The 144,179-nt window shown below is 38.8% G+C and overlaps 5 protein-coding genes across 7 annotated transcripts; all 5 read right to left on the bottom strand.

Annotated features, from left to right (window-relative positions):
- Nucleotides 1-972: 972 nt before the first annotated feature.
- On the bottom strand, nucleotides 973-25,421 carry LOC145775250 (uncharacterized). Of its 3 annotated transcripts, none has more exons than XM_082586503.1 (31): nucleotides 25,300-25,421; nucleotides 23,739-23,825; nucleotides 23,450-23,560; nucleotides 22,124-22,295; nucleotides 21,624-21,777; nucleotides 20,557-20,719; nucleotides 17,134-17,226; nucleotides 16,698-16,857; nucleotides 15,224-15,369; nucleotides 14,736-14,881; nucleotides 13,343-13,505; nucleotides 12,417-12,509; nucleotides 12,043-12,216; nucleotides 11,667-11,854; nucleotides 10,933-11,032; nucleotides 10,589-10,685; nucleotides 9,607-9,835; nucleotides 8,989-9,074; nucleotides 8,120-8,217; nucleotides 7,584-7,774; nucleotides 7,186-7,397; nucleotides 6,952-7,085; nucleotides 6,530-6,601; nucleotides 6,140-6,231; nucleotides 5,691-5,812; nucleotides 5,369-5,502; nucleotides 4,832-4,916; nucleotides 4,375-4,445; nucleotides 3,987-4,058; nucleotides 3,280-3,450; nucleotides 973-2,953 (listed from the first exon to the last, which is right to left on the bottom strand). In XM_082586503.1, exons 1-31 carry the CDS (start codon nucleotides 25,369-25,371, stop codon nucleotides 2,879-2,881), a joined length of 3,963 nt encoding a protein of 1,320 aa, XP_082442629.1. In that variant the 5' UTR covers nucleotides 25,372-25,421; the 3' UTR covers nucleotides 973-2,878. The 3 variants fall into 3 exon arrangements, with proteins under 3 accessions (XP_082442629.1, XP_082442630.1, XP_082442631.1); XM_082586504.1 differs by having other exon boundaries at nucleotides 10,598-10,685; XM_082586505.1 differs by having other exon boundaries at nucleotides 16,743-16,857.
- A 13,575-nt stretch (nucleotides 25,422-38,996) lies between these two features.
- On the bottom strand, nucleotides 38,997-41,304 carry LOC145776044 (uncharacterized). Its single transcript, XM_082587452.1, has 3 exons — nucleotides 41,000-41,304; nucleotides 40,651-40,867; nucleotides 38,997-39,068 (listed from the first exon to the last, which is right to left on the bottom strand). Exons 1-3 carry the CDS (start codon nucleotides 41,302-41,304, stop codon nucleotides 38,997-38,999), a joined length of 594 nt encoding a protein of 197 aa, XP_082443578.1.
- A 13,804-nt stretch (nucleotides 41,305-55,108) lies between these two features.
- On the bottom strand, nucleotides 55,109-74,112 carry LOC145775395 (ubiquilin-4-like). Its single transcript, XM_082586687.1, has 12 exons — nucleotides 73,888-74,112; nucleotides 68,934-69,210; nucleotides 68,096-68,184; nucleotides 67,304-67,411; nucleotides 66,856-66,965; nucleotides 65,549-65,700; nucleotides 65,104-65,244; nucleotides 61,909-62,048; nucleotides 58,674-58,861; nucleotides 57,968-58,151; nucleotides 57,420-57,553; nucleotides 55,109-57,038 (listed from the first exon to the last, which is right to left on the bottom strand). The coding sequence occupies exons 1-12, from the start codon at nucleotides 73,972-73,974 to the stop codon at nucleotides 57,026-57,028; spliced, it is 1,623 nt and encodes a 540-aa protein (XP_082442813.1). The 5' UTR covers nucleotides 73,975-74,112; the 3' UTR covers nucleotides 55,109-57,025.
- Nucleotides 74,113-94,951: 20,839 nt separating this feature from the next.
- On the bottom strand, nucleotides 94,952-98,256 carry LOC145775287 (WD repeat domain phosphoinositide-interacting protein 2-like). The gene has a single exon (XM_082586545.1). It carries the CDS (start codon nucleotides 98,181-98,183, stop codon nucleotides 97,011-97,013), a length of 1,173 nt encoding a protein of 390 aa, XP_082442671.1. The 5' UTR covers nucleotides 98,184-98,256; the 3' UTR covers nucleotides 94,952-97,010.
- A 24,337-nt stretch (nucleotides 98,257-122,593) lies between these two features.
- LOC145776043 (ectonucleotide pyrophosphatase/phosphodiesterase family member 5-like) lies at nucleotides 122,594-133,483 on the bottom strand. The gene is made up of 6 exons (XM_082587451.1): nucleotides 132,662-133,483; nucleotides 132,028-132,213; nucleotides 130,161-130,340; nucleotides 124,878-125,017; nucleotides 124,324-124,417; nucleotides 122,594-122,784 (listed from the first exon to the last, which is right to left on the bottom strand). Exons 1-6 carry the CDS (start codon nucleotides 133,395-133,397, stop codon nucleotides 122,594-122,596), a joined length of 1,527 nt encoding a protein of 508 aa, XP_082443577.1. The 5' UTR covers nucleotides 133,398-133,483.
- Between the last annotated feature and the right edge of the window lie 10,696 nt (nucleotides 133,484-144,179).

Below are 144,179 nucleotides of genomic sequence, written 5' to 3'. Positions count from 1 at the left end.
TTTAAATGTGATCATTTTCGTTGTTGCAATCATTCAGCCGACCTATTCCCCATCAAATTCGGTGCTACTCATCATCTATTCTTATTCTCATACAATTATTGACTCGTTCTATAGGATTTTGCACTTTTTGATATGTGTGTTTGCTGCAGCTGTTTTACTATTGAAACATCCGTTTTGACAACTTATATCGTTTGTTTTTTTTTGTATATTTGTCATAATTTAGTTTTTTTTTTACTTCCAAATATTCGTACTGCGCGTAACAGCAGTTGATAGGCTACATACATGCAGTAAAAAGCATGGTGTTGCATGGGATATAAATGATAACGTTTTGAAATTACAATAAGCTGAATAACTTTAAGTCGATATCCTGATGAAATTAAATACATTATTTATGTTTCCGAAAACTTGTATCCAGCTTTCAACCTTATCGTCTTGTTCCGCTTGTCTTGTTTTTGGCCACTGCCTCTAGGACAACATCTGACGGATTCGCTTTTAATTGTTAAAATAAAATGTATTATGCTGAGTTTTCCGATTTCTCCGCCGTAATTCAATGTTATAGTGTTTTTTGTGAGTACTGTATGTGCTGATTCTTTGCTATGCCTGGCTTAATACGACTCCAAGCATTCTTCTTCCTGACAGCGCAAGTTATAATTTCCGATGCCGTAAAAATCACCGTCAGCTGTTTGAACCGTTTTGGTGATATGTGCAGTTGGATTTCACTTTACGTGACCAGATATTCGGATTTTTTTTATCTTTTTCAGTTGTAATTCCTATTTTTTAAGGAGATTGCTAAGCGATTTTTTGTTTCTCTGCACCCTAAAGAATTCTTGACCTCGGGTACTACCTGCGTATGCTTTATTAAACAGGCCTTAAGTGTGTTTTAGAGCAAACGCGAGTCGTAAATTTTGAAGGTGCGCAATTTGAAGTTGAGAACCTTTCAGCTCATCTCGTCATAGAGCAAACTGGACACACTATTATCAATGTTGCTTTACTGGTAGAAATCGGAGCCTTGTACAACATAAAGCACATGAAAGTTGACTGAAAGAAATGTACAATTTCGTTATCGGCATGTGTGTTTCATTTCGCTTTATTGGCTGAATTTTATCGAAGAAATAAATAACAAAGAGACAGCTTGTTGTTTGATCCTAGTTTCGAAGCATCTAACAATGTGTTAACTTATAGACGACGTCCTTTTTACATCCATTCAACGTTGCATCAATGTAAAAAGGGCGGATTTTGTTCGCTTTAGTTGTCCGAGCCGCACACTTGTCTCCTTGATGTACTTCTGCTAACCGTGCAGGGTACATGCTTTCAATGTTTCAAAACTAATATCTGACCTAATTGTGATTTTTTTTCGTGCTAGGCAACGATTGTTTATCAAGGGTGTTTCATATTTACGATTTTCAAAAAGCCTGGGGTAAGATATTGTCGGGTTTTAAATAAAAAGTTTAACACCCACAATTTAGCTTATAATTACGTCATGAAGATGTAGGGCGTTCCCTTGTTGAAGTTCCAAATATCGAAGATTTTGACGTACTTCCAAAAACTACTTATCGTAGAGTGACAAAATTAGTGTCTGAGTGCACAGAAGAGATATTTCCTATCAACACTTCGAAGAGATGAAAAACGTGTCTGAAGCAAAAAACGTTTTTGGGTAATTTTTTCAAGATAAATGAGTAAAAAAAATAGATGAATGCAATCCAGTCGTACCAACTTCATAAAGAACACGATTGGTCAAAAATCTTAACTGTTGATGTACAGTCTCAAGTTCGTCTTCCATCTCTGAGATGTGTCACAAGAAATGTCTTTTCTGCGCATGTTGACACCAATTTTGTCACTGTACGATAAGTAGTTTTCGAAATACGTCAAAACTCCGGATGTTTAAAGGCCGTTAAAGGTTGTGCAGTGCACAACCTTAAAAACTTTCACATGGTTAATTGTTATAGATTCTACTATGTACTAAGAAAAACAAAGCGGTGAGGAAAAAAGATTGTGGTTTACGAAAACGAGAGAATAGGGAGACTTACATTTAGAAATTGGTCTTTTTATTCTCTCGTTTTTATAAATCGCACTCGTTTTTTTTCTTCCCGTTATATGCTTTTGTTTGTTAAATCTATGACCATCTTAAAGTTTTTATCGGGGCAATATTTTTCTGACGTCATGATGAGCCGAAACTTCATTCCTCGAGTTTACGCTGAAAAGCCTCCTACATCAGGCAACAGGATATTAGAAAATATGAAACACCTCACTGTTTATATAACGCGCAAAAATTACTTCAAATTTAAAAGTTCTGAAGACGTGAGCACAACCTTCCTCAGAGAGCAAATCAGTTTTGATTGGTTTGCTGTTCATGTATCGTCTAGTTTGAAAAATGCCGTCTCATGAGCGCATCGCTTCGCAAAGATTTCATATCGACGTTGATGCAACGTAAAAAAAAGCAACCGTGTGTCCCGCCAGGCTTTCGACATTATGTGTATTGAAAAGACAGAAATAGATCAATTTACAAGCGTTTTTGCCATATTTGCAAAAATACGGATGCGTACCCCGGTTCAGGTTTTGTTGTTTTCACGTCTATGTGACGTGCAAAGACGTTAGATAGACGTAAAAATACAACAAAATATTCACCCCGGATACAGTGAGTGGGTAACGATCAGCCGTACAAACACGGAAATACAAAAAAGACAAAACACAGTTATTACCACACGCACATGCTAACAGGTTTTTACAAAACAGCTTTGTCTTAGTCGTAACCGCTGTCCATATGTACAACGAAATATCGCAAACTTCAAAAAAGATACATAATGAGTTTTGATTTCTACCAAAGGGGCCCGTCTTGAAAGTTTTTCTTTTTCAATTGAGCTTCACGAGAAAACGTCAGCTAGTTTCCCCAGTACTGGGCTGTGGTGTTGCCGAACGGAGCCTTTGTGGCGGTCTTACCCATTGGGTTGGAGGCCTAAACAAAGTTTGGTTTAGAGCTTGTGCCAAATGCAATATCAAAGCAGACAATCAAAATCTCAAATATTTAATTAAAAACGCAAGATTTCATAAGAAATATGTTGCATTTGTGAATTTTTTTTTACCAAAGCTTGAAAATGGAAAGCGTTTTTGAGGGCATTGTATTCAATTTGCAAGAAAAAAAAAATGACGCAGCCAGAGACTAAGCGATAAGCATTGTAGGGAAATGCCAATTTTGCGGATTACAGCTTCCAGCAGACAGGCAACAAATTAGCAGGCTGCAATGCTTTCACAGTAATTAAAAGATGGAAGAGTTGTCGTTACCTGAGAGCGTTGTGAACCAACCGTCTGTCCAGCATCGCCATGCTGTGGCATATGTAGATGGATTTGAGAATGTTGATGGGTCGGTAGCATGGTCATGAACTGGGTTTGGTTGTACGGATTCACTCCAGGTCCGGCCCCACTGTTTGCAGCGGCCATGGCAGCCGTCAGCGTCTAGTAAAAAGGACAATTTAATCACTTTTAAAATTTCTTGGCTATTTATATCATACGGTCCAGCATAGATTACAACGTGACACGTATGTCAAGGTGCATGGACGTTTGACTCTTTAGGCAAGAATACCTTTGCAGTTTTAAAAAGTTCAATTGCAAAAAAAAACATTTTAAAGGGAAGCATCGGCACAGCGTCGAAAGGTATCTGAGTACGTGCTTTGGATACAACATAATTACAAATCTAACTATGTAAAGTTCTCATGCGTGCACAATTAATAGATCAAACATTGCAAAAACTGTGGACAATAGGCCTACATCCTGAGCGTCCACCAAGTGTGGTGTGTAACTGTAACGAGATCTGACTGAAGTAAAACAGGATAGCACTTAAGTTTTGGGTTTTCCCCAACAAAAATCAACCGAGTGTAAGTACGTGAGCATGGTGACCAATGATAAGAATTGCAATCACGCCACGATTAGGTTTTCGGCCATTGAAACTTATAGCAGCTCAATGTGAAGTCACTAAAGCGATTTAATCGTACCTGAAGATTGAAAGCCGGAGGGGGAGTGTTAGTGTGGTGATGGAAAGCCTGCTGCTGCTTCTCGTACGGTTGCTGCAATGTGAAACGTTGTAAGGTGCTGGAAGCGGTTGCTGACCTTGCTCAAGGAAACACATTTCCAATAGAAACACAAAGAAACCACGTTTTCAACAGGAATGCGTATAATCCGTATATGCGGAAAATTAAACATTAACGAATGGACCACTGAGACCTCAAGAAGAAAGCAGCGAACGTCAAAAGCATTCTGAGAAGACCAGTATTTGTTGATTTTAGTGAAAACAGAACAAATTTATTTGTTTCCTAATATAATAAACTCTTACCTGAATACGTTGTTTTAGCAAAAGACAGTTCAACTATATAAACAACTCACCACATGGCCTTTGTTGTATCCTTGTCCTTGAATGTCGTGTAAGTTGCTTGTAGACGACGCGTTGATTGAAGCTGTTGATAAATGTTTGACGATTTTATTCACTACATAAGAACTACTGCATAGTGGACTACCTCGGTGATGAGAAATTTCAAATCCAGAAAACTGCTGTTTTTACATCGTTTCAATGTCTGATGACTATATGAAACGTTATTTATAATAACTCGGATAATACGCCGCGAAAGATAGTGTCCTACACAACAGGAACTCATCAGCTTAAGCCTTGACACAGTTTAAGTTTATTTCAGCAGTTGCCGTTTCTTTTTGTATCACAAAACCAGCAGCTTTATGCCACTGGTTGGATAATGCGCACAGACTTAAAAACATGATTTGCCCTTACACTTTCATAACTCTCAAACCCACACCAATCGTGATAATGCTTAATGAACGTTCACCGTACCTGTCGAGTAAGCGTTAGCAAAACCAGTGGCTGGCTGCTGGAACGCAGCGGTTGTGTTCACTTGATGCTTCGGGGCGTTTGGTACCTAAGAAAAAATAGACGTTGGGTTAGGATTAACGGAAGGATATCTTAGGACTGGACAGAGACTTTGAAAGGTTAATCCTGACGGTTTCACGATGCTTCTGAAGGCTTTGGAGCCACTGACGAAAGTCGCAGGTTCAGACATGGCAGCTAATGGTGCAAAGTTTCTGCGTGTAGTTTAAATATTATTCCTTAAGACTATATGCTGAACGGCGCTAAACAATGAGCTGTTATAAAAAGTACGTTTCTCAACTGGAGATGCCGGGAATCGAACCAACGTTCCCTGATTGTTTCGCTTCGATCACAAAGTGAATAGTTCATCAGCTGAGTTATTAAACCAGGTATGAAGTCAGTAGTAGATTCAGCGTATTGATTCATATTTGAAATGAAACTCTCGATTGAAACACAGTGATCTTTTCGTGTACTTCTTGCAATCAAACTAGTGCTTTGACTTACCGCTGTAGCAGCTGCGAACACGGGAGGATACTGAAAAGCATTGTAATACAATCCGCTGTATCCTGGGTACGCAGCGGGGGCTGCCGCGGGAAGGTTCATGAAAGGCTGGGCCTGGTGTGTTCCTGTCTGGGACACTGGAACGATAAGAAAAGAAAGTTCTAAAACTACGTTAGCGTTTGGTGAGGAAAACCAGTTTCATTTGCGTTGATTTAGCAAGGACTGACGTTGACTCACGCACAGTTATTTTTGAAAATTGAAAAACATGTTTAGAAACAATGTTGTAAATCGATGGTTTTTGTGCAGTTTGCAATGACGGACTTACCTTTCAACTGAGTGTTGTGCTGTCCAGGCGTTGCATGCTGCTGGGGAGCGATGCCTGAGCTAGCAGAGTTCACCATCCCGATGAGTGAAGTCGGACTCGAAGGCTCGCCACGACCAAACTTCCTAAAAAAATATGACGCTTTTTTATTCAATAACCGTTGCAAAGAAGTAATACTAATAAAATTGCATGCTGTTGGTATAAAAACTTTTTTGAAACCATTTTTGATCACGATTTAAGTTCAACGAGGTTGTATTGAAGTTTGCCAGAGCGATCAACCACTCCCCAGTCTGCAAGTACCATATGTGATTGCATGGTTGGTACGGGCAAAGCCAACAAATACAGACCAAAGTTACCTCGTAAGCGCTTCTAGCAACCTCTTTGGAGTGGAAAACACTATAAAAATGAAACTGTGACTACAAAAGGGTAACGAGCCACTGTCACCCACTCACCCTTGCGTTGTGGAGCTTGTGGTCGGTTCTCTGTTCACAGAGGTCGCGTTGGCAGACGGGTTGTTCGCGTTGTACACGTCATAGTAGTTGGGCTGAAGAACAACATGTCGCTGTGCGTTACATTGGGCAAGTTAAGCAGATATATTTTGGACGAGCGACTTCATTCACAGATAACTAAAACCACGTTACAGAAAATGCTTTGCTGCAACGCCCCAGACAGAAAAATCCGTCATTTTTTTTTTATATTTTTTCAACATCTGTTGACGGATTTTGCTGTCTGTGGGTTCACTACTCTTGCCACAAGCAAACAACGACGACAGATCTAACTCAGTCCGCTTGATTAGGTCATGATCAGCAAAGCACCACAGACACACTTGAGGCAAAGCTTACCATTTGATGCACTCTCGACTGCACAGCCATCAGAGGATCAGCAGTGTAGCCGTACAGGGCAGCTGCGTCCGGCTGAAAGTTAAACACAGGTTATGTCAGGTTAAGACCCTTGTTTTTCCAATAGTTAACATCAGTGCAAGCTTTTTGACTATATGCGCAATAACCAACACTGGAAAAAATTAACGCTATGTTATTAAAGCCAGTAATATTAGATTTTATTACACGTGTAGATTTTGTAAAGCTCCAGAGTGAAAAGCTTAGCGATTTGGAAAGTTCTGGACAAACCATTCTTGGTGCAGTGAATTCGTTTTTCGGCATAATGATTTTAAGTCGGGCAACATTGCATGACGAAAGTGCAAGTGAAACATTTTCTTTCGCAAAAAGTGTGAACCACATCCTTATATTGATATTATTGCACTAACCGTGTATGCTGTCATCAAACCGGGGCCCATGGGAATTCCGTATTGATTAGGCAACATTGGAGGCACGCCTAAGGGAAGATTAGGAGGTCCGGCCTTAGACACAGAACTCGCTGCGGAAGAAGTCTTCATGCCACCTAAAATCAATTACTTTCAAACATACTGAAAAAAAAACCACTTTACTTTAATTAAAGGGAATGTTCCCAAAACGGCATGAACAAAAATATAAAAACCTACTTGAGCTAGCTTGCGGTAAGACGGAACCTCCCAGTGCGTTTCCGATCGAATTTGTGGAAGATGGAGCAGAGGAAGATTGCTGGTGGTTGTGATGCAAGGATGAAGAGAGACCGGTAGACGAGTAGAGGTCACCGCTTGACAAGCGCTTTCCCGGGGATTCAGCTACAGGGGTAGAACTTGACTGTGACGCCATTGAAGGACCAGAAGTGGAACTGGAAGAATAAAAAAGCAGCGTCAGCTACAATCCCTTGCAGGTTAACACAAACGCATGTTCTTTTCATTAGTGCTTTGGCTTTAGCACAAGAAGAAACTAATCTCTTTTCTCAAAAGCCTGTCTCCGAATAAGAAATTTCATCTTGTGCAAATAAACACTTAATATTGAAGAAAAGTCAATTTACTTGTATCCCATGTTCATTGAGCCGTATCCGCCACCTCCACCTAGCGATGTACCAGAAGATGAAGATCCAAGGATGCTGATCGGAGCTGATGCGGATGTTACTTTAGTAGGAGTTCCTCCAGCATGAGGAGTGATGTGGGACTGCGCCAGACCACTGGTTAAAGAAGACATGCAGGTGGACGTTGACCCGGTCTGAAACAAGAAGAGTTTTAGATTAATTGAACATCACGAACTTTTTACATGATGATCACATCCGTGGTGGCTTAAGCAACAAAACTCTTTTCCTTTTTACCAGGAGTCTAACGAATGCAGACTTGTAAAAAGGATGAATTTGCTGGTGGTGTAGAAATCGTGAATGAAAGAAAAGCGTGAAGTTCGTGAAAAAAATGGTGGACAAAATAACCACTTCCGACATTTCGAGCACTGGAAAAGCTAAAACTCACGATGCAAGCAAAGCGTTGTAAAATAATTGAAACTGTGTATGTGAAAGAATGTATTACACATTGAAATCATACGATACTTATGGAGAATACTGACTATGTCTTTTGACGGGGTTCCAGTGATATGCGACATTGGTGACGCCTGGATGCTGCCAGGTAAACTAGACATTGAAACCGGAGACCGCAAACCTCGACCTGAAAAATACGTAATCAACTTAAACCGGTTCTAAGCAGCATAAACCACTTGTTCAGCGAGGTGTGGAGAGGATGATTTCACTCTCGATAGGCAGGCCACACCCTGGACATGAGGATTAATTCATGGCCTGTATAGTGTATATAGTGTGTATATGATGATGAATGCATCACAGTTTACATTAAGATGTTGAAAGTGACGAAGTAACACTTTTCTTTGTCATATCCTAGCACGTGCGCCTGAGTATGACTCTTGATATCAAAGTTTCTACTTCGAACGACGACAATCAAATGATTAACGTTTGAACAGAAACAAACAAAAATTTACCATTCTACGAGCGCAGACAACGTCGCAGACACCTACAAAGCGCAGACTAGTAAGAACAGTCTTCTGGACAAATCATGTATGATCGCAATACTACAAACAGCTGATGCTGAGGACTGTTTGCCCTTCAATGATCTGTTGCAAGCCAAGCATGCAACGGTGATATTGCACGTTAGCAGTGGGGTAGCTTAAGTGGTGCAACTAGCCAATCACAGGTTGAAAGGCAATTAGCATTGCAAGCATATCCACTGCAGAATTGTGCGAACAAGAAAAGTTTGTCGCAAAGATTACGATTTAGCGACATCGTTAGATTGTTTAAATTTTGAATGTTGCACCAACTCAGACAGCAAATCAATCGTTATTTACATTGATTCAACGTCTGCAATCTGTAAAAAAAAACGGTTGATTTGCTGCCTGGGAAGTTACTGGATAAGGAACCGGGTGGGCACCTGCAGGGTTTGAATGATCCATGTGTTGCTGGGGTTGTTGTCCTAACGATGACGAGGTATAGAACGAATGGACTGGAGTGTTCATGCTGAAATAACGTAAAAACGTGGACTTTTGGTTTTGTAAGTTTTAACTTCAAATGCCTTAATATATAAGTTTGTTACCGTTTAATCATCACACTAGCAAAGGAGTCATTATCTTGCTGTGGATTCTATTCATGTTCAGACACCATGTTGTTTTACAGGAAATGCTTCACGTGATCAAAAAGATCAAAGCCTAAAATATGGAAAGGCAGGCCCAGTTCAAAAAACGTTTCGCAAACACAACTGTCTTCTTCAGTGTTATTCAACTACTGCAGCAGAAAACTCGATCTAGTGAAACGCTCGAACGCACAGCAGCGGATAATACAGAATAGATAGTTATTGGTTGTTTTTCTAGTAAATACGGAAAACAAGAAACTGAAATACTTCAGAACAACTTTTAAAGCGACTTTTCGACACGAAAGAAATTGAACCATGAGCTGACTGGACGTCTTGCTAAATACATGTTAAAAAAACGTCACTAAAAACTATTCCTTGAACAATTTCTTTTGACGCGGAGAAAATTCAAAACTAAATTACCTTTGCGACTGATCCCCGGATGATTCAGGGAACAATCCACTCATTGGGATGTTGCCTCCACCAACATTCGATCCGGTGCCGTAAGAACCTCCGGAGGAAGAGAGGTCGGTGGACTGTTTAGTGTTTCCCGCTAATGCTCCTAAACCTGCTCCAGAAGATGTGGCTGTAGATAGACCTTGAGGGTGGGAGATTCCAGGAGGACCTCGCAATGGTTCATTCGACTTCATTGCTTGAAAAATATGAACATAGTCATAAAGCTTATTGAAACAAACCCTTTTTTTGACTGCGTAAATTAAGACCTCGTAAAAAAAGCAGAGAAAAAAAAACAAACAAAATCAGTCAGGTTTGTAAACTTGTGTGAGTTATTGATGAAACTTCCGCTGCCGTGAAGACAACGTCTCACTATCTTATTTAAATAACCAGTAGTTATTATCATAAAGACATAACCCAGCAACAACACTACATTTAACATTATAAAAACAAAAAACAATAAGCTAACGTACTTACTGTTTTTTTTGTTTTTATAATGTTAAATGTAGTGTTGTTGCTGGGTTATGTCTGTTTATGGTTTAAATAAATTATCTCTCTATCCAAATTGTAGTAGTTATTATATGCAAAACTTTCATGACATGCTTGCTTTGAAAAAAATTATAACCCAGACACCAAAATCTGTCAGTTTTACATTGATTCAACGTCTGCAGACTCATTTTTACATCAATTTAACGTCTGCAAATGTTGAATCAAAGTAAAAATGACGGATTTTGACGTGGGAATCCAGCTGGAGGGAAGATGAAAAGTTTGAAAACAGATAGCTCCATTGATGAATTGAACTTTTAACAAAAGTTTGTAACGGTACGAGGATAACCACACGTCGGCGGCCATGCTACCAACGTGTTGAATGCAATAACTTCAGATTTTGTAGGCTGGAAAATAATGTCAGTGCTCCACCAGCTTGGCAGATGAAAGGAAGTAAAACACGCACCATACATACCATCCGGATACCGCTGAGACGTGTGAAGAGGAGCGGAGGTGGATGTAGCATCGTTCGATTGAAGGCTCGGATCGGTGACAGTCCTCGTCTATAAGGAAGATATTTACAACAAAAACATTCGAACTTGATTGATGAGATGGAAAGCAAGATAAAACACTATTTGAAACAGTTGGAGTTTTCCCTGTGTCGCGATGCAAACCGAACCATCAATAGCTTTTCATTACAACGTAAGTACAACGTTACTTAACGTATGCAGATGTTCAATCAAAGTAAAAACAAGAGAGTGGTTTGCTGTCAGGAAAAAGATACCGTACTATCACAAGCACATAGCTGACCTGCTGAGTCTGGTTGGTCATTTGCGATGAGAACATAGACGAGTCGTCCATGGTGCCAGTTGTCATGTGACTCATCAAGGATGAAGGCGCAGACATGGCACTGAATGAAAGATAAAGGTTGGGTTCGATAAGACGATTGAGGAAAGGTCATTTTATCCAGTTTGTGAGGACAACTTGAAACGCTGTTGATCATCTTATAACAATCCGTGTTCAACAGCAGAACGAGATACACTTGCTTGTGCAGACATTAAATGGCGAAGCTACACCAACGAAGCCAAGTTATGACGAGGCACAAACTCCGTCTTCCTGTAACTATCACACATCTTTGATAAGGTATGTTTGACAGACTGTAGACCAACTTATAAAGACAAATGGAGTAAGCTGATATGAGCATGTGCTCAGGAAGGTAGAAAACAGTTTTCTACGAAAGGCAATGACTTTGAAGGTAGATGGGAAAAAGCAATGGGGACGTACAAAAAGAGCAGATGAGACACGCAAGGCAAGGTCTAGAGGAGAAGGAAGATGCGATAGATAGAATGAGATGGAGAAAGGAGGGAAGACAATCGCTGAGAAGCAGGAATCGGCCAATTTCACTAATGGGGAGAAAACCGAATGTGGATGATGATGATGCCCGCCACTTGAACACTGCATCATGTAGGTCCACTGCCTCTTACATCCATCTGCATGATAGAAAAGCCATTCAACTGGGTAAGTACAGTCGTTACGACACATACTTGTTATTAAACAAGCTGTTCTGTGACGTAGCCAACCCCGCTCCAGTAACGGGACCGCTCTGGTTGTTGAACTCGGCGGCTGATGATGTAGGAGCGCTGTCATCCACCCCGAACTGGAGGTCGAACTTGGATGACTCGTGGTAGCCACTGCTGCCCGATCCAGGCATTTCGACGGCAGACGCAGGGATCTGGAAGAAAAATCCTTTTAAAAAATGCTACGACATCGAACACCTTTCAACGTCAAGTTAGAAGGGACTTGATATTCTGAAAAAGTCCCTTTCCTGCGCACGTAAGCTCCTAAGCCGAAAAGGTCTTGTTGTTAGGACATATCAAAGCAGAAACTCTATACAGATGTTGTCTTATTAGTGCTTGCTACCTTGGATGGCGCGGTCGCAGTCTTCTTTCGTTGCTTATTCAGCATCTTCGCCGGCTGCGGAGCACCGAATGACAACGTGTTTGGCCCCATGGGTTCTTGCGGGTGCAATCCCGGGGGCCCAGATCGGGTCACCGCGGCATCGGCTGGGTCACTATTCACCGGGGGCAAGCCAAGCTGAAAAAATTTCAGTTAATCTCTGGTGAAAGTTTCAGATATTTTCCAATCCTTTCTTTTGCAATTTTTTTTGGCTGATTTACATTGTTTTTTAATAAATTACCGGGCGTTAAAAAACGGAAACTTTTACTGGTTGGAGTCTTGTGGAGTTTCTTTACGATTACAATACAATTTACATTCAACAACAACATCATCCTCACCGAGGCCTTCACCGCCTCAGTAGCTTCCCGCTGCTGTGCTTGAGAAAAGTTTCTGTAATTCGAACCTGTGGCTGAGTCAGCTTGGTTCTCGCTCTGAAGAAATAACGTTAAATATTGTTTAATTTATGTCAGCATATCAAACATCAAGAAATAAAACAGAGTAACCTTAGCGGGTTTAACATGCTTTATTCCATACTTTTAAGGTTACTCTGTTTTATTTCTCTATGGTTCAACAAAGCAAACTCTCTACCAAAGCTTTATTATCAAAAATCAATTAAGAAGTATTGCATGGCAGTGGCACAAATGTTATCAACAGGCTGTCGTCCCAGCTTGCACAAGTTGCAACGTTTGCGTCCTATCAACGTCTGGAAACAAAAAGGTGAAGTAAAAAATAGCAAACCCACTAGCTGGAATGTCTAATGAACAACAATCAAGAGAACAGCAGCTTCACACGATTGTAATTTATCGTACAAGTCACGTTTACACTTCACTAGTAGACATCTACATCTTTACATCACTACCAGCAGAACAGCAGAACGAGATACACTTGCTTGTGCAGACATTAAATGGCGAAGCTACACCAACGAAGCCAAGTTATGACGAGGCACAAACTCCGTCTTCCAAGTTCTTTACATCACTATGTATTATGCTGAAGTAAGATACGACTTGACTACTGCGTTCAATTACAAACGTTCGAAATGTAAAAAACAACATTTTTTACCTTCATCAACATAGCACTCTATAAGATTTAAAAATACGACGCCCAGTCAGCAAATCTAGCCTTTTTAGATCGATGCAAAAAAAAGAACTGATTTGCTCGTTGAGCGGTAACAAAAATTGAATTTAAAACGAACAGCTTGAATTTAAAACTTGAAAACTTGAATTTAAAACGAACAGCTCCGTCAGAAAGCCTGGCTGGTTCTTACCGGTTTAATTGAAGTAAACGCCGACTTGGTTAGTTCTGACATGGGACCTAAAATCGTATTTTGCTCTGAAGAATTGAATTGTTCCGCAAACGAACCAAGCAGACTGGAGGAGTTGCCTTCGGAATTATCCGATACCAGTTTCCCGTTGTACTGCGAGAAGGACCTGCAACAATTCCAATAAACAATTAACGGCACCTTTACAACCATCAAAAATGACACAAAGATCAACAAAACTAAAGATGTCCTGAGTCGGACTCAGCGTAGGGCAACCACTATTTTATAGTCTCTTCGCTACACAACTGCTTCAAGCGCAGTGCAGTATACGTCACAGCAGGGGACTTCCCTTCTGGTAATCGATTGGCACAGCCCTTTTTGAAAGCTAAGGAGTAAATCTGCAGATATCAGACTCTTTGGCATTGACTTCATCCTGGTGTCAAATCAAGACAGAATTGCATTCCAGAAAAAAGTGGACAAAAGTTAAAAAAATAGTATACGTCATATTAACCGGAAGATAACGACCACTAAGTGATTGGGTGAGTAGATTCTCTTCCTTCTGGAGGTGTGGTTCACCAAGAACTAACAGCTTAGTTATACAAACCTTATTATATCCAAGAAGTGCCACAGAATAGCCATTGTGAAGCAGAACCGGTCACTTATCACAACGCTTTACGCAAATTAAACAACAAAACTGTACCAACTAAAACTGTACTCGGGAACAATAAACTTATGTCAATTGAAAAAATTTTCCAAGCTTGGACATTATTCAAACGTGTTAGCTTGTGAGTTTAAAAAGTACGTTGCAAATGTCGTCAATGTCCATCGTCCAATGTCAACCTCTATCAAATAACATGATGCGTTCTACTGGTGCAAACTAAGCTGAACTATCACAAGATGTATCAAGTGATAATCTGCTTTCATTCCGACGTTTCGTCAATCAGACACGACTGACTTCTTCAAGGAGCTAGACCAGGTAGTGACTACCTGTCTGGCATGGCAAAACACAAGACTATGTTGCTGAAATCAGCTAAACAGTAAACATGCAAAATGAAAATTCAACTTCTAGACAAAAAAAATTATCGCTTGCAAAACTTTGAAACTAGAAAAAAGGTTTATCAAATTTATTTAGTTTAAATGTTAACGATCAACAAGAAACTTGATTTCAGAAAACATGGTCCCGTGTTTTGCCATGTCAGACAGGTAGTCACTATCTGGTCCAGCTCCTTGAAGAAGTCAGTCGTGTCTGATTGACGAAACGTCGGAATAAAAGCAGATTGTCACTTTATACATTTTGTGATAGTTCAGCTTAGTTTGCACCAGTAGAACGCATCATGTCATTTCACTAAATGCCTTGTGAACATCCTCATGCAATTTCCATCTTTATCTAATCACTTACGATTCTGTCGTTCGAGAGTTGTAGTGACCAATAGCAGAGGAATTGTTGGCTGATGAGGAGCTCACTTGACGCTCGTAAGCGCCGAATAACCTTGACTGCGACTCCATGTCGTTGACAGGCTTGCTATCACTGAAGAGCGAGTTAGACTGTAACAAATCAACAGAGATGGTAAGTTGTACAATGTACAATTGTACATGCAGTGCTAACTGTTTCTAGCAAAAGTTGTTGTCCGTGAATGCTTTTAGAGCTCAGCAACTCAAAACACTTTTCTTCAAAAAATGACATCTTTCCCAAAGGTTTGATATATTCAAAACAAGTTTTCCTTCTTTTGGATGACGTATTTTGTTTCGTTTCTTTTTTTTTATGTCAAAATAGAGACCTGAATGCAATGCCTTTTCCCAACGATTTGAATAATATGACGAATCACGAAGTAATTAAAACTGAGAATAGTTTGAACGAGAAGACCTCCACGACAGTCATTTGCATACCTGTCCCTGTTGTTGTAGTTGCTGTATCACGGACGGCGTCGAGTGTTGGTTGGAACCACTGTTATTGAACACCATGCCCGACTGGCCGATCAAACCGTCGGTACCGATCTGCTGCTGGTACGAGGAGCCCGATTCTGGCAACGCACCTGTCGGGACGGTGAAGAAAATGTTAAGTTCGATCAGGAGAAGTTTGAAACCGAAAATTACCTTATTAATCAGGCATCATTGGAGTTTGGTCGTGACTTCTGATTCCAAATACAACTTTTGTATTGCATTAAAAGTATGAAGATTCATGCACTACGTACTCTTTTAATTTCCTTCAATAACTCTACCAGAATGTGTGGTCATACTTATGACATCATATATTTAATGGTTTTAAACAAAAAAAAATAATGCCGTTAAAATTTTGGGCAAAACAATGAAATCCGAATTTAGATTTCAAGCTATCACATATTATAGAAGATTGAAGTTTGGTGTGCAGTTATGCACGCAGTTGACAGTCATCGAACTAACTTCGGAAGCTGGAGTTTTGTTAAATTAACTAACATAGGCGAAAATATAACTTAAAATATTTCCGGTCAATTTCTCAATATCTCTTTAGTTAATATTGATACAATTTCAAATTTTTCACAATTTCAATATTACATTTCAAAAGAGTTTCGATTCTCATCTTAAAAAGAACAAAAAATGGTGTTGTCTGCTCATCTCGAAATGATCCATAAAATTTAGTTAACCAGTGTGAAGCAAGAGCTAGTTTAAATCTTTTTCTTGACTTCCTGAGACACTTAATGTTCATTCTATAAACAGCAAAATCCGTCATTTCTACATTGATTCAATGTCTGCAGACGTTGAATCAATGTAAAAATGGCGGAATTTTCTGTCTGGGTCCACACTCTGTTGATTCGGCAATGACTATAATCTTGTCAGTTCTATTTCTAGTGTTGAAAATTAACCACTCTGAGTTTGAGAATGAAGGCAATCCTATGAAGGATGTTGAGCTTGAAGATGCAAAAGTTATCTTGCTATGAACAGCATGAGTTGAACGTCGTTAACTTTTGACGCTTGTGAGAAAATAGAAATTCTTGGCCGCTCGTTTTTGATCGCCACGCCTAGTGAGATTGAAGGAACGCAATACGCATTGAAAACAAATATGCAAATCTGGAACAAGAGATCGCAGTTGCAAACTCGGAGATTCAAACAGCTCATTTCAAGCTATTGGAACTGTTAAGAGTTTTCTTCTGGTAAAAAATGTTGAAGACGATGCATGCATACCACACTTCAAAGTGTCTTGACTGAAACAAAGATCTTCACAAACAATACACAATCTTAAATTTCCCAGAATTTTGTATGCGGTTATTACAAAATCTAAAAGCACAGTTTTCGGATTCAACACCACAGCCCAACATGGTTCACGTGGCTCTGCTGCTACGAAAATAATGAACACGAAAGACAACTGCGAAAACAAATGGCGTACCTCCATGATTTTTCTTAAACAGAGCACCCAGGTCAATCCGCTCACCCATTTGGGGAGTTGCTCCTGAAGTCGCAATGCTGTTCGTCTGCAGGGGCAAAGACCCAGAGATGGGGGGTGAAATCAATGTGTTTTGTGATTGAAACACTTTGGTTTCAAGAAGCTAAAAACAGTGCAAAAGAAATGTTTTTGTTTACTAAATTTCTTTGTCGTGCTGCCGCTGATGTTGCATTATTTAACTTTTGAATAACCTTTGAAGATTGAGGTTTTCTGAGAGAAATATTAACCTAGTCAGTAGTCATACAGGGCAACAGTAAACTAGACAATGACACTTTAAAAACGTATAGTATATTACTGAATTATAATCGGGTAGCAGTTGTAGGCAAATGATTGGGTATAAACGTGCCACAATGCATAGTAACTCTATGTAACAATTTACGTCATCATTCCAACTCTCCACTCCCCAATCATTCGTTGGCTCATTCTTTTTGTCGGCTTGCTTCTGTGCGTCATCGTTCGACCACGTTCCAACCTGAACACAAGTTTCCAGCTGGAAAAAGTTGCTCTTTTTGCATTGATACAACGTCTGCAGACGCTGCATCAATGCAAAAAGGGAAAATTTCGCTATCTACATCGTAGGCAACAAAACTACCGTCATACGTCATGCAAATAATACAACAGAACTTTCGTTCTCGAACGCAAACGTCGTCAAAGAACTGCTCAACCTTTTACAAACATCAAATGTCCGTCGAGTGTGTCTTGTCTGCCGCTTATCTTTGAACGCAGGTCAACAATTTGAAAGCAACTTTCTGGTGCATAAACAAAATGATTGTTTTTAGGGTGTATTTGGGTCGCTGAGTTTGAAAATGAAATCCGTTTTCAAGTATCAAATCTGTTTTTTTTTTTTTTTTTGATGTCACACTGATGATTTTTTGTCACACTTTAAAGTGTGATAGCTACTAGTGAAATAAAACAGATTTGATACACAAAAAATGGACTTTATTTTCGGATTCTCCACCCTCAAAAACCCTCCAAATCCTTCTTATCTTTGTTGCACCAAAAATTGTGTTGACCAGTATTTGATCGACTGCTGATGTCGTCCATGAAACTACTGCAAATACACGTCAACATATGGTTTAAACGTTTTATTTGCACAATCAACGACAATGTTCAACTCTTTGGAGTTTTTTTTATTTCAACAATTAGCCCAACAACCAGTACAAGACAATTACTGGATAAATAAAATTGAATAAGTTTTTCATTTAAATTTATAGGCTTCCTCAATCCCCATTCATCTTCAGGCAACGGATTTACATTTAATATGATTAGTTCTTGTTTATATAGATTCGATGTCCGTAGACGTTGAACCAACAAAAAAAAACATCAATTTGCTGGTCGTAGCAAAATTTGCATTTTTTCCAAGTCGGCTCGTGGCCATACAACGACGACTATGCACTGCAGAGAAATAAAGTCCAAACACGTGCCTTGTTACCCTCAGTATTTTACTCACGCATAGGTTACTATACTTCCTGTTCGTACGTATACATTAGGGTGTTTCATTTTTTCACCATTTTTGAAATTCAAAATGCCTGGGGTCCCATCTGGTGGTATTTGGGGAAAAAAGTTTACACTCTTAATTTTTTTCAATTATGACGTCATATTGAGGTGGTCCACGAGGTTTGAAATTTTTTGGCCTCAAAATCTCGAAATTTGGCCGTATCTCCGGAACCGCTCACCATAGATCGACAAAATTAGTATCAAAATGAGCAGAAGGGTCGGTTTCCTATACCTGATGTATAGAATATTAAGGTCTATCTGCTTCAGAAAAAAAGTTATTTCAAAAAATCTGATTTTCAGTCTATTTTCTCCTGATGAACAGAGATCAGGTGATCAAGATAAAAGTTTTTCTGTATTTTTCCACTCTTGGAAGCTGTTATTGCGTAATAATAGTTGGTGTTAAGGTTCCAGTACTAGGCTTGTCTAGTCTTGCTATCTGGTAAAGCAAAGCCCCATCTTGCATTGCTCCGGGACTCTTCTTGGCGCCGTCCACAAAAGAAATGACATGGGAAAGATATATTTCGTTTATGTGGAACATGCATTAAAGGGTATGAATATCATGACCAACTTCATCATTAAAATAATTGACGAGTCTGGACTTTTTTCCTGTGTTGAGAGTAGTCGTATCAGCCATGACTGAATATACTTGGGATAGGTGAACTCTGCAAGCCTCCTGGATGATGGTGCCAAAAATCAGTTCCGCAGTGACCGACACACTGTTGGAAAAAGATTTAGCAGCAAGCACACTTTCGTGCTTCATACCATTATCAAAAAGTTGGCCCAAGAAAACGTATCGATCTATTTTATCGACAACGCGCCCATCATAACATAACTGCATGGCAGAAGCTGAGTTGAGAAGGTTCTTACTTTCCATCAGAGACTTTTCTCTCGTTTTTGTCGTTGGCGGTATACTGTCGAAGGTGATGCAGCATTGCAGCTACTTGATCTTTTCCAAGAACCGAGCTCATAAGATCTGACTGCTGGCGTACCGAAGTCATCCTACGATCAGCAAGTGCACAACTTCTATCATTTATGGAAAAAGAATGTACTTTCTTGTACACTTTTCCCCAAACAGCTGGTTTCAGAGGCTCGTATTCCTTATCATCTTCCCAATTCATATCACCATCAGAGTAGCTTTCGCTACTGTGTAGACATCTAACTACTTCATTTCTTTTTCTCTGTTTCAAACATAGTAGTGCCGATGCTTTGGCAGATTGTATGCCAGAAGTGCTAGGTTTCTCTGTTTGCTCAGCCCTGGAAGACCAGCTTTGTTCTATATGCCAGCTACATCTTTCAGCAGTTCATCTTCCAAATCTTTGAAATGGGGTATTTTCTTCAAAAACTTAGGAAGTTTCGGCTACTTTCTTCAAGTAAAAATAGTGACTGACTATATCTGAATTAAGGGGAAGCACATTTCTCTCCAATTCCTTGAAGTTTTGCATCGACTTACTAATACCTGACCTTAATGCCATAATGACACTTAATCTAAAGCAGGTGAGCAGCATACCTCTTCCTCAACGGTTACATTAATATTGTAATAGTAATACCTTCAAATTACCATTTCATCTCTTGCAAAACGAACAAGGACTATTATTACTCAATAGCAGCTTCCAAGATGGAAAAATACAGAAAAATTTCTTATCTTGATCACCTGAAATCTGTTCATCAGGAGAAAACAGACTGAAAATCAGATTTTTTGAAATAACTTTTTTTCTGAAGCACATAGACCTTAATATTCTCTATATCAGGTATAGGAAACCGACCCTTCTGCGCATTTTGATACTAATTTTGTCGATCTATGATAAGTGGTTCCTGAGATACGGCCAAATTTCGAGATTTTGACTCCCAAAAATTTCAAACCTCGTGGACCACCTCAATATGACGTCATAATTGAAAAAAATTTGGGGTGTAAACTTTTCCCCCCAAATACCACCAGATGGGACCCCAGGCATTTTGAATTTCAAAAATGGTGAAAAAATGAAACACCCTAGTATACATATTACATAAGTCATATCACAACAGTTGCTGTGAAGGTAAGCACCAACAAGGACCAACACGGCAAGTATTTATAGAATGTCTTCTTTTAAATACAGTGCATTCTAAATGCTCATAATCAAAGCTCGTGAAGACAGGTTTTTGAATTGATATTTTTAGATCACAAAAACTTGTATTCCAAAATTGGTCTTTTTACACTGCACTTACTCTACGTCTCTAGCTAAAATTACCTACCCAAATAATAGGGACCCGTCACCCATATCCCATAAACAGTTTTTCGCTGTGTCAAAAACGAAGTGCATCAACATACCTCCAGTGTACCCCAGTCTTCTTCGCCACCAGGCCACAACTGTGAGGACTCGGCCGTGTAGGTTGTGTTTGAATTTGTGAACGTGCCAAAGCCTTCTGTATGGTCGTATTGATTGTCCGATGACTGGTTGTTTCCGTATTCCCCACGATTTTGGTTATACCTCCTAAGAAACCATTCGATTTTTCAACCAAAACAAATATACTTGGATTCAACGTACTTACAACGTTTGAAGATTACCTAGACAGAAATGGAACTGTGTTTTTACACTGATTCCACGTCTGCAGACGTTGAGTCAATGTAAACAACGATTTATTTGCTGTCTGGACAAGTACTGTGCTCAGACTGAAGTTTTTCCTTAACTGGAAAAAGCTGCCACTTTCCTCACACTTTTAGCGTGCACAGTGCAATAAGATGGAAGTGCACTACACGGCCCGTAATGCTTCACGTTTATTTCACACGCCCAGCAACTTTGTGTGAATCGTGTGTCTGGTGTTTACAACAAGAGAATTGATGTTTGTGATGTTATTGTATATGCTTAGCGCGTACAATGAATAGCGCGTGCAAGCACCTGTAGGTGCATAGTCGTTTACATATCCTACTGTAGGATGTCAAATTAAGTGACGTCACACATTATGCACGCTAGCAAAAATGTCAAAATTGGCGCCATCAACTCTTGCCAGCTGGATGGCAACGCTATGCGGCAGTTTTCTTTTACACAACGTACCGTATCGAATTGATAACAGCTTGTTAATTCTTGTTCCTGTTTCTATTGAACTAAGACAATACAAAAGTTCTTTTAGAGCAATGGAGCAGAATAATAAAAAATTATCAAAAACAACTCAAGTCACTGAAAAGAAAATCCCATCGAGGTACCACCCAGTACCCACTGGTACCCAGACAGCAAATCAGTCCTTTTTTACATTGATGTAACGTCGCCTGGTTAAGTAAGTAGGCTATGCCACTAGTATCCGTTTCAATAAGTCTATCAACAAAATATCCAACGATACTCCACAAAATGATTGCCATAGCCTATTGATATGTGTGCAACACTTTATCAAAGTTTTTACCCAAATCGTCTTGGTCCTCGGCCAGGCTGTCGCCCTCCTCTTCCAGAGCCTCCCCGGCCTCTTCCTCTTCTTCCTCCTCTTTGGCGTTCCCGACTTTCAGATCCTCCTCTGTTATCATCATCTGTTCTTCTGTCTTGTTCACTTGATTTACCACCTTCACAAAATCCCGAGAACAGGACAGATTAAATTAGCTTCGCTTGAACGACTTTACTTCGATTCAACGTTTACAGACGTTGAATCGATGTAAAAATGACAGATTACACAAATTGGATGCAAACGCTAACCAAATGTGCAAAATCACAATTAAAGAGCGTGCATGAAATACAACCAAACAGAATATTTCAGTCTCGTGAATACTTTCCAATACAAAATACACTGAGTGTAGGTCACGAACGGGACGCTGTCAAGAAATCAAACTTTCCAGCATTTGTTTAAAGACAAACGCCTGACAGTGATTGTGGCAGCACAACAAAAGCAATGCTTTCAACAATTTATCTTACCTCTGTTCCTTGAGGTTTTCCCTCGCCCTCTGCCTTTCGAGTTACTCTTTTCCCAGTTTCCACTAGATGGCGGCGTATCGTCTTTAAATTCGTCATCAAATGTGTCAGCACCACGAGTAGCAGTTTGAGCGTTTTTGTTTTTCTTCCGTCCGGCCGTTTCCCATTCACTTGACTATTACAACAACAACAACAACAAAAACATTGAGCAAATGTATGAACTTCGTATTTCATGCGGAGTCTTCTCGAATCGTTTAGGTACCTGCCAAATGGGTGCGCACACCGCAACGTCAGGATATATCTAGGTGCTATTTCCAATAAAGTCTATTTCATTAAGTGCTTGATGGAAATACTGCAGTCTGCAGACTATGGCGTACCGTACACAGGGCTTTTTCAAGGGGGAGGAGGAGCTTTTAAATTTTTTTTAAACAAAAACAAATTAAAAAAAAAAAACATAATTGCTAATTATATATATATAACCAGCAAGTTATGTTGTATCAGATTAGCATAACGAAATTGGCTTACTCAACCCAGTGAGCCACGCGTATTGAGAGTACATTCAATAGCGTATGCAGGATTTTGCTACTGGGGGAGGAGGCAATTGATATAATTTGACAAAATGATTATGAGTGTAATTTGACACACCGAATGGCACCTAGTTATCCTGACGCCAGAGCACGCACCTATTTGGCAGGCACCTAACTGCCTGCACCTAAAAGATGTGGATTGTGGACTCATAATATTGATTTTCAAGATGAGGCCAGGGATATCAAGATGAGGCCAGGGATATCTTGACGGGTCCACGTCTTTTAGAAACAGGCAGTTAGGCGCCGGTCAAATAGGCGCGCACACTGTGGCGTCTGGATATTTAGGTGCGGAGCACTGTGGCGCCCGTTCATTTAGGTGCTATTTCTAGTAAAGTCTATGTAAAGTGTTAACAGTAAAGTGTTAACACTAGTGTTGACACTAGTGTTTACACAGTGTCAAGACATCCCTGGATGAGGCATAAACATAACTTTTAAACAGAAAGAATAAGCAAAATTGAATCATCACCTTTTTAAAGATCAGTTACCAAACATTTGTTGAAAAAATTAAAACAATGTCATAACAATTATTAAAATTATAAAAATTAATTCCATTAAAATTGTAAGAAGCCCAAGTCCTTTTGCAGAGTTGCTTTACTTTTGGGTAGAGAAGGTGATGCTTTTTTTTCGTAAACTTCAGAGTAGCGTTTGGATTTGTATGGAATTGATGGAAACGTGCTTTGACAAATTGAAGAAACACGTTGAAGATAAAAGTCTGCTTTAAAAATGCTCGATTACAACATACCTGCTGAACTGAGTTTTCTAATATCAGTTCAATTGCTCTGTTTGTGTCATTATTTGCATCATATAGCGCTGTCCTTGCACTGTCTTCTGTTGCACCAGTAATCTCAATTATCTGAAATATTTATCAAGCTTTTAAACCAAAAGCAAAGTCTGAAATAAAAAATGAACCATCCTGCTTAACTGCTTTGTGGTAACTCACATAGGCTATACCAAGAAAAAATCTTTCTTTAGGAACAGATTTACAAAAACAATAAAGAAAATTTGAAAATTCATTGCGGAGAAATTTATACCTTATCAACACTATTTCGCAATTCAATGTCTTCATCGTGCTCATTACTGCTAATAATCTGTGCTAAGCGAATTTCTTCTGCAGTAGCCTGCAAAACAAAACATAGCTTGTTATAATATATGTATATATATTAAAGATAACAAAAGTTAAATAGTTTTTAGGTGAATGTAGAAATTTTTATAGGCAGGCACACAAACTTTGCATTACCACAAAAAAATCATAATAATATTAACAAATATAATATATATACTCGTAAGTGCATGTGGGTTTAATATTATGCATTTTGTATTATTGGGGTGTTCAATTTCGATTTTCGATTCGATTTTGATTAAGGTGATATTCGAAATTCGTTTTTCGTATCGGACATATTCGAAATTATAGCCGCCCTTTCGACTGAAGAGGTTGAAAGTAACTCGAGTGGCGCAAAATCTGTCTTGTCACATTTTGCAAGCGAAAAAAGACTTCGACGCATGCGCATCGTCGATCACGTGACTATCACACGCTCTCGCGGGTCCAACGGCCAGTCCTGCACCAGGGATGCCAGGTTGGCATTTTTAATGCCAAATTTCACAAATTTCTCTCAAGCATGAAGATAGCTAGGTTGTGCAATAGCAGAAAGTGTAGGCTTAAAGTAAAAAGTAAAGTGTAGTAAAGTGTAGGCCGTAAAGTGTAGGCCGTAAAGTAAAGTGTAAAGTAAAGTGTAGGCCGTAAAGTAAAAAATTTAAATGGGCAAAATCATTATAATTGTAGCTGATTTGTAGCTGATTTGTTGTAGCTGATTTGCTGCCTGGGACATAGCAAAAATCTACCATTTTGTGTCGATTCAATGTCATCAGATGTTAAATACACCCAAAAACAACATAATTTGCTACGTAGACGGAGTGTGCGTTTAGCTTTATGCGCTTGAAAACATACTCAATGTCGCTTTCGAGTCGAAACCTCTGCATTGAAATGTCGCGGCAATGAATCGCTCGCTGTGAAAATGAACTTGAAGTGTTTGGGATCCCAGCGACCTCGGCTTCAGCCGAGCGATCGTTTTTAAAAGCTGGCCTGACCGTCACGAAGCTGAGATCCCGACTGATGGGTGACCATGTCGCTTGTGTTCTTTAACACCAACATGGGCCTGGAGCTGTAGACGTTATTTTGTGTTCTTTTTTCTCAAATTTTTTTCGCGTTTTCTAGCGAATTTTCATGTCGTTTCTTTCAATAAAATCACATTTTGCAGTGTGGTGAATAGTTGTGATATTCGAAATCGAAATTCGGAAATCGAAAATAAACTGAATTTCGAATATTCAAATAATCGAAATCGAACACCCCTAGGCATCACACATAGAGCTGGAAATAAATTTGATGTAAAAGTTTGCGAATAACAAGATGCACTGCATTTAAAAACATAGATACCGGTACAGTAAAACAACTTAGAAAATACTTGTAAAAACTAATCTGATTGTATCTTTCTTGAGACATCGTGATATAATAGACTCTCTAGTCTCTACCACAGCTTCACGATATAATAATTCAAGTATAAAATGTGCCAGATATAAATATCACAAAATACATACATGTGTCTGTTTCTGAGCATTTCCAGAAGATTTATCTTTACGCTGAGTTCGAGAACTTGCAACCACTGACATGGTTCGCTTATGTACAAATATATACACCTCAAATAAACCTGCATTAACAAATACCTGTTTTGAAAATGATTTAATTAATATATACACAGATTGCACAGTGTGCACACGTCACATAAGCAAACATTGAATGCATTTTGCAAATAGAATTTTTGTCATTGCTATAATAATTTTTTAGTTTAATTTTATGATTTGGTGAACATTGAACATCATTAGTATTACTGGTATTACATCTTACGGCCAGTCGGCCAGTGTGAGGAAATTTTGTATTAAATTTTAACAATAGTAATTATATAAATATGTTTGAGGGACAACATTGTCATAACATGTTTAAAGGATGACATTGGCAGCAACCTTCACTGGTTCATGTGCCTTTTGCAAGAGATGACAGTGATGTCACTCATTTGAAATTGGCACATACAGTAATTACTTTACTACAGATAAAATCGGTTAATAGTATCAGCAATTTGATTTGTTTAACCAATTTGCTCAAGAAAAGAGGTTTATTGTGATCAGGCATTATTGCTGGGTATGTGCGATGTGCTAACTTACTTGCATTGGGCATTGGAACTGTGTGGTTTAAGCCTACACCTGTTCACAAGTCTAATTAAACTCGGAGGAGTTTAGTAGTGGTTTGTCATACAACGCAATACATTGTCAGCGATCGGTTCTACAACCAAACCAAAGCATTTTGCCGCAAACTGCACCAATCGGACTCCTTTTATCTTATTGATCTCTGTGACGAGAACGATCTCTGTCATAGGACAAAGTCTGACCACCTGCGTTTGTGTTTCAAGTCCAAGTGTGCTAAGATTAGATCTTTGTGGCATGATGTCTTGGGCATGGGATCACAGGATGCTTTTCTTTTAATGGCATGCATCCGTATGATGATCTTACTTTCTTTAATTTGCTTTTGCACATGGCAGACAGTTATGAAAATGAAAAAAGGAACATTCTCCTTTCGCTTACCAGTAAACATTTGTCATGTGACTCATTCTCTTGGTCCAAATGTTTGTAAGCAAAGATAATGATACGACTAAATCAGTGGTTTCCAAACTTTGTTTAAGCACAACACAAGACACAGAGAACATGTATATAGCCTATAAACAATTTCAGCACTGTATTGTTTTTGCAGTCTTTGTCTGCTATAAACAAGACACAGACAACAAGTTGTAGAGCTGTCTACTATAGTTCGACTTGCAATTGATTGAGTTTCGCTTTTAGCAGCATGATCGTTGCTTACTTTACAGTGTAGATCAGTGATTCCCAAAATGTAGATCAGCCGGAGATTCTCAAGTGTGCCGCGGCGCGAATCTTTTTGGAGAAGAAATGTATGAATATTTAAAATAAGCCATGCAGACAAGCAAATACGACTTAAAAGCGCTCTATAACTGCTTCAATAGATGATAAATAAGCACACGTAACGATGAAACCAATTATGGCATTGCCGATACAGGAGGGTAATTGCCACGTCATAAATTTAGTTTCTAATACTGTAGTCCCCAAACTACAAAGAATGTTTGACTTTTTTAAGGGTTTTATTTATTTAGATCTCAGTTTATATAAATTTATGATCCTAAATACCAAGCTATTTATGGAAAAGTTTTTTGATTAAGCTAGTACATCCAAATAAAAAGAGACAGCACAGCAAAAGCCTAAGCGTAAATATAAAAAAGAAAACGTTCAGCACGGGCTAACGGGGTTACTGCTTCAGGATCAGAAGATAACCAACAACCTTTCTGCATTATCTGCAATAAAGCCTTATCTAATGAGTCGCTTGTTTCCAGTAAACTTAGCAGACATTTGGAGAAAAATCTTCCAACATTGAAGGATAAACTAAAAGGATATTTTGCAAACCTAAAAGTCCCAAACAAGCAGGCAAAGATCATGAATAGCTACCTCAAGAAGCAGGAAAAAGGATTGATTGCAAGTTACAAAGTGGCACACTTGTTGGCGAAACGAAAAAAAGCACACGGATGTAGAATCAGTAATTGGACCAGCATTAGCCATTGTTGTTGAAGAAATGCTTGGTAGTGCTGCCCCGGAAAAAGTTGGAGTTCCGTTGTTAAATAACACAATTTCACAAAGCATAGAAGAGCTATCCTCAGATTTAAAGGATCAAGTTTGCGACCACTTTGATGCTACAGACAAAGAGCTGTCTGTACTAACTACTATGGTGTTTCCAAGTTAACAAATCTACTGACATAACTGGGAAATCTCATCTGCTGGCTTTTATTCGTTTCATTAACTATAAAACATTGGTAAATGAATGTTTGTTTTGCAAAGAAATGAAGGACACAATCAAAGGAGAAGACATATTCAAATTGGTAGGTGAAAATATTTTGCTTTCTGAGTTGAAATGGAGTAACTGCGTGAGCGTTTGTACTGATGGTTGTCCTACAATGCAATGGGGGAAATAAAGGTCTCGAAGAAAGTCTGTGATTCGTTTCCCGCTCTTAATGAATCAACTCATAAACAAGAAATCATTCCGCAAATCGTGAGCACATTGTCTGGACTTCAGCTTGCACTGCAGCATTACTTTCCACCATTTGGAAGCAACGAAGCAAGCAATTTCTGCAGAAGAACAGCTCATTGATTACGAAACTCGTTTTTTCAAACACTGTTTCCACAAAAAAAACTTGGATGAGTTTTGGTTGTCTGCTTCCAAATCCTATTCCATGATCGGTGCAAAAGCAATCAAAATTATAGTGCAATTTGCATCTTCATGTCTGTTTGAACATGGCTTTTCTGTTATGACTGAAATTAAAAGCTGTAATCGAGAAAGACTGCTTGGAATTGACGATGAAATGCGGGTATATTTTTCAACAATGCAGCCTTGTTTCAGTCATATAAACAAGCACATCCATACCATTAACACGTGAAAATAATTTTTTTAATTTTAAATCAACTTTTCTTCTCTTGTAAGTGTGCCGCAAGCATTTTATAATTTTTCTAGTGTGTCACAAGCTGAAAAAGTTTGGGAACCACTGGTGTAGATTCTAACGATCTGTTTAAGCCTGATGCTGCGAGTTCGTTGTGGCAATATCGAACTACACTAGCTTTCGGAACACAGTTCTCTAGTTGTAGTCATTTGTTTGACGAATGGTGTTGAATTCAGTGAGTGGTTTTTCATGTGGCTCTTTGGTTTAGCTTGAGGTTGCCGGCTGTTGAGTTTCTGTGCTGTTAGGCGCTATTGCTGTGAAATTTTGTTGAATCAGTTGTTAGTAGATTAGGTGACATAGTTCTTCCCTTTTGGCACGGTTGTTGATTTTTGGATTTTGTCTGCTTATGAATATGACCTCTTTGAAACGTAATTGTGTGGCGTCATTTTCTCTAGCAATAATTTTAAATTCAAAGTCGGCGTGGCACTGTTGTTGATGATCAAAGACCGAACTTTTATCTGAGCTAAAGTGTTCATTGATGCGGGAGTGGAGTGGGCGGATCGTGCTGCCTATACAGCTTTCCCTGCATTTTTTGCATGTGATTATGTAGACATAGGGATGGGCAAGTCAGAATACCGCATCCAGAAGGAATCGGATCCTAAACTATCCGAATCCAAAACGGCAATAAAACCAGGTAATAAGATTCGGTTTTAAAGATATGCATAAGTCTTGTGCAAGCTGTCAGCTTGAGGCAGTAAACTGAAAAAAAGTGTGGTTTACTCACATTTTTCTTTGCGCTGACACCATCCGCAGTTCCACACTTTCAAAAACATTTTGCACACGTTGTGCGTGCACGGCGCATGCATCCCTACGTCACTCGCTCGCATGAGCAATCAAAGAAACAAAGCGCGCAATTTTCTTCACGCTTTGTACACACGCACAATCGTGCAATGCTTTTTGTCAATCCACATGCGGGGTCTGCTACTATTCGGTGAGAGCCTTTTTTGGTGAGAGCCCTATTCGGTGATGTTTTTGAATTTTTTTTGAAAATTATCGGGTACCGTAGCCTAATTAAAACCCTTAACCCCAAACCCCCTAACCCCTAACCCAAACCCCCCAAAAAAAAACCAAACCCCCAAAAACCCCAACCCCCCAAAAAGCCCCAAACCCCAAAAAAACCCAAAACCCCAAAAAAAACCCAAACCCCCAAAAAAACCCAAAACCGCAAACCCCAACCCTCAAACCCCCAACCCCAAAAACCCTCAACCCCCAACCCCAAAAAACCCCAACCTCAAAAACCCCCAACCCCAAAAACCCCCAACACCCCAAAACCGCAAACCCCAACCCCCAAAAACCCTCAACCCCCAACCCCAAAAAACCCAACCTCAAAAACCCCCATACCCTAAACCCCCTAACCCCCAACCCCAAAAACTCCCAACCCCAAAAACCCCCAACCCCCTATCCCTTAACCCTATAACGGCAATGATAATTAGGCTACGGCGCGCAATAATTTAAAAAAAAAACTCACCGAATAGGGCTCTCACCGAATCGGACTCACCGAATCAGACTCACCGAATCGGACTCACCGAATCGGGCCATTCCGCCACATGTGTATGCGACTCTGCGATAGTTTGACTAGTGGGCGTAACAACATTGAGCAGATGCCTCTGCTAAAGGAGTTGGCTCTGAATTATCTCAGCATACCTGCCACATCAGCATCTTCCGAGCGATGCCTTTCCAGTGCGGGCTTGATGGCAACTAAGGCTACGTTTACATGACGTTTCATTTTGCCCGACAGGAAAATTTTCCGTGTCGGTAAGTCCGCCAGACGCGTAGTCCGTTCACATGCAATGACCGAAATGAGATTCGCGCCGGTCTGGATTTCATTGCGGTCATTTCAACAGAAATGAAACCGATATGAAGTCGTTGCGGGTATGTAAACGCACCTGCAATGAGATCCTAGCAACGAGATTAGATCTGGTGGTTTGAGTGTAGTTAATGAACTGGTAGAGTATTTATTGGTAGTGTTGTGTGTAAAAGCATAATACAGAATGTTTGTTGTGTGTTAGTGAATAGCCTACTTGGCATTTCAATGTTTTAAGATTTGCGAACTAAATATATTTAACTGTTGGTATTTGTGAACATTAGGTTACCTTGCTGACTGACAGACATATGAACTTTATTTATATCTTGTATTTGCTTATTTTGATTTGTGCAGCCTAAATGAAAAAGCACAATCATTTAATAAGACATGTCTCCAAAGTTGTGTGTAATCTTTTGTGCATGTTGGACATCTTTTGGAATTCTGGTACCGTACATCTTTTGGAATTGCATGTTTTATTGTGGAACCTATGTTTTGTTTATGGAAAACTAGTGAAATTGGTAATCACTCATTTTAAAGTAAGTATTACTATTTCAATATACGGCATTGATTTACCATGCAGCACTCCAGTACACTGAGAAATGAAAGAACATGCAATAGGTAAGCAGGCCTCGAAATTCACGGCATACACGGCGGTCATGTCTGCCGTCACAGCATGTGATGTCCGCGAGAAGTACCATCTAGATCGGTCATATTTGTCCGCCGAGAAATAGAGATATAAATCGTCATTGCATAGCACGAACAATTGTTGCGACTTACAAATATATTATTTCCCGCGGATGCTAGCGCGCATCTAGAAAATGTGAATACTGTATCCCTTAGCTTCCGTTCAAGCAAAAAAAGTTTCGATTTTTACGTTGCTTCAACGATTGGTGACATTGAATCAACGTAACAAAGATGAATTCTTCGCTAAGAACCGATGAGAGTTACCGGTACTTTTACACTAATCACGCGCAACTTAATTCAAGTCTTACGTCACAATGTCTGGATTTGATCTCCGAGTAATATTGATAAGGCAAGGTTGGTTACAAAATTAGATTAAAATACGAGTAGGCTATTACAGCAAGATCCAACAAAATTTGTTGAGTTAAGTTTAATAGTAGGTTTAGTGTAGAAGTTTTCCGACTCGTGCCCAGAGCATTGTGACGCAAGGAGCCACACGACCTCGTTCGGTGGAAGTTAATCAGTCATGCGGCGTATTAAGCAGCTACACGGCGCTTTGGCTCTTCAAGCGCACGTCGTTGGTCTAATGAAAGCTTTTCAGAGTCAGTGACTTAGCTGAAATTTTAAAAAGCCTTCTAAACTGTAGCTATAGTTCTCAAATGGCGAAGAATTATCAAGATAAAGTGATTAAGCATGACGATCGACGCTAAAACTGGTGTGTCCGCCGTGAGACTTAATTTGTCCGCCGAGATAGCTGTTCAGACTGGACACGTTTGTCCGCCGTCAACAAAAACGAATTTCGAGGCCTGGGTAAGCACCGTATGTGCTGAACATGTTCATGTTACATCATTTCAGTTTGAATCATTTGTATAGGTGTTGCGACCGTGCCAAATTGCCCATTTTACTATCTTATTTCGGTTCCAAGCATGTCACAAAGTTACCGTATTGTCGCTTCAACGTTTTTCTGGACCTCTGCAAAGTTGGCATATATCGTTTTTTTATTGTGATGGTCAGAAATAAAATCAACTGAACTACTTCCTCGGAAAAATTACTTGTATGCACATTGAAGGTTAATTTTATCAATGATTTTTCTAGAGGTACATAAATGTTAGTTACCGTAATTTCTTCTTTTTCGCTAATTACTGCATGCAAAAGCTTTACTGACTTATCATGTAAACCTTGACTATTATTACTGCAGATATTTCACTGATGCATAGTTGGATGTACAATTGTACAATTTAAGGTTTTTTTTTTCTTGGCTATTGTTATTGTTCACACAAGCATTATTCACTAATTGCCTCTTGACTTTGTCTACAGCAACCATGAAAACGCACCCAAACAACGAAGGGTGGAATATCCAATTGAAGATGATCAACAAATCATAACCATCAGCCTCAGCGAACCTGAAGGAATTCAATTCAAGAAAACACCAGAGAAGCGGTGGAAGTGGGACAGTGAAATGGTTCAGGTTTTATCGGAGAAGTTGCAGACATACAAAAATGATATGGACATAAGTGGCCTTGACTTTCAATCAGATTTGGTGAAGTGCTACTCCAAGGTGAGGGAAATGATGACAGAGTCTTACCCAGTAGAAGATTTTGGACCTTGTTGTACTGCAACAATAGAAGATACAGAAAACATGACACCGCAAGAGTTTCATGCACACAGGAAAACTTCTCAAAAAATGAAAAAATTGAAAAAAGATGGCTACAACCGCATAAAAAGCAAGGTCAAAGAACTCAGATAGGGATACAAGACTGCAATTGACAAAGGATCCCGGTCTGGTTCTGGACGTCTCATAGTTGAGAACTTTGCCAGATGGGGAAATGGAATACCCAATTAAAAAATTCTGGTGAAATTTAGAGGTCTTTATTGCCAAGCTTTTTGACCTTGGAACCAGATAACTTTTTGGTGAAATCTGGTGAAATTTTCCCCACTCAATTTTTTTCAAGAAAGTTTTTTCAATTTTTTTAAACTTTTTAACAAATAATCCCTGCTCATATAGAAAACGTTTTGCAAGAGGTTTGCGTATGCGTGATGGCAGTGTCTTATGTCTTAAAAACTATTTGTATTTCAGGCGAAATTGCTTTATTTAAGGTGTTTTAAATATCTGGTGAAATTTTAGTTACTTTTAGGTGCCAAGCGGCTTCCATCACCTGGCAATGCAACAAACATTTACTTTGATTGTGTAGCTTTTGTGTCTGAAATTTTTTACTTTTTGCGTTGCTGGAGCCTGGAAGTTAATAGGATTCGGTATTCTGGATTCGATTTAGTCATCATCATCATAATCCATCGTCGGTTTGTTCCCCACTAGTGGGGGTGGCCGATTGTTTCCGCGCAGCAATTGTCTTAATCCCTTTTCTCCATTTCACCCTGTCCCTTGCATCTTCCTCCTTCAGTCCGACTTTTTTAAACTCATCCTTCACTTGTTGTTTCCACGTTCTTCTTGGACGACCGCGTTTCCTCTTCCCATCCACCTTTAGATCTAGTGCCTTTCTAAGAAAACTTCCTTCCTCCCTCCTTATCACATGTCCATACCATCTTACTCCATTTGCCCTTGCCAGTTGGTCTATGGTCTCTCTCATCTCTAGCATATCCAACAATTCTTCAGTCCTTTTTTCCCTTCTCGTTTTCACCCCACACATTGCTCTCACCATTGACCTTTCCGTTCTTCTCAGGATTGCCAGTTCACTCTCTCTCAATACCCATGTCTCGCTACCATATAGCATTGTATAGCATTGTTAGTATTCCAGAATAATTCTGGAATAGTGAATTATTCTGAATTTCCCATCCCTATGTAGACACAGTTCTTGGTAGTACACAAGTCGTCGTTCCGTAGTTGGCAGTTTTGAAGCCGGCAAGGTATGGATTTTTGTGGTTTTTTAAGTGCGTTTTGGAGGGTTTGTGAGCGTCAAAAGAGGTGGACTGGCAAGTCCAGGTCTTTAAAGACTTTCTTTATTTTACGATCCGCGTCGTCGCTCATATAAGGAAATTCGAAATGTATTGGGTTGTATGGTGTCTGAGGTGGGGGTTGTCTGCTTTGTCGGTGTTGTCTGGGTGGTTGCTTAAGAAACTCTTTGGGGTATCCATTTTCCCTGATTGTCTTTTCAAATTCAGTCAGGTGTGGTGCTGCTTTATTGGGTAAAGAACATCTATCCCTTTTTCTCTGTATCTGTATACCATCCAGCGCTGCTGTATACCATCCAGCGCTGCTGTGGAACGCATGTTTTTAATTGGAAAGGACATTATGCATCCCAAACGCAGCAGATTGTCAGACAAACGTTTTAAAATGCTTGTGTTTCTACAAGGAAATAATTAATAGGCTAAGCAGCTAATTACAATAGTCTCAAAACATAATACCTGCTCTTTATTTATAGCTATTGTTAGCCGAAACTTGGTTAAAATACTTTTTTTTTAAATTTTGTAAGACACTGCGTAAAATAGCACTTGAAATTAGTGTTGACGCCATCAATTTCTTTAAGAGCTGATGCAGTACTTTACGCCGTGAAGTTTTTAAGCAATCTAAATCTTCAACCACAGGGTGTAAGCCTGGATACGACAAACAAAAGCTGCTTGGTCAATCAATTATGTTAACAATTCAAGCATAGACAGTGTGTATTGTGATTTATCGGATGCTTTGACTGCTTTCTAATCCTTTGTGATGATAAGTGGCAAAGTACTTTATTCACAAGGCCGCATGTGTAAAATTTTCTCAGAACTTCATGGCGGACAAATGCGGCCAACGGAAGGGCAAGACCCAGCGGACAAAATGTCGATTTGTGTAGGTTAATTGTGGCCATGGCCGCAATGGCCGCTTTCAGTTTCAAGGCCTGGTTGATAAACCGAACCTCACTTTCGGGTTAGGGCGTAGGGTTAGTGATCACGAGCTACCACACTGGAATGGCCTATTCATTTCCAACTAACATTTCTAGACAAATATACAAAGAAAAAGTTCCACTTATATTGTGGTGGGCCTGGTGGTCCATAGAAATTCAATGATTAGTTCAAGGGGAAAATTTTGAAATGTTTACGGAAACTGAAATCAGCGACTTCGTCTTTGTTATATTTTTTTTTCGGTCTTTTCAGGGGGCGAAATTGGGGGACAACGTGTTCAGGGGATTAATTAGGTTGCATCCATGTGTTATTATTTTTATCTTGATGTTTTCAGGGGTAAATATGTTAATTGAATTTTTTTTATTATTATTATTATATTGTATTCTGGTCCAGTACACATGGTACTACAGAGAAAAACATTAACATACTCGCAAATAACAATTGATAAGAAAACAGAAATAAAAAAAAGAAATTTTTGAAGAAAAAACAAAAATCACAAGGAACAGAAAAGATAAGACACGATCATAAATAGTTTTCGACACGTCGCTTAAATATTGCAATAGACATACCTACTATGGACTAAGGCTAAGGATGGGAAATTCAGAATAATTCAATATTCCATAATTATTCCGGAATACTAAACCGAATCCAGAATCGAATCCAGAATCCTATTAACTTCCAGGCTCCAGCAAAGCAAAAAGTAAAAAATTTCAGACACAAAAGCTACACAATCAAAGTAAATGTTTGTTGCAATGCAACACATTAAGTAGAGCTCGACCGATATATCGGTCAGCCGATATGTATCGGCCGATATCAGGTGTAGCCGATATATCGTATCGGCTATTTTTCGCCGATAAACATCGGCCAGCAAAAGCACACTCAAAACCATCCATGCATGCCTTTAGAAGAAACACAAGTTTCTCAAACGTGCTTACATAGCACAAACAATTGCTGTGAGAATAAAATTTCCCGCCCATTCTAGTGCGAGCATCTAGAAAATGTTAATACTGTATCCCTTAGCTTCAATTCAAGCAGGAAAAATTTCGAGTTTTACGTTGCTTCAACGATTGATGACATTGAATCAGTGTAACAAAGGTGAATTTTTCGCTAAGAATCGTTGGGAGTGCGGGTGTACTACTGTACTTCTACACTAACCCAGGCCCGTAATTATACATTTTAGCTTGGGGGGGCTCAAAAGCTGTTGCGAAGTAAAAGGCTATGCACATAACATTTGTAGTTGCAATTAGTCTAATTTGCGTTTTTTCGGGCAAAGGCACGGCATATGTTATAAAGTCACAAGGTGCTAGATAGCAGTAATTTCGAATGATTGGGATAATTCCAGCCAAAATGATTGCAGAATAGAATAGATGCAATCAGTAGCGTAGCCAGGAATTTTTAAAGGGGAGGTTTTGACGACCCAGCGGCGGGGGGCCTGGGGGGCCTCCCCCAAAAAATTTTGAAAAATTGCTTTGAATTTGGTGCATTCTGAGAACATTTTCAACAAAAATGTGGGTATGAATATTCCTGCAAAATGGTGCTGTCCGGTGGCATAGCAAAAGAATAAGATCATGTTTTCTTCGGCATTTTTCGGAAATAAAGCTAAGTCTCTATGTTTTCTTGTTGCTAAATCCTGGCTGAGATGTTTGAATGTTTGGTATTGACAAAACTCGCTCTTTTAATGCAGTTTTGCTTAAAATTACGCAATTTCTTTTTATACTGAAAGCATCATTCTCAAGCATAAAGAGACTGAAAGCATCATTCTCAATATAGTGACGTCACACGCGTGCCAAAGGGGGGGGGGTTGTAATCCCCACCCCCCCGCCCCTTGGCTACGCCACTGGATGCAATATTTTTAACACACAACTTTGTCAGGAATGACCCTCGTGACTTTGTCTGGTACAGGTCTCCACCAAACATTTATCTCCTTTGGGGTGTAATATTCGGCAGTAAATGTCAAAAAACACTAACAGCTATCCAAGCTGATACCAATACCAATGTTGATGGATTTGTTTTCAAGAGATATTCATGGACAATATTTCCAAAACCAGCATCTTACTCCATTGTAATTGCTTTTACCTGAGATGCCTTGCCAAAATAACTCACCCAAATTTAAAAATCATTATCGTGCAATCTGTCAGGAATAACCCTATAACTATTACCCTGCCAGTACATAACAACTACAAAATTACAAGCAAGATAATTGTACAAAGTGACATATGAGAATTAAAAAAAATTAAATATAGAAAGTCTTGGGTCTGGGATTACCGTACTCATTTGGAATTGGAAAACCAAATGTAGCTTGCCTGGCAGAGTTTTAACTTTGAGCTTGGGGGGGCATTGCCCCCCCAAGCCCCCCGGCAATTACGGGCCTGCACTAACCACGCACAGCTTATTTCAAGTCTTACGTCACAATGCCTGGCTTTGATCTCCGAGTGATATTGATAAGGCAAGATTCGTTACAAAATGAGATCATACGAGTAGGCTATCGCAGCAAGATGCCGCAAAATTTGTCAAGTTTTGGTATTACAGTAAGAAAGAAAAGGTCCAGGGAAAATTAACTTTTGTTCACACGACACGCAAAAATAAACCCGAAGAAAAAATCCTAGTGAAACTTTGCACAGAAGAAAATAGTAGCGTCATTGTAGAAGTTGCAAAAATAAAGAAAAAATCCTGGTGAAACTTTGCACAGAAGAAAATAGTAGCGTCCTTGTAGAAGTTGCAAAAATAAACCCAAAGAAAAAAGCCTAGTGAAACTTTGCACAGAAGAAAATAGTAGCGTCATTATAGAAGTTTTCCGATTCGTGCCCAGAGCATTGTGACGCAAGAAGCCACACGACCTCTTTCGGTGGAAGTTATGCGGCGTAATTAAGCAAGCAACCATCTGCGCCGAGTCCCGGGCGGGTGGGCCGCGCCCGCCGGACATTTCAGGAATTCAAAAAAAAATTAATTCAATTTTAAGTCCAAAAATTTCTGTAACCATCTGCCACCTTCTAATACTAGCCTACTTACCTTATTCGCAAGGTTTTGTCGCCATATGATAGGCCTTACTAGACCTACTAATTAAGCGATTAGTTTTCGTCAATTATTGCCATGTTACATTCATGCAACGTTAAACAACGTTGATTCGTCGTTAAACGAGCAAAAGTGTCCAGCCGCGCCGTTTGTCTCCACTCTGCCACTCGTAAGCCCAGTGCTATAAATCAAGTAAATTGTGCAAACCTGTGAGGAACTTCCCAGACAGCAAAATCCGTCATTTTTACATTGCTGTGACGTCTGCGGACATTGAACCAATGTAAAAATGACAGATTTTGCTGTCTGGGTTCATTCGCAGCAAAAGTCTGACCGCAATTTCCACTGCTGTTACATCGTTTTAACATCGCCAGATGTTAAATCGGTGTAAAAACTGTAGCATTGTTCTTCAAAGGAGTAATTTTCTCTCAAACGACGTCATCAATTAACTCTGCTGCTAAAATGCTCTATGTTGTCGTCTCAACCATCACAGTTGCGTCTGTTACGTCACTGATATTAAACTGTGCACTACTGAACAGTGCACACGTGTTGGTTTGGCCGGATGAAACCGTTGGTTGTCACTCATTAGTTGCAATTCAGCTCCTTCGTTAACTGTTCTATTGTAGATTCAATGTAAGCTCGGTTCAATAGCGCAGTTTATCGCTAGATATTTGCAATTTATAGTAGTAGGAACTAGGAAGCCTAGATCTTGGACCTTGGTGGCAGGAAAACAACAGTGGAGTTCTACATTATTATTGGTGATCACGACGTGACAGTATGTGTTCGCCCGCCCAGCTATTTTGAAAACTCGGCGCCTATGACAGCAACCAATGCATAAACTTTCTTGGACTGGTTTGTTGCTTAATAACCTTGTTGGTAACAAATTTTTCGTAATTGATATATATTGGCCGATATATATCGGTATCGGCCTAAAAATTTTATAAATATCGGTATCGGCCTGAAAAAGTGATATCGGTCGAGCTCTAACATTAAGGCATTCTAAATGACTGCCAGCCAAATGGGAGCAGTGTTGCCAGATGATGGAAGCCGCTTGGCACCTAAAAGTAACTAAAATTTCACCAGATATTTAAAACACCCTAAAGAAAAGCAATTTTGCCTAAAATACAAATAGTTTTTAAGACATAAAACACTGCCATCACGCATACGCATTACGCAAACCTCTTGCAAAACTTTTCTATATGAGCAGGGATTATTTGCTAAAAAGTTTAAAAAAATTGAAAAAAACTTTCTTGAAAAAAATTGAGTGGGGAAAATTTCACCAGATTTCACCAAAAAGTTATCTGGTTCTAAGGTCAAAAAGCTTGGCAATAAAGACCTCTAAATTTCACCAGCATTTTTTAATTTGATATTCTATTTCCCAATCTGGCAACGCTGAGCGGGAGCGCAGCTTGGTTGACGTCAAGCCCGCACTGGAAAAGCATCGCTGGGAAGATGCTGATGTGGCAGGTATGCTGAGTTATTTCAGAGCCAACTCCTTTAGCAGAGGCATCTGCTCAATGTTGTTATTATGCCTACCAGTCAGACTATCGCAGAGTCACATACGCATGTGGATTGAAAAAAAGCATTGCACGATTGTGCATGTGTACAAAACGTGAAGAAAACTGTGCGCTTTGTTTCTTTGATTGCTCAATGCAAGCGAGTGACGTAGGGTTGCATGCGCCATGCGCGCACAACGCGTGCAAAATGTTTTGAAAGTGCGGAACTGCAGACACACTTTTTTTCAGTTCACTGTCTCAAGCTGACAGCTTGTACAAGACTTATGTATATCTTTAAAACCGAATCTTATTACCCGGTTTTATTACCGTTTTGGATTCGGATAGTTTAGGATCCGAATCCTTCTGGATTCGGTATTCTGAATTGCCCATTCCTAACTAAGGCATGTAGTAGTAGTAGTAGTCCAGTTTTAATCCGGTGATGTCCCCGTTACCGAGGGTGGCCGGATTCACCTCCAAGTGCCGCAATCGTCTTCACACCCTGCCTCCACATCGATCTGTCTAGCGCGTCCTCTCTTGTCAAGCCCACCTTGCTGCTTTCTTCCTCAACTTGCTTTTTCCATGTTTTCTTTGGTCTTCCTTGTTTTCTACGACCCTCCACTCGCAACTCCAGCGCTCTTCTCAAAACATCATCTTCATCCCTTCTCAAAACATGCCCATACCACCTCACTCCATTCGCTTTTGCCAACTTATCAACACTCTCATTCAACCCAAGCAAGCTCATAAGTTCTTCGGTATTCCTTTTGTCCATCAGCTTTACACCACACATTGCTCTCACCATCGCTCTCTCAGTTCTTCTTAAAATCGCCAATTCGTTTTCCCGTAAGCACCATGTCTCACTTCCGTACAGCATTGCAGATCTCACACAACTAATATAAATTCTTCCTCTCATTTTCAACGGAAATCTTCTACCACATAACAACTCTCGACACTCTCTGAATTTCACCCAACCAAACCTTCCTCTTGCAGTCACTGCCGCTTCACAACCACCACTGGCATTCAATCTATCTCCTAGATAGCAAAAGGCATTTACTGATTCAACTTCGTCATTCAGCTTTTCAACAGGACCAATCATTCCTTCCTCAATCTTCTTGCATCTTTCACATTCAAAACCATCTCCAGATCTGCATGTCACTCTCTTCATCTTTGCACATCTTCCATGCACCCATTTCTTGCATTTCGTACATGTAACAGAATTTGCCATCACTCTTCTTCCGCAGACGCCACATGGGTCAATTTTGCTCATTGTGATTTCCCCTTCCGTTCCGCTTATTACGACCTTTGTCTTTTTGATGTTCACACGCATACCTTTACATTCAAACGACTCCTTCCACTTCTCAAATTTCCCTCTCAGATCTTCCATTGTGTCACTCAACAAAACCAAATCATCGGCGTACAGTATCTCCATTAATGAATCTTCTCTTACACATTCGGTAATCACATCAATCACAATGGCAAAGATTAGAGGAGAGAGGACAGAACCCTGGTGTACACCAACCTTCACCGAAAACTCGTCTGAGAGGGCAGATCCAACGCGAACTCTCGTCCTTGCACCGTCGTAAAGACCCATTACGGCTTGCACGAGAGCTTCTGGCATTACTTTTTTTCTCATTGCCCATTCCATCACTCTTCTTGGAACTCTATCAAACGCCTTTTCCATGTCCACGAAACACATGTACAAGTTTTTACCCTTGTCTCGATATTCCTCTTGCAACCTTCTCAAAATAAAAATAGCATCTGTCGTTCCCTTCCCAGGCATAAATCCACACTGCATCTCGTCCAGCTTCACCACAGATCTTATTCTATTCTCCAACACCCTTTCCACTACCTTCATTGCATGCTCCAACAGTTTTATTCCCCTATATGACCCACAATCCATTACATCACCCTTTCCCTTGAAGATGGGTATCACCACACTCATCTTCCATTCATTTGGCATTCCTTTTCCATCTAACACACGTTGACTGATTTCCTGCGCTTTCAGTCCTGTCTCTCCACTTGCACGTATCATTTCCACAGTGACTTCAGATAGTCCAGGAGCCTTCCCCGATTTCATTTTCTTCATTGCTTGCGTTACCTCCTCTCGAGTAACTCTCTTTAATGGACCTGCTACCACGTCGGCTTCCACATTTTGACGTGGTAGCTTCCACATATTTCGGCTTCCACATATGGTAAATTATTCCAAGTGTCGACTACTTTATTGGCAAAGGAAAATTTACGGCAGTTCAGTTGAGCAAACTGTTTATGCAATTTAAAATCATCATCTGAGGGCTTGTTGGTTTTAAACCGGGCAGTGGCTATTTGACCGGCTCCGGTCTTTGAATCTGAAACACTATTTGACCGGTCATGACGTCACTACATAAGCGCTTTTTTTTTTCTCTTTCAAAGCAACAGACGAAAAGCGCCGATATAAGTTCTAACTACAACACGTATTCTCCAACTCAGTCCGTGGCGCGTGCGATACGTCTCCGGCTGCCAATCTAGAGGGGATGAGTTCGATACCATCCGGAAGCATTATTTTTTTTTCATTTTTTTTTATCTAAATTTTGACCCGAAGCGCATTTTTGTGGTCAATTTTTAATTTGAGTAGCCTACAGCCCATTTTTTATGTCTTTTCAAATGTGAGTAACACTGTTAGAGTTTTTTTAATTTGCTGGAATTTGAGAATTTCTCTTGGTAATTTTCCGATCGTCATAAGTGAACGTGTGTTGCCGAACGACCCTACATTTTTCTCTCAAGTTAGTTATATACAATACTTCTTTAAAAAATGGTTTTACCATTATCATTTCTTTTAAAAGAAGTATTGTATATAACTAACTTGAGAACTATACTTGAGAACTATTAACTAACTTGGACTGTAGGCTACTCAAATTAAAAATTGACCACATAAATGCGCTTCGGGTCAATCAAAATTTAGATAAAAAAAAATGAAAAAAAGAATGCTTCCGGATGGTATCGAACTCATCCCCTCTAGATTGGCAGCCGGAGACGTATCGCACGCGCCACGGACTGAGTTGAAGAATACGTGTTGAAGTTAGAACTTATATCGGCGCATCTCGTCTGTTGCTTTGAAAGAGAAAAAGAAAAAAGCGCTTATGCAGTGACGTCATGACCAGTCAAATAGTGTTTCAGATTCAAAGACCGGAGCCGGTCAAATAGCCACTGCCTTTAAACCGCACACAATTTTATAAGAGAAAAATACAGGAGAGATGTTGCCGACTATCGGGCGTAGGCGGCTTAAAACCTAAAACCGCTGTTGTCTACCTTATACAATCTTGTGGGTGCAAACTAATTCATTCTCTGCCAACTTCATCTCCTGAAGCGATCAAGATATTTTGTAAGTGCCTTATTGATATAGCCTACTTCGATAGCTGAGATGTCTTTACAAAACAAGCATCCAACTTTTGCTCAGAAAGCCTTTTTAAGGGCCGGTGTAGAAATCCAGGAGTTACCGTAACTTTCAGACCGCGTATACGCAGTCCAGAAGTTATTGATGACGCAATTTTTCTACTATCCTTACTAGGCAAAGCTGTAAAAAATTTGAAACTGTGCAGCAAACAGCCTAATTTCAGAAACCGGAACAATCCTATAATAGGCTACATATTTTACATTGACTAGCCTAAACATCAACACATCATTTGAAAATTGACACTTTTTGAGTTTCCTTTCAATTCATTCAAATCCAAATTCCAACTCCCACCCACACCACAAACAACAGAATCACAATTCACAAAGCCATGAACTAAAACTTCGGTTGTTTTAATTGAAATCTAGCACCACCAAACGGCAAAATTTGTCACGTGACAAAGTCAACGAGGAGTTTCACAAACACTCGGGAAGAACCTTAGTATGAGCATCTCTGGTATACGAGTTTTACAGTAAATCCTTTATATTTTCAAGAACGATATTTGTTCTACCCAATAAAATAAATAAACACTAAACAATTTAAAAATTGGTTGCACTAATTTTGGTTGCACAGAAAGTCGAAATAAATCAAAACTCTTTCTGGAGAATAAAACAAAGAAACGGAAAATCCGCTAGGAAGAAATGATTTCGACTTTCCACTTGGTTTGGTTATGAATCTTTGTCCTCAGACTGACAAAGCCTTTATTAGGTTATTCATGGTAGTTTCGCATATTTGTAGTTGTAGAGACATTTGGCGCAAGGTCGGTTACTGAGATTGGCAGAGTGAAATTTCCGGTACCGGTAGTTGAAATGTTGTTAGGGAATTATTCCATCCGTTGGGTGCGGCTGAATGGAGAGCCGTCCTAAAATGCGTAGCTCAAGCGCACACTCGGATTGTCGAACTAGCGCTGCTTGATCTTGAGTCGGGCACTTAATCACTGACTTTGAGCTAACGCAGTGAACCTCAGTGACATTTCTCATGCGCTTTTTGTTTTTCATCCATTTCTTATTCATTTACTTTTCAGTCGGCAGCCGTGGTCGAGTGGTTAGCGCGTTGGGCTCGCAGTCGAGAGCCTGCATGTTCGACTCCAGCCACCCGCACTTGCTGTTGTTTCTCTGGGCAAGAAACTTAACGATAATTGCCTCCACCTAGTGATCGATTTCGAGTAATGGGTAGTACCAAATTTAAGTCATAAGTAGAGTAGACAACCGGAAACTGGCATTGCCGTCGGCTGCAGCAAAGTTTGCCTAATTTTAAACGAAACTGCATTAAAAGAGCGAGTTTTGCCAATACCAAACATTCAAATATCGCAGCCAGGAATTAGCAACAAGAAAACATAGAGACTTAGCTTTATTACCGAAAAATGTCCTAGAAAACATGATCTTATCCTTTTGCTATACCACTGGACAGCACCATTTCACTGGAATATTTATACCCACATTTTTGTTGAAAATGCTCTCAGAATGCACCAAATTTAAAGTAATTTTTCAAAATTTTCTGGAGGAGGCCCCCCAGACACCCGCTGCTGGGTGTCGTCTTTGGGGAGACGCCGTCGGGCTTCGCCCGCCGGCCGTCAAACCCCCCCCCCTTTCAAAATTCCTGGCTACGCCACTGACTGTTTCTATGATAAACTGTTCCAATGTAAACGTTGTATTAAGCCTACGATTAATGTCCTTGCGTAAATATACCCACGTTGTGTACAAACGTCGTTTTCATACATCATACAGAAGGTAAAAGTTGGGCCCCCTTTAGAATACTGTTTGCCCCCCCAACTGCTCCAAGCTAGTTACGGCCTGGGGTCAGGTGTATGTCGGAAGGCGTACACCGATGCATAGCGCTCAAGTCCGCTTTCCCGCAATGCAGGATAAAAAAAAATAATCAAACAAACAAACAAACATCAACCTATGCAGACAAAAAGGATAGTAGGCTATTAGTTACACACACAACCGACTACACAAGCGAGAAACGATAGACCAGTGTAGGATTGTAGCGGACGCTATCAATAGCATTCCAATCAGGAATCCCTGATTTCAACAAAAAAAAACTTGAATAATTTAAGATCGCTTGTAAATAATTTTAAGGCAGTAGGCTAATTATGTAGACCCACACGGTGACGTGGCCTAGGCCTACGCACATAGGCATAGCCAGGGGGGGCGAACGGGGCCAAAAAAACGAAAAAGAATACAGTGAGAAAAAAACAAACAATTTATTCAACAAATAGGCTACACTAATAAAAAAAAATTGTGTTAAAGGAAAAAAAGATATTTGAGTTTTTTTACCACAATAGATAAAAGCGAACAGGAACTTTCACAAAATGGGTTTGTTTATAAACTTTTGAAAAGCTATTTTACTTTTAATTTTTTATATGGTACAAAAAAAATCAAAAATAGTAGGCTAGCCTATTATTATTATTATTTATTTGCGTCAGACAAAGTTGTCCATATCCAAAACAAAACAACGAAATAATACACAAACTGCAAATGCACAAATGTCACAGAGAGCCACTTTGGATGCCGTTAGTTTAAAAGCTCACTAAATGGGCTATCTACTGTTAACAATTTAGGCCTACATACAATGAGCGTTGGAAGAATTGAAAGTATTCAGATTTCAGAACGATAAAAACAATCAGATGACATCAGGTCTGACATAAAGCGATTTGAGGAGTGAATACAACGGTTGATAAACGAAAACATGTTTTTTCTCAATAAAGCATCAAACGTTGTTATATTATTCATTACTTGATATTCACGGGCACTGACATAACGAGGCAAGTTGTGCAATATTTTAAACAGAATCATTGTAAGCAACACGTAATCGTTTTATACTAGAAGATCTAAACTTGTTCCACAACTGGAATGCGTAAAAGGACATACAATAAGAGCAAAATACAACGTTTTTTACAGCGGGTGAGCATTTAGCGAAATGAGATTTTGCATTTTGAGACAAAGATTGTAAACCTCGGACAAAGTTAACGAATAAATGTTTAAAGTTTCTTGTTTTCTTCTAAAGCAATGGCGTGCCAGCTGTAAAACATTTCGTTTCGACATAAAATTATTTATCTTGATTTCGTTTCGTTTTGGGGCAAAAATCTTTAAGTTTCGACTTGAAAAAGTTCGTTTCGAACAGCTTTATTAGACTCTGTGAAAAAATTAATGACAAGATCCATTGTAGCCTAGGTCATTTCCAGGAGTAGGAATAATGTTAGCCTATAGTAGGGGAGATGTGGGACCAATAACCCTTTTTGCACACTTTGGCCACAATTTTTCAAAGTTTGACTCGCAGAATCACCAAAATCTGCGAAAAAGTTGTCAGCAAACCCATCTACCTACATGCCAAAAACCAGATGAATATCTCGAAATTTTATCCTTCAAAACTGAAATTATAAAATAATGAAAAAGTGGGTCATTGGTCCCACACATGTGGGACCGATGACCCACCCTCGTGGGAACTTTGACCCACCCTTACAATCGAGTCGAAAACTACACAATACTTTCAGGTTTTAAGTGTTGTTTTTGATTTTGCATAAAAAATACAATCAAAACAATAGGAAAAGTGAAATTTCAAGTCTAGCATCAGAAAAGGGTTCATTTATGCACTGTCAAAACAAAGTCACAATGCATCATTAAGTGTCATGGCGAGATAAATATTCGTTAAACCGCATAATTCCAGTAAGCCTTTTGGTAGCTGCTGCGTAGCCTACCCGTGTAGGTTTGTCAAGAATGCACACAATTTCTGAGCGCTTCAGAGACGCAAGGTCCTCAATATCAGGAAACACAAAAGCAGTTTTAATTTTGACGCTCCTCTTCAAAAAAGAAATCTCAAAATCTTCATCCTCATCAGGACCATTCAGTAACAGGCCAGCAAACCTCTTCCTTCACTGGGATACACTTTCACAAGCCCATAGCAACCAGCTTCATCACTCTGCTTTGGCGAAGTCGTCGTATCATGACGTAACACTTTTCTGACTAACGGCACAAAGTGTTTCTATCAATATTGTTTTCTTTGGCAGTCTTTCTTAAACTGACATTATGTTCTAATACTTCCTTCAAAGAATTGTTCAACTCTTCTTGTGTAAACAAGGAATATTTATTTTTACACAGCTAAAAGTAGGCATATTGAAGCTAAAAAAAATAAAATAACATTGGGGGACCTTTGACCCCCCTGATGGCAAGCATGGGTCAAAGGTCCCACATCTGCTCCATCTTGGCATTCATGCAATTGTTAAAAAACTGGTGTGAATTTTTACCGGAAACCAATGCAGTTCTATCACCCAATCCATGGTGCATAGCCTAAACTAAAAAAAGTATTTAAAAATGTTTTCTTCCTATTTGAAAACAAAAAATGAATGCGCCCGAAAAAACTCATGTTTTTCCTCTAAAAACAAATTCTGCCACTTAAAATCAAACTAGCAAGTCTGAGTTGACCAAAACGCATGTGCTTGACCAAGAAAAAATCTCGACATTAAAACAACAAATAAAAGAACAAAACGCCTACAGGATGGCAAAATCGAGCCTATGGTTGTTGGTCCCACCCTGCTCATTGGTCCCACATCTCCCCTACGGTATGTAAACTAGTGATGGTTGCTACTATTGCTACAGGGATATCTAGAGCAGGGGATACGAAGGTTTTGATTACGTCTGACAATAGAAAGGCTTCTATTTATCTTAAATAATATCTGTTTATGGTAAAATAACAATTGGCACCTATAGTAATTTAATAAACTTTGTTATGACAATCTGCATTGCACTATTACCACCAGGTATGGATATTCAATGAATGCTCATAATTACTTTGTGAATTCAACTACCCGTATACTTGCTTTCCACCTAGCAAACTGCAAAGGTTTTGTCAAAAAACAGCTAACTGGTACTCTTTCAACTGTCTTTTCAAACAAGTATTCTTTAAATACGTTCTACACAACACTTGCTAACTGTCTTGTGTAGCTGAGTGTACCAGCTGCACTACAAAACTTTCTGCAATTTTAAAAGTAACCGCATGTTTAACGCGGTATCAACTACCGCCCTTCTAGTGTCATGAGAATAAGGCAATCGCTCTGAGCCTTCGTATCCCCTTCTTTAGATATCCCTGTATTGCAAGAACAGATATAGTGATGGAAATCGCCTACTTGTCATTCTGAAACAAGTCAAATGTGCATCTTTGGCGTATGGGGTTCTTATGATCGGATAGTGTTCGCTAAGCACTAGCCTACTGATGTATTTTAAAGGGGAACGCCACACATCTATGGATAAGCCTATAGAGTCAAGGTAGTCAATATCCATGGCTAGCTGAGCTATAGGCTATAGAGTCAAGCTGGCCTGGCTTTTACCAGTGTACAGGTTAACCAAAAATCGTGGCGGCAAAGCTCTCCATACTTTGCTTGTGGGTCAAAAAACAATAGGGAAAACACGGTAGGTTTCAAGAAAAAACAGTTCATTTATTGTGTAGCCTTTTCTTGCCTAGGCCTATGGTAGCCACTTTAACAAGTCGAAATTCTGCCACTGAAATTGACTAGAATGAAACCGCCAACCAATCATAAGCTACGGTTTAAGTGAAGTAAAAAATGGCGAAAAGAAGATCATAGAAAGCAAATTAAGTGATGGATTTTTTGTCAGTTGGTTGGCTTAGGGCTAGAAAGTAGTCATTTCATTGACGCGTGTTCGATTCTCACCACTGCTATTGCACTTTTTCTTCTGTAATTACCAAATAAAGTTCAAAACAAGCATTAACTGTCTGGCGGAGTGCTAGAAGGATCACAATTGGACGGTAGCCTCTTATAACACGTTCTGATTGGTTGGCGGTTGCATTGTAGTCAATTTCAGTGGCAGAATTTCGACTTGTTAAAGTGGCTACCTAGGCCTATAGTGCAGTGCATCGTAAGATAATTTAAGGAAAGACCTTCTGAATGTTTACTTCATGGGATCAGTGCATCCGCTCTGTTAGCTAAGTGGTTATGCGCCCAAACGCTGGTTTGACTTTTGGGGTTTGCGCTTGAGCAATGCATTTCAGGCCTGATCTCCATTCAGCCGCACCTAACGGATGGAATAATTCCCTAACAACATTTTAACTACCGGGAACTTCACTCTGCAAAGCTCGGTAACCGGCAGGGCCGTTGACAGGATTTCTCGGGCCCGGTACCAATTTATTTTCGGGCCCCCTTCGGCCTTCATCGACTATGTTATGAAAATAAAGGTTGTGTACAAACTTTTATTGCTGTCGTTTAAGCATGGTCATTTAACAAATCTTGCGCAATCTTAAAATTTCTTGAACCGCAAAACTTACTATCTCTATCTAGCGGTTGCTTTTTTGAACTTTTATTTGTCACATGGCGCTAGAGTATTCTAGGCTCACCAGAAGAGAATTTACAGCAAAGGTAGTGCAGACAGTCAGAAAGTTTTCAATTTGATTTGGGAAAGGTGTTTGGGCCTCGATCAAACATTTGCTGATTGCTGCAATCTGAAAACGGTTTTGTGCAGTTTTTAGTGCAGTGCAATGCAATTTTTAGTGCAGAAACAGGGATAGCAATCTTCTTACCTGTGCCATTTCAGTTTGAGTTTAAACAAATATTAACCTGTTTATGTTGAAATTCGTGTTTCGGGTAATATTCATGGTTAGGGAAATCACTATACTAGATTAAACTAAATTCTTATTTTACTGTTTGGTGGCTGAAGTGGCTATTTGACCACCAGAAAGCTGAAGTGCAGTGCTGTGTTAAGCCCTTTGTGGGCCCCCGGGCCAAAATAATTTTGAGCCCCTTATTGGCAAGCAGACTTATGATAATATAGTGTGTATGTTAACTGCACTGATATGGAAAGGTGGTTCACTTCACTAGACTTTCTCACCAGTTGAGCAAACAATACAAATGTAAATAAGAGCAAACACAGGTCTATCAAGTCATAGCTACACCTTTGCTTGCAATGAAAGCCAAAAGTGTTAACGATTTCTAAACATACTGGCAACGGTCATGAAGCGTATGGGTCATTCAACCCAGATCTTATATCACACAGTAGAAGCTGGTATCAAAATTTGACATGCTTATCACATTGAGTTCATACAATTTTTTACATCGGACAAGAATTGACAAAATTATGAGAATTTTAAATTGGTTACCTACATTTGGAAGCAATTTTTTCCAAAAATTACAATTGGCATTTGAAATTTCACTAACCTATTATTTTTAAATGTATAGCCATAACATAGCAAAACAGTTTAGAAGTGCAAAAAAAAGTGAATTCACACATGCTTTAACAAACAACATTTTAACACTTTCACCAAGTGGTAATTATGTTTTGCCTTATAGGACCGCCGAGGTGGAGGCTGACTTGGTGACCTCATAAGGTCTTTCGCTTCTTTCCTATCTCACTTTTATGTAATGTACCAGTGCATTTGATGTGATATTTTGTGAAAAAAAATAAACCAGTGATTGATTGATTAAACCACTCACCTATACAATACTTTCAAAAAGCTAACAAGTACCCAATCAAAATGCTAACATGAAAACTCAAGTGTACTCAAATGTGCATAATCAGGAACTTAAGTGTACGATAAAAACAATAGTTTACCAATCTAGTGATATACTTTCAATTCACAACAGAACAGAGTTAATCCATAACAGTACAGAATGGCGTACATGGTTTATTAACTAGGCCTACTCACACAAGATACACTATAATTAGAAACCTGTTGTTAATCAATAATCATGCTATATTTCACTAAAACATTTTTTTTATTAATTGCCTTATTTTTGGAACATCGTGGTTGCTGAATTTAAGAAGCACAATTATTATGAGCAGCAGTTGCTGTAATCTAACTGTTGAATTAACTTTTCTACATGTAATTATTTTTTCATATGCAAACACCATTGGTCATGCTAAAAACAGTTGTTATTGAAATGGTGCATGAGTGCTGACTTATGTAGATGAAGTTTAATAACTTCATCACATGTTGCAACTACTTCACAGGAATCACAGCATACATAAGAAAATTACTATGATCTTTAACATTAACAAAACGGAGCAATATTTACAGTGTAACACTAGTTAATAGGTTTCTAGGTAAGGTCTAACAGCTTCATCACTCACTGACAACTTTGCAGTACTCAGAAAGCCTTCATAGGTTACTGGTGCTTAATGAAATGTTATAATGCTTACTGCACAATACCGGCTAACTACTACCTAGTTAAACTTTTATAACTTCATAAACAATCATCAACCCAGCAGTGTACAGAACACAGCAGAAATATAACTAATAGTAAACACAGGTCTATCAAGTTATAGCTTCATCTTTGCTTGGAATGAAAGAAATGAAACATAAAGCAGCAACGATTTGAAATCACAAACAAAATACTGGCAACTGTCATAAAATACTTATTATACAGTATCTAAATGTAATATGCTGGTTACACTTGCTGATAGCTACCTCTGTAAAGTCAGGGATATTTATAATTGCGGGATTGTAAATGCTAAAAATGAAATGCTAATTAATCTATGAGAAATGCTATTTTGTTTACTGTTCACAATTTTTTAGCAATAAACAAAATATGACTGCACAAATGGAATAGGCTACAAATAAGACAAACATTTTTATGGCCTACAGTTAAAGGCAGGTTAATTGATTATATACCTATTACACTACTCAATGTTCGCTTATTACTTGCTGACCTTTGACTTTGAGGTCAGTTTTTGAATTGTTTGTCTTACTTTTGGTGGTCGTTCTTAAGCTTGTGGCCTGCTGATCACTTTATCTGGTTCTTACCACAGCAATTAAAGACATGGGTAAAGATCGCATTAAATGCTTCATGGTTTCTGGTACATTCAAGGTTTAACATTTGGCTCAACATAACTTTCGAAAAAAAAAAACTATGCAAAGAGCTTGGAGAAAAACATTCCCTTGTTTGGAACATCTGCAAAACTTTTGCAGCACGTCTGCACCATTGCTAATCATAGTAAACGAATGTATTCCAATTGCAATAACGGCAAAGCAAAGTTTGCTAGGTTCTGACAAACCTCCATGTTCAGCCATTTCAAAGAATTCCTCTTTGAGAGTTTTGTTTATCTGAAATGTTCAAAGCAAGAATGTCGGTAGTTCAAACAAGACATCTTCTTTATGAAATGCTGAATGAAATCTTGGTACATAGCAAGGTTACACCATTCTAGAACTAGATTACCGGTTGTAAACCAGTAACATTCACTTTGAAGTAAAGCTTAAGAAAACAAAACACCCTGTAAAACCAAAACGTTAAGCTAAAAGTGCAACAGCCTTAATGCAGCTTCTGACACTTCAAAAAATACTTTTACCTTGCAAGTTATACCGGTAGATGTAGAAAAAATATTTTATTGTTAAATGGGATATCAATAGACCAACCATACTTTAAGCTAGTCCAGTATTACAAAAAGTATTTCATGTGTCTTGTTTACTTATTGGCAGACTTCAAAATCAATCGTACCTGACTCTTAAAGTTTATGCTAACCAGAAGCTAGCCTACGTACAAAACATGAACGCTTTCACCTTATGCTAAAGAAAGGTTTCAATCTATGCTTTTGCTAAATTTAGACAAGGCATTGCAATTAAGTTATGCAAATGTCTTATATAATTTGCCCATTTATGACAATCATTTTAAAATGAGCTGTCTACTTCGTGGTTTAACCTATAACAGTAGCACACAAAGTATGGTGACCCTACCACTACCAGTGTATAAAGCGGTTTCAGTTCAACAGTTGCCAATTCCAAAGTTTTACCACAAAGTACGAAAAAATAAACAACCAAAATAATTAAAACACATTTATCTTAAACACACCTTTGTAGGAATTGGGCCTGTCTTGATTTCAAGTATTCAATTATGATAACGACTGATCTTAAAACATCCACCCATGTCTCGTATGCAGTTAAAAAGGCGGAGATGGTCCTGGGTGTTTTAAAACGAACACTGGTCAGCAGGGACAAGCATGTCTTTTTAAGATTATATAAACAGTTGATCAGGCCCCACTTGGAATTGGCAGTGGTGGCTTGGAATCCCCATTCTGTTCGGGACATTGATTTGCTAGAGAGGGTGCAACAACGAGCAACAAAATGCATTCATGGACTGAAAAACCTAACCTATGAACAAAGACTGTTTGAACTAGACCTTCTCTCGTTGGAAAAACGGAGATTAATTTTTGATTTGACAGAAGTTTTTAAATTAGTACACAATGTTTCGGTATCACCATGTTCCAAATATTTCCTTTTTAACTCTAATTCAACCAGAGGCCATAATTTTAAATTGCATAAACAGTTTGCTCAACTGAACTGCCGTAAATTTTCCTTTGCCAATAGAGTAGTCGATACTTGGAATAATTTACCATATGCTGTAGTCAATAGTATATATGTCTATTGCGACATTTAAGCGACGTGTCGAAAACTATTTATGATTGTGTCTTATCTTTTTTGTTCCTTGTGATTTTTGTTTTTTCTTCAAAATTTTCTTATTTTTATTTATTTATGTTTTCTTATCAATTGTTATCTGCGAGCTATGTTAATGTTTTTCTCTGTAGTACCATGTGTACTGGACCAGAATACATTATTATTATTATTAATTGCAACCAACCTGTTTTATTTCAAATACAGGTAATTTTACTAATGTTGTCACATTTTAACTTTTCAAGATAATGTGGTTTTTAGAGATGTTTTGGTATAAGGGCCCAGCATCTCATTGGTACCGAGCCTAAATTATCTTGTCAATGAACAAGTAGGCTACACGCAGTAAACTTTAACAACTAAAAAACAGATTGTTACTGAAACGCAAAAGTCAATTACCTGTAGGCCTCCTGAAATTCTATCACAAAATAACGACCAAGATAATGTGATGATTTTAGAGATATTTTGATATAAGGGCCCAGGCCCAGCATCTCATTGGTACCGGACCTAAATTATCTTCTCAAAGGAAGTACACACAGTAAACTTTAGCAGCTAAAAAACATGTTGTCACTGACACGCAAAAGTCTATTACTAGTAGGCCCCCTGAGATGGTGGGCCCAGTACCCAGAAGGGGGCCCGGTGCTTTACCATCTGACGGCTGAAATAGCAGTTTTAACCTCTGATGGCAATTCCTTCAGATCTGATTATATTAAGATCTTGATTATGTTTGAAATCGCGGGGAATTTTAAAAATCCGGGCCCCTTAAATATTCCGGGCCCGGGTCCAAAAGTACCACCTAGACCCCCCTGTCAACGCCCCTGGTAACCGGCCCTGCGTCAAGAGCCTCGACAAAGTATGCGAAACTACCAGGAATAACCTAATCAAGGCTCTGTCAGTCCGAGGATAAAGATTCAAAACTAACCAACTTGATGACCTTTAAATACAGCTTTCTCAATAGCCAACTCATCTCGACAAACATCCATCACAACAACTTGTTGTTGAGAAGCACCTTCAACAGCAATTGTCAGCCTGTGTTTTTCAATTGGTTGTTGCAGCAGAAGCATAGCCTATCATAGGCAAGTCAATCTAGGTCATCAAACGGAAACCAGGAGATAAAATAGACAAGTAGATAGAAAGGGATTGAGCGGAGAATCTCAGAATGAGGACTTGAATTGAAAATGCGAAGTAACCTGAATGTTTGCAGACAGAAGCCAAATACGTTTTATTAGTTATCATAACAAAACAAGCTAACAGCGACTTTATTTTTTGAAAAATAGTTTTTAAAGATATATTTTGGAGAATTTACGGCGGCTCAACGACAACCGGCTACATACAAGTTGTTTGCATAAATGTCACACTTTGGTGCATGCACACAAATCGAAACGACCACTTTCCCGTGTTTTACGATAAAACTAAGACCAGAAAATTGTTTACGGCAGTCTCACAACATATTTAATGTGTTTCAGTAAAGCAGCAAATAATATTTGAACTTTAACTACCATAAACAAGGAAATTCAGCAGGATGAGCATGGCGTCTTCCATACCACATCTCGCTTTTAGGTTAAGTCCTGCTAATATGATTCTGGGGTGGTGCGCTTTCATCCGTTAAACTACATCTCACTGATGAGTTTCTCCCGAAAACTCTACCACACATTCGAAGTGTCAACAAGGTGACAAAACATGTCTGACCCCTGCTAGTGCTGAAGTAAACCACTGGAACGGAACAAGGAGACTGCAGAGAACGCGGCGCTGTAGCATAAAGAGAAGGTACCAAAAGAGAAGGGCATTTATGTTGGTTTTGAAGGCTTGGTGATGAGGCAAAATGGTGCACGATTGCAGCAACAGGGTACCCGAGATGGGCAATAAATTGATTTAAATCTTTATCCTCGAACTGAGAAGCTTCTTTGGGCGCTTCATCCTGGCAATTTCGCATAAGCCATAGCCTACTTGTAGATGCTTTGAACCACAGGCTCGTCCGGTTGCAGAGATTGATAGTGAAGCTTTCGATGTTGTCTGTGAACTATCCCATCCACTCGGTGACGCTCAATAGATAGCGGTCCTTGAAATCCGTTGTTCAAGAGCACAACCCGAGCCGGCACCGATCTATCTTGCGTTTTTTTCGTGCAGAAAATTGAGCGCTTGACCAACTGAGCTACCGAGGCGGACTAACAGAGACATTTATTAACGCAAGGCCAGGCTTCATTGAAAAACCAAACTTCGTAGGTATTTGACTTTATCCATACATTTCTTCGATCTGACGGGCTCTGGTTCTAATCGCCAACAACATGACGGGGCACAAAATAAGCGAACGAAAGTAACATTTCTTTCTTTCTACACATGCAAGTTTTTTGTAAACATAATTTTTTCAGGATCTTCTGTGGTCAAGTTGCGAGGAAACAGCGGCTGATTTAGTAACTTGAAAATAATGATCTCACCACACGGCCTAAATCTAACCGTTTTACACAATTAAGTCACATCACAATACACGAAATCTAGACAAGACATATTGACAAGGTTACAGATGAAATAATTTCAAACTTCCGTCCTGCGCACGCTAATCAATCAATGCATATTGCAATGTATTCAACTATGCTCGTCAACAGAGCCAATTACTCTGTGTCGGCTAAACAAAGACTTGACATTCGATAAAAGATGTTGTTGTTTGCAACTTGCGAACTGCGAAGTCTAGTAGCATCTTTAAGATTTTCACGATCAGGTGTAGGCCACTCTGCAGAAACAACTATGGCTGAATTATACATTTTAGAAAATCATTCAAAACAACTTAAATATATAAAAAGTAACCTATTGAGATAAGACAATTTGTATTTAAGTTGCTTTTGTAAAGAAAAACCTTTTCCTTCACTGGGTTCAATTCTTATAGAACCTCTCAAGTCTCGACCCTTAGCGCGTTCAAATACATCACTTCTCGTACAATTGCCTGAAAGGCTATAAAAAAAAACTTCAGTATATACACTTCGTAGAAAAGTAAAATGTGATTGTTTGCTGATGTGCTAGTTTAAATCAAGTTCAATCCAGTATGAAATGGTCTCATTGCATTGACTTGAGACATCGATTAATCTTTACAAAGATGAGGAGTAGCGGTCAAACCCACGGAAAACATGTTCAGGAAAAAAATACCTGACCTAATTTATTGAATCAACGTGAAACAACGTTAGTTTTTTATATTGATTTTGCAAGATCAATTGATAAGCTTGCATTGTTAAATCACAGGTTGAAACAGATGACTGACAACACTTAAAGATATTTACAATAAACATACGTTCAACCAATAAACAACGAAAATTTAAGGTGAAGTGACACAAACCTAATCGAAGTTCTCATGATTGAAAGGAAAATATCAGATTGTGCGTCAGAAAGTTACTTCACGTAAATTTGAGCAAACACAAGAGCTTGAAAAATCGGCAATATGATGTTGAAAAACAATCATAGACGGTCCATTGAAAAACTTGATGCAACAAATGTATAACGACAAATGAGACTTAAATTACGCACACAACGAATGCATGGCCAACTGAGAACCGTCCATGCCATGGCGCACTTTGTTACATGCCTACCACCTTTAGATGGCATCGCGCGTCTGGTAGGCCTGTATAATATAGTGAGCCATGGTCCATACCGGGTAAAAACTCTGGTTCAGATGTCATTTGTTACATAAAAAGTCTGGGGCGTTTCACAAAGACAATTTAGGTACAAGTAGATTACTATGCATTTACACGATTTAATTCTTTGCAACTATCACAAAAAAAGCAGAGGGGCTATAATCTTCGATAAATCTGATGTAAATTACGAATTTTATTGTAGAGTTTTTATGAAGCAAGGTTTAGTACTATAAACCAGGGTATTTTTACACACGAAACGCGTTTTGGTGAAATCAATGATCTAAATTGCATTGATACAATGCTTTTCTAGTGGTGGTGCAACGATCCATTGAATTAAACATCGGAATTGACTTGTTCAAAGAAGAGAAGGTTTGTTTTTCAAGTTCGTGTTCTCATCTCCAATCTTCTTGTTGCTGTATGCTTTTGGAGCAGAGCGAGGAAAATGTTGATGCGTGCTGTTAATTCCTGGGGCTGGGCAGAAATAACAAAAAAAAAAATGAATTACAAAAAAAATGATACTTGTGGCTGTCTCGAAACTGTCATTGTATGGATATTTTCAACTGAAATTCTGACCACTATCTTCTGACGAAACTGCATGTAGAAACGTCACAGAATACTTCAAAAGACTTTGAACCATTGACACCGGCAATTCGACATAATGGCAGTGTTCAGTGCTTCCTGGTATTATCAGGGTTATTGCCTGCACAACATTTCATCTACCAGATCCCGATGAGCGGAAACCAAAAATATTTAAAAAACTTTCCAGTGACTTTAAGGTGTTTTTATCAAGCTAACAAATCACTATTTCAAAACAAAACAAAAATTGACCTGAGCATGATGCTTTGCGCTTACTTTAATAAATACTCTATGGCTGCGTTTACATTTCCGTTGGTGACGACAAGTGCTTGTATGTTGGCCTCCCGGTTTATGAAGCCCATGGAAGAAAGTTGCTCCAGTTGGGACTGGAAGCGGGTTTCAGGGGATTCCTAAACGTGAACATACATGTTATGTGCAGCGCTGTTGAGAGAATAATTTGGACCCGGTACCAATAAGATCCTCGGGCCCCAGATTAAGACCTTTACAAGAAAAACGCACTGTATCCAAACAATACGCTGTGTTACTTCATGTTTCTAGGCCCTCTGAAAAGATTCCGGGGCGGCCCTTAAAATTATTTCAGGACTGGTCTAAAAGTACCCTCTGGGCCTTCTGTCAACGCCATTGGTCATGCGATAGTTTTAACTACATTGACAGTTTACTGTTCAGATCAGCATAGATGTTTTCTGTAAGGCAATTCAAATGGTTCATTTTCTAAATAACATTTAACTTTAAAATAACCAGCTTATTTTAGAGACAAAAGCTTTTTCTTCATGAACAATTAACTTCAAAGTCTATCCACGTACTTGTGAGCGAGATGCCCCACCACCGCTCAGAGCTTGCATCATCTGAGTCAGTAACTGCTGTTGAGCAGCTGAGGAAGAGGCTGAAGTAGTGGTGGATGTTGGAGGAGTTGTTGTTGTAGTGGACGATGAAGTGGAAGATGGTGATGTTGCTGCTGCAGTGCTTGGACCGAAGGGAGTGCTAAGCCTAGAAGTAGCAGCAGTAGGTTCAAAATTAGATCTTAACAAAACCAAGAGATATTTAGTCTTCGAAAGTATCCCAAAATTAGGTTGCTTTCAGTATCCAGAAAGTGTAGGCAATCACAGATCAACAGTAGTTAACTATAATGCAATTAACTTTGCGAAATCCCTTTAAATAGGTGTGATTTTGTCCTAGAATTAGAATCCTTTTTTTGGGAGGAAGGTTGTTATGAAATGACAAAATAGTGATATCTGAACAGCACACAGCGATGATACTGGCATATAAGTTGTAGTGAGCTATGTGGCTGTAAGCAGACATTTAGCTTCGTGACCAAACCATTAGTGGCCAAGAAAGCTTCACATGTAGTTCACCTTAAATACAACGGTTACGTAAGCAGCAAATAACCTCCTAAAGCGGAAGAATTTTAGTGCAGTATTATTTAATCTTATTTATGAAAACAGAAGACTCCTTTTATAATGATGCACAGACGCGGCGCGTATTGCACCACGATCAACATCTAAACCTCACCCTGGAATCGCTCCGGGAGCCTCTCTCTGAAGCGTCTGCATCCCGCGTTGTATTTGCATCATCGCTTCCATCGCCCGGGGATTGGTAAAGAGGCTCTGCATCTCCGGTCGTTGCATTTGCTGCAGCATGGCCGGCATCATCTCCCGCATTTGAGGATTGTTGGCAAACAATGGATTTTGAGAGAATATCTTCAAGTTATTAAAACAAGCGTCAATGCAACGCAAATATGAAATGTGACTTTGAGAGTTGGGTGCATCAAGAGCAAATCTTTTAAGTGACCGATTACGCTAACCATCTGCTTAGTTAATCAAGAATAAGTTTGCGCAAAGTACATGGGTGATTTTAATCAGCAGTTAACGCATACGAAAAAAATGGCTACGAAATGAGTTTGTTAATCAGTAGATTATCTTAATCGGTGAATAGTCCACTGTTGGTGCACAAACCCTTAATGTTTGTAACGTTGGTGTACGTTTCTAGTTGTTTTTATTAGAGATGTACCGATACCAATATTTTGGCCGATACCGATCCCGATACCGATATCACTTTTTTAGGCCGATACCGATACTGATACCGATATTTTGGCCGATACTTTGGTGTTACAAAAAGAAGCAATTTTGGTATTTGCAAGGAATTATATCAAATGCTAAGTTTTACCTTATTTGCGTAAAACTATTAAAAAAAGCTTTCAATTGGCATAATTTATTAAAGATTCAAAAATCCAATCTCAACCGCATTGTTGTGTCATAATAGTAGGTTTTTGTAATGAAAGGCCACCGTAATTGAGGACTGGGGTATAAGGGAAGAAACATTACATCATAATTGGGGTTTCTTGAAAATTAATAAAGTGTTTGCGCAAACTCTCCAAATAGGCTATCATAATTGATAAGATGTAAAATGTAAACCAAGTGATTTGTGTAGTCGTACAAAAATTATTCGACAAGTAAATGTGCAACCTAAGGGCGCTTGTCGTTTGGTTGAAAAGCTTTTGCCAGACTACCCAGGCAGCAAAAATGTACAACTCTGCATCGCCCCCACGTTGCCAAACGTCCAAAAAACCCATGCAACCCGGCTGCCCCCAGTAAGCCGGCACCACCAGTCCACGATCTAACTTCCATCCCTCGCCGCAACAAACCCACCAAGCCCAAACAATGTCATGGCAGAATAAGCAGGCTCAAAATGAAAGCAATGGGACCACGAATCCCCACCAAACCAATCAAAATGGTCCCACTGCGCCTAAGACGACAACCCCACCGCAAAGAAAGGAGCGCTCCCCCCGGCCACCAGCACAAGGCCGAGCACTCACCAGCACAGCGACTCGCCAATCACAACGGTGCAGCTTCCACACCAGCCACTTCAATTCTTGTCGATGTCAATTCTTGCTACAAAACGGCTGCTGAGAAACATATAGTTGATTGGATAGTGTAAATGGCTAGCGTGGAAGCCACACTGTTGTGGCCAGCAAACCGCAACAGCTCGCTGCACCAGTGAGTGCTCAGCCCCGCGCCGACAGCCCAGGCGCAACAAGACCATTTATTGATCAGCCCAGCGAGGACCCGCAGTCCCACCGCCCCCACCCCGAGCCCACCCACTCCGCCATGACATTGCCCAAGCCCGGCGAGTCCACCACAACGAAAGGTGGAAACCAAATCACAAACTGACAGAACCAGCCCACCAAAAACAACCAAGCCACATGGCTCCCTCAAACGCCCAGCAACGCAAAAACGATGCAAAATTATACATTTCTGCAACCTGGGTAGTATTGGCCTGGTTTTATCCTCTGCTGAGAGTAAAAAAGAAACACAAATGATAAATATTGAAGAAATTGAGTCTTCTTCACAACTTAAGAATCGAACAACGCAAAACTGCTGAAACAAAACGTTTTGTTTGAGTGAAAGAATCACTGTGAGCAAACAATGCCAAAAGGTGCGTGCATGAAGTCATGGGAGTGTGAGGTATCAAAAATTTGAACATGTTGTTATTTTTCTACATCAATGTGACGTTAGTTACTACTTTAAAAAATCTATATCTTTGCTTCTGCAGAAAATCCGCAGCAAACGCCTTTTTTTACATATTTAGTATCGGCCACAGTATCGGCCAAATTTTGCCGATACCGATGCCGATACCGATACTCAAAAACTGGCCGATATCACCGATACCGATGCCGATACCGATATATCGGTACATCTCTAGTTTTTATCTTGTATCTGCAAAAAATCCCAGACAACACCGTGTGGTTGCCAACAATTTGTCACCCGTACTGTAACTAACATAAAGAGACCACAACCTCATTGAAGCTTTAGTTTGGAGAATCTAAAAACTGTATTAAGATTGTGGTGGCAGATCAAAAGCACTAAACTAAATTGTTCCTCTCCTATGCATTTCTGAGCCTGGGTTACTTGTCGAGGAAGAGTTTTACAAGCCATAAAAGCAAATGGAAAACGTGCAGCGAGTTTAAAACAGATCTTTCCTAAAATTTCCTGTGGAATTTCCTATTAGCTTCGACAACTTAAAAAAGCGCACTGTACAGTGTACATGTAATGTAAACGTATTGGCTTACAGAAAGCGGTTACTTTAAAACCAAAGGTTGTGATTTCCCATGCGCCGATATGTCAAAGTTTCATACAATGAAGTAACGCAATAGGAGCTGACGCCTGATACTTCCGTTTTAGTTTCTTTTTAATTTGTTGATAAGAGTGATAAAATATACAAGGATCGATTTATTAAGATGAAACCGAACGATTAATTATACAATCAATAACATCAGCCATATTCAATTGATTGGATATTTATTTTGATACAGCTTTCGCCACAAACAAGGCGGCTTGATTAGTATCTTATTCAAATAGAAATACCAAAAACACAATGATGTCTTATAGTACATTATACTGAGGAAGCCGCCCGCCTTATGGTGGCGAACGCTTTACTAAAATAAACTATGCAATATTATATAAGGTATTGAACATTGTTGGCTTTGCGCATAACCAAGAAATTGTTGAAATACTCTACAGAGCAATTATCCAATCACCAAATCAGTTGCTCTTAACATTCTACATTCAGCAAGGCAGTCTGCAAACGTTGAATCAATGAAAAAACGATTGATCTGCTGGCTAAGTAGGGGTTACGTTTTTATATTTTATTTGTAGCAAACGCTATATTCAGTATCACAGAAACCTTCTATCGCCATTGTATCAGATAGAAAAGTGTAAATCGAATAAAAGTGTGCCGATTCTTTTACCTGATTTGCAAGCGCAGGATTCTCAGCCATGCTTCTCATCATGCTTTGCATGTATGGGGCGCTCATCATGTTCTGCATCATTGAAGGATTCTCAGATATTTGCTGCATCAAATTCTGCATGGCAGGCGTGTTGAACATCGCTGAAAAAAAAGAATGAAGTAACGATACGAAAAATGGCTAGCCACGTACATTGAATCTATCTATGGAATCTATCTTTCTGTGCACTGCTATATACATTTAATTGAATATTTTTTTGATTTTAAGATGTTACATAAACGTTTATTTGTTTATATTAAAAAACAAAAATTTCACTGAAGATGAAAAACGTCCACATTAGGGTGTACCATTTTTCAAAAAGTTTTTAGAAATTATTGCGGCTATGTATTACGGGTTTCCACTTCTGTTAAAAAGTATTTTGGTAGAGTTTCAGAATTTTCCCGCCAAAACTGTGGTTCTGCCGCCATTTTGAAAAAATGGCGTCCAGATAAGATATTATGAAAGTCTACAGCTTTAAACTGGCGCAATGTGATCATATAATATGTCGATTACGGGGTTTTTGGGGTCGCAGAACTCGAATTTGAAGTTAAAAACACTCTATGGCAACAATTTTGCAAAGTGAATTTTGACATATAGATGTGACCACACTGTTTTGGACCGCAGATTTACATGAAAAGAGCATCTTATTGTCATTTTAACCTTGAAATGCATGTAGGCTATGCATAAACTTTTCTAGTCGGTGTGATTATATCAATCAGTATGAGGTAAAAATTAACATGTACTTTCTTGTGTACTTTCACATCCGATGAAAATCTACTAACTAGTCCACAGTATAGCCTATAGCCTGTACTTAGTTACTAACCTACCTGCTTATTAACTAATGGACGGCAACAGACGAAGATCATCATTAGCTCAGTGACTCGAAGAGTAGCTAGTGATCGTACGCAAGTTACAAGATTCCGATCAGTAATAAATGGCACTGAATGAGACGGCCGGTGAAGCACACCACTCACTGGCACAAAAACCAAAAAGAAAGTTCTTCCTCATTGGGAACACTAGCGAAAGACTAGGTGTTCCAAAGCTTCCTAAAAGCTCTGACGTTCTTGCTAGGCTGTTGTTCCTCAGAGACGAAAGTCACAGAACGATCAACCAATCCATCGTGATAGCAAGGGAGGAAATTCCCCTGGTATGGAAACATCATTTTGGCGTGGGTTAATTAGGTATTTGTCAAGAAAAACGAGAAACAATGTGGAAAAGAGAAGTAATCGTGAAAGGTTATTGTTAAAAATGCGGATATAGACCGGCATCTGAAGTATTTGTATGAAACTTGGTATCTAGAACTTGATTCCAGGCGTGAGAGGAATAATAGTGATTCATTTAAAAAAAACGTTTGCGTGATATGGAAGAAAAGCTCAAGGATCCTCTGAATATATGTAAGACTACTTCACGATCAATTCTCATGCATTCCGGTATTATTGACTGGGAGACAGATTTGGAACATCTGAAAAATCAGCTCCAGAGAGATCAAGTAGGCTAGCTTGCGCATTGGGCAGAGATGCTCTGTAGAAGAGACGGGACTGAGCTAGAGAAAAATAACACAGTGCATCTGGTAAAAGGAAACAGAAAGAGGATGTTGCTGACAATCTGAAAACCGTGAAGTTGGACTTAAGTGCAGATGAAGAAACAGAAAGTGACAGTGACAACTGGAAAACTCCTGAATGGAAAAGAAAATGGGTATTACGTCGCCTAGCCTATACCTTTAACATCTGATCGACTTGGATGAGCTATCGGCAAAGAACAATGTTCGCTATGTGGCTCAAGCGTCTGGCATACAAGTCGAAGATAAGTTACTAATATCAGTCACAGCAGCTCATAGACTGGCTAATAAGACTATAGGTCCTCTCACTCCCAAATTAATTATCAGAGATGAGTTCCAGACCCCTGATTTGGCAATAATTCACTGGGCCGGTAAGATTCTGAAAATGAGAGGAAATGTTTTTATCAGAACAGTGCTGTGTATATGTATCTGGCGTTAGTTTTGATGATGAAGGTAATGCAGAAATGAAAGCTTCTGGGGGTGCATGAGACCAGACGGCACCAGATCATCTCAGGAACAGGCCGTTATAAAATTGGTGGAAGACTGGAGAGAGAAAGGTGTCATTGATGGAGGTATTTGATACGACTGCCGTCAATTCAGGGAAGTGGCAAGGTACTTGTAGGCTACATTGCTGGAGGCAACAATTGGGAAAGCAATTTGGAACTTACTGATCAAGAGTGGTAACAAATGCCAGTATCAGATTGGAAAAATTTCAGTGATTATAAGAAACTAAGCAAATTCGTTTTGAACGTAAGGATGGTCAACGATATTGCGGAACGCGGGATTAAGCTAATCACTGATTTTTTTGACAGGTGTTCTGACGAAAGCCACCGGCAAGCTCTCTTGCTTGCCATGCAAAAGCACAGTTCTCAAATTACAAAAAAGGTACCTTAGCCAAACTTAATTGTTAAAGAAATTCGTCAAAAATTCAGTGATTTGAGTGTTTGCATAACTCTGGTAGGCTATTGTGTTGATGAAATACTGGGAATTGAAATCAATCAGGACTGAAGCATAAGGAATAGCATGCAGAAGAAACAGAGATGGATCGTGTTTGAGAGTGATTAACTCAATTTGTTTGTAAATGAATCGTGTTGTTATTTCAACAGTTTGACAATATTTCAGGAATGCTCATTCTGGGGTGAGGTATTCTTGGTCAGGTTGTGTCCATGTCTGCAAAATTTCACCATAAATTTCAAGTGGTAAAATTTCACTTTGCAAAATTGTTGTCGTAGAGCACTTTTGACTTCAGATTCGTGTTCTGCGACCCCAAAAACCCCGTAATCGACATATTATATGATCACATTATGCCAGTTTAAGGCTGCAGATTTTCATAATATCTTATCTGGACGCCATTTTTTCAAAATGGCGGCAGAACCACAGTTTTGGCGGGAAAATTCTGAAACTCTACCAAAATACTTTTTAACAAAAGTGGAAACCCGTAATACATAGCCGCAATAATTTCTAAAAACTTTTTGCAAAATGGTACACCCTAGTCCACATGAAAATAATCTCAAAACGATAACACACTTATCAACGTCATCGAAAATGTTAAAGCTTACATCATTGTTACTCTATTAATTAACATCACCATTCATTCTTACATCCAGCAGCGCCTCCTGCGCCAGTGCTGCCAGTGGTCGAAGTGCTAGATGACGTTGTCGTTGTTCGGGCTGATTGGTTGCCACCAGATCCCCATGGGTTGGGTAGAGGTTGAGTGTTCTCAGTGTTGGTGGTTTGGTCACCTTATGGTACAAAGGTTGGTAAATAAATAAAAAAATCCCAATTGCTTTCATAACCAGTTAACAACAATTGCTTTGCAAGACGTGAGTTTTCCAATAAAACCCGATGTGCTATGATATAATCATAATTTGCAGTAAAACGCACGTTTTATTTTATTTGAACGTATCTGAGAGCACAACAGACGATATACATAATGTAAAACACCTTTGAAAAATTGCAAAGTGTAGCCGGTCATCTGACAATAGTGGGGTGACTGTTGCCAAAGTCAAGGACGAGTTTATTCAGACAAATGACAAGATTTCCAACCTGCACCATTTTGGTTGTCACCAACTAAAGCAGCGAACGGGTTCTGACCAAACTGGTCCTGAGCAGCATTCAACATCGGTTCTTGTATGTCTGTGTACATCCTGCGCAGTGCATTGTAGCCTCCTGGTATGCTTTCAAGGTTGCTCATCGCTCTACAAAATTAATAAAGATTGATCGGACAGTCCTTTAGAGAGACAGCACATTGTTTATCTTTACCGACAACATATGAACCAGACAACCTACCAGTTGTTCTTTTTACGTCTGCAGACGTTGAATCAATGTAATTTGGGAAGTACACAATTTGCAAAGCAAAACTAGTCAATGCCTAGTCCAGAATCAAAGCACATAAAGAACTGCCATAAAACTGGGTTGACGTCCAACCCTCGCAATACGGGGAACAAAAATGAAAAACAGTGGAATAGCAGTAAAAGTGCACAACAGCGCCGTTCAACCTTTTTACGGTATACTATAGTATGACTCTCGTAGACCAACTGGCAAGGGCAAATGGAGTAAGATGGTATGGACATGTGATAAGGAGGGAGGAAGGAAGTTTTCTTAGAAAGGCACTAGATCTAAAGGTGGATGGAAAGAGGAAACGCGGTCGTCCAAGAAGAACGTGGAAACAACAAGTGAAGGATGAATTTAAAAAAGTCGGACTGAAGGAGGAAGATGCAAGGGACAGGGTGAAATGGAGAAAAGGGATTAATTTAAAACAATTGCTGCGAGGAAACAATCGGCCACCCTCACTAGTGGGGAACAAACCGACGATGGATTATGATGATGAGGTCATTGTATTTTCTTGATAAACCATTATTCATCCAGACAGTAGAATGCTAAAATGTGATTAGTTGCATATTCTTGTGTGAGTATATGCTACCTGAAGCACATAAACAGCGTCACACTCATGTGCACACGATTGCCTGCCTGATCAGTGACTTTGAATATATTTATATGCCTTTGTTCAGCTGGACAAGTATTCCAACACGAAACGACGAAATCTAACAATGTTTCAAATTGACAGTGTCGAAAAACGTTTCAAACTTTTTGGAATTCGGATTTGAGATCTTCCCTGCTGCTACTATGTAAGGAACTTTATGAATTAGCACAAATATGAAAGAATAATATTAAACATCCGGAACTGGGCTGCATACCCAATTTATGAATTGATTACACTATACAATATTGAAGAGCACAGGTACGTTTTTGACTATGCATAAATATATGTTATGACAAAAAAATGTCCATTGAAGGTAAAGGCAACATAACTGCAAATTTAGTAAGTAGATAAAACAGCAAAATCGTCTCACCTGTCCTGGTTTCTCATCATTTCTTGCAGCATGGCAGGATTTCTAGCAAGTTCCATGGTTTGCCGCATGAGTTGGGGGTTGTTCAGCATGTGTGTTATTTCGGGATTGCGCTAAAATGTTAGCAAGTGATGTTACGTCATGCATATGTCCAATAGCTCACGTTGTGCGTTGGCACTTCAATAAGATATGGATTGTACTGTGGCCTACCTCCAAAAGATAGGCTTTGTAGTTTGTACAGTATTGCAAAAACTTCTTGAAAAAACAAGGTTTGCAGAACCTCGTTAAATGGTACAAGTATGGAGAATAATGTTGACAAATTCAGGACTGTTTTTTTTGTATGTACTCTAAGTGTACTAATATGAATGATAACAGTAATGTCGAGATTAAAAAGACATTTGTAATGAGTGTGACAAAAAAATTGGGTTTTAAGGTGGATACAATGATTTACCTCCATCAACTGCTGCATCTGAGGATTATTAGCCATAAGCTGCTGCATGACTTCCGGATTTGACATCATGCTTTGGACCATTGGATTGTCCATAATTTGTTGCATCATCTGCATAGGTAAAAAAAGTCACCGCACAAAGTTAAAAAAAATTAAATTTCATGTAACTTACATTACAGTGCTTCCCAACGTTTTTCAGCACGCTATCTGCTTTTATTGAACAATTTTACAGACTGACAGAGAGTCAGCTAACTTTCTTTGTGTCATGAGAGCACACACGCAGGTCTACAATGCATAATTGTTAATGCAACAATTGGGAAATTTATCATATTTTCATATTTATCACATTATTTGTGGCCCTATTTTAACAGACCCCTGGCCCTCTAGTGGGCTGTAACCCACTGGTCGGGAAGAGCTGATAGACGCTCTTGGCTTAAGCCGATTGAGCACTTTACTGGAGGCACCTTGCTATGCATTGCGCAAAGCTCACTGCTTGCAGTTTGAGCACTTTGGCAGTAGCACCATTTTTGGAGCTTAGGTTCCACAAATCCACAAATGAGAAAATGTCAGATGGAGGTCAATATCTCTATGGCCATTCCAGTGTACCTACTGCACTGAGGAGACCGGAAGGTCGAAATGGTGTGCACTGTCTGCAGTTATATATAATTTATGTAAGTATATCACTCAAAGTAATTCAACCAAGAAAAAATGATGGTTTTGTTACAACACAGATTATTTCATTGACTAGTCTAATATTTATGTAAATATAAGCAAAAAAAACATTTGATGTATGACCTCAGGGTTGGACATAATTTGCCTCTGCATGTCCATTAAATTTCCTGAATCAAGTGATCCAAGACCTCCGCCCATTGTATTCATGAAATCTGTAACAAACACTAGATAAGCCAATTGGTTATGTGTGCATTGTTTTGTTGACAATTCTAAAAAAAGAGAAAGAATGTGGAAGATATGTGATCTCGTCACAATGACACGAAACAAAATGCAAATTATTATATTCCTTGTTTTATTATCTTAAGTGCAGGACTTGGATGGAATGACGTGATAGTTTCATAGGCAAGTAGAAAAAATGATAATTTTAATTCAATTAAACCATTGAGGAGTGAGGACCAAGTCAAACCAGACAAACTGTCTGTTTGACTGAATCATATCAGGATGGGATGGGTGCATTGCTAATATATATAATATAGTAGCATCAGTTTACCAGCCTTAGTTTTATTGACAAAACTGCATTTCAGCTAACGATGAAAACATTTGTAGAAATTTACTGTGTCATACTTGATGACAAACTGATTGTTTCAGTAATTCTACCAATACATTCTCCAATAAAAACATATCTTCCACAGATATTTAACGTCAGACTTAAGATTGTCACAACTAACCAACAACATACTGCAGCTCTGAAAAAAAAAGTGACCAAATCCACTGACAACTAGTGGCAAATGTTGCAATCTGATAATAACATAAATTTATATGCAGTAAATTAGTAAAAACAATATTATAATGAAAATAATGAAATAAATAATTATTACTTTAATATATGTTCATAACTTGTGAAACATCATCATGATGCTTCAACATCATGCTTCTAAGTCTTGGAAAAGAAATTTTTTACCTAACCCAAATGGTGAAGGGGTTGGGTTGTTTGAATTTGACTGAGTTGTTTCTGTTGAAGTTGGAGTAGTGGTTGATGTAGTGCCAGTGGTAGCATTTTGAATACCGGTAGTCTGTTGCGGGGTTTTGGGAGCTGACTTAATCACAAGATGAACAACATGGCCACTTTTGATTTGATGGGCTTCCAAAGTGTCAGGGTCTTTGAGAATTTTTCCAGAGTATATCAAAACCAGTTGCTCTGCTTTGGCTTTAAACTTCTCAGAAGCATTTTCTTTCAACTAAAAAACAAAAAGAAATATATAGTACTCAAACACCAGTGACAAGGAAAACTTCACTTTTATCTAAAGCTGCAAGTATATCACTTTAATGCTCCAGTGCCTTCATGGAGCCCAAACTGCAGTATACTTACTTGTAAAAAAAGGTACTATATACTGTAAAAGCAACCATATAACAAAAAAGTAATAACACTCACAACCAAATTGACCAATTTAAAAGTTATCGTAATTGAATTTAGTGTAATACAGTACGAGCAACTTTTCTGAGATACAGCAATATGAGATACAACAGTATGAGATAAAACAAATAAAACACTCTGCTAGTCTGATTTAATTACTACAGTAAAATCTGTCATTTGTACATTGATTGCAGACGTTAAAACAATGTGAAAATGATGGATTTTGCTCTCTGGGTAGTTAATGAAAAAATAAAGATAGCTATATCTACAACGTTGTACACTTAGCCGTTTTATGCAAGTGTTTTTATATTTACTTTCAAGTTTAGAGTAGACGAGAAAACAACGGAATGGCCCGTTTCGGCGAGTTCCCTATTCGGCGAGAGCCTGTTTCGGTGAGTGCCCTATTCGACAAGTTTTTGAAATTTTATTTTTGAAAGGGAATTATCGGGTACCGTAGCCTAACTGTTTTCACATCGTTTTAACGTCGCTGAACGTGAAGTTCAGGAATAAAAATAAATGTTTGAACTAATATTAAATTAAAAATCGTCATGTCAGTTGAGTGGTTTTTATTTCTGACCATCATATCAAAAACAATACACGTCAACATAGCAAAGGTAGAAGCGACAAAACGTGAACGCTAAAACGTGCTTGAATTCGTCATGTCCGTTCAGTTGTTTTTCAAGTCGAAATGACAAAACGCGAACGTTAAAACGTGCTTGTGACCGAAGCTGGGTTTTTTTTTCGGTCATTGACCAATTTTTTAGTAAAATGACCGAAAAAAATATAGTCAATTTGGTCAAAATGTCCGAAAAAATATATAGTCAATTGACTATATATGACCAAAAATGACTAAAAATGGCCGAAATTATAAATAAAAAATGACCGAATTTTTTCAAGTCATTTCGGACAAATGACCGAAAAGTCTCAGCGAAAAAATAAACCCAGGACCGAAGTAAGTTATTAAGTTGAAAAGAATTTAGACATTCTCCAGGGCGAGTCCAAGGCATATTACGGAGTCTTGCTTCTAACCATCACAATTTGCGGGAAGAAGTTGACCGAGATCAGTGACCTTGTGACCTGTGAGGAGTTGAAAGTGAAAGTCCTTGAAGGGCTGAAGAAACGATTCAACAAGTGCTTCAACAACATGAAATGCGTTATGGCATCATGTCTTTATCTCTCCTTCAAGACGTCGTGGCTACAATTTCTGCACAACGTTTCCACAGATGATGCTGATCGACGCACTGCGAGAAAAAGTCAAGACAGATGTAATTCGACTGTTGCGGGAGACATCAAGCCAGGTTGATACCGATAAGAGTGACACCAACACCAGACATGACTCCAAGGATGTATTTTTTGGAGTGGTTTGCGCCATCCCGTGAAACGTCGATGCAGAAGGAAGCAACAATTGTGGACACCTTTTTTTCGGACAAGAGCAAGTCCTTGAGCTTTTCGAATACCGAGTTAAAACATCTGTTCATTAAATACAACACCTCCATTCCTTCCAGTGCTGCAGTGGAGAGACTTTTCTCTGTTGGAAAAGATGTGTTTAAGCGAAAGCGGGCAGGACTTAGAGACTCTCACTTTGAAATGCTCGTGTTTTTGGAAGATGCGTAACAATATATTTCCCTTAGAATGTGTTTTCTATGACGACGTTAAAATGACAGCGTAAACGAATGATAACATTCGTTTTCAAGGTCAATAGGTCATTTTTGCGTCACTAGGGACTTGAGTGTTTCCTAGTGGCATTTTAGACAAAAGTAGTGGAAGAAGTAGCGGTAGCGCGCGCTACTTTGGCCCGAGTAGCGGCAGCGGGTAGCGCGCTACTTTTGTAAATTGGTAGCGGGTATCGGTAGCGCGCGCTACTTTGGCCCAAGTAGCGGTAGCAGGTAGCGCGCTACTTTAAAAGTAGCGGGTGCCCACCTCTGACAATGACGTACAACAAATAGCCTACACTATAGGAGTTAAGGAGTATAGGCCTTGGTGGAACAATGCACTTCAAGAACAGAAGTTAAAACCATCACAACAAGTTTGGATCGAGTTTGTTACTTCATTTCATAAATAAAATACGAAACTGTTCAAGCTATTTGCAAGTAGAGTGCAAAACGAAAATTGCTAACAATATTCAGACAAGCTGTTGTGCACTTTTTATAGTCGCTTGTTTTCTTTTTCATTAATTTTTTTATTTAATTGTTTTGTGGTGATACCATCTGCTTAATTGGTCAACGAATTTAATCCTGAAGAATTGACATTCACTACCGTACGTTATATTTAATTAAGCAAAGGTTTTGCCATGTGTCTCCCAAGGCGATTGGTCAACGTTACTTAATTACCGTCAAACTAAATTATGCACAGAATGTTGCACGACAATCGTGGCAGACTGACATGTAGGTTCACAAATGGTGTGTTATAATTGCTTAGGCTAAAAATTGGCAACTTTAAGAAATCGCTTTTAAAAAAAGTGGCAAATTTTTGCCCCCTTTTAGCCTACATTGTCAGTAAAAAATCAATGCCAATGTATGTATGCAACGTAGAAGATATACCATAAGTTTCAAGGCACATTTTTCAAACCAGGCAACAGAGCAAAATTTATAATTCATCAACCAAATCTAGGTGTAAAAAAATTCAAAAAACATCACTAATTAACTCCTCTCCTGAGGTTTACATATTTCACTGGATGCAACCTAGTTCGTACCATGACCAGTTCGGACCGTCACTTTGTACCTTGAAAAGATCGAAAAAAAATTAAAAAAGCCGAAGTTGCTGATCGCAGTTTCAGCAATCATTTTAAAATTTTCCTCCTGAAAAGATTGAGAGAAAAAATAGCTCAAAACCGAAGTCCGCTGATCGCAGTTTCCGCAAACATTTTTCCGCAGTTTTCGCTAACTCTAACCATTGAGTAATCTATGCTCTAACCCTAACCACCATAGAGTAATCTATGCTCTAACCCTCGCTGATCGCAGTTTCCGCCAGGGTTGATCGGTTTAAACCGGGGCGGTTAAAACCTGGTTTAAACCGGGCAGTTTTGACCACCTATTACTAGTTAAAACCCCTTTAGTGTATGAATCAAGTTGATTTTCAATTGAATTAAAAATATTACCCTCCATGTTTAGTAATGATGTTCAACTATATTTTGTTTTGATCAACAATAACCTAAATGCTGGATTTGGAACAAAAAATATTCAATTTCTCTGTTTATTTTTGATATTTCAATCAGTTGGTTACCGTATTTTACGGACCATAAAGCGCATCCGATTATAAGGCGCACTGTCAATAAATTGCTTTGATTAGTTTTTTGTTCAGACATAAGGCGCACAGGGCTATAGAACGCTACGTATTTTAAGGAGTATTGGTTACCATATAAAGCTCATTAAACAAAAATGCGTAAGAAATGTAAGCAAGTCACAATATTACAATGAGCAAAAGAAAAAAATGGGCCTAGTGAATATCACAGTTGCTTTCGCCGTAATTTATTGTGTAAGACGGTGGTTTATTTAGATAATAATAGTATTGGTAGCCTACTGGTTTTGAGTGTAGGCAATAAAGCACTACTTGATCCATACATTAGGCGCACCGGCTTATAAGCCGCACGATCAACTTATGAGGAAAAAAAGGATTTAAATTGCGCCTTATGGTCCGTAAAATATGGGTATTTTAATTATTGAGAAAATTCAAATTCTAAAAATAAGTTTCTGATCTGATGAACCAAAAAATGCTTGGTAGAACGATGAACAATTTGCACAGCCAACTGAAGTACAAGAATTTATTCCAACAAATTTTTTTTTATGAAAAACATTTGCCATCAACTTTGTCTGACAGGTCGGTATTGGCGGCCGTTAATGAAAGTTCAGGCGGCCATGGCCGCCAGCTATTTCGAGGCCTGCATATCAAAATGGTCACAACTCACAACTGCTTTTATATTATATATACAAATTTCCTAAATAGCCCATAGCCCACTAGCCCAGGTAGCCAACCATTCACTCCATAAAAATATTTTTCTGAGTTTTGACTGGTTTAAACCTAGTTTTTACCGGTTAAAACCAGGTTTAAACCGCATAGTGGTCAAAACCAGTTTTGACCACTTAGAGATCAACCCTGGTTTCCGCAAACATTTTTCCGCAGTTTCCGCTAACCTTTACCATAGAGTAATCTATGCTCTAACCCTTGCTGATTGGAGTTTCTGCAAACATTTTTCCGCAGTTTCCGCTTATCCTAACTCTAACCATAGAGTAATCTATGCTCTAACCCTAACCCTTGCTGACCGCAGTTTCCGCAAACATTTTTCCGCAGTTTCTATTAACCGCAGTTTCCGCTAACCCTAACCCTCGAGTTTGTTTCAAATTGTTTGCGGAAACTCCGATCAGCGATTTCGGCTTTGTGCTATTAAATTGCGATCAGCGACTTCGGCTTTTTTTTATAATTTTTTCTCTCGATATTTTCAGGGTACGAACTGACTGTACGAATGGTTCAAGGTATGAACTAGGCTGCACCCTATTTCACTCACATTCTTAACAAGCGTTCCTGCCGATACAGTAAAGTCCACCTTTTCTTTTGGTGTTTTTAATGTGATAGTGAAGGTTTCATCTGCCATTTTGAAAATACAATTGATGTGATAAACAAAATCAAATGCGACGTTTCTTCAAGTTGGGTAGCCTACCGTATCAGAAGATCTATAATTCTATATGAACTCAGGTAACTTCTTTATCTATTAAGATACAACACACCATTAAATCCTTAGCAATGCTGCTGCATTATACCAAAAGGTTATTAAAGGTAATTATCATAATTATCTAAGGTAACTTCGATAATTATCATCAGTTAGAAAATCATTGATGCATATTTATTGAATAAAAATAGTTCTATACAGAGAACAACTCATTTTATGGTGGAGTGACAACAAAATATTTTGTAGGGAAACAATCTCAGTGCTTTTGTAATGTTCTGCGACGCCTGTTCTTTTTATGGTAGCAAATTATTCTCATTTCAAACTCGTTCTATCTTGCACAGATGAATAGATTCTACTAATAAGCAATAATGCACAGAGTTTGACTTAATTGGGTAGAAAATTCAAGTAAGGCAGTGGCTATTTGACCGGCGCCGGTCTTTGAATCTGAAACACTATTTGACCGGTCATGATGTCACTATATAGGCATTTTTTTCTTTTTCAAAGCAAAAGACGAGAAGAGTGCCTATATAAGTGTAAATTCATCAGTTATGTTCAACTGATTCTGTGGCGCGTAGGATAAGTCTCCGGCTGGTGCTCCAGAGGGAATGAGTTCGATACTACGCGGAAGCGTTCTTTTATTTTTGACTAAATTTTGACCCGAATTGACTCAATCGTTAGGCTGCTGCATTTTTGAGGTTAATTTTCTGTTTGTCATAAGAAGATGTGACCGTGTTTGCCGAACGACGCATTACATTTTTGCGTCGTTTGGCAAACACGATCACATCCTCTTATGACGAACGGAAAATTATCCAGAGAAATTCTTAAATTCAAGAAAATTAAAAAATAAAATTAAGTAAAAAAGTTAGAGTTTTTAATTTTCTAGAATTTGAGAATTTCTCTGGGTAATTTTCCGTTCGTCATAATTTTTCGTTCGTCATTACATTTTTGCGTCGTTCGGCAAACACGGTCACATCTTGACGAACAGAAAATTATCCAGAGAAATTCTTAAATTCAAGAAAATTAAAAAACTCTCACTTTATTACTCATATTTGAAAAGACATAAAAAATTGGGCTGTAGGCTACTCAAATTAAAAATTGACTACAAAAATACAGAAGCCTAACGATTGAGTCACTTCGGGTCAAAATTTAGTTAAAAATTTAAAAAAAACGCTTCCGCGTAGTATCGAACTCATTCCCTCTGGAGCACCAGCCCGATACGTACCGTACAGGTATCCTACGCGCCACAAAATCAGTTGAACGTAGGTGTTGAATTTAGAAGTTATATAGGCACTCTTCTCATCTTTTGCTTTAAAAGAGAAAAAGAAAAAAATGCCTATATAGTGACGTCATGACCGGTCAATAGTGTTTCAGATTCAAAAACCGGCGCCGGTCAAATAGCCACTGCCTTCATGTAATGCTTTACTCGGCGTCCCGCTTAACACGACAACTTTTTCAATTTCTTTTCAAGTGTCGAGTTAGGCGGCTTCTACTGTAATTCAATAATAAGTTTCTATCTTGTACCGTAGATAAGCATAATTTCAATTCATATAAATGGAAAACAGGTTGCGGCTAAAATCATGGCAGCTTAAAACCTCTAGGAAGAGACCATGCATGAAAAATACAACACATTGCAAAGTAAAAACACAAATTGTTGGACATCTCACTCTTGTTGCATCACTAGGTTGTGGACATTACATGCCTTAGATATTATACGGTACTCTTAAAATCCTAATTCTCTACCCTTCCACACAGCAGCAGTGCAGCACATGTGGTCAATGTCCGAAAATCAACCAACCAATAATCTAAACATTAACCATGACAAACATTTAATTTATTTCATTGAATAAAATGAATAAATGAAATTCTGTTTTTTTGGATAATTTAATCATCATTACACAATTTGCATTTTTGGCCAGGAATCCTTGTTCAGAGAATTGTTGTCAGTGTTGCCAACCACACTAAATGAATGGGTACCAATTTTTTTCTAAATGAGTACCAAATTGATAAACAGAGTACCGTACCAAATTTTTTTCACCTATAAAAATAACAAATTTTTATCCACTTCATTAGCGCAGAACAAAATTATGACCATAATTCTTTCCATCGAGTTTTTTTTTTTCTTTCAGACAAAATTTAACTTTTTCTGTGCAATTCGCTCTTATCGTATCGAGCCAAGTCAAATCAATGGGGATTGACAGGAAGGTTACAAACTTTACAGGAGCTGAAATCTTTTTTGGCTTTGTTATTTACCAGGCTAGATTCAGGTGGGCTGCACGACCAAGTGAATTCAACTTCCCATGTATCAAATGCCTACGATTTTTATGATAGCATTTGGTTGCTTTAACTTTTGCCATACACCATACAGCAAAACAAATTTGTTTGTTTGTTTATCTTTATCCTGCATTGCGGGAAAGCGGACTTGAGCGCTATGCATCGGTGTACGCCTTCCGACGTACACCTGACCCACGCTGCAGCCAACTGCAATGTCTGTTTCCGGTTGTCTACTCTATTTATGACTTAAATTTGGTACTACCCATTACTCGAAATCGATCACTGGGTAGAGGCAATTATCGTAAAGTTTCTTGCCCAGAGAAACAACAGCAAGTGCGGGTGGCTGGAGTCGAACATACAGGCTCTCGACTGCGAGCCCAACGCGCTAACCACTCGGCCACTTTGAAGAAATGACACTGTCATTGTCAGGTAGGTTGTCAAACTTTTCCGATATTGAAAAAAAAGTACAATACAATTAATAAAAACCAAAATAAAAAATGGTACCAAATAGTACCAAATGTTATGCAGAGTACCAAATCATTTTTTAGGGTACCAATGCAAACAAAGTAGTTCCAATTTTTTTCCTTTTTGGTACTCCAGAGTTCCAATCGGCAACACTGATTGTTGTATCCAAGGTTGCCAGATGTTTTTAAACTTGCTAGCTCAAATGCTAATGAAAAGTACGTAGCCATATCGTCAAAATTGATGAAGCAAGCCTAAATATAGCCAAAAATATGATAAATTTGAGCAAAGTTATCAGAATCAGACATACGGTATGTAAAAAGCTAGATTTGAAAGTGTAGACTTTAGGTAGGCTATGTAGGCTACATATGTAAACGTGGGACTTTAGGTAGGCTATATTGCAGTAGACAATAGTAGTAGAAAACAAGAGAAATTAAATAGTATATCACTGTCTTGCAGTCAGTGGTGCCACTCCTAGTGTTTTTCCACTAGATATAGCGTTTTTGGGTTGCATCTAGTGTTCTAGTGTTGTTTTTTTTTGCTATCTAGTGTTTTTTTAGCGATTTAGCGCTATGTTGGTGTGCATAAGTTTGGACAGTGTTCAAAGTAGCCTCACCTATTTTTTGTTTGGCTGCATCAATGTGTTTGTAGTGCTTTTCAAAGTGGACAGCGAGTTTTTTGTCTAGTTACACCCAATGATAACCAAATTTGAGATATTTAGCATAAATACTTTAAAAAATACACACAAATGACTGTGAAAAGTCTTCAAAATAGACTAAACTAGGTAGCGTAGCCTACCATATGGTACCGGAGGCTTACACTTCGTCGCTTACATTTGATGAGTGTGGAGTGTGGGCATCCAACCTGCTGAGCTTCGTCGCGAAGAAGCCACTCTGTCCCTCGGTCGACGGGCACTGGAGCCTAATCATCTTGTCCACCACAAGATCTCTGCCTTCCCAAACGGGTACCCCCGCCGACTGAAATCAAGACACCCATTCGTGCCAGCCGCTCAACTTCTGATCAACGAAGCTGATGAACAAGACCTCTCTGCGGCTACTTGGGCGGACCATAAATGGAATTCTGAGTGGAGGTCAAGCACCACCAGACTCCATTCATTCATCCCCGACGCCGACACACGCCCAATCGGCCTGACACTACTGTTCCCGACAATTTTCACCAAATCAAACGTCATATAAAAACCGTTCAAGTCTACTGAATATTACGTCATGGAAATTCCTAAAGCATGTGCCAAAATTGCACCATCGTTCATAAGACCTGTTTGGGCCTGTTTAAACAGGAAATATTACATCAGCTTAAACACCTGTTGGAATGACTTCATAATTGTCTTTCATTTATTGCGTCACAGTTACTTTCTACGTGAATTTGAGATATTGATATCTATTCTGGTCATTCGTAAAATGATTGTTTGAAAGTTGGCCGCACATTTAACTGTTGGCTTAGTGCTTGCTAGCTGGACAAAAGTTCCGTCTTTTATCCAAGTAATCTGTTGTGTAGTGACAGTTTAAGTGGTGTACGCGTTGCACCCCCTCGTTTTTGGTAGCCGTGGGCTAATTTTTACAGAAATACACTGTTTGAAAAGAAGTTCAAGTGTGTGTTTCTTCGGTCATTATATGCAGACGAAAGGATCCGGGAACTTTAAGTTACAATTTTCCCACGAAGAAATTATGGTTTACCGCTGTGACCATAAAAAATAAAAGACGAGTTCTTGTTAGCTGGTGGGCCAAGAAATTAAAGCATAAAAAATAAAAGACGAGTTCTTGTCAGTTGGTAGGCCAAGAAGCACTAGAAGCATAAAAAAAATAAAAGACGAAGTTGGTTAGTTGGTAGGCTAAGAAGCACTTAGAAGCAAAGAAATAATAAAAGAAGATCTTATTGGTTGGTAGTCTAAAGAAGTAAAGAAAAGTAAAGACATTTCTTCTCAGTTTGGTACAGAAGAAAAATAACTTTGACATTTATTGGCAAGAAAGAAGATTAAAGGCAATCCATCTGTGCTTGAAGATTCAAGTGGAAGAATCCAAGCAAGTTTTGTGGACGTTTGGACTTCACATACTCGTACAGCTACGGTATCGTGCATTTAAATTCTTTTTTGTATTTTTTACGGTCTTTGCAGTTAAGTTTTTTATAACTACTGTAATTTGTGTGTTTGTGTAACTTAATTTTTTAATTGTTAAATTTAGCCCTAACATTTAATATGTCTACACTCGGTGGCGACAGGGACTCGACCGCCGTCGACTCGACTGAGTTTAAGCCTGATGATGTTCTTTGCGGTCGGGCAGGCCATTCTGGGGAGGGACCCATTAACGATGAGGCTAAGTCAGTTCGAGAGGCCCGGCATCTTAGACGGGATATTTTGACTCAAATTGGGAAACTTTCTGTAGCCCTAGGTTCTTTGAGTGATAAGCAGGAACTGTTAATTTTTAGATCTAAGTTATCTACTTTAGAAGAGGAATTACGGCATTTCCATGCTCTCTTGAGTAAAATTGTTAACTCTGCAATCTTGGCAGAACTTCGTGATAGGGTAGATCCCGAATTTAACTCGTTAAAAAATAACTTCGAACAAAAAGAAAGTGAGTTGTCAGATAGGTTGGATGCTGACATACATCCTGAGGATAGCGCCTCAAATGTAAGCACTAGGATGTCTGAGAGCTCGTCACGGATAGTTGCACAAATTAACCTACAGTTAAGACGAGAGGAGCTCCAGATCCAAGCTGAGGCCGAAGCAAGAGCTGCTGAGGCCATCGCAAGAGCTGAAGCCATACGAGCTGAGGCTGCCGCACGAGCAGAGGCTGCCGCAAGAGCTGAGGCCATACGAGCTGAGGCTGCCGCGAGAGCTGAGGCCGACGCGAGAGCTGCTGAGGCCGAAGCGAGAGCTGCTGAGGCCGCCGCGAGAGCCGAAGCTAGAGCTGCTGAGTTCGCACTCAAAGACGCTCAGTTGATGGCCGAACAACGTAAAGAGGTAGTTTTAGCTGAATATCGTTGTGAGTTGGGCTCCCGGCGTAGCTCTAGGAAGGGCTCTTCTAGGCATTCCAGAAGTGAACATCAATCACAGTTTAATTTACCTAACCTTTTCCACACGCCTGTTCAATCCGTAAGTGGACCTGTACAATCCACATGTTTTTCAGCTGTTTCAGGAGGTCTCGGGGCCGCGGCTAAGGATCTTCCGAAGGCTGTAGAGCCAAGGTCTGCAAATTACAACCGAACTCCTCCCCCAGAGCGTACAGGTCACGGGGCCGCCATTAGCAGTAATGCTTTGCCCCCTTCACAGTTTTCAGCGCCGCTAGTTTTTGATCGCCCAGCTACACGTAATTTGGGTGGTTGTGAGAGGCGTATCGTGTCTCCTGATTTTAACGTATGTGAGGATCGTGATCGGGCTGTGCATGTGACTGAGCCCACTCAGCCCATTAAGGGATATAGCTTGTCTTCTCCCGCTAAATCGAGTTCTCAACAGCAGGATTGCTTTTTTGAATACCAAAATAGTAGGACGTTCTTCGATAAGGCGGCCTTGATTGGTTACGATGGTAATAATATGCCATTTGTCTTCTTTAAAAATCGTGTTATGGCCTTGATGGCAGCTTCGCCCTTTAAGGGAACTCGTTTGACTTTGTTGCAAGCAGCTTGTGTTAGAACAGCTGCACAAACGATTGCTAATTTGGTTTCCGACACTCCTGGCTTGTCAGAGGAAGACAGGATAGAAATGTCGTTAGCTCGCTTGTCCCAACGTTTTGGGGTTCGTGGAGGTCTTTTCGCAGAACCAGAAATTAGAAAGTATCGCTATGGTAGCAAATTGACTTCTATCTCTTCCAGTGATTTGAAAGAGTTTAAAGATGAATTGTCGCAGTGTTTGCTTTACGCGAAATCTTATGGTCAGCGTGATAAATTAGAAGGACGTTTTGTTTTGGATTTGGCTAAGCGACTCCCGTTTGACGCTAAGCAGCGTTATCTTGACTTTTTAGGTGATCAGTATGGTAGCACTGAGGAACCTACCTTTCAGAGTTTGTTTGATTTTGTAGTACGGGAGGAAACGCGCAAGTCGACTGATTTTAGCATTATGCTAATGGGCGATTCTGGTGAGTCGCAGCATTTTAAAAAGTTTGGCAAAGGAAAATTGCCTTCATGTCCGGTTAGGCAGACGTCGGTAAAGCCCCATGATAATGTGATTTCAGGGAGTTCGCAGTACTCGACTGCTGTTGGCGCACCGCGCGGCGGTGTGGCCAGACGTAGTGACATACCGGCATGTTTTTGTTGTTCATCACGTGGTCAAGTTGAATATCATTTTTTGTCTAATTGTAAAGAATTTTTGCGCTTGACACCTAAAGATCGGAGAGATGTCATTGTGAAAGCTGGCAAATGCTTGAATTGTTTGCGCCAGCATATGGTTAGAGACTGTAATCATGCAAATAACTGTCGTAAGTGTGGACCTACCAACGATAGGAAACACTATTTTCTTCTGCATGATTTTTATGTGACGTCACGTGATTCTCTGGATTTGGTCGGTAAAGATGAGGCTGGTGCCAGAGTTCCTGTGCGTAATGTTAAGATTGGAAATGTTAAAGCAGCCTTTAACCGCGTTACTGCTGCTCGTGTTTTGAATCCAATGACTGGCAAATCGAAGTTGGTGTATTGTCAGCATGATCCTGGTTCGCAGTTGACCTTTGTTTCGAGTGACTTGGTGTGCGAACTTGGTCTTAAACCGTATGATAAAGCGTCGTTTAAAATGGATACTCTGGCTGGTCAGAAACCTACTTGTGCTGACCTTGTTAAACTCAACATCCAGTCGTTAGAGACTGATGAACTGTTTTGTGATATAACCTCGGTGGTTAACCCAGCTTGGGCTGACGATGTTAAAACTTTACCCCATAAACAAGATTTAAGTGATTTCCGTCATTTTCATGACGTGAATATGTTTCATTTGAATGATTGTAGTACTGTAGATGTACTGATTGGCAACGACAACGCTTGTTTGATGTGTGCAAAAGAAGAGCGTGTTGGTGACAATCGTAGTGAACCGCATGCTTTGCTCACTCCTCTCGGTTGGTTGGCTTGTGGTGGTAAGTCACCCTTAGTTGAAAGCGTTGCTAAAGTGTGCAGAGTGCAGACGTCTTCAGAGTCGGATGTCATCTCTGGCTTTCAGCGTAAAATTGAGTCTCGCGATATGGAAATAGCAGACCTGAATAAAGTCATTCAGGATTTGACTTTGCAAAATGAAACCTGTGAATTGTCTCGCAATGATAATTTGGCTAGAGAACTTGTCGAACCGAATATTGAGTTGAAAGGTGGTCGATTTGAGATACCTGTAGGCCTACCGTTGAAGGAAGATATTGATTTACCTAACAATTTTGTGTTTGCGTCAGATAGAGCTGCTGATTTAAAGAAGAAGGCTTTAAAACAATCTGAATTCCGAGGAACTTGTGTAAATGATGTAATGTCTTCTTGTCCTGACTTGTCTGCCTTGTTAAACCCTCTGGCAGATGTCTTGGCTAGATTTCGGCTTGAAAGATTTGGTTTCATGGCTGATGTGACCAAATACTTTTTTCACATTTTGGACTCTTCAATTCGTAAGCCCAATTTTATTGAACTGCTTACGTACACAGGCAGTGCCGTTCGGATCGTGAACGAACGCCCTTTGGTACCTTTGAGTGACGACCCTAGGGATTTTACTGTCATCACCCCTGCCTCACTTTTGACCCCATACTTAGACCCATACTGTGCTGTTGGGCAACCACATGATCGTGACCAATTAAGAAGGGATTATCGGTTCAATTTGTCACTTTCTCAGCAGTTTTGGAATAAATGGATCGATTTTTACTTGCCAGGTCTTCAGGGCCGGAAAAAATGGCTAAAAATGGCCGAGAATTTGGAGCCTGGTCAACTTGTAGTGGTAGGTTCTCTCCAAGACATTGGTAAACGTGGGAAGTATCAACTTGGGAGGGTGCATGAGGTAGTTCCACAAATTAGGAAAGGGAAGCCTGTGGTTCGTAGAGCCAAAGTTGCCGTCTGCAACTATGATGAGAGTACGGGGAAAGTGAAAGTAGACTACGTGTTGAGGGATATTTCGTGCCTCGCCCCCGTAAAGAACACCTAAGTGTTAGGGTTTGAGCCTGGTTTTGTCTGCGGTGGCCGACCCTTGTCTGAGCCCGGAACAGTCGGTTATTAGCGCAACCATTGTATATAGCGTCATTTAGCGTGTACCTATGGTACCAATTTCATGTATCGTCGTGTTTATTCTTATTGCTGTTCATTCTTTGCATGCCCTTTGTATTTGCGTATTAACTTAAACGTGAGTGATTCAAACAATTTGTGTATCATGTGTTTTTATTCATTGGCTCACAATTGTCGTCATTTCTTTTTAGTTATGCCATGTCAGACTGTCATAACTAGGGGCCGCTATGTTCCCGACAATTTTCACCAAATCAAACGTCATATAAAAACCGTTCAAGTCTACTGAATATTACGTCATGGAAATTCCTAAAGCATGTGCTAAAATTGCACCATCGTTCATAAGACCTGTTTGGGCCTGTTTAAACAGGAAATATTACATCAGCTTAAACACCTGTTGGAATGACTTCATAATTGTCTTTCATTTATTGCGTCACAGTTACTTTCTACGTGAATTTGAGATATTGATATCTATTCTGGTCATTCGTAAAATGATTGTTTGAAAGTTGGCCGCACATTTAACTGTTGGCTTAGTGCTTGCTAGCTGGACAAAAGTTCCGTCTTTTATCCAAGTAATCTGTTGTGTAGTGACAGTTTAAGTGGTGTACGCGTTGCACCCCCTCGTTTTTGGTAGCCGTGGGCTAATTTTTACAGAAATACACTGTTTGAAAAGAAGTTCAAGTGTGTGTTTCTTCGGTCATTATATGCAGACGAAAGGATCCGGGAACTTTAAGTTACAATTTTCCCACGAAGAAATTATGGTTTACCGCTGTGACCAACTACAGAGACAGGCGTGGGTGCGCCTCAACCGTCTCCGTACGGGCGTCGGCCTTTTCCGCTCAACCATGCACCAATGGGGAATGGCTTCTTCCTCCTCCTGTGAATGTGGTGCCGAGGAACAGACCGCAGACCACATCATCAATGACTGTACCATCTTCAAGCCACCTAACGGAGTGGAAGGTCTGCGCGTCATGGATGATGAAACTAAAGACTGGCTGCTCTCTAGCAGCCTTCCAGTGTAGTCCGGGAACATCGTGAATCTGGGGTGGTAAAAGGATAGACCCTCGGCCCCAGAAGCTCAGACGACGACGACGAGTGTGGAGTTCTTAAACTACACTACTTCAGAGATGATTGTGAGTTATATTGCGTTTTTGACAATATATTTGCAAAGGCTAAATTTGGGAAAAATTTTGTTCTCCCCCTAAAATGTTTTACTCTCCTTCGGCTATGACTTCAGAGCTTTCACTTTCAAGGAAATTCAGTTCTACTTTGAAATTTTAAGGACTTTTAACACTCACTAACGCCATTGGCTGTCATTTTTGTAGCCTACATTATGCATGTAAATGATCGTGTATTTATGATGCTAGTGTTTTTTTTTGTGAATCTGGTGTTTTTTTTAGTCAAATCTAGTACTTTTCCATGACAAGAGAGTGGCAACAGTCAGTGGCGTAACTACCCATTGGATCTTGTGGATAAATCCAGGGGCGGCACGTTGCTAGAGGGCGGCAAAATGTGATAACGTTTTAAAGTTTAAACGAACAAGGACAGTCACATTAGTTTATTCTCGGAGAGACTCAGACTTAAACGACCTAAGTTAACACTGATCTAAGTGAAGCCAAAAAATTAAACGAGTTATAATGCTTATAAATTAATTTGCAACTTTTTAGATTTTGCCTCACCGTGTGGTATTTGTGACGGTTTAATGATGCTCATGCTGTTGAAGTAATGATAGAATGTCGGTTGTAACTTGTAAGCTATAGCATTGTTCAGTCAATTTTGCTTTGGTAGCTAAGTTCAGATTAGTTTTAAGTTCATTTCACTTTCAGGAGGAGACAGGAACGGTCCCACGAATTACCCATAAGTACCCATAAGCACCATAAGCCCCATAAGTCGCGTCGAATTACCCATAAGTACCCATAAGTCGCGTCGAATTACCCATACGCCCCATAAGTCGCGTCGAATTACCCATAAGCCCCATAAGTCGCGTCGAATTACCCAAATGCCCCGTAAGTCGCGTCGAATTACCCATAAGCCCCATAAGTCGCGTCGAATTACCCATAGGCACCATAAGTAGCATTGAATTACCTAGAAGTAACGTCGAATTACCCATAAGCCTGTATAGTGTAGAGTGTAGTCTATAGCCGTCTAGAAGCCTAGTAGTCGGTTGCATAGCCGAGTGGTGAGGAGCACTGGCTGGGCGTTCCAAAATATAGTTCTACACCGCTCAAGAGCAGGACACTTGAAGGCATGCCTAAAGGTGGACACAAAGATTGGCTTCGTTGCCTTCCCGTCCGCTTATGTGTAATCTGCAGTTTGCTGCAGCAGATGGAGTGTTTTGTCCGATAAAACACCTTAACATTGGACAATTTTCCCTATGAACCAGGTGACTGCAGCATAGCAATCGTTCTCGCACTCAGCCAAAGACTTAATTCTTGCTTTAAACTTGATAATTAAAGAAAAAAAAGAATAATGGCAAGGGTGGGAATCAAATTCAATAGCCTTTGCCTTAACCACTCAGCCACGCAAGAGCTCGTGAAATCTTCGCTTAATTTGTTTATATGGGTAATGTTTCGAGAACGCTCACAATATTATCAGTTGAGTTTGTTTTTATTTCTGACCATCACAACGAAAAAACAATACACGACAAACTTAGCACAGATCTATAAAAGGTAGAAGCGACAAAACGCGGACGTTATAACGTGCACAATACCAAAGCCTGCAGATTACATATACGCTGACATGAGGCGTAAGTAATTCCACGTTGCTTATGGGTAATTCGACGCGACTTATGGGGCATTTGGGTAATTCGACGCGACTTACGGGGCTTATGGGTAATTCGACGCGACTTATGGGGCTTATGGGTAATTCGACTCGCGTTGAATTACCCATAAGTCGCGTCGAATTACCCATAAGCAACGTGGAATTACTTACGCCTTCATGTCAGCGTATATGCAATCTGCAAGTCGCTGTTGCGACTTGCGATCGTGTCACTTAAACTGATTGTCCTGCTTTGGTATCATGCACGTTTTAACGTCCGCGTTTGTCGCTTCTACCTTTTATAGACCTCTGCTAAGTTTGTCGTATATTGCTTTTTCGTTGTGATGGTCAGAAATAAAAACAAACTAAACTGATAATATTGTGAACGTTCTCGAAACATTACCCATATAAACCAAATTAAGCGAAGATTTCACGAGCTCTTGCGTGGCTGAGTGGTTAAGGCAAAGGCTATTGAATTTGGTGACACGGGTTTGATTCCCACCCTTGCCATTATTCTTTTTTTCTTTAATTATCAAGTTCAAAGCAAGAATTAAGTCTCTAGCTGAGTGCGAGAACGATTGCTATGCTGCAGTCACCTGGTTCATAGGTCTATAAAAGGTAGAAGCGACAAAACGCGGACGTTATAACGTGCATGATACCAAAGCAGGACAATCAGTTTAAGACAAACAAACAAACAAACAAGTGACACGATCGCAAGTCGCAACAGCGACTTGCAAATTACATATACGCTGACATGAAAGCGTAAGTAATTCCACGTTGCTTATGGGTAATTCGACGCGACTTATGGGTAATTCGACGCGAGTCGAATTACCCATAAGCTCCATAAGTCGTGTCGAATTACCCAAATGCCCCATAAGTAGGGTTGCCAGATATTTTTCCTCAAAATAGTGAACATTTTGAAAGCGCGTGACCGCATCCTCAGTGTTCTCAAAGCAGTGGCGTAGCCAGGAATTGTGAAAGGGGGAGGGGTTGACGGCCGGCGGGCGAGGCCCGACGGCGTCTCCGCCAAAGGCGACACCCAGTGGCGGGGGGTCTGGGGGGCCTCCCCCAGAAAATTTTGAAAAATGACTTTGAATTTGGTGCATTCTGAGAGCATTTTCAACCAAAATGTGGGTATAAATATTCCTGTAAAATGGTGCTGTCTGGTGGCATAGCAAAAGGATAAGATCATTACTTCTTGGGCATTTTTCGGTAATAGAGCTATGTCTCTATGTTTTCTTGTTGCTAATTCCCAGCTGAGATATTTAAATGTTTGGTATTGGCAAAACTCGTTCTTTTAATGCAGTTTCGTTTAAAATTAGGCAAACTTTGTTTTGAGGCATAGAGACTGAAAGCATCATTCTCAATATGTCACACGCGTGACAAAGGGGGGGGGGGGGGGTAGTAACCCCCAAAACACTCCCCCTTGGCTACGCCACTGCGCTCATCTGTCCATATGTTATCCATAACACTGAAAATTCTCTCAACATTGGCATTAAATACAGGGATAGACATTGTATACTGGACAAATTTTAACAATTTAGGTACAGTTTCTTTCTGAAAGAAGTTAGTCCACTTTTCCAGCGATGATCTTAATTCTTAACTTATTAGCCACATCACACATGATTGAGTAGCTGGCCTACACACTCTATAAACAAACAGTTAAATGGCCAAACTTCTAGGCTGTTAGTTGCTCAGGCTAGTGGCTTTCAGTTTGTCAGCTACCTAGGCTGTACAGTGTACACTCCACTGTTGGACTTCGTGCTGGCCAAGCCTGGCTTTGGCGAAATTACACTGGGGTAGCATATTAGGGGTTTTTCCTCAAAGCACCAGACTCATGTGCTTTTACTTTCTAAGCAGCAGAAGTGTATAGTCACTGGTTAATCCATGGCTATTGGCTAAAACATATTGACAGAATTGTAGACAAAAATTAATTGTCAAAATAGTGAACATGTTCACTATCACTATTAGCAAAATAGTTTACAGTGAACATTTTCTTAAAATAGTGATTTGTTCACTAAAATAGTGAACATCTGGCAACCCTACGCATAAGTCGCGTCGAATTACCCATAAGCAACGTGGAATTACTTACGCGTCATGTCAGCGTATATGTAATCTGCAGGCTTTGGTATTGTGCACGTTATAACGTCCGCGTTTTGTCGCTTCTACCTTTTATAGATCTGTGCTAAGTTTGTCGTGTATTGTTTTTTCGTTGTGATGGTCAGAAATAAAAACAAACTAAACTGATAATATTGTGAGCGTTCTCGAAACATTACCCATATAAACAAATTAAGCGAAAATTTCACGAGCTCTTGCGTGGCTGAGTGGTTAAGGCAAAGGTTATTGAATTTGGTGACACGGGTTTGATTCCCACCCTTGCCATTATTCTTTTTTTTCTTTATTATCAAGTTCAAAGCAAGAATTAAGTCTCTAGCTGAGTGCGAGAACGATTGCTATGCTGCAGTCACCTGGTTCATAGGGAAAATTTTCCAATGTTAAGGTGTTTTATCGGACAAAACACTCCATCTGCTGCAGCAAACTGCAGATTACACATAAGCGGACGGGAAGGCAACGAAGCCAATCTTTGTGTCCACCTTTAGGCATGCCTTCAAGTGTCCTGCTCTTGAGCGGTGTCGAACTATATTTTGGAACGTCCAGCCCGTGCTCCTCACCACTCGGCTATGCAGCCGACTACTAGGCTTCTAGACGGCTATAGACTACACTCTACACTATACAGGCTTATGGGTAATTCGACGCGACTTATGGGGCTTATGGGTAATTCGACGCGACTTACGGGGCTTATGGGTAATTCGACTCGACTTACGGGGCTTATGGGTAATTCGACGCGACTTATGGGGCTTATGGGTAATTCGACGCGACTTATGGGGCTTATGGGTAATTCGACGCTACTTATGGGGCTTATGGGTAATTCGACGCGACTTATGGGGCTTATGGGTAATTCGACGCGACTTATGGGTAATTCGACGCGACTTATGGTGCTTATGGGTACTTATGGGTACTTATGGGGCTTATGGGTAATTCGTGGGACCCGACAGGAATAGACCGTGAGATCATCGAGTCAACTGCCACCTTTACCATCTGTCTGTGGTAGATAGACGGATTCCTCCATCTTCATGTGTGAAGATGGGTTAGTTTAGTGAAAGGTTTAAAGTTTCAGGTCTGAAATAGATCACTTAGCTTAACTCAGCAAATTTGCAATTATTTTTATTGTTATTAACTAATGTGCTGCAAATTCCAGAACAAGCTTTAAGGTGCAATTTTTTTAAGTTAATTTTTTCCTACGGCGAGAGTAAAAGAAAGTGAAGATTTTTTTAGAAAGAAAAAGAAAGCCAGAGAAGAGGAACTAATGAAGGAGTCATTTTGAAGTTCGTAAAAATTGCCTCCGCTAAAAAACAGAAAAGATTAGCAGCCACAGTAAATCGCTACCGGGTAGATGTTCCCCTGCCCTCAATTTTTCTATGGATGGGAGGTCAGGGGGGCAATGGTGCCCTTTTAAGGTCATGTAAGCTACTGTACATTTTACAATACGATATAACAATTTCGGCTATTAGCTTTTAGCCTAATTATAATCTTTCATTTCTGCCTCAAAATAATATCCACGACACAAAATTCTGTATCACAGTAATTAGCCTACATCATCATAACATAGCATGATGCCCTCCCGTGCCATTGTTCTTTGTATACCGGACACTTGTATCATTACTCGATGATGAGCTGATTGTCGTGATGGATGAGCATTATTGTTACGGTATATCTTATTCTAAAACTTTAAAAAAAAATTGGCCTTTCAGCAACAAAAGTACCCTTTTTTCATAATCCTGCTCTCCCCAGTCAAAAACCGTTCCGGCGCCCTTGAGTGTAGTCAACTCGAGCAAAACAATGACAAAGTGATCATTGAAAGAAGTCAGCCTGTAAATGAAACACCGTCAGATAAAGATAAAACAGATGCTATCTATTATTCTCATGACGATGTGGCTACTTGGCTAGAAACATTAACTCATAACATGACAGTTAAGATGATCAAACTAGGGCCCGAAAGGTTTCAGAATAAAGAAGGGCCATTCAAGCCAGCGATGAGAGTAATTAAAGGAGATAAAGAATCATTCAGTTGTCTGAGTAAGAAGTGGTTTTATTTTGAACTTTTAATAAAATTAAACAAAACTGCTTTGATTCTTCTGTTGTGTGGAATTTTAATCTGCTTTTACGACGGTGTCAAGGGGAGGGGAGGGAGTAGGGGCGGCGTTTCGTGCAAAAATCCAAGGGCGGCATGTTGCGTTGCTACGCCACTGGCAACAGTGCTTGCAGTAATATTTTGCTCCCCCCCACCCAATGATGAAGATCTGGCGGAGCCACTTCTCCCAAGGAGGTACGCTTCACAGTTTAAGAACCAATGGTTTAATGCAGTGGTTCTCAACCTTTTTGTCTTGGTGAACCCCTTTTGGTGCCTTCAAAGCGGTCGCGGTCCGCTAAAAATTTCTATTTAAAATTTTGTTATATTGCGTCTCTATATGGAATCATGTTACATACCGTAAGTTTCGAAACGACACACTTAGAAAATTTTGCTGAACTGGCGACGCACTTATGACAATCGATGGCATTGACGAAAGTTATGAGTTATAATTATGTTGGCACACAGGATCAAACATCAGAAGCCTACTGTACCGTAATCTATATAGGCCTAGGCTATATGTTCATTTAATGTTTTTCTATAAATTTTATCACAAATTAATAAAATTTTGCGACCGCTACAAATTTTTTCATTTGTAATGATTATTAACGTAATTATAATCACACTTTTTTATTTTTTCATTATTAATTCGTTAGCCTATATAATCACCGTTATAAGCATTGATCAACAATCTGATGTCACAGAAGAATTAAGGAAGCCAAACCTTTGTGCAATGTCCATTGTCCTTTGCAATTTCAGACGATGCACCAGTGTGTTGCGTTGCGACATACAGTTTGAGAATCACTGTTAGGGTAGGCTAATATATAAACAAAGCACAAACAATTTTTAAATTTCGTGATTTACCAATCATGTTGAAAACTCAGAAACTTTTACGGACACCCTGAAGTTGCTTCACGGACCCCTGGTTGAGAAGCACGTTAGTTTAATGGCTTTTGACGCAGAGTTAGTTACCGAGATTGACAGGAGAAAGCTTCTAATTGTTGAAATATTGTTACCGGGGAATTATTTCATCTACTAGGTAGGCTACCGCTGAATAAAGAGCAGTCTTGAAATGCGTTGCTCAAGCGGATACGGTACCCGAAAGAGTCGAACCAGCGCCTCTTGACCATTAAGCTAACGGGGTGGAATAATCTATTTTATTAATTACGATACCGGTACTTTCTCAAAATTTTTCCAAACTTCACCAACCTATTACAATTTTACCAACGGTAATTACAGAGGAAAAAAGAGTTACGAGAGGGTTGAGAATCGAACCCACGTCATCGAAATAACTGTCCAAATCTTCTACGCCAAGCTGCCGAAGGCAAATTGTTCATCTTTTTTTTCTAAGGGTTTGCGCAGCTAAAAAGCGCCCCGATAGCTCAGTTGGTTACCGCGCAAGGTAATTAACTTCTGGAACGAAGAAGCTTCAAGATCAAGCGGCGCTGGTTCGACACTCGGAGTGTGCGCTTGAGCATCGCACGTTAAGGACTGCTCTCCATTCAGCGGTTTCAAATGGATGGAGTAATTCCCCCCGGCAACAAGACTTCAACAATCGGATTTTCACTTTGTCAATCTCAGTGACCGGGCCTGCGTCAGTGATTCAAAGCCTCTACTCTACAAGCAGTGTTCCCTCTAAGGTACGCAACTGAGCAAATGCGCAGTCCAGTACCACTAGACCAGCGTTTCCCAACCTGGGGGTCGCGTAGGTCATTTCATGGGGGTCGCAAAGATATTCATAAAAGTTTTTCTAAATAGCAAAAATTTTCGGATAAATGAAAAATCTTTGCAGCAATCACTTTAGTAGCCTATATAGTAATGTCGTACCAAGTGACTGATTGGTTGCACCATAGTTAATAAATATACTAGGTAGCCTATATTTATTAACTATGGTTGCACTGTCACGAAAGAGAACGCGTAGCTCGGTTGTAGGACAATTTATCATCGTTTGTTTAAGTAGAACGATATTTCTATGAGCTCAAAGAGATGCCGCATTTGTACGAAATCCGTTCTCTACTGCTTTGGATGTTGCTGATATTCTAGACTAGATGAATTACAAGACCAATTTTATGATCTTCAAAATAGTTCTTCCGCATGTGACGTTTTTCATGAAATGCCACTCTCTCAGTTCTGGTGTGCTATGCGTAAATCATACCCACAACTTTCTGAACTAGCTTTGCGAATATTATTTCCATTTGCTACAACATACCTCTGCGAAAGTGGTTTTTCAACTCTTGTCCATATCAAAACGAAGACAAGACATCGTAAGAAAGTTAAAAATGATATGAGATTGGCGTTATCAAGCACTCAACCACTAATTTCGAAGTTGGCCAAGCAGTTGCAGAGTCAACCGTCGCATTAAAAGTTGTGACATTCACCAGTTCTTTGAAATTATATGTTATTGAAATGTATTTTTTGGCAAATATCTATATCTATAGAAAACATAGCAGAAAGGGGGTCGCAGACTGTATTAAACACCTAAAAGGGGTCATGAACCACAAAAGGTTGAGAAACACTGCACTAGACTATTTGCGCAGTAAAATCTCATTCTTGCGCATTTGTAATTTCAAAATTTAAAAGTAAAATGATCTTCAACATTATTTTTGGACAGAACGCTTGTGCGCTTATCGCATTTAGGCTATACCGTGTGCTGATGCACATGAGCATACAGTACCCTTGTGTTACATCACAATCCTTTGTCTTTGTGTCACAAACACTCCACACTCGTGGATGCAACTAACTTTATTACTTAGCTTGCAAAAGATGGCCTATTTTCCAGTCGGAAACAGCTGATGATGAATCACCTACCTACGAAGATTCAGCAATAAATATAGATAAAAAAGTGTATAAACATTGGAAAACCACGAAAACAAGAAGAGACTATTTGAAGTAAATGTGTAATTTGTTCGCTTTTTATTAAACTTCTCCCAAACTCGGTTCACAAAACGGAACGAAGTTTTGTTTCGGTTCACAAAGTTGGTAATTCATTTTAACTCAGCATTAAAATGCTAATGCTCATTAAATCAAATATTTGCTCAGCGTAAAATTTTCTTAGAGGAAGCACTGTCTACAAGTACGCGAAACTGCCAAGATTAAGCATTCCAACAAGCTTTCCCAGTCTGAAGATAAAGATTAAATCAATCAATCAAAAGATACCATATCGCCAGTGAAATGACGTTACTTGTTATATCTAACCAGCAGTAGCGTAGCCAGGAATTTTGATGGGGGGGGGGGGTTAACGACCCAGCGGCGGGGGGTCTGGGGGCGTCCCCCAGAAAATTTTGAAAAATTACTTTAAATTTGGTGCATTCTGAGAGCATTTTCAACAAAAATGTGGTTACAAATATTCCTGTAAAATGGTGGTGTCTGGTGGCATAGCAAAAGGATAAGATCATGTTTTCTTTGGCATTTTTCGGAAATAGCCTACAGCTAAGTCTCTATGTTTTTTTGTTGCTAATTCCTGGCTGAGATGTTTGGTAGGCTATTGGCAAAACTTGCTCTTTTAATGCAATTTTGTTTAAAATTAGGCAATTTTTTTTAGACTGAAAGCATCATTCTCAATATCGTGACGTCATACGCGAGCCAAAGGGGGGGGGGGTTGTAACCCCCAAACCCCCCCCCCCCCTTGGCTACGCCACTGCTAATCAGTCATGTCATATGGAAATGAAAGTTGTACACAGAAATTCACAAAAAATTAATGCATTTCAATTGTGGTGCTACAGAGCAATATTCAAATTAGGCTATCATATAAAAAAAAACGCATTAGCCTACAAACGAAGCAATTAGAAAAAAAATTAGAGTGCAAGATAGATGGGTATTGGGTAAACGATTTAGCAAAACAAAAGATGAAATTTGCGAAACACTACTGTGTTGAGGATCGGAAAGACAGCTAGGCCTACAAGTAGGCTACCGTACATCAATTGATTACCTGTGAAGATATGGTGAAAAGGGTGCAGGGGAAGAAAGAGACGAACTTGGGGAGATGAATCAACCAATAGTTTATTTGCCAAAAAAAGGAACAGTACATGGTCGAAATATGCAAGTTGTATAGCCTACACTGCAAAAGTGGCACAAGTTCCCATACTGACAGAAGGATAACGAAACGACCATATTATGGTCTACTAGTCAATTGCCACTCTACAGAAATGATAATTTTGTCACTTCAGACCGAGGACTTTGTAAAGTTCTGTAGTAAAGTCCCGACTTCAGACACACAAAAAAATGTAGGCTAACAAAAAATACAATGTTTCCACGTTTTTAAAGGCTACACACCAAAAGGAAAACAAGCGTTTATCTTAAATAACGTTTACACAAAATAAGCAAAGGTTAGATTTCTGACTTGTCAAGCATCAAAGAAGCAAAAAGAGTACCGGTAGCGGAAAAACGTGAAGTGTGGAAGCTATTGACAGCCAACGTTTGGCTAGGAGACGGCACATGATTATGAATGCTGTCAAGGACAACGTAACTTCTGGTTGGTTGACGGCAGAGGGTGCAGGTGCCCCGGGCCCCCCGACTTTTGAAGGGCCCCCCTACGTGGAAAAAATGTGATTTTGTGTTATTATCATTTTTTCTTTCAGCCTTGAAGTTTCTGCAAAATGCTGTGCAGTGCTGGATTAATGCTACTGTAGAGGTAGAGATGGCCTTTCGCGCCGTAGACGCGAAAATTTTTTTTGCACGAGGGCCCCCCATCAGCTAAATCTGGCCCTGGGTGTCATGACTGTAATTGGGGTGTTACTGGGAATTAACATGTTTAATTGGCTACCGTTTGATGAAGTCAAGTGTCTAAGAAACTCTGTTAGTTTTTAGACTATAAGTTATGACTTACACACTGGGAGTATTGGAATAATCTGCAATCCTGGTGTGATCAGTAGCGTTGATAGGGAGTAGGCTACTTTCGAACCCGGGATAAACTTAGGGACCCGTGCCTTTTCAAAGGGTCGCATATTCTTTGCTTAACCTATAGTGTGATTTGGTGCCCGAAGGTCTCATTGAAACCGGGCCCAAATTAGCCTCCCAACGGCCGTGTGTGTGGCTGACCAGAATCAGATTCTTTGGCTATAAAGTTAGGCTTCCGTGTGCTTTAGACTGAAATAAGACGTTAAAAATTAAGGATGTTCTTCCAGAAATCGAACCCTATTCTAGCTGTTCTTGTATTAATTATTTAACAAAAATAAAGCACAAGTTGGCGAACAAGTACAAGTTTCAATTTTATATGATGAAAATCATGAAGAAGGAGATACAATACAAACTGATAATGACACAGCTGAAATTCAAAGGGCTCCCGGCAATCAACCCAATCAATATCAATATACAAATGGGTGCTGAAACCAACGAGATCACAATACAAAACAGTTAACACAGCGGCGGACGGAATTCCTGCTCAATTACGGAACGACATAATTATAAATCAAAAAATGGAAACAAAACACTGAGAGTGTAAAGTCATGAAAAGTAGCTTGAAAAAATGCGTTTAGGCTTCAAGAAATATGTTTGGTGTGTGAAGAAACTTCGCAGCGCCAGCGAAGTACCGGTACGGTTTGTGTAATCAGGGTGAACTAACTTTTTCTTGGTCGTTTCGTGTCAAAAATGTTTAAATGCTTATTTAGGCTATTTGTTATTATTGATTGGTGTTAAAAATAACAAGATTCCTGAGATGAAGTAACGACCGGGAGGAAAATCACGGTGGTCAGTAATAGAGCAAAAAAGTACTTTTTCACAGTCTAGTTTGCCTATTGTATATCAACACGTCCAATACTGTATTAACGATGCTGGCAAATTAACAACATACAAAGGAATTAACGAAAAGTTTGAAAAAAAAGTCAAATGGCGAAATAACACCGGTGCATTAAAATACCGAATCAGGTATACCAGTGACAAAAAATTTAGCAGTAGTTGAAACTCGGGCAAAAACTACAAGCACTCACACGTTACACCAAAACAACTGTTGCGCAATAAACAGCAAAATACACTGTGCGAAACTTGTCATAAAATGCCGCCACAAACAAACAACTTTTAATTAAAAGGCCATTGGCCTGTTTCGGTTTTGGGTCACACAACGTAACACGTGTGGATTGTGCAAATATGTCATGAGCTATCACAACTAAAGCTTTTTAAAATTGCCTTTTTAAGTAAATGCTACTTCAGGTCTGTTATTGTCACCTCAGATCAAAGAGCTCAACTCTACATTCTACTAACAATTTTCTAGCCAGTAATCATGCCTTTTTCACACCAATTCAATGTCTACAGTAAGTTGTATCAATGTGAAAAGACCTGGTTGCTGTGTAGGTCTGGGCATACATGGAGAAAAGTGGACGTTACATTGCAGACAGCAAAAGTTTTTACATCGTTTTAACATCTATTTACGTTAGCAATAGCACATTTAAAAAAGCAACCTCTGCTGGCTGGGATTTTCTCCAAAAGAAGATTTTTGTTAAAACTAAAAAATAATAATGACAATAACTGACAAAAGATGCTGGTCTAGACAGCAGAGTAGCAAAATAAATAAATGCAGCCGGGGATGTCAAAGCAAGACAGTGCAAGTCAACTGGCATATAGCCAAACAAAACTGGTTCCTCAGAAAACTTCATCACTGATTGTTTCTCCTGAGATGCGAAACTGTTTCTCAAAGTAACATTGCACATTACATCTTAGAAAAAAGAAAAAAAGTGTAATTGTTATGCTGTCAATACTGTAAGAAATTAGAAGAAAATGAGGTGGTGGTAGTTTTAATAAGGGGTGCTTTCTTCATAGTTTATTGATCCCACTACTCTCTTCTTCGTCCGGTAAACATGAATTTTTTTAGTCTTATGGCTTTGCAAAATATTGACTTGTAGGACAACTAATATTTTATACTGTTGACAGTTAAACATATATCTTGAAACCAAGATATCAGTATTGCCATGAAAGCAACAAAACCTTCAACAACGTCAAAACAACAAAACCAGACATCACCTCATGCCACAAACATATATGACGGAAACATACAGCAGTGTTGCAAATCTATCAGAAAAAGATCAATCTTGATTTCAGTTGCAATTTGATTGTTCACACGAGTGTATGAGATCAGAGTTTGTATCACTGAGCGAGTGAGCGTAACACCAAAAGATCACAAAAATTGAGAATCTCTTTCTTGGAAACCACATGACGACCCTAATTCATCAGATGACGCCTCATGTGGATGACCAACTGAGTTTAGACTGTGTTTGTGGAGCAAAGTGCATTCCCCGCCATCTTCTGGGTCAAGGTTATATACATACAAATGCCCATCTCCACCAATTACGAGGGCTCTAGGTAGCTTTTGAAGAATGACAATGGCACTGATGTTTTTAACACCAGAAAATGGTAACTTGACAGTGGCGAAGGCACGATCTTGGTAGAAAACTTCAGTAACTTGTGTTGGCAAGTAACTTGCAGAACTGGAGATTGCTTGGTTGAAGTATCCCAGCCAAGAAGAACTTTCTTTGGGAGAAATATTTTTTTGAGCAGGGTCTCGCTCTAATTTAAATATATGGACAGTTTCAGTGTTACTTGACGCACATAGAAATAGAGAATCAGGACTGAAACATAACGATGCAATGGTAACACAGCGTGTTACGCCACGTCGGAATTCAAACAACTTCTGTCCATCAGACACAGAAAATACTCTGATAACCGTTCCTTTGCCTGATGCAGTGGCTATTTTATTTGCTAAGTCATTAAATACCATTCTTGCTAAGAAGCTGTTATGAGCACTGATTGTGTTCAAAGGTTTTAAAGCATTGACATCAAAAATTTGCACCTCACCAGAAATACTGTTACCGGGATAAGCCATGATTGTTCTATCATTGTTGGTGCTCAGACAGCAAATACCCTTTGGATTGCATGGAGTATCACGAATAGTATGCAACACCTTCATGTCCCTTATATTATGAATATATATGCTTTCTTCAAGTATTACTATAAGGCGCATCCTGTTCATCTTCACTGCCAATATAGTGTTGGGATAACTATAATTGCAGATTTCCGTTCCTTTTTTGAAATGACAAACATCTAGCCGTCTCGGGGAAGAAGAACTTACAAGCGACACCAAGCTGCTGGAAAAAAGTCGGTCTACTAATTTTACTTCTCTGGGTTCATGTTTGTTAAAAATTAAATCCAACTTATCAATAGAAGGGAGATGATATACTTGGTAGCCATTTCTGGATCCAACAACAATGGAGCTGTAGTCTTGGTTAAAGTTGGCAAAGATGATGGCATTTTCATGCGGCACAGCTTCTTGATTGGCAAGGTCAAAATTCATCTAAATTTTTTATGTAACGACTGGCAACATCAAATAATAAAGCAAAGCAATACACAGACAACTCAATAGTAAAACTAGAATCCTCATGAAACAAATAAGTATAATAGAATACGGTAAAAATATCTGCAATTACATCTTAGTTTTTGAATAAAAATACTGTAAATACTATTAATACTGTACTACAAAGAGTGCTCAATGGCAAGCAAAGCAAACTACTGTACATCAAATATAGTTACTACCTTTTAAAACCTCTACAGCCTGTTTCACCCTAAAAGGGTGACTTTTTAACTTTAAACTTCGTAAAAGGGTAAAACTGTTTAACACTAAAAGGCCCTTAGTCCCTGGCAGCCGAAAGGCAGAGGGTGCAAAGAATCTCCGGATTACCAAAATCGACATCTCTACGTATTTAAGAAGCTTAAAAGATGAAGACAGGCTTTTAGTTTACGATAACACACGAGCTAAATGAAACAAGGATGAAATGGCAAATAATTGGTCTAGCAGAAACAAGAAGACAAGGAGAGCATCTGGTACAGATTTGAGGAGGACACATGCTCTACACCAGAGGGGGAGATACTTCAACAAAAGGGGTCGGTTTTTTAATCCATCAAAGTATAAAACACAAAATTACAGAAATATATAAAAAGAATTAGTGATAGAGTGGCATCCCTCACAATAAAAATTAACAATAAATACTCTAAGCAAATAATACAGATATATGTACCCATAGGTGTCGATGTTTTCTAAGAAGAGAGGTATTCTGGGTGGGCGAGAGTTTTCAAACAGATTTCATTGAATGTGTATGTTCGTCAATTCGCAATGGTTAGTCTTTCTCACAAAGACTGAGTTTAGAGTCGCTGCAGCAATTAAGCTTTAATAGGTTTGACAGGCCTCGAAATTCACGGTGGACATGTCCGCAGTCACAGCATGTGATGTCCGCGTGCAGTACTATCTAGATCGGTCATATTTGTCTGCCGAGAAATAACATAGGAACTAGCGATACAAATCGTCATTGCATAGCACAAACATTGTCGCAAGAAAATAATTTCTCGCGCATTCTAGCGCGCATCTAGAAAATGTGAATAATGTATCCCTTAGCTTCCATCCAAGAAGGAAAACTTTTGATTTTTACGTTGCTTCAACGATTGATGACATTGAATCAGCGTAACAAAGGCGAATTCTTCGCTTGTGCTTCTGCACAAATCAAGCGCAAGTTAGTTCAAGTCTTACGTCTTAACGTCTGGCTTTGATCGAGTAATAAGGCAAGGTTGGTTACAAAATTTGTTAAGTTTTGATATTACGGTAAGAAAGAAATGGCCAAGGAAAAATTCACTTTGGTTCACATGACACGCAAAAATAAACCTTTAGAAAAAAGCCTAGTGAAACTTTGCAGAGCAGAAAATAGTAGCGTTAGTGTAGAAGTTTTCCGACTCGTGCCGAGAGCATTGTGACGCAAGAAGCCACACGACCTTGTTCGGTGGAAGTTAATCAGTAATGCAGCGTATTAAGCAGCTACACGGTGCTTTGACTTCAAGCGCACGTAGTTGCTATGATGAAAGCCTTTCAGAGTGACTTTGCTAAATTTTTAAAAAAGCCTTCTAAACCGTAGCAATAGTTCTCAAATGGTGAAGAATTATGAAGATAAAGTGATTAAACATGACGATCGTAGCTAAAACTGGTGTGTCCGCCGTGAGACTTAATTTGTCCGCCGAGATAGCTGCTCAGACCGGACACGTTTGCCCGCCATCAACAAAAACGAGTTTCGAGGCCTGTTTGCTTTCTTACGCCTTGCGATCTTATAATGAGTGCTGCTAAACTAAACAAACTTCTTTTATGATTTGCCTTGCGACCTAAAAAGTGCGGGACTCGTGACCTGTTATCTTTAAAGTGGCGCCTTCGGATTTGCCGCCAAATGTTCGGTCAGGTGACTGCTGATTGAACCTTCCCGAGTCGGAAGCTGATCCAGCAGCATGCTAACGTCAAATGGAGCAGGTAGAGATCCATGGCTCATGCTGTCTTCTACAACTACCGGTGCATTATCTGAGACATTGACTTCACCACTGTCCATCCTTGAAGCACTGTTTTCTCATCAATGTCATCTCTATGTTCATTAGTGCTGGACGTGGCTTCTTCAGCGTTATCATCTCAACGCCTTTTGGAAGCTGGTTTCAAGAATGCGAATAGATGTTTGACTTTGCTATATGTTTAACTTTTCAATAATGAAATGACAACATCGCGCGGTGCCCCAATTTATACCCAGCAACATGTTTGTGAGGAACAATTTGTAAAAAGCGATTCAGTACGTCTTTAGTTTGTATCGGTTATTTTATTGTCATGTTCATTATGATGTCATATTCATATTCCTTTACGCTGACCCGGAACTGAAGTTTGATTGTGACGTAACCAAAGTAAGACCATTCGGAGAAGAGACCAAACTTGGCTTTTTCTCACCAGGAATTGCCAGTGTTGCAGTTGCCGTAGCAACAAAAATGCAGTGAGTACCGCATTTTTTCAACGCAGCGTTGTTGCGAATTTGTTTTGTTCTGTCGGATACCTAGCGAGAGACATAGTGTAAAACAAGAAGTTGTGCTGCAGTTGGTTGGATAATTCAGCGTTTAACAAAAACGGGAATAATTGTAACACACACTTCATAAGTGTCATGAAAACAGGGTGAGCGAAGTCCTAGTCCGATTCGGCAAGTTCCCTATTCGGCGAGAGCTTTTTTCGGCAAGTGTCCTATTCGGCGAGTTTTTGAAATATTTTAAATAAAATTATCGGGCAGCGTAGCCTACCTAATTATAATTGCCGTTTTTACATCGTTTTAACGTCGCTAAACCTTGAAATTGTGCAGAAAGGAATAAAAATAAAATGTTTGAACTATTAAATTAAAATTCGTCATGTCAGTTTAGTTGTTTTTATTTCTGATCATCATATCAAAAACAATACACATCAACATAGCAAAGGTAGAAGTGACAAAACGCGAACATTAAAACGTGCTTGAATTCGTCATGTCAGTAGAGTTGTTTTTATTTCTGATCATGATATCAAAAACAATACACGTCGTCGTCAACATAGCAAAGGTGTAGAACAAGGTAGAAGCGACACAACGTGAAGGGAAAATAAAAAAAAGAAAATGTTATATTATAAACAAAATAAATAAATCATGTAATGATTGATTAGTTTGGATCAACAAATGTGTGGCCTACCTTACAGCTTGGATTGAAAGGAAATTATCGGATACCGTAGCCTAGTTATCCCGACCAGCAAAAATTTGTTCCAAGAACCTAGTTAGCATAACAGTTCATTTTTACATTGTAGTAACATTAGGCTAACTGGGTTTTTGGAACAAATCGAAGGGCTTCTGTGAATGTTTCTCAGTTTCAACGTATCCTAGTCAGCAAAAGCTCCCTTTTCTACACGATTTCAACGTTTAGCGACGTTAAAACGATAGGCCACACATTTGGTTAGCCTTTTCATTCTGCCAGTGATAGATCAATCGGGAGGAAGAGAATGAGGGAAGGCACGTCAGATTTTTTGAAAAGAAAAAAAAACAGGATAGGTACAAAAGGCTCAGAAAAAATAAAACATTAGAAAACAGCTAATATAATACAACCACGTTCCCAACTCTCCATACAATGTGACTTTTGCCAAGTCTGTTCCACTATAGACTAGGCCTCCAAAGTCACATCCGACTGGAATCCGAAACCAATGCTCGGACACGAGCTGGAGCCTACGACGACAATTTGTGCGAGTCAGGGTTTTCAACATTGACAAACAACCATCAAAACTAGGTACTGTAAGCAGCTTTGAAACTGCCTTGGAACCGGGTCTGTTACTATTCGGTGAGTCCGATTCGGTGAGTCTGATTTGGTGAGTTCCTAACCTCTAACCCCTAACCCTAACTCCAAACCCCTAACTCTAAAACGGCAATGATAATTAGGCTACGGTACCCAATAATTAAAAAAAAAAATTGAAAAAATCCCCCGTTAAGGGATCGGACTCACCGAATCAGACTCACCGATTCGGACTCACCGAATCGGACTCACCGAAACGGGCCATTTCGCTTGGAACCAGCATTTTTTAGCAAAAAGATGTCACATGCATTACACTCATAACAAATGTAAAACAGGAAAAAACTAGAATGATGAGAATCTCAAACCCTAAGATTGACACCGAGAGACTGATTCAGAAGGCAGATGAATTCCAAATAGAGTTGAAAAAACGTTTTGAAATACTTGAAAGCGACGTCAAAGATTTACATGAAAAGACAAAACAATTGAACAATATTATTCAAAAAAGCACAAAGAAAGTTGGCGGAGTAGTCAAGAGCCAAAGAGAAGATAAACTCAAACCAGAGACTAAAAAGATGCTGAAAAAACTCAGAGAAATGATGAGAGAAGCATCTAAAAGCAATAGTGAATATCGAGAGTTATGCAAGAACATACGAAAAAGTATTAGACAAGATCTAAGAAAATTCAACACCCTACATGCAGGGCTGCAATTTTTGCCTTTTTTGACAACGTCGCTTGACACACGACATCACTATTCGATAAACGCCGTGCCTTACTGAAAAAAAAACTGCGAGAGGACTAAACGTCATCAGGCCGAGGAACAATCGGGGGGGGGGGGGGGGCATTACGTGATTTCACTTACACTGAATTGCCCTGTACATCAGGGATGCCAGGGACAAATTTCCAATAAACTTAGACCGTGTGTAAAAAAAAAACAGATGAGGCAAAAAAATCCAGGTCCGGAAAAGATGTAGTAAAGCAGTTAGAAGTACCTGCATGTGCTTTTAACACTACTTTATATCATTACACAAAAGTCTGAGAAAGCTGCAAATAGTAACACGTATATATATATATATATATATATATATATTATTCCAGTGTAACTACTGCACTGATGAGACCGGGAGGTCGAAACGGTGTGCACTGTCTGCAGTTATATAATTAGGCTATATATATATACATGCTGGTAGTTATTATGACATATAACTATACAGTGATGTAGGCGTATACAAAAAATATTAACGCTGTCAGCGTAAATGCAAACGTTCGAAAAGCCATACATTGTATGCGTCAATGTAACTTACAGTAAAAAAAGTTAGCAGCGTCAGCACATACACTACTCACTAGCGTAAATTCATTTTGTTTGCTAGGTGCCAAACATTCACACGGTATAAACCACTCCAAACAAACACGTTTTATTTTGAATTTCCACGAAGAAACACACGGAATGGCCCGTTTCGGTGAGTCCGATTCGGTGAGTCCGATTCGGTGAGTCCGATTCGGTGAGTCCGATCCCTTAACGGGGGATTTTTTCAATTTTTTTTTTTAATTATTGGGTACCGTGGCCTAATTATCATTGCCGTTTTAGGGTTAGGGGTTAAGAGTTAAGGTTAGGGGTTAGAGGTTAGGAACTCACCGAATCAGACTCACCGAATCGGACTCACCGAATCGGACTCACCGAATCGGACTCACCGAATAGTAGCAGACCCAGAAACACAAGCATCTGAAAGTGTTCATCTGACATTTTGCTGCGTTTTGGTTTCAATATGTCTTTGCCGATTGAAAACTGCAGCGCTAGAAGGTATTGGCATGTTATAGGGATAAAATAAAAATGCAAACAACAATAGCTAAGACATTAAAAAGTATACAACCTACCTCCCCGCGTCGGGAATGGGTAATTTGCGCGCCTGCTGCCTTCCTTGGAAGTGGTAGCCGTATATATATACGTTGACGCTATGTGCTAAAAAAAATGCAAAAACTTTACGGCGAAGCCTCAAGCGATAACTATCCAAAAAAATATGGCCGTAAGCGCTAGCGTAAACAAAAAGTCTACGCCGCAAGTCTATGGTGTAGAATTTGCGGCGTATAAGGAAATCTCTGTAACTATATATATATAGGCTACAAAAACAAATAGGGTTCCTGTTCAGGGTTCGATCTTAATGCTAGTACGCTAGCCAGTGGCTAGTGAAAATTTGCGCGGACTAGTAGAAATGTTGCAGTATTAGTCCGATTGGCTAGTGAAAATATTAGCCGATGAAAAGTTTTTTTACGTTTTAAAATTGCATTGTTTGCGTCTGTAATACGAGAAGGTGTTTTTGTGCGTGTTGCTGCTCTCTTGTGCGTACTGAAATCTGAAAGCCTTTACTTTAGTTAGTTTCAGTTTAAGCCAAAACACTTATCTTAATGGCAGTGGCTATTTGACCGGCTCCGGTCTTTGAATCTGAAACACTATTTGACCGGTCATGACGTCACTACATAAGCGCTTTTTTCTTTTTCTCTTTCAAAGCAACAGACGAGAAGCGCCGATATAACTTCTAACTTCAACACGTAATCTTCAACTCAGTCGGTGGCGCGTGCGATACGTTTCCGGCTGCCACTCTAGAGGGGATGAGTTCGTTACTATCCGGAAGCATTCTTTTTTTTTATCTAAATTTTGACCCGAAGCGCATTTTTGTGGTCAATTTTTAATTTGAGTAGCCTACAGCCCATTTTTTATGTCTTTTCAAATGTGAGTAATAATGTTAGAGTTTTTTTAATTTGCTGGAATTTGAGAAATTCTCTTGGTAATTTTCCGATCGTCATAAGTGAACGTGTGTTGCCGAACGACCCTACATTTTTCTCTCAAGTTAGTTATATACAATACTTCTTTAAAAAATGGTTTTACCATTATCATTTAAAAACTTTTAAAAGAAGTATTGTATATAACTAACTTGAGAACTATACTTGAGAACTATTAACTAACTTGGACTGTAGGCTACTCAAATTAAAAATTGACCACATAAATGCGCTTCGGGTCAAAATTTAGATAAAAAAAAAAGAAAAAAAAAAGAATGCTTCCGGATGGTATCGAACTCATCCCCTCTAGATTGGCAGCCGAAAACGTATCGCACGCGCCACGGACTGAGTTGAAGAATACGTGTTAAAGTTAGAACTTATATCGGCGCTTCTCGTCTGTTGCTTTGAAAGAGAAAAAGAAAAAAGCGCTTATGTAGTGACGTCATGACCGGTCAAATAGTGTTTCAGATTCAAAGACCGGAGCCGGTCAAATAGCCACTGCCTATCTTAATACGTCATCAGACAGGTGAAAAGTCAGTAAACTGGTCGGACTAGTGAAAAATTGTGCGGGCTAGTGAAAACGGGGAGCAACTAGTCCGGTGGGCTAGTGAAAAAAAGTTAAGATCGACCCCTGCTGTTCCAACAGGGCTATTGTTCATCCACTAACGGGCACAGCTGACATGTTCCTATGATTTTCAGCATTGCTTGGAACTATTTCTCCTAATTTTCCATGCATGATGTAATCTTCTCTGATGAAGAGACTCAAAATATTTCTATATTCTGTAGAAACCACAAAATACAACTTGAGCAGACAAAAATGCCCGCAATGAAATTCCAGGTTGACACTATTTACCTTTTGAAGAACATATTGCAAAAAACGAGCAGTATATGCTTTGATCCACGATTAACAAGTGCATCATCAATCTGTTTTGCACCATCAACCCTGTCAGTCTAACATTGAGACTGAAAATACAAAACCAGCGCTTCCCACTGCTCTAATATGGTGCTGATGACCTGTTCTCGATAAAGCCATCATGTTTGTGCTAGTTTTGGAATTTTATGTTGAGCTGTATCAGCGATTTTTTGAATCAAAGAAAAGTTACAAACCAAAAGACCTAGATTTACCCAAATTTGAAAAAAAACAAACAACTTAAAACCCAGATTTAGGTGGAAAAACCTAGCGCTAGTATCCTTGCTGTACAGTAGGCTACATGCGATATTGCGATTGGTGACTGGTGCTGACTGTTGTTTTTGTTACCCTATGCAATGAACCATGACTGTTATTGTCGGACAAGTGACGTTTAGTACAATTTTTTTCAAGGCAATCAATCAATCAATGTTTTATTTGTCAGTAACAGGAACATAGGTACATGTTTGAAATATGCAATATACACAGTACAAAAGTTACACAAGTTCCCATACCGACAGGGAGACAACGAGACGACCATACGGTCTACTAGTCAATTGCCACCCTACGGAAATTACGATTTTGCCATTTAAAATAAGCTTACAAGAGAAAAATAATAATTGAAACGTTCCCGCGCTTCAACAACAGCATACGCATAAAAAAAACATATTGATGATAACGTAGGCCAAAACACAAAATTCCATGAAGCAAGCAGAGAATAATAAAGTTTCCGAAGCAACTGACAAGTTGGTTTCCATAACATATCACTTATTACGATGCACTGTAGCTTTGTAAAATTAACGTTTTGATCTCTTTTTTGAAACAATGAAATGATAAGTTTTTTAGCCTACTTGGAACCTCTGACCAGAGCATTGGTCCCAATACCTGCATGGACTTCTTGCCAAATTCTGTGTTTGATCTGTTTATAAAATAATTGTTGCCTGTTTGATATCTTGTGTTATGCTGATGAATAGATGAAGCATTTGTAAATAAATCACAATACGTAGACGGATACTCATTCATATGAACTTTGTACATATGTTTTTTTATCTCAATGTTATGTATGTCTTTTAGTTTCAAGATGTTCATTTTGAAAAATAAAAAATTAGTGTGAGCATAGTAATTTTGTTTCGTAATTATTCTTATAACCTTTTTTTGTAATTTTATTAATGGATCCAGTGCACTGTCACAGGCCTTTCCCCAGCTTGAAATACAATATTGCAAATGACAGTAAATCAAAGCGTGATACACATCTTTTAAAGTGTCTGTGTTGACATAATTTCTGAGTTTAAGCAACGCCCATGAACCTTTTGCTACTTTTCCGCAAATTTTATCTATGTGATATTTCCATGTTAATTTGTTATCTATGTAAACGCCAAGGTATTTTATTTGATCTTTTTGTTGAATGCTTGTGTTACCAATGTTAATGTTAAAATTTTTTTTTTTTTAATTTTTTTTAAATTTTTTTTTAAGGCACCCATCAGAATATTGATTGAATCTTTATCCTCGGACTGAGAAAGCTTCTTGCAGAGCTTAATCCTAGCAGTTTCGCATACTTGTAAAGGCTTTGAATCACTGACGCATGCCCGGTCACGAATTTTTTTTTCCACGAACTTTCTGACTCATTTGTGTAGGCTATTTTGCAAGTGTAGCCATATTACTGGCTAATGCGAGCCGGAACTGTTTTTACCGATTCATTTGTTTCGCGTGGTTTTCAAAGTCAGCAGTCAATTTTCGCCCTCCATGTCCAAATCTAAACATTGAACTTGAAAAAAACAAAACACCTAGAGACACACCTAGTATAAAAGAGTTGAGAAAAGAAATTGATTCTGGTCACTCTAAAACAGGGGTTCCCAACCTGGGGGCCATGGCCCCCTAGTGGGCCATGATCCTTTTTCAAAAAGGCCATGGAAAAGATTGAAAAATGTCATTTTTTTTAATTTATCATCTCTAAATCCACTTCAACACTATATAACAAAAGAAATAAATTAAAATTCAATATAATTACCTTTTTTGTAATATTAATAGTTTTCATTGTTCTAACTACCGGTTAATGTATTAACAAGTTTTTTAATTAAAATGACGTTTCCTAATTCTTTCAAAAGGTTGAAAAAAATAGGGGTTTTGATTTTTGATTTTTCAAAAATTTCAAATGGGGCCACGGTATAGAAAAGGTTGGGAACCCCTACTCTAAAAGTAAGATTTTCTGAATTGATAGGCTATTGGGCATATTACTGTTTTGCTTTCTTTTTGCTACTGTAGGCTATTTTTACCCCTGTTATTATGTTTGGCAGGTGGCCTATTGGTAGGCTACTGTGTAGCATATTGGTAGGCCTAGTGTTGTGATAAATAGCCTACAAGTAAAACTGAACTGCTTGGCTATCGCTGGACATTAAAATGTTGAAGTGTTTTGAGAGATTGGTTGATTCATATTGCGAAATAACTATTTGCCAATGAAATTCTGCTATCATAGTGGTCACAGCGGTAAACCATAATCTCTTTGTGGGAAAATTGTAACATAAGATTCCCGAATCCGTTCGTCTGTATGTAATGACCGAAAAAGAAACACTCCTTTGAAACGTTTATTCAAATTTGTATTTCTGTAAAATTAGCCACCTGGCTGTCGAAAATGGAATGCAACACGGTACACCACTAAAACTTGTCACTACAGAACAGATTACTTAGATAAAAGACGGAATTTTCGTCCAGCTAGCAAGCACCAAGCAAACAGTTGAATATGCGACTGACTTCCAACAAACAATTTTACGAATGACCAGAATGATTTGGAATATTTCAAAAGCACGTCAACAGTTTCTGTGACGCAATAATGAAAAGCATTGTCACGCAATTCAAACCGGTGTTCAAAGGTGGTGATGCAATCTTTCATAAGGTCTTACGAACGATGGTGCAATATTTGGACAGTTTCTAGCAATTTCCATGACGTAAGATGCCAGCTAGGTTAAGTAGACCATAACGGTTTTTTATATGACGTTTGATTTGGTGAATAATTGTCGGGAACACATAGCTATCTATATATCATAGTTATATATAGGCTATAGCTATCTCTCATAAAAATTCGCGGCCCGGTTACAGAGACACCTTTTATTTTGTCTATTGCGAAAATAGCTCGGTACAATTATAGTCCAGTGACGTTCGGTGGCTTAAACCATTGGGAAAGCAACTTGGAAATATGCTGCAGCAAGGTAGTAGGCACGAAGGGCGTAACCGTCGGGCGAAGCACGAAGGTGTGTTGCCGAAGGCAACACTTCCAGCGGGGGGTCTGGGGGGCCTCCCCCAGAAATTTTTGAAAAACACTTCCAATTTGGTGCGCTCTAAGAGCATTTCCAAAACAAATCAAAAATAAAAATCTGTCAAATTGTGCTTCGCCTATGTCGTGATCATACATCCATTTAATGTTTAGAAGTCATGAACAATCTTAATTTTAACGTTGCAGGACCAAAATCCTGTGTTAGACATGGAATCATAGTTGTCTAAATATTTAATTCGTCATGAATGTTCATTCTCAGATATTCAGTTAGGCCTACACTACAAAAACTAACACTTAGGCCTAAACATTACAACCGCAAGCAATTTGTACAAAAAGCTGGATACGTTTGCCTCCTGCGTATAGAAGCTTAACGAACTAAATATTGCATCCGCACCTAAACGTTCATTGGCGAAGTAACGTTATATCAACGCTGTAAAAAGGGCAAAGGCATGACTATGAAAGCTAGTAGGCTAAAGTACATGGCAAGGAGACATCAAAAAACAGCAACAAGCTTATTGGCATTATGATGCTGTGCGTGTACCGTGACGAGAGACCATTCTGACGAGTTAGTCTAGCCGCTCTAGCGAATGTTCGCTTTGACGTCACTGGGAAAGCAGAACTAACCATACCATAACACATCTGATTGACGTTTTGCAAAACGAGTGAGGATTGGATAAAACGAAGGCGTTTTTTGACATTTTTGAATCTGGGAAAGCAAGTTTGATAGTTGCATACCCGGAGCCTCAGGGATAGTTTCTGACAGAAGCGTTTGCGTTAATTGGCATTTATAGGCAAGACATGCGGTTTGGTGAGGACTTAGACTACTCACAAGCGTTACGAGTAATTCTAGTCACGAATACAGTAATTTTCAAGTTAAAATAGACGTGATAAAAATAATAAGAAGTTAAACCTAGAATTCAGTCATTATATTTTGCATAGCTTTCGCTCAGGTAAGCACTGCTTTCCTTGCTTTCCCTCACCGATCGTCACTAAATTATACACAAAATGAAAGGTAGGCCTATAGGCAGTGCCGGTCTTAGGGTATTTCGGGTCCTGTGCGGAATATGCTTTGCGGCCCCAATGACAATGATCCAATTCAGTAGCGTAGCTAGGTATTTTGAAAGGAGAGGGGGTAGTCTGACGGTCGAAGCCTGACGGCTCGACACCCAGCGACGGGGGGTGTGGGGGCTTCCCCTAGAAAATTTTGAAAACTTTCTTTGAATTTGGGGCTTTCTGAGAGCATGTTAAACAAAAATTTGGGTATGAATATTACTGTAAAATGGTGCTGTCCGGTGGCATAACAAAAGGATAAGATCATGCTTTCTTTGGCATTTTTCAGAAATAAAGCTATATGTCTCTATGTTGAGTCTGGATGCAACTTATTTCGTCCCCTGAAATCAAAATCAAAGTTGGGCCTATTTCGTCCAGGGGCGAATATACTTATGGCGCCAGGGCGCCCCCTAAAATTCCAATTTATTTTTTTATGTCTGCATGCAAATTTTCTTTTTAAGCTACTGTACACTTTAACTTGTAAATTCCCATTTTACTAACGTAAAACAATGCGTGATGTTTAGTCTCGGCAATTAGACCTACTAACCGTTAATAACCTTTTATTGTGTGCGTAACAATGACCTTTTATCACCTGATTTAAAATAATAGGTTCCTTAATTCAAAAATTATATGAAAAAATATTTTGTTTTGGAGAAACTTGTGTAGCCTATTGTTCCAGACAATTGTTTACCAAATCAAACGTCATATAAAAACCGTTCAGGTCTACTGAATCTTGCGTATTACGTCATGGAATTTTTCCTAAAAAATGAGCCAATATTGCACCATCGTTCGTAAGACTTGATGAAACATTGCATCACCACCTTTGAACACCTGCTTGAATTGCTGGACAATGCCTTTCATTATTGCGTTACATAAACTGTTTACGTGCATTTGAAATATTGAAATTTATTCTCTCATTCTTAAAATTGTTACTTGGAAGTAATTGGTCGCATATTTAACTGTTTTGCTTAATATTGCTTGAATAAGCTGGACAAAATTTCCGTCTTTTATCTAAGTAGTTTGTATCGTAGTGACAAGTTTTTAGTGGCGTGGCCTTGTTGCGTTCCAATTTCGACAGCTTTGAGGCTATTTTTACAGAAATACAATTCTTGAAAAGACGTTTCGGAAGAGTGTTTCTTTTTCGGTCATTACATACAGACGAACGGATCCGGAATCTTATGTTACAATTTTCCCACGAAGAGACTATGATTTACCGCTGTGACCACCTATACATAAAAAGAAACTTTTTTTAACTCAAGTTTAAATAATAAGTTATAATGCATGGTAGCAATCCAGATGTTATGGCAGTTTAGACAGAGAGATAGGATGGAATGCCATACCAGGGATATCTAAAGAAGGGGATACGAAGGCTCAGAGCGATTGCTGATTTTCATGACACTAGAAGGGCGGTAGTTGGTACCGCGTTAAACATGCGGTTCTTTTTTAAATTGCAGAAAGTTTTGTAGTGCAGCTGGTACACTCAGCTACACAAGACAGTTAGCAAGTGTTATGTAGAACATATTTAAAGAATACTTGTTTGAAAAGACAGTTGAAAGGTTACCAGTTTAGCTGGGTTTTTTTTGACAAAACCTTTGCAGTTGGCTAAATGTGTAAAGCAAGTATAGCCTACGGGTAGGCTAGTTGAATTAACAAGTGAATATGAGCATTCATTGAATATTCATACCTGGTTGTAATAGTGCAATGCAGGTTGTCATAACAAAGTTTATTAAATTACTATAGCCTATGTGCCAATTGTCATTTTACCATAAACAGAGATTATTTAAGATAAATAGAAACCCTTTTATTGTCAGACGTAATCAAAACCTTCGTATTCCCTTCTCTAGATATCCCTTTGCCATACATCAACCTTTTGGACAGAAAAGCTGGATCTAGTGTTGAACACATCTCTGCTAAATTTATTATGTATTTTATTCAAAACATGTTTGTGATCGAATTACTTGTTTGAGGAAATCTAATGTCATTTTTATACGTTGTTACAAATTACAATTACGTATTGAGACGTTTTTGCAACATTATCAGCTTGAGTAGTTTCGTCGTCGTATTGTTCTTTTGCTCAATTGCATCATTGTCAGTTCACAATATTTTGTTTTGCTGATAGGGCATAGGCCCGATTTCGCTTATTCTACAAAATAGTAATAATAGGACCTAGACTCTTATTGCTGCAAGCGCTTTGTTCATATTTGAATTATTTTTTTATTCGCAATAACTTAACTGAGTACCACTCACTTGTAGGCTACTAAGTAGCCTACACCTAGGCCTTATCGTTTGAATGTTTTTTTATAACGCATTTTTATAGCCTAAAGTTTTAGTGGAAAATACCTAAGTCATCATTTCACGTTTGTTATTGCTTTTAATTGCCACGAGCGGCATTGTGGCATTGCCTCAACTTTACAACTGATTGTCACTTGTGGTGTTGATTTGTGATGTGGGAATGACTGGTAGCCTACCTGACTTAGATAGGCAATTTTATTGCTAAAAACGCAAAAAAAATTTCCCAAGCCATTTGCGGCGAGGTTGTTCCATACTTCTTTGGCGCCCCCTAAAATTTTGCCTTACATCCGCCACTTATTTCGTCCGAAAAAACGATTAAGAGAAATTTTGAAATGTTGGCGGCAACTCCCATCAGTGACTTCGGCTCTATTGTTTTTTTTCTCGATCTTTTCAGCACTTGAAATGTTCAGGGGACGAAATAGGTTGCACCCGTTGAGTCTTTTTGTTTTCTTGTTGCTAATTCCTTTGGGGAACGTTCAAATATTATGTAACGCTTTTTTTTCCGAATTTTTGACCCCCCCTCCCCCATGTAACGCCAACGTAACGTTTTTTTCAACCCCCTCCCCCATGTAACTCTTTTTCACTACGAATTTATCACAAAAAACTACCATTCCGTACTCGAAAGCGTTACGTAACGTTTTGCTTGAACTCCCTCCCCCCCCCGATGTGATGCTAACGTAACGCTTTGCATAACCCCCCCCTTCCCCCTTGAAGGAGTTACGTAATATTTGAACGTTCCCTTGTTGAATTTTTCCTTTGGAAATGACAAAATTACTGCATTTTTTGAGTAAATTGCTAGCCCTGTGCGATCGCACGGTTTTCACACCCCAAAGACCGGCACTGCTGTAGGCAGAGATGTACGATTGTACGTATACGCCGCATACTTGCGCCGTGGACTTTTTGTTTACGCTAACGCTTGTGGCCACATTTTTTTGGATAGTTTGCGCTAGTTTTTTGGATAGCTTGAGGCTACGCCGTAAAGTTTTCGCGGTTTTTTAGCGCATAGCGTCAACGCATACTTTTTAATGTATTTTTTCTCTACAACACGCCAATACCTTCCAGCGCTGCAGTTGAAAAAATGTTTTCAATGGGCAAAGACATATTGGAACCAAAACACAGCAAAATGTCAGATGAACACTTTCAGATGCTTGTGTTTCTTCGTGAAAATTCAAAATAAAACTTGTTTGTTTCGAGTGGTTTATACCGTGTGAATGTTTGGCACCTAGCAAACAAAATTAGTTTACGCTAGTGTATGCGCTGACGTTGACGACGCCAACTTTTTTTACAAGTTGCGTTGACGCATACGGCGTATGTTTATTCGAACGTTTGTGTTTACGCTGACGGCGTCAATATTTTTTGTATGCGCGTACATCACTGGCTATACCTTTTTGTCGACTGAAATCAAAACACCCATTCGTGCCAGCCGCTCAACTTCTGCAAGAAAGCTGACGAAAAAGATATCTCAGCGGCTAATTGGCCGCACAATAAATGGAATTCTGCATGGAAGTCAAGCACAACCAGACTTCACTCATTCATACCCGATGCCGACACCCGTCCCACCTGCCTGACGCTACCAAGACAGGCGTGGTTGCGCCTCAACTGTCTCCGTACGGGCGTCAGGCATTTCCGCTCAACCTCGCATCATTGGGAAATGGCTCCTTTCTTCGCTTGTGAGTGTAGTGCTGAGGAACAGAACCCAAACCACATTATCAAAGACTTGCTGCTCTCAAGCGGCCGTGAACATCGTGAACCTGAGGTGGTAAATGGATAGAACCTCGGCCCCAGACATACGACCTCGATAAACAAAATCCACTGGAAAAGTCAGCAGGTATATCGACTGTGCCTTAGCATTCTCACATATTCCTATTTATATCAAACTCTAGGCTACATCTCGCAGTCCCATAATGTACCGGCATTCTTATTCTCTTTATGCTGAATCGATATCCTTAAAATACTTTCATCTCGACATGACGTCACACTCTCGTTTTGTATAAAAGCTTTTGTCGGCTTTGAATCGCTCTCTTCAAAATTGACATCTCCGCAAAACACCGCCGTGGCTTGGACATCGGAGTCGATCGCCATGTGCGTTGAGTGTTCATGTTCAATAAACGCACTCATCTGAAATTCAGCAAGAGCATCTAGTCATTAGGCTACAATCAGTTATCTAGGATGATTCTAGACTTTCATCATCTCCAGTACCAGTAGTTAGATAGAAGAAGGTATCAAGTTCAATTACCTTCCGCTGCAAATCGTTAATAACAACTTCGACGCCATCTGGTCACTGTGGTATACAGGCCCGGATTTAGGGGGGGGGGGGGGCAGAGGGTGCAGGTGCCCCCGACTTTTAAAGGCCCCCCTACGTGGAAAAAATATGATTTTGTGTTAGTTTTCTCTGAAAAGATTTGATTTTGTGTTATATTTTTTTCTTTCAGCATCTAAAGTTTCTACAGAATGCTGTGCAGTGCTGGATCAATGCTACTGTAGACGTAGAGGTAAATTTTCGCGTTTTGCACGGGGGCTCCCCGATCTAAAAGTGCCCCGGGCCCCCATCAGCTAAATCCGGCCCTGGTGGTATACCGCTCCGACTAACCCTGTTATTGTTACACAAGTAAGGCTGAAAATGTATTACTTTGCAACCGCATCAAAAACACACAATTTTTTAATCCTTTCTGCCATAACACGACATGTACGTCCGTTTCGTTAAAGTGAATGCATGGGATATTTAAAACTTTAATTTTGCTCAACCAACGGTAAGGACACATTCGGCCGTTTTCAGCTTTCAAAAAATATCTTTTTCTACGGCAACACTGCAGTTAAGATTGCGCAACAGTTGCTTAAAGTGGAAGTTTCAGTAGCCTACATGTGGTTAAAGCTGATATCAAATTCAAGATGGATTCAAATCCTGGTATGTTTTTCAAAATTATGTTGTTATCAAGTAGTGTTTCAAGTTTGTTTAATATGCGATTTTATTGAATCAAGCTATATTGAGAACCTGGTTGTGGGGTGAAATGGAAACAGGTTAATGCAAATGATGCCTTGTACAAAATCAGACCATTAGTAGATCAGCTAAAGTCAAAATTTCAAAAAATACCTACATTGACGAATGGTCCCATTCAAAGGCAAATCTAGGCTAAAGCAATATATTTCTAAAAAGCCTCACAAATGGGGGTACAAATTCTTCTCTGTGATTCAAGTGGTGTTGTTTATGACTTTTTTATGCATTCAGATAAAGTTTCACCTGTTCCAAAGCCAAATGTGCATGATTTAGGCCCAAGCTCCAATTCAGTCCTTCATTTAGTACAGTCAATCTCATCTGGACAAAATTACAAATTATTTTTTGATAATTGGTTTACATCTCTGCCACTGGTTAGCTACTTGGCAACACAAGGAACATGGTGTTGTGGCACGGTGCAGGCTAGACGGTTGCCGGGACTTCACTTCACAGCTGAAACTGAGTTGAGGGGAAAGGATCGATGGATGTTTGGAAGGCAGAGTTTGACAGTACAGTATTACCGTTGTTGCAGTGAAGTGGAGCGACACAAGATGCGTTCACATGCTGTCGACATTCCGGTCACATAAGCCTGCTGCTGAATGCACAAAGTTTGACAGAAAAGATAAGTGCTATGTCGAGATGTCACGACCAAACGTAGTGCGTGTTTACAATCAACACACGGGTGGTGTTGATCTGCAAGATCAAATGATTGCTTTCTGCAGGATGTCTTTCAGATCAAGTATTACCAAAGAATTGTCTTTGTCTTCCATCTTCTTGACATGGCTGTTGTGAATGCATGGTTACTATACAGGAGAGATGCAACAACTTTGGGTATGGTAAAACCAAAACAAAGTTGTCTTTCAGACTTCAAACTGAAAGTAGCATTTTCATTGATGAAGGGGGGAAAAGATGTGATTAAAGAGGGAGACCTTCAGCACATTCAATTGAATTAGAATACAAAAAGAAAAAAGCATCTGGAAATGCTACTAAGCCAATCCCGCAGCAAGACATTCGACTAGACAAAGTTAGACATTTTCCTGCTTGCTCTGAAAAACGAGGCATTTGTTAGCTCCCAGGATGCACAGGAAAGATAAACATGTTTCGCATGAAATGTGAAGTGCATTTGTGCTGCACCAAAACAAAAAATTGTTTCTACGACTTTCATACCAAATAATTTTGCAGTGCTGTCAACATCTGAATTAATTAGGTTTATGTGTTTTTGTGAACCATTTATTGTGTGTTTGTGTTATGCTTATGTGCTAACAACTATTAGGACAGATTTGTCCTCCTTGCTGACTAAAAAAAACTAGTCAAAAACGCTATTAGGACATATATGTCCTGTTAGGATTTAATTACCGTAATTAGCAAAAAATTTCAAAATTGTGTTAATATGTGTTTAATATTGCATTCTAAAGGGAAATAAACCAACACAAAATTTTTTCATATAAATAAAAAATCCAGGGCATATAGGGTTAAAAGGAACACGCATCAAGAATAAAGGCCTGCATATGCCCTGCAATAGAATAGTTAACAAGATGAAAGCCGTTAATAGCTACTTCAGGCTAAGTCAAAAACGAACGTTAAACGTTTGGAAAAGGTGTAAGTTTTTAACAAAGAAATAATTTGACAATTGAACTACAGTAGACTGCACAATTTTAGCATTAATGAAAATTGTGACGTAGGCTAACTCATTCCCAAAGTCAAATTTTCAAAGATTAAACTCTCAAAAGCGTTACAAACAACCTATTCAGCAAAATTAGCTCGGTTAAATTGAGTTGTCGAGCTACATTGTTTCAGTTGGTTACTTGACTCTGAGGTTGAGGTAGTTCTCTATGAACACTGCACTCTCATAAAAGATAAGCTAACAAGTTTCCGCAAAATAGAAGGCAGTTATGATAAACGCAAGCAATGACTTCAGGAAACCCGGGATACAAACACAACAGTATCACATTTAAACCCGTAACAGCAATACCCCTTCCCAGCTATGTCCAACCCGCTGGCACATCCTCCTGAAGGTGCTAAGAAGAGCTATAGAGAAAGGTGTGAAGATCAATGAAGACAAAATCCAATTATTTAAAATGACCACTGTAGAATGCATGGAAAATGTTATCACTAAAAACGGTCTCAAGCCCGATGACAAAAAGATCAGAGCCATTGTTGAAATGCCCAAGCCATCAGCGAGAGAAATGAATTGATTTACCCATCAGATTCTCTAACAGTATGGTATGATAAACAATAAATTTACACCACAATAACATGTAATTCATTAATTATTCATATACATAGAGGAACGCATAAAGTGCGCTTACTTGGAGCAGTGAAAGACCATTTGGTCATATAGTCAGCTGCCCCAAATAGTCATATTACAGTAATAAAACAAACTTGGATTGAAGAAACCACTCCAATTGCTTAATGGCAACATAAAAATTACGATATGTCAGTGTGTAATTTGATAATTTTTAACAACGTAGCTTACAAGTCATTTTTCATGTAGGGAATTGATTTGTTGTCGTTTTTAGATAATGTAATTTTAATTTATCACTGAAGGTTTTGACGTTGGAAAGTGTGCGTATTTTGTGTGGGATTTTATTCCATACTGTTGGACCTGGAACTTTTAGGCTTGATTTCTTCGTTTCAAATCTTGGCAAAAAAAAATACATTCAGTCTTCCGAAAGATTTTTGGGCATCACAAAGTACTCGTCAGAGTATATTCCAAATAAATCAACAATTACAGCTCGTCTGCGAGAACTACTGAAGGAGTTGGACAAAGAAACATGATGATGCTTTTGCTACTATCCAGAAAGCCCGTTCTGTCATTTTTCGACTAAAAGAAATGTGTTACCATACAGTCAGATGCTTCGCAACGTGGTCTTGGAGCCTGTCTGATGCAAGATGGCAAACTAATTGCTAATGCCTCTCGATCAATGACATCGGCAGAGGTCAACTATGCCAAGATTGAAATACTCTCAATTAGAAACGAAGCTAAACGATGACTTAAGACTCTTGTGGTATTAAAGTCTTGCCAACATTATGATTGGCCTGCTTAATTTAAAGAAGCGCGACGCCTTTGGCACAGCAAGCATCCTTTTCTTTCAACTGTTTTGCCAGAGCGTCGCAGTCTTATGTTTAAAACTATGTTAGAAGTTTGTGTTGTTAGCCTACTATGTTAGCTATTACCATTAGTTTGCCGTTACTTTTTGTTTTGTGAATAAAAGCCTCAGTTAGGTGATTAAATGTTTTTCAAAACTCTACAGCAAAATTATATCAGGGGATTATAGGAGTTTTGTGATACAATCAAAAGAAAGTAGCCTAAGCAAGCTTTCATTTACATTTGTCGAGTAAATAATGGTAATGATGATAACTATAATCGATTGTTTTTGGAAAAATAACACATTGAAACAAAAAAGACAATATATTGCACATTCTCCTTTGTAGTGATTGAAGATAACGAAGAACCACCATGGTTTGAAAAAGTCTTAAAACCACTGAAAAAAAGATCCATATATTGTTTAAAAACAGCAATTTGTTTCATTTTTCAGTCAGTTAAGCCTACGAAAATGTTTAACTTAGAAATGCCGTTAAATGATAAGTTGACAAAACTAAAGTAAGAAAAATTGGATCAACTCAAATTTGGCCAAAATGCAAGCCCGCGCATGTTCCACATTATAGCTAAAACTGTGACCTTGTTTCGAATAGCTAATATTTAAAAGAATACTAACACATTCAGAAGCGAAAATCTTTATACAGTCGGTAAAAATTTCTCGATCTAACTGGTAATGTACATTGCAGAGAGATCAAGTTTCTGGGAGCACAACTTATGTACGTTATCGTTATGTGTCTCTTTCTTTTTGAAGTTAAATAAAAGGTCAAAAATGAAAAAATAAAATAAGTTAGCAGACACAATTATTCTAAAAGAATTGAGTTACACAACTACAATTCTGCTAGTCGAGGTCACAATTGGGTGACTGCACTTAACAACAAGCGTCAATTAGAGATAACTCTGATTCATTTGCATAAAGTTTAATTTTAATACAGTATATATTTTTCTTAAAGGCTTCAAAAGGCTGTATGACTAGCCGTAGCCGAAAACGTTAGCCTATTGTTTCTTTGTTTTTATAATGTTAAATGTAGTGTTGTTGCTGAGTAATGTCTGTTAATAATAAAACAATTCCGCAAAATTTTTTTTACGTAATTCCTACGTGATAAAGCCCGTTTTTGCCCATAAATCCCATTTTTTTAAACAAAAATCCCCTTTTTCCCTATAAAATCCCGGACGGGCTAGGTTTGTAAAAAAACGGGTTTTTTACAACCCTGACCAGCAACACATTTGGGTTGGACATAGCTACTTCAAACCACATAATTCTTACAGGATCAAACAGGACAATGTAGAAAAGCTTTTCTGTTGACACACAATTATCCTACTTTTAAAACGCGCAATACAAATAAAAAATTCAAAATTGCAATAAAGGAAAAAAAAACATAGGAAACATAGTGCGAAGGCAAGTCAGCACTAGTTTTAAACAAGACCAACGATAAAGCGAATGTAAAAGATAATGTACCGGTAATTGAAATATCTTTTAAAAGCGAAAGCAGGTCAAAAAGTAAAACCTTACATGTAATGAACAAAAACCTTAACTTAAAACAAAGCTTTAAAACCTTAACTTAAATCAGTGTTTCTCAACCTTTTTTGGCCCAACGCCCCCTTCATTAACTGGCAAAATTTTACCGCCACCCAACAAAAACGATTAATTACAAAAAGCGAAAAAATACTATTAATACTACAAAAAGTGCTCAATGCCAAGCAAAAACCAAGAAGAGTGAAATACATCAAATATAGACTAGTTAGGCCTACCAGTCTCTAAAACCCTTACAGTCTGTTTTACCCTAAAAGGGGATCATCACAAGGTCCTTACTCAAATGATTGATGATTCCCCTTTTAGGGTGAAACAGGCTGTAGTATAAGGGTTTTAGAGACTAGTAACCATATTTGATGAAAAGCAAATATATGTTTACAAGCATGAAAACAGTAGGCTATAGGCCTACTGGTAGTCAGTGTGAACCTTGCGCTTGGTGAGAAAGTGCCAGTTTCTTCACATTCGGTGTAAAGCCAGTAAGAAACATTCGAAGATCACCTCTTTTGGATATGTCAAGTGGGTTTCGCTGTTTGGTAGGTAGGGGTGTTCAATTTCGATTATTTCAATATTCGAAATTCAATTTATTTTCGATTTCCGAATTTCGATTTCGAATATCACAACTATTCACCAAACTGCAAAATGTGATTTTATTGAAAGAAACGACATGAAAATTCGCTAGAAAACGCTAAAAAAAGCCATGAAAATTTGCAAAAAAAGAACACAAAATAACGTCTACAGCTCCAGGCCCAAGTTGGTGTTTATGAACACAAGCTGATCGACATGATCACCCGTCAGTCGGGATCTCAGCTTCGTGACGGTCAGGCCAGCTTTTGAAAACGATCGCTCCGCTGGAGCCGAGGTCGCTGGGATCCCAAACACTTCAAGTTCATTTTCACAGCGAGCGATTCACTGCCGCGACATTTCACTGCAGAGGTTTCGACTCGAAAGCGACATCGAGTATGTTTGCAAACGCATAAAGCTAAACGCACGCTCCGTCTGCGTAAGCAAATTATGTTGTTTTTGGGTGCATTCAACATCTGATGACATTGAATCGACACAAAATGGTAGATTTTTGCTATGTCCCAGGAAGCAAAATCAGTCATTTTTACATTGATTCAACGTCTGTAGACATTAAATCAATGTAAAAATGACAGATTTTGTTGTCTGGTGTTGGATTGTAGCATCGCAACTCGTTCTAGTGATTATTTATCGCGAAGCTGTTGCGGTTTGCATTCAAAAAGTGTTTTCCTGCTGCCGATCGCTAGTTCATCTATTGTTTTATGTATCAATACAGCATAAAAATTTGCCCCCACACAGAAATATGCGCAGGCCCGTAGCCAGCCAGGGGTCAAGGGGGGCCTCCCCCTCTGAAAAAAATTTCGCCCCCCTTGGCAAAATCTCAACATTCTCGGGCAACAGCTACAATGATAATGATTTTGCCCATTTAAATTTTTTCGGCCCCCCCTTAAAAAGTTGCCCCCCCTTGCTCTGCGGTCTGGCTACGGCCCTGCCCCCACGGCTTAGGCACCTATGGATTCGGTAAAAATGGATAAAATTAAAACTGCGACAAAGCTCAGCCTACACTTTCTGCTATTGCACAACCTAGCTATCTTCATTCTTAAGAGAAATTTGGCATTAAAAATGCCAACCTGGCATCCCTGGTGCAGGACTGGCCGTTGGACCCGCGAGAGCGTGTGATAGTCACGTGATCGACGATGCGCATGCGTCGAAGTCTTTTTTCGCTTGCAAAATGCGACAAGACAGATTTCGCGCCACTCGCGTTGCTTTCAACCGCGTTCAGCCGAAAGGGCGGCTATAATTTCGAATATGTCCGATACGAAAAACGAATTTCGAATATCACCTTAATCGAAATCGAATCGAAAATCGAAATTGAACACCCCTATTGGTAGGCTATGTAGCAGAACAACACAGCTGAATCCCTTTTCCACCAGGTATGAGGTAGGAAATGCTAGCCCGAAGACACGAGCTCTTTGACAAAATCGTTACGCTGGACGGTAGATGGTTTAAACCAGAATGCCCCCCTAATAATCTAAACGCCCCTCCTTAAGCCGAGGTAATCATATCGCTCCCCTGCAAAATCAAAACGCCCCCCCCCCCCCGGGGGTGGTACAGCCCCCGTTGAGAACCACTGACTTAAATGGACAAAAGCGATAATTATTGAAAATCACGCAGACGACCGAGTTACTGATTTGATTTTGAAAATAATTGGCTCATAAAACTCAATGTATTTCCAACACCATTTCTACATAATTTTGGCCTATAAAAGACACAGGACACGCCAGATATCTTTCTCTGTATGGGCAATGCATGCTAAAGTAATACGATCGGACACATACAAAGTACAATATTGCGGATTAGCTTTTTCGGTTAGCAATACATTACCTATCACATCAGTATTTTGTACCAATAAAAGTATTCAGTCAATTTAACGCAGAAGACACACATGAAAAGGAGCAGTAATATTGCACAAATGAAACCACCATTTCTAAATAAAACAGTTTTTGCAGTGACATATTGTGCATAAATTTCACTAAATTGGTGTTATTCTTCAAAGTTTAAGCAAGGCATAGATAATTTTTGAACAATAACAAATAATATTATAGTACTGTACTAAGTAATATAGTAATTAGATAAATATTACTACAGTAAAGGCTTTTAGGTAAAATATACTTAATCAGGTGAGTTAAACTTCCAAGCCATTGAAATGGGGTTCTTCTGCGACCGTAGATTGTGCATCCATTTCCAGAAAAAATTGTCGATCGTCAGCAGCCAATGGATGGTACTTTTTAGTTCTTTTGAATTGTATTTGTTGAAAAAGTTTCATTCCACCACAGACCATGACAAACAGCAACAAACAAACAACGATTGCAAGACCTGAATGTAATCGTTTTACAGTAGTCGTGTCAGTGAATAGCAAAGAAACGCAGATAATAATTTTGCAGATCTTCAATTAACGCATGCAAGGAAGGACGTTGCTAGCTTGGATTCTGTTTCCTTTTTGCAAAGTTTATTGTCAAAGTTTCGATTAACATTTTCCACCATATTGCATACATGTATGACTGTATGTTTCACCTAACGGATCATCAGAAGGTCTGAAAAAACATGCAAACAGTAATGAATCGATAATTCTGAAAAGATATTAAATATTACAACTGTAATTTAATCTGCAAAAAAAATCTCTAAACCTGTAATTCCTGAGATATTAAATATTACAACTGTAATTTAATCTGCAAAAAAAAACTCTAAACTAATATTTAATATCTTTTCAGGAATTCAAGTTTAGAGTTTTTTTTGCAGATTAAATTACAGTTGTAATATTTAATATCTTCTCAGGAATTACAGGTTTAGAGATTTTTTTGCAAATTAAATTACAGTTGTAATATTTAATATCTTTTCAGAATTATCGATTCATTACTGTTTGCATGTTTTTTCAGACCTTCTGATGATCCGTTAGGTGAAACATGGCCACCTGGAGATGCGGCCTGATTTGTCACATTTTGCAGATTTTGATTACAGCTACTGCTAGTGCTTGACTGACATTTTTTGAGATGTTTTTACTTTTTGCGGTTTCCTAATGACAAAAAACTTTTTTGTTGCCTTGGGGAAGCAGTAGTAAATGAGAAAAAGTAAGTTGAAAAACGCAAAATCAGACTGTTATTGAAAATTAACAGTCTGACTAAAATTTACAAAATCAAATTTTCTTTGTTTTTCAACATGTGAGGATGTTAAAACCTATTGTGTCATCTGGGGAAAAGAAGAAAGAAAGCGTAAAAATCTAATTTTTAGAAAAATGTATTTAAACGTTCGCACAATGTTAAAAAAACCTGGAAATTTATGCAAAATGTGACAAATCAGGCCGTATCTTTAGATGGCCATGGGTGAAACAATTTGTAAAGGCTTCAGATAGTAATAACTATATTTGATTTAATTTGCTCTGCTTTGCTTTTTTGCCTAGCATTGAGCACTTTTTTGTAATATTAATAGTTTTCATTGTGTATGACTGTCTGTGTATCTGGTGGTATTTCTATTTCATCCAATTTTAGACATTAGCGTGCACTTAGGATTGAATGCAGCAACAGCGGGTCTTTTAAGCGCCGTTTACGCTGTTTAATTCGATAATCGAGAATAAGTTTTTTCGAAGTTTATCGATATATCAGTAATCGGCAATTCTAATCAGTAGATTACGATTGGTGCATACGCAAAAAAATCCATAAAATAAGTTGCTTAATTAACAAATTTTCTAAATCGATGACTATGCTCTGTTGGTGCATTTAACCCTTCATAAAAACGTTTTAACAAGTTTTCGTAGCATTTAAAAAAAGCACAAGTTTTGCTGCTGAAAAACCAGCCATGAAAAATGAAAAAACACAAAATGTTTTCTGTGAATCACGTATCACGTAGCATGCAACGTACCAAATATTTTCACGATGTTGCCCTGGGAAATAGATGTTGGCTTAAGAAGTTGCGCAACTGCAGCTAATGAACCGTTGTTGGGTGCAGGGTTAAGCTGCAAATGATATTTCACGTTATATAATTGCTTATTAGTGTAGCCTAGTAGTAATGATCACTTGATGAAGTATCCACTCCAAGCAGTGGTTTCAATCTTTTGTAGTCACGTACCCATTTAACAAATTATGTTAACCTGCATACCTTATCATTACTAAGAGTGACCGGGGGGGGGGGAAAGTTGGATTGGCGTAGGAATTTAATGTTTAACCAAAACGTTTACTCACGTCATATAACTTGTAGAAGTTTTTAATAGCTTGTTTTGGGACATGTAGAAATGCTGATAGGTATTTCATAAAAGTAAACTATGAAAATCCTTAATCCTTGTTGGAATATTTCCTTTTTTACAATAAAAGAATTAAACAATCATGAAAATATGCCATTTTAAAAACGTTGTTTGACACAGACACACTAAAGACCAACATCAGCACAACTAGATGTTACCATACTTAATTACTTACTCCCATAATATGACAAATGAGCATGTAAATGTTGACGCTACTGAATGGCTCGGAAACAAAATTCTCTCGAAAAGCAGGTCCATGTGCAATGAAAAAAGGATGCATGTCCATTAACGAGTTGTTGTATCCATGACTCCCTTCTGCACCACGACAAAGAAGACAAAAGTGTCACATATGTGGAAAAGTGCCCCAAACAGATAAACAGTGTCTGCTTAACATGGCGTAAACAACATCAACACCACTGAAGTTATATCAAAATTCATTCTACGAATTTCTGTTGACGGAATTTAAGTACTTTTCAGATGTACGGTAGTCCTTTGTAGGATACGGCACCACAAACAACATTTTAATGGAAAGGTAAATAATAAGGCTTTTGGCATCCATCAAGTAACAATAACAAAATTCAAAAATACAATAAAAGTGACTGCAAAACAAACAATTATATAAACTGTCTTTTTACATGCAACAACACTTCAAACAAAAGGAATGACAAGTGCAATAGATGCACAAATTAGGTGTAAAAGATAGGCAATATTGTATGAAACCAATTAAGGAAAAAACAGACTGCAAATATGAGCTTCAAGCTTGTAATTCTTATAGCTTTGCGTATGAAATGTAAAAACCCTTATTAAACAATAATAATATTATGCTTCATGTCGTCGTTATTGCGTCATATTTTCTAACTAGTTTATTTCATATGTTCTTGCTTTTTTTAACATCTAATGTGAAACGCTTTTCTACAAGTGGTGCTCCATCTGCATGGGATTTCCGCTAAACCGGAAACCCTTCTTTATTTGAAGAAATCTGACTCCAAAATTCACAAGAGAAAATTTGAGAGGAAGTTATCGAAATGAGAAAATGCAGAAACAGCCTATAAACATTATGGTAACCAGTAAAATCCCAGCTTGTCATGTAGTGACACAAAGATTTTAGAAACAAAAAATTCCATATTCTGCACTCCAAAGTCCTCACACATCTGAAGAATTGGAAGTTTTGTATGGAAATTCAGTAATTGTTTTCTATGCCAAACAAGACACTATCAGTTGAAAATCGTTCGTATTTTTATCACAACACATTGAACTGGTGTTGAATATGTTGTAACAGACAGAACGTATTATATGATGTTGGTATTAAAATGTTGGCAAAAGTCGGCTGCTATCATACAGCAGCAAATAAAAGGGTAAACAAAAGGTATATACCTAAGCTAAACCAAACCGATAAAGTAGAATACAAAATGACTGTTTAAACAGGAAATTTTGGCAGCCTGGAAGAAAAGCTCATGATCATTGAACAATGGCGTATTGCCTCCAAGGCTCCGACCCTCAACATGAAAAAGGAACATGATGAGTGAACTGTATTCTTCAAACACACATCTTATCAAATGGATTCAGGGAAACCCTAACTATGTTGCAGACTGCAGAGTTGAGCAAAGTAAAATTCAACAACTAAACTGAGCAATTCTGGTAACCACTGTGCTGAGTACCTATTCCTTTCCTAAATTGTGGTGATGTGACTGATGTCAGTGTGTTCCATGTTTTTACTACTGAATTGCTCCTGCCCAATGTGTTACACTAGAGATGTACCGATATATCGGCATCGGTGATATCGGCCATTTTTTGAGTATCGGTATCGCCATCGGTATCGGCAAAATTTGGCCGATACTGTGGCCGATACTAAACATGTAAAATAAAAGGCGTTTGCTGCAGATTTTCTGCAGAAGCAAAGATATAGATTTTTTAAAGTAGTAGCTAATGGGTCATTCCATGCCAAATGAGCAAATGGGTTACACCACATGTCATAGATTTTTTTGAAATTTGGCATACTTGTAGATGTCAAAGAAATATGAAGAATACAAAAAAAAATTTTGAAAAAGTTTAAATATTAGCAGAGTTATGGTCATTAGTAAAATCACCATTTTTGCCTGTTCCGCTTCAGTGATGTTGTCCAATTTCCTATAGTATTTCTAATTTCTTAACCTATGATCAAACAAAATGGCTGAAAATTGCTAGACAGACATTTTAAGATCCAAGGAAACCAAAAATGTAAATTAAAAAGTTGACAGAGAACTTCTTGATATGATTATAAAGGTTTCAACTTGCTACATGCATTTTTCGGAGGCCAAACTTTGAGGGCCTATAAAAAAAATGGGTATAAAAATTAAGAACTGAAATTCACATGTATTGGACTTATACCAATACTCTTTCATGTCAAATAAAAAAATTGAATTAATTTTGATAACTACTATGATAAAAGCTAGATTTTCTGACTCGCAAATTTTGACCTTTTTTACACTCATTGTTTAAGATTTTTGTCTATGACATCACAATTTACATTATTGCTTGTGGATGACATCACAATGTACATATTGTTTGTCATAATGCAGCTCATGAATGAATTGAATACTGGTAATACACTAAGGTTTAACGTTGTAGGCCATGCACTATAGTAGTTATCATATTATTAGTACTACATTAGTTTTACAATAACACAATTGTTATGGATTCATCACAGCATTATGACATTGGAAAAAAATAAGGTATTGTACCATAAAAATTCACTTTGCTAGAAGCATTGGGTTTTTGGACATTGGTGGACTTGCAAAAACAGATGAACATGTTTATTATGAACCTTGACATTTCTCTGCTTCAAGCAGGTAGACGGGCTTTGAACACTTGAACAGTGGAAAAAGTATCTTTTCTGGTTGCAAGATCTGTGGAGCATGTTAGGAATAATACATTGCTAATAGGACAACCTAAAATTGAAATCACAGTTAAAAGAGTAATTAACTCAATAACTCTACAAGTTACCACTACTATGGTGCATGGCCTACTGCACTAAACCTTAGTGTATTACCAGTATTCAATTCATTCATGAGCTACATAACAATTGTCATGACAAACAATATGTAAATTGTGATGTCATCAACAAGCAATAATGTAAATTGTGATGTCATAGACAAAAATCTTAAACAATGAGTGTAAAAAAGGTCAAAATTTGCAAGTCAGAAAATCTAACTTTTATCATAGTAGTTATCAAAATTAATTCAATTTTTTTATTTGACATGAAAGTGTATTGGTATAAGTATAAAACATGTGAATTTCAGTTCTTAATTTTTATACCCATTTTTTTTATAGGCCCCCAAAGTTTGGCCTCCGAAAAATGCATGTAGCAAGTTAAAACCTTTATAATCATATCAAGAAGTTCTCTGTCAACTTTTTAGTTTACATTTTTGGATTCCTTGGATCTTAAAATGTCTATTTAGCAATTTTCAGCCATATTGTATGATCGTAGGATAAGAAATTAGAAATATGACAAGAAATTTGACAAAATCACTGAAGTGGAACAGGCAAAAATGGTGATTTTTCCAATGCCCATAACTCCACCAATGTTTGAAATTTTTCAAAAATTTTTTTTGCATTCTTAATATTTCTTTGACATCTACAAGTATGCCAAATTTCAATAAAATCTATGACATGTGGTGTAATTTTTCCAAAAAATTTGCTCATTTGGCATGGAATGACCCTAATGTTACATTGAAGTAGAAAAACAACAACCTGTTCAAATTTTTGATAAGTCACACTCCCATGACTTCTTGCACGCACCTTTTAACATTGGTTGCTTACAGTGATTCTTTCACTCAAACAAAACTTTTTGTTTCAGCAGTTTTGCGCTGTTCGATTCTTAAGTTGTGAAGGAGACTCAATTTCTCCAATATTTATCATTTGGCTTGGTTGTTTTTGGTGGGCTGGTTCTGTCAGTTTGTGATTTGGTTTCCGCCTTTCGTTGTGGTGGACTCACCAGGCTTGAACAATGTCGTGGCGGGTGGGTGGGCTCAGGGTGGGGGCGGTGGGACTGCGAATCCTCACTGAACTAATCAATAAGTGGTTTTGTTTCGCCTGGGATGGCGGCCTCATTGTGGGGGCAAGTGTCCTTCCTGGCTGTCGGCACGGGCTGGGCGCTCACTGGTGCGACGGGCTGTTGCGATTCGCTGGCCATAACGATGTAGCTTCCACGCTAGCCATTTAGACCATTGAATCAACTATTATGTTTCTCGGCAGCCATTTTGTAGCAAGAATTGACATTGACAAAAATTGAAATGGCTAGTGTGGAAGCTGCACCGTTGTGGTTGGCGGGTCGCGGCAGCTCGCTGTGCTGGTGGCCGGAGGGACCCTCCTTTCTTCGCAATGAGGTTGTCATCTTGGGCGCAACGGGACCATTTTGATTGGTTTGGTGAGGATTCGTGTTCTATTGCTTTCATTTTGGGCCTACTTAGTCTGCCGTGACATTGTTTGGGCTTAGTGAGTTTGTTGCGGCTAAGGACGGAAGTTGAATCGCCGACTGGTGGAGCCGAGTTGCACGAGTTTTTTGAGCGTTTGGCGGGGTGGGAGCGATGCAGAATTGTGCATTTTTGCTACCTGGGTTGTCTTGGTCTGGCAAAAGCTTTTTAACCAAACGACAAGCGCCCTTAGGACTTAGGTTGCACATTACTTGTCGAATAGTTTTTGTACGACTACACAAATCACTTGGTTTACATTTTACATCTTTTTATCAATTATGATAGCACATTTGGAGAGTTTGCGCAAACACTTTATTAATTTTTTAGAAACCCCAATTATGATGTAAAGTTTCTTCCTTTACACCCCAATCCTCAATTACGGTGGCCTTTCATTACTAAAACCTACTATTATGACACAACAATATGCGGTTGAGATTGGATTCTTGAATCTTTAATAAATTATCCCAATTGAAAGCTTTTTTTAATAGTTTTATGCAAATAAGGTAAAACTTAGCATTTGATATGATTCCTTGCAAGTACCAAAATTGCTTCTTTTTGTAACACCAAAATATCGGTATCAGTATCGGTATCGGCCAAAATATTGGTATCGGTACATCTCTATGTTACGCCCTGAGTAAAAATTACATTTCCGCTTATAATGATGTCAAACCAGAATGACATGATTGGGAACTGACACAGCCTTGCCCATACCCACTGTACCATTCCTTTTTTACGGATTATTTACAGCTTTAGTTATAACAATTTAATTTCTAAGTGTCACTTTTATTGCATACCTAGATTTCCTGATAAAAGTCTCATTGTAGCTGGAAAATTTGATTTATTTTTTAGTATTTGTAACTCTGTGCTTTAATCTGAATGATGTTAAAACCTGGTATTTTTGTTCAATTTTTAACTCACATTAAAATATACAAATAATAATTAATATTTTTTCTCCATAAGCAAAACTGGAGGCTGTCATACACTGCAAGACAGTTTGCAACACTTACTCATTCCAACACGATCTTGCATTCTGTTGACTAAATACCAGCCGTCCCGTGGCATTATGACAATTGGTGGGATACGCTCATTGTTACTATAATGAAGATGTTTTGGAATATCTTGTCGTTTCCATACTTTTGCATGTGGTCCAATGTTGGAAAGATTTTGATATATCAAATCAACAGCTCCTATTAAAGAAATATCAATGCATAAAAATAGATCTAACTCCACAGTTTTACTTATCAATTAGCCTAGATAGGATTTTTTGCAAATTGATAATTCTGTGTTGAAAATGCAACCAAACGTTCAATGCTGGAATTGGAAGAAATGGGTACCACTAGGCCTTTAGCATCAACATGGAAACCTTCAACTTGATGAATAAAAATGAGTAAAGCAAGCTTCTTCAAAAGTTTGGGCTAGAAAACTGGCAAGTGAAGCATGACCTTCAACAGTTTTACATACCATACAAGAAGTAGCTTTTACATTTTCATGTTAATAAGTAATAAGGAGTGGTCATTATTACTAGGCTAGTAAGTTAATTTTTTATATTAGGACAATAAAATCAGTTATCTTTTACAATCACAAGTAACCTCATCAGTTAAAATATTTTTGTGGCACCAATTGGTGAATGCATAGCAAACACAAAATTTCGAAAGGAGGGAATGAGTATCATTGTATATCCGAGTGCGCCTGGCGGCATGTTACCAAACATGAACTTTTTTGGGGTCGAGAGGGCCTTTTCTATAAAAGTTTGTAAAAAAATACCAAAAAATTGCACATTCATAGAGTACCTTCAGCCAAAATCAATAGTGAAACTATCAAATCACGCTGCAACAGAGGGTAAAAAGTGTATATTAATTAAATTACACAAAACAAAAACATCTGCAAGAATAAAAAGTGGTTGGTTCAATGGTAGGTTACAGATTTTAATTAATATCTTTCGCACAAAATACAGTCAAAGTACCGTACTGATCTAATGTTCATATTACTTCTGAAGTGTAGGGGTAGGCTACTTGTTCTCTTGGAATGACTGTTATATAATATATATTTATTTGCATCATTGTAAGACCCGACACTGACAGTCAATCAATAGTCAATACCTATTGGCCAATAGCTAAAACACCTATGCATATATATGTGAATATATTTTTGGGGGGCACTTGCACTTCCCCTTGACTACTTTCCTGCTGGTGAGAATCCTGATCTGATAAGTCTTTTGTTTTAGTTTGCAATTTTTTCCCATTTTTTTCGTGCCCTGTGGGCTATGTCACAATTGTGGTGCAGTAATCAAAAATCGGAGCTGGTGTACAAGTCTCCACCCTGGTCATAAATGCCATGATGTGATATACATTGTAACAATACATCAAAGATTGGAATCACCCAAGTCAAGTCACCCTTAGACATAGCCTATGGGGTGAAATGTGTGAACAGTAAAGCAACGGTAAAACAGTTTCACCCTATATTTTTGGTCGATTTCACAGTATGACTTCATGATATTTTTGACTAGGGTGGAGACTGGAGACTTATATACCAGCTTCTAAAAATGTAAGTCACATGAAATTACATGCTATTGTGTTGCAATTAAACAACTGCGATTTGGGCTGTTTGACTTAATTTTTCCGGTAAAAACAAAACAGCTTCAAAGTATTAATGGTATGGTAATGAAACAAACTGTGGGCATGACATAGCTTTTGGTATGGGACAATTTAAAATTTATTTAAACAATTTAATTTTAGACAATTTTAAACAATTTAAGTTCAGACTGAAATTTACGTAAAACTTAAGTTGGATAAGGATGAAAAATTTGTGTTGTGATCATTAAAAAATCCTAAAAGAACAACTCACATTCCAACATTTAGTTGTAGATATTACTACCTTTTTTTGGCCAAACACCAGCTACAGTTCCAAGGTTATTAACTCGAACAGTGCTATTCAAATTTAAATGTGAAAGAATAGGAATAGTCCGAGCTTCATCTAGCGGTGCCATGCCATGATCACTAGTAATTATTATATTGACTTTATCATACAAGTTTTCTTCAACAAGTTTGTCAATGAGATATCCTGAAACAAAGGGAGCAATGGGTTAGAATCTGACAGTGACAGGTACGGTAATATACTGTACTTGCACAAAAATATAATCATTTAGGGAAGTGACCGGGCCTGCGTCAGTGGTGCAAAGCCTATAAAAGTATGCAAAACTGCCAGGATTAGGCTCACAAAAAACTTTTTCAGTTTGAGGAAAAACATTTAATCAATCACATGACAAAGAAGAAGATCATATACCAATAACAGTCACGTTGAATAATTTACATAAAGTGTAATATATGTATATCAGAAATTTTACAAAAACATTAATAATATTAAATAAATAGACAAAACTGACCTTGATAAATGTAATGCAACAACATTTATTTTATCAAAAATAGGCCACTGGTATGTATGAATTTGTGAAAAAATATTGCAGATAATTTCTATTTGAAGTTCATTATCTATAATATTCAGTACTCACCTGTAATGTTGTCACATTTTCCAATGATTTCTGTTACTTCAGATGATTCTGGGCCATACTTATGGCCATAGGCATCTGGTTGAGGAAAATACAAAAGAGCAAGATTAATGTTGTCTGCTTTATTATCTTTTCCAGTTGGCTTATTGGCTAACCAATCGACAACAGTATTCACTCGTTCCACCCAAGGAAAGTCTACTGAGTATGGCCTCCATTGGGTAGGCCTAATGCCTTTAATGGCTGCTTCACTTCCAATCCAAAAAAATACTCCAGTTTTGCCACCTTGAAGTTGATTTGTTACCCAGATTGGCTCACCTCCCCAAAACATTCCTTCGCCTACATCAGTTTTTCTTTTATAGCTGAACTCCCTTTTCAAAGTAGGATCATAAAAAATATTTGAAACAATTCCATGACTTTCTTCATACAACCCAGTTGCTAATGTGTAATGATTAGGAAAAGTTTGAGTAACAAATACATCTTGCAACCACTTCGCTTTCACACCCGTTCGAATGAGTTTGTCAAAATTAGGTGTATTTGTCCGTGACAGATAATCCCATCGAAATCCATCAAATGAAATAAGAAGCACTAGTGGTTTGTCACTGAAGCATGGTTTAGTTAAAAAGCAAAAGACAAATATCATTATACAAAACCTCATTATAAACTGTACATGTAAAAAGTGTATATACTTGAAGGAATCGGGGAGAATAAAATGTAAATTTCTGTAACTCGACAATGGCATATTTTGCCAAGACCAGCCAATCTAACCACCACCAACAAGAAATAAAAAGTACTGGTAATCCTCTGCATGTGCAGGGTTGTCAGACATTAAGAAAGTTTCCTGCCGAACAAACCTAAAAAATTGTCAAATCAACATGAAAAACTGCCAAATAGCAATTTTGACCGACTAGTTAGCTAAAAAGTGATCCTAACAATGTTGGATACACTATTAGATGCAAACCCAATGCAATTTTGAAAATGTTAACCTTGTTTTCAGTTAAATTAAAGGAATTATCACATGGTATAACCTTTGTTACCGCAACTAAAGCCAAAATGCAGCATTATTTGCTTTATTGTTGTCACTAACATAACAAACCAAAATGAATGCGGTATAGCCTATGCCTTTATCAGTAGATTCATCAATAAAAGCATACTTCTTTCCATAAAAAACTGTATAGGCCTACATTAAGTTTCGCTTTCAAAGCAGGCAAAATCATGTTTTTAACATGCACATTTAGTTCAGGGAAGTTTCAATCTTTCTAGTAGATGTATTTCATTCAATGAAAATTGTAAGATAAATTTGACTATGCACTGTATAACTGTAACGACATTCCAGACTGAACTACATAAACTAAGCAATGTGTAGGACAATGTCTCAATCAACCAATTTAAAATCATCTCTCAATGCAGATCTGAATCTCAGACTAAGATTATGGAAGCCTTAATAATCAAACATAATACATCTCTCAACCTGTATTTATTCTCCTGTGGTTCATCATTTCTTCTGTGTGTGTTCTAATTGTTTGTTACATGCCTGTAGTTTACATCTCATGAGATCTGTTATCCGCCGTATAATTAACTCGCAATCATTCTTGTATCACTTGTTCAGTTTGTTTTATTTCATTATTCACCATACATTTCTGTTGTGAGGTTGGTGTTAGATTTAAGGTTTTGGGTGTCACCATCATGTTTGATGGTACTAAGCCTTGCAGAAGCATTGCAACGACAAAGCTTCACCACTTCTATCAATCAACCAATCAAGTTTATTTCGGCATAGCTCCACATTCATTTTCAATGTACACATCAGGAGATATAACAAATAGCTTTTTTATATGGAAACTACACCATGGGGGCACCGAAAAAACCAAACAGTTATCTAAGTCAAGGTGCCCCCACATGGGATGTTTTACTGGATACAATATTTAATTGGATTAATAGTACAGAAAAAACAAACAAACACAAAGAAAAACAACAACAACAAAAAAGGGAAAAAAATAGTTATCAACAGCAGTAGCCTAAAGCAACAATACATATAATCACAGAATGACACTTAAATGGGTCAGTAACTAGTAGCCTAAATCACAATAATGCCAAAATCAGCTTTAGTAATTTGAAATGAGTTGTTTTTTATATTCCTTTTTGAAAGAAGAAAACGACAACATTGTGATTTGCTTTGGAATATTATTCTGCAAGGTTGCTCCAGCATATTTAATGCATTTTTTTCCCAGAATAGAATGCATTTTTTTCCAGAATTGCTTCTATCGCTTGCAAACTCCTGTTTCCACTTGCTATTATATTTAACTAATAGTACTACTGTCATTTTCATACTACTACTTACAGTGACGTGCGGTGAGGTTCCTAGATGGTGAGGCACTAATTTTTTCAAGTCACTTTTACAATAAAATTTTTTAACAACAAAAATGGTATCATACTAATCAAAAAAATTAGCAGCATGCTTTCACATTTATTAAAAATAAAATCCATGCGCCTATCCTTTTGGACTAAAACATTTGTGACTTTGTTGTATAGACCCTTCTTTAGTCCTAACATTATCACTAAATATTGAAAACAGGAGACAGGGAAAGCAGAAAAGGCAATTTTTAAAGCATAGCCACACAGCCACTTCTTTTTTGAGCAGCAATCTTTTTGAAAGTTGCAAGTTACTTTTTTTTGTTCAGTCGTCTGATGCAAACCTTATAAATTTAGAACCGATCTTCCTTTATTTATGACTTCAACTTTGTATTGAAAGTTTATTTTTTAAAAATCTCTCAGATTTGATACTAAATCTTCCTCCATTTTTTAGTTAAATTTTATAAGAAACAATCCTTTACACTGCAAGAAGTCACATACCACGTACTATGCGGGCATTCCTGCTTGACGAAAAAGGTTTCATAGCTGTGACGTCACATTTGAGGCAAGCCTCAAATCGTAGCTAAATCGTTCATGATGATTTCTGGGCGACTTTGCGAAAGAAAAAGGCACGCATAATGCAGTGTATGGAAGTTTTCTGATCTGAAGTGAGGCACAGCTTGGCATTGCCTCTCCTCGCGTATTTCAACAATTTTGACCACGTGAACGCTCGATAAGAATATCGCCACAGAAACAGAAAAAATTGAAGCACAGTTTGGGTGTAGAAACGTAAAATTTGAGGGAAAGGGGGCACGACTACAGCATTCACACCAATAAAAGCACCTAAAAACGTGCAATATTTACTACTTTTTAACAAATAATATTTATTCTGTGATAACCATATCTTTGATATAAATTTTGCTTTGCCAGATGTTGGCAGGTGAGGCACTGCCTCCCCTGACTGCACGTCCCTGACAAATAAGACTACAATCAAATGACTTACGTGTCTATTCAAGTTTTTATAGTGGATACGGTAGGACTACAAAAATGCAGAGTTGAAAAAAACTCGCTTGCAATTACAGTGGTGGAAATCTAGAAGGCGACACCTAGTGTGGGCACATTTGTCTTTAAAAAGGTTTTCGTGACTTTTTTTTGTTAAAAGCAAAAACCTTCTTGATTTTGTCAGATGATACAATAAAGATGAAAAAAAATTAGGGCACCTGGCATTTTTTCTGTGCACTCTAATGACCTGAAATCCCCTATCAAAATGGCCAAAATTAAATTTTGGCCCCATTCATTAACAGTAAAAAAATTTACAAAAGTACTTTATGACATAAATACTTTGTAACAAAGTTACTTTCGTTTCTAGCACTTGTGACACACATACAGCAAGCTTATTGAATCATTTTAATCAGCTGTTTTTTATAATTTGTGACGTCATAGATGAATGACAGTAGGCTACCAGAGAGAACCCAAGCTTGTATCAGTGGCTCTGCTTGTATAACCGTTTTTACAGGTTTACTCAGACTGCTGGATAAAAATAACAAAGAAGTGATACTGAAGTAAAGGGCAAAACAGCCTGTTAAAGATTTTTAATAAATTGAAGAACTCATAGTGGCTGCTTTTTATGTGGAGATAGTTTCTGGCGATGATCTGTGAAGCAAACAGTCTGCAAGTAGCCAGAGTGTCTAATGATCACATGTGATGCACAAATAAACTATTGCCCATGATCATTTAAATTATGCACGCCTTTTACCACTTTACATTTCTACAATGCAGCAAGCAGAAAAGGAGCACCCAGAGATCTTGACAGAGTTCATGAAAGGGAATTTCTGCGTAACCAAAGGTGTTGTTGGATTCACATCAATAGGTGCAGACCACGGGATTGAACAAGAAAATCGTGAACTCAAGGTTATTGGAGGCATAGTTGGAATTATTATACAGAATCAAAAGTCACTGGACAAATACTTTCTCATCGCACCAAACTCTCAAATTTGCAGCATGACTTTGAGAAAAAGTAGCCTATTACTCTGGTAGCAAGGCAAAGAGAACGCAACACCATGAGCTCACAGGAGGAAAACTGTCCCAAATAATGCTATCAAACTTCAAGAGCATAGAAACCCATTTGAATCCCCTGACGAAGATGAAATTTACAATTTGCTCACCAAAGCAGTTATGAATGAAACTGCTACCAACGACATCCTTCGGCGTGATGAGATTGGGCAACAGATTTTCGAAAGTTTCGTCACTGAACGTCTTGTAGAAGGAAAACTTTCTGTGTGGGACAAAATGACCAGAAAGAAACTGTCTACATTCGAAAGTGCCAATGCAATTGCAAAAATCAGCATGGGAGACAAGGAATCAAAATTAAAGAGCGAGGACTGTTGCAGCGTTTCATTGTAATATCAAGAAGTCGACCGGAGATGTACTGGACTCACTGGACCCAAGTACTGGACCCACCAGATGAACTGACAACTCACCAATGTGATCATCATTGATGGGAGGGCTATGGTAAACGCAGTTACCAAAACGGAAAAAATGAAAACATGCCAAGACTTTGCCGAAGCCTTTCTTCAGATAATTTGTAACATGGGTACATAGCATGACGAGACCAGCAGGCCTCGAAATATCCGGCGGTCATGGCGGACATGACCTCCGGAATGACCTCGAATGTCTGCCGAAGCCGACTCATTGGTCGGTCATAAATGACCGCCGCAAAATTCTTGACAAAAATAGAGCTAATGCAGCAAATATATTTTAAATTTGAATTGTTACAATTGTTTGTTAAGGTGAACAAATACGGAGCTGAAACAATAATAGTACAGGCAATTGCTTTAAACATCACATTAGAGTGGCGTGGTTAACGAGCTGATGGCAAAAGTAGCCATTTTTACATCATTTCAACGCCTTGCAATGTTACCTTGAAATAAAGTTGTCTGAACTTTTCGGCAGAATATGTATTCTAATTTTAACAATGAGGATTATTGCGTTACATTGATCGTTTGTTAAAAAGAAACGTCACAGAGAAGCAAGTCTCAGCTGGGTTCCGCACGTGCTTAGGCGAGTGTGGCAACCTTATTCACACTGATACTGATAGAAATAGAATTTCTGCACTGCGCCAGCAGTGATCGCTTGGCACAACGATTCTATAACGCGAAAACCACGGAATAAGTGATCGTAGTTGCTTTTATAATAAGGAAATTTGGATTGTTGTTTTCAATTGTGTCTATTGCTTCATTACACGACTGTTATTAACGCACTGATTTATTTGCAAGCAATCTGCTCCAGTACACTTCAGGGTCGGTTAATTACGGAATGGCCCGTTTCGGCGAGTCCGATTCGGCGAGTCCGATTCGACTAGTCCGATTCGGCGAGTTCCCTATTCGGCGAGAGCCTTTTTCGGCGAGTGCCCTATTCGGCGAGTTTTTGAAATTTTTAAAAGGAAATTATCGGGTACCGTAGCCTAATTACAATTGCCGTTTTTACATCGTTTTAACGTCGCTAAACGTTGAAATCGTGCAGAAAGGAATAAAAATAAAATGTTTGAACTATTAAATTAAAATTCGTCATATCAGTTCAGTTAGTTTTATTTCTGACCATCATATCAAAAACAATACACGTCAACATAGCAAAGGTCGAGAAAAATGTAAAAGCGACAAAACGCGAAGTTAAAACGTGCTTGTGACCGAAGTAAGTTATTGAGTTGAAAGAAATTTGGCACGGTCGCAACACCTTCGGAAAAATTTAAGATATGAAGGGTAAATAAAACAAAGACAATGTTACAAAAAAAATCATGTTTATGTCTATAAGTTAGTACTTTTGAATAGTTAAAATGATTAGTTTGGATCAACAAATGTGTGACCTACAGCTTAGATTGAAAGGAAATTATCGGGTACCGTAGCCTAGTTATCCCGACCAGCAAAAATTTGTTCCAAGAACCCAGTTAGCCTAACAGTTCATTTTTACATTGCAGTAACAGAATAAAAAGGCTAACCAAATGTGTGGCCTATCGTTTTAACGTCGCTAAACGTTGAAATCGTGTAGAAAAGAAAACTTTGCTGACTAGGATACGTTGAAACTGAAAAACATTCACAGAAGCCCTACGATACGTTGCATTTTTAAGATAATGTATCCAGACGTTGAATCAATGTACAAATGAAATGTTATGCTAAATGGGTTCTTGGAACAATTCGAAAGGCTTCTGTGAATGTTTCTCAGCTTCAACGTATCCTAGTCAGCAAAGTTCTCTTTTCTACACGATTTCAACATTTAGCGACGTTAAAACGATGTAAAAACGGCAATTTTTGCTGGTCGGGATAACTGGGCTACGGCACCCGATAATTTCCTTTCAATCCAAGCTGTAGGCGGCCTACAGTAGGCCACACATTTGGTTAGCCTTTTTATTCTGTTACTACAATGTAAAAATGAACTGTTAGGCTAACTGGGTTCTTGGAACAAATCGAAAGGCTTCTGTGAATGTTTCTCAGTTTCAAAGTATCCTAGTCAGCAAAAGCTCCCTTTTCTACTCGATTTCAACGTTTAGCGACGTTAACACGATAGGCCACACATTTGGTTAGCCTTTTCATTCTGTTACTACAATGTAAAAATGAACTGTGTTCTTGGAACAAATTTTTGCTGGTCGGGATAACTAGGCTACGGTACCCGATAATTTCCTTTCAATCCAAGCTGTAGGCCACACATTTGTTGATCCAAACTAATCATTTTAACTATTCAAAAGTACTAACTTATAGACATAAACAAAATTTATTTTATTTTTTTTTGTAACATTTTCTTCATTTTATTTTCCCTTCATATCTTAAATTTTTCTGAAGGTGTTGCGACCGTGCCAAATTTCTTTCCATAGGCGCCGACTTTTCAAAAAACCTTGGGGGGCGAGAAAGGTGATGACGTCATAACCATAACGCTATTTTACTCAATTAAAATAGTCTTTGATTAAGCTTAGTGTCTTGTTTATATGAACAAATAGGTCCCAAACTGAATTTATTAGAAGCGCTGCTTGAAAGGATTAGTTTTACGCATGCAGTACGCCTAGTCGTAAAAATTTTGATATTGTTAGCTCATAATTGGAACTGTTGGAAAACAAGCCGATTCATTTCCTTTTCGTGCGAGTGAATAACAACGATCAAGACAGTGAAGTTATCGAAATAAAACGCAAAAAATCATGATCTCAAGCAGAGTGAAAACCCGCTATCAGTTTTATTAACCTCGTTTCGCTAATTACTTTCAAAGCGTTAACAACTGCGAAGTGTTTTCTCTTCTGTTTTTTATCGAAAGTCTTTATAGTCTTTTATTGAATACAGTAGGCTATACTCGAGCGTGGCCTAGACTCGAGTAAAGGTCGAGATGTTCGCAAGTGATTTTCACCTCAAAAAGACAAGTTCAACTAACACGGGACAAGCTGTTGTCTCCAGCTCGGCAATTTTCAAAATGAACGCACTAAAAATCATTGTCGATGTAGATTACGTAAGTGTGAAATCGCGTCGGCCTAAGTAAAACTTTTGAATACGTTTATTTGCAGTGATTCAAACTTAATTTTCAAATTCAATGATTTCTTGTCAATTCTAAACTTTATGCACTTGTTGAGCAATATGCAAAGCTCACGAGACAAAACAGAAAGAGGAGATCATTTTTTTATTTTTGCGTGTAGGATAGGGTCCCACGAATTACCCATAAGCCCCATAAGTACCCATAAGTACCCATAAGCACCATAAGTCGCGTCGAATTACCCATAAGTCGCGTCGAATTACCCATAAGCCCCATAAGTCGCGTCGAATTACCCATAAGCCCCATAAGTCGCGTCGAATTACCCATAAGCCCCATAAGTCGCGTCGAATTACCCATAGGCACCATAAGTAACATTGAATTACATAGAAGTAACGTCGAATTACCCATAAGCCTGTATAGTGTAGAGTGTAGTCTATAGCCGTCTAGAAGCCTATAGTAGTCGGCTGCATAGCCGAGTGGTGAGGAGCACGGGCTGGGCGTTCCAAAATATAGTTCGACACCGCTCAAGAGCAGGACACTTGAAGGCATGCCTAAAGGTGGACACGAAGATTGGCTTCGTTGCCTTCCCGTCCGCTTATGTGTAATCTGCAGTTTGCTGCAGCAGATGGAGTGTTTTGTCCGATAAAACACCTTAACATTGGGCAATTTTCCCTATGAACCAGGTGACTGCAGCATAGCAATCGTTCTCGCACTCAGCTAGAGGCTTAATTCTTGCTTTGAACTTGATAATTAAAGAAAAAAAGAATAATGGCAAGGGTGGGAATCAAACCCGTGTCGTCAAATTCAATAGCCTTTGCCTTAACCACTCAGCCACGCAAGAGCTCGTGAAATCTTCGCTTAATTTGGTTTATATGAGTAATGTTTCGAGAACGTTCACAATATTATCAGTTTAGTTTGTTTTTATTTCTGACCATCACAACGAAAAAACAATATACGACAAACTTAGCAGAGGTCCTTAAAAGGTAGAAGAGACAAAACGCGGACGTTATAACGTGCATGATACCAAAGCAGGACAATCAGTTTAAGTGACACGATCGCAAGTCGCAACAGCGACTTGCAGATTACATATACGCTGACATGAAGGCGTAAGTAATTCCACGTTGCTTATGGGTAATTCGACGCGACTTATGGGTAATTCGACGCGAGTCGAATTACCCATAAGCCCCATAAGTCGCGTCGAATTACCCATAAGCCCCATAAGTCGCGTCGAATTACCCAAATGCCCCATAAGTTGCGTCGAATTACCCATAAGCAACGTGGAATTACTTACGCCTCATGTCAGCGTATATGTAATCTGCAGGCTTTGGTATCGTGCACGTTATAACGTCCGCGTTTTGTCGCTTCTACCTTTTATAGATCTGTGCTAAGTTTGTCGTGTATTGTTTTTTCGTTGTGATGGTCAGAAATAAAAACAAACTAAACTGATAATATTGTGAACGTTCTCGAAACATTACCCATATAAACCAAATTAAGCGAAGATTTCACGAGCGCTTACGTGGCTGAGTGGTTAAGGCAAAGGCTATTGAATTTGGTGACACGGGTTTGATTCCCACCCTTGCCATTATTATTATTTTTCTTTAATTATCAAGTTTAAAGCAAGAATTAAGTCTCTGACTGAGTGCGAGAACGATTGCTATGCTGCAGTCACCTGGTTCATAGGGAAAATTGTCCAATGTTAAGGTGTTTTATCGGACAAAACACTCCATCTGCTGCAGCAAACTGCAGATTACACATAAGCGGACGAGAAGGCAACGAAGCCAATCTTTGTTTCCACCTTTAGGCATGCCTTCAAGTGTCCTGCTCTTGAGCGGTGTCAAACTATATTTTGGAACGCCCAGCCCGTGCTCCTCACCACTCGGCTATGCAGCCGACTACTAGGCTTCTAGACGGCTATAGACTACACTCTACACTATACAGGCTTATGGGTAATTCGACGTTACTTCTAGGTAATTCAATGCTACTTATGGTGCTTATGGGTAATTCGACGCGACTTATGGGGCTTATGGGTAATTCGACGCGACTTATGGGGCTTATGGGTAATTCGACGCGACTTATGGGGCTTATGGGTAATTCGACGCGACTTATGGGGCGTATGGGTAATTCGACGCGACTTATGGGTACTTATGGGTAATTCGACGCGACTTATGGGGCTTATGGGTACTTATGGTGCTTATGGGTACTTATGGGTAATTCGTGGGACCGTGTAGGATATAATCGTTATTATTTTCACGTAACATTCGATGATCGTTGAAGTCGATGTCAAACCTTAGCGGCCGCATAAAACAATGATGTCAGGTTAGCTAGGTGATAATAGCGGTAAGAGACGTCGTTAATGCAGGCAATATCTGCGACCAAGACCATTAAACACCTTTTCTTTTATCGGTTTTCGATTTAATTCTCACACATTGCGAAGAAAACAATGCGTTCTGTTGAATCATAATTGTCTCACAGCGGGAAGGCCTCGTTGAAAATAGCGCGTCTAATTTAGCTGGTTTACTTAATATTGCAGTGAATAGTTACGTGACTATTCCAGCAGTGCAAGTTACTCTACCATCTACTTTGAAACTTCCATACCGTATGAGAAAGCCATGCGATCAGCTGCTGTTTTGCGGGCAAGAGCAACGTAGGCTTTTCTTGCTTTCGGCATTCTTTAAGACCGTTTAAATTATCTAAATCTCTTTCACGAAGTGTTTTATCTTTGAAACACCACTTGTCATCACCATTTTTGTTGCCCTTCAACCATAAATTTACGGGGGGCGCCGCCCCCTGGAAGTCGGCGCGTATGTTTCTTTCAACTCAATAACTTACTTCGGTCACAAGCACGTTTCAACGTTCGTGTTTTGTCGCTTCTACCTTTTTCTACGCCTTTGCTATGTTGACGTGTATTGTTTTTCATATGATGGTCAGAAATAAAAACAACTGAACTGACATGACGAATTGTAATTTAATAGTTTAAACATTTAATTTTTATTCCTTTCTGCACGATTTCAACGTTTAGCGACGTTAAAACGATGTAAAAACGGCAATTGTAATTACGCTACGGTATCCGATAATTTCCTTTCACAAATTTCAAAAACTCGCCGAATAGGGCACTCGCCGAAAAAGGCTCTCGCCGAATAGGGAACTCGCCGAATCGGACTAGTCGAATCGGACTCGCCGAATCGGACTCGCCGAATAGTAGCAGACCCGGTTAATTAAGCCATCAACCATTACAGAGTTATTCTGTTGCAGAAAATCTTCTTCTACAAACACGACTACACAATACTGATAGTGTGATTTTGTGCAAAACCTACATACAAAAAATATGTCCGGTTGAGATATTAAATGTCCGCTGAAAGGGCCAGTCCGGTAGGACATGCTAGACCGCCGGAAAAAAGTACAAATTTCGAGGCCTGGACCAGGTTGGTGTTTGACCGATACATCGAAACATCACTCAAGCAAAGCAACAGATGCGGACAAAGAGGGCCAAGGGAAAGTCAACATATTACCATGTGAAAGACAACACTTTAATCCAGAATATTTCCCTGAAGGACTTTCTTTCAGATATCTGCACCAAAAGAGAACTGACTGAGTATTTAGCTGAAAAGGTTGTACATCACAGCAAGAGCTCCAACAACAGACGGAAAAAACTACTGGTGATATCGGAAAC

The sequence above is a fragment of the Aplidium turbinatum genome, chromosome 8 (genome assembly GCF_918807975.1).
Source record: "Aplidium turbinatum chromosome 8, kaAplTurb1.1, whole genome shotgun sequence".
Taxonomy (NCBI): Eukaryota; Metazoa; Chordata; class Ascidiacea; order Aplousobranchia; family Polyclinidae; genus Aplidium; species Aplidium turbinatum.
This window is presented reverse-complemented; position numbering and strand designations above follow the sequence as displayed.

Coding starts and splice junctions, on each gene's coding strand:
- LOC145776044 (XM_082587452.1), bottom strand. CDS start 41,304: ATGTGGAAGCTACCACGTCAAAATGTGGAAGCCGACGTGGTAGCAGGT. Junction 40,868..40,999: donor TCATATAGGGGAATAAAACT/GTTGGAGCATGC, acceptor TATTTTGAGAAG/GTTGCAAGAGGAATATCGAG. Junction 39,069..40,650: donor CAGACGAGTTTTCGGTGAAG/GTTGGTGTACAC, acceptor ATGCTTTTCCAG/TGCGGGCTTGACGTCAACCA.
- LOC145775287 (XM_082586545.1), bottom strand. CDS start 98,183: ATGAATTTTGACCTTGCCAATCAAGAAGCTGTGCCGCATGAAAATGCC.
- LOC145776043 (XM_082587451.1), bottom strand. CDS start 133,397: ATGCCATTGTCGAGTTACAGAAATTTACATTTTATTCTCCCCGATTCC. Junction 125,018..130,160: donor GCAAGATCGTGTTGGAATGA/GTAAGTGTTGCA, acceptor GTCGTGGTGCAG/AAGGGAGTCATGGATACAAC. Junction 122,785..124,323: donor CAACATCGTGAAAATATTTG/GTACGTTGCATG, acceptor GATTACATTCAG/GTCTTGCAATCGTTGTTTGT.
- LOC145775250 (XM_082586503.1), bottom strand. CDS start 25,371: ATGTCAGTGGTTGCAAGTTCTCGAACTCAGCGTAAAGATAAATCTTCT. Junction 9,836..10,588: donor GTATCCGGATGGTATGTATG/GTGCGTGTTTTA, acceptor ATATTTTTCAAG/CAATGAAGTCGAATGAACCA. Junction 8,218..8,988: donor GGATCATTCAAACCCTGCAG/GTGCCCACCCGG, acceptor CGTATTTTTCAG/GTCGAGGTTTGCGGTCTCCG.
- LOC145775395 (XM_082586687.1), bottom strand. CDS start 73,974: ATGGCAGATGAAACCTTCACTATCACATTAAAAACACCAAAAGAAAAG. Junction 69,211..73,887: donor CAGGAACGCTTGTTAAGAAT/GTGAGTGAAATA, acceptor TTTGTTTTTTAG/TTGAAAGAAAATGCTTCTGA. Junction 57,554..57,967: donor GTGGGGCATCTCGCTCACAA/GTACGTGGATAG, acceptor GTTCACGTTTAG/GAATCCCCTGAAACCCGCTT.